Here is a 125,185-nt window from a genome sequence, read left to right as displayed (position 1 = left end):
GAGTTTTTGCTACTGCTGTTGGGGAGGTTTTAAACTAATGTGGCAGGGGGCTGGGAACCAGAAGAGAAAACAAATAGGCAGCAAGGTGGAAACTGGAGACTGTAAGAATCACGAAGATAGCATTGATAAGGGGAAGAGTAGGCAGAGAGCAGATGAACATAGAAGTGGCCCGGGGGGGGGGGGGTGGAGGTTGCATTGCTGTCAGGGATGATATCACGGCCGTGCTAAAGGAGGCCACTATGGAGGTGTTGGGTAGTGAGGCATCATGGGTGGAGCTGAGAAATAAGAAGGGTGCAGTTACATTGTTGGGGGTGTATTGCAGGCCTCCCAACAGTGGGCGTGAGGTAGAAGAACAAATAGGTAAATAGATTATGGAAAGATGTATAAGTAATAGGATAGTGGTGATGGGAGATTTTGATTTTCCCAACATTGACTGGGATACACTTAGTGTTCGAGGTCTAGATGGGGTAGAATTTGTAAGAAGCGTCCAGGAGAGTTTTCTAGAGCAGTATGTCAATCGTCCGACAAAGAAAGGGGCCATATCGGACCTGGTATTGGGAATGAGCCAGGACAGTTGCGGTGGGGTTTTTTTTGGGAACAGTGACCACAATTCTGTAAGTTTTAGAATACTCCTAGACAAAAATGAGAGTGGTCCTAAGGGAAGAGTACTAAACTGGACCAAGGCCAATTATATCAAAATTAGGCAGGAGCTCAGAAATGTGGATTGGACACAGCTATTTGAGGGGAAGTCCACATTTGATACATGGGAGGCTTTCAAAGATTGGTTAAAGATAGTGCAGGATAGGTATGTCCTGTTGAAAGCAAAGAATAGGAAAGGAAAGATTTGTGAAACGTGGATGACAGGAGAAATTGTACGACTACCCAAGAGGAAAAGGGAAGCGTACATAAGGTCTAGTCAGCTAAGAACAGAATAGGCCCTGGAGGAATATTGGTAGAGTAGGACAAGTCTAAAACTAGGAATCAAGTGGGCTAAAAGGAGTCATGAAATAGCTTTAGTGAGCAGAATTAAGGAGAATCCCAAGCATTTTATTTTTATAGAAGCAGCAAACAGGTAACAAGAGAAAGGATTGGCCCAAAAAAGGATAATGAAGGAAGGCTGTGTGTCAAACCTGAGAGAATGGGTGAGATTCTGAATGATTACTTTGCATCAGTGTTCACTGAGGAGAGGAACATGATGAATGTTGAGATTAGAGATAGAAGTTTGCCTAGTCTGGATCACGTTGACATAAGGAGATGTGTTGGGTAGGCTAGAGGTTATCAAGGTGGATAAATCCCTAGGTCCGGATGGGATCTATCCCAGACTGCTGAGGTAGGTGAGAGAGAAAATAGCTGGGGCCCTAACAGATAACTTTGTGGCATCCTTAAATACAGGTGAGGTGTTGGAGGATTGGAAGGTTGCTCATGTTGTCCCCCTGTACAAGAAAGGTAGTAGAGATATTCTGGGTAACTAAAAAACAATAAGTCTGACGTCAGTGGTGGGAAAGTTGCGGGAGAAGGTACTGAGGGATAGGATCTATTTATATTTAGAAAAAAATGGGCTTATCAGTGATAGGCAACATGGTTTTGTGGGGTAGATCGTGCCTTACCAACTTAATAAAAGGTCTTTGAGGAAGTGACCAAGTTGATAGGTGAAGGAACGAGTGTAGATGTCATATGCACAGACATTTGTAAGGTGTTTGATAAGGTTACCCATGGTAAACTAATAGAGAAAGTAAAGTCATATTATGTGCAGGGTGTTCTAGCTAGGTGGATAAAGAATTGGTTGAGCAACAGGAGACAGAGAATAGTAGTTGAAGGGAGTTTCTCAAAATGGAGTCACTAATGGGACCACTGTTGTTTGTGATAAACATAAATGATCTGGAAGAGGGCACTATTGGTATGATCAGCAAGTTTGTGTCATCTGCAAAGATTGATGGAGTAGCAGAAAGCATAAGGGACTGTCAAAGGATACAGGAGGATATAGATAGACTGGAGAGTTGGGCAGACAAATGTGAGGTGATGCATTTAGGCAAGACTAATTCTAGAGCAAATTATACAATGAACGGAAGAACCTTAGGAAAAATTGATGGAGAGAGAGATCTGGGAGTACAGGTCCATTGTACCCTGAAGGTTGCTGCACAGGTGGATAGAGTGGTCAAGAAGGCATATAGTATGCTAGCCTTCATTGGATGGGATATTGAATATAAGAGCTGGCAAGTCTTGTTAAAATTGTACAAGGATAGGTTCAGCTGCATTTAGAATACTGTGTACAGTTCTGGTCACCACATTACCAAAATTTTTCAATGTATAATTTCAGTTACATCACACTGCAAATTTTTGCTATAACTTCTGTGTTACGATCGAGCCCTCCACAATCACCTGATGAAGGACCGTCGCTCCGAAAGCTAGTGTGCTTCCAACTAAACTTGTTGGACTATAACCTGGTGTTGTGTGATTTTTAACATTACCAAAAGGATGTGCACTCTTTGGAGAGGGTGCAGAGAAAGTTTACGAAGAAGTTGCCTGGTATGGAGGGTGCTAGCTATGAACAGAGGTTGAGTAGATTAGGTTTGTTTTCATTCGAAAAAAGGAGATTGAGGGGGGACCTGATTGAGGTTTACAAAATCATGAAGGGTATAGACAGGGTGGATAGAGACAAGTTTTTTTCCCCAGGTTGAAGGATTCAATAACAAGAGGTCACCCTTTCAAGGTGAGAGGTGAAAAGCTTAAGGGGGATACATGCGGCAAGTACTTCACACAGAGGGTGGTGGGCATCTGGAACGCATTGCCAGCAGAGGTGGTAGAGGCAAGCACGGTAGATTCATTTAAGATGCATCTGGACAGATGCATGAATAGGTGGGGAGCAGAGGGATACAGACGGTTGGGAATTGGGCAACAGGTTGAGAGAGTAGATTTGGATTGGCTCAGGCTTGGAGGGCCGAAGGGCCTGTTCCTGGGCTGTACATTTTCTTTTGTTCTTTGTATGTTGGTTTCTAATGAATGCAGATTTTCTTCTTGAATGGATATGACTGATCTGCTGGGGTTTTTAAACAATCTTTAAACAAATAGTTCCATGGTCACCATTGAGGCAAGCTTCATATTCCAAATTTATTAATTGAATTCAAATTCCACTAGATACCACTGTGATTTTGAACCCAGACTTCAGGGCATTTGCTGGTGTCTCCAAACTACTAGTCTAGTATTATCACTACAATGCCACCAGTTCTCCATATTAGAACAGGCCAATAAGCAGGACTTTAGGGCAGCACGGTGGCACAGCGGTTAGCACTGCTGCCTCACAGCGCTAGAGACCTGGGTTCAATTCCCGCCTTGGGCAACTGTCTGTGTGGAGTTTGCACATTCTCCCCGTGTCTGCGTGGGTTTCCTCCGGGTGCATCGGTTTTCTCCCACAGTCCAAAGATGTGCAGGTCAGGTGAATTGGCCATGCTAAATTGCCCGTAGTGTTAGGTGAAGGGGTAAATGGAGGGTCGGTGTGGACTTGTTGGGCCAAAGGGCCTGTTTCCACACTGTAAGTAATCTAATCTAATCTAATTTCTGACTAGATGAAGGACAGATTTGCGCACACATGAGGTAGGAATTCAAAGTGAATACTGAACTTCTAACATTTATTTATTTTAAAAAACAGTGTGCTGCTTCCTCACACAATGGCTGGGATAGTCCAAATATCAACTTATCACAAATTAGATAAAGCCCAATAGAATATCAAAAAACTTTATTTATAAAATATGAATCTCAAGACCAGCATGTTTACAGCAAAGTTAATTAAAATATCACAAATAAAAGATGCCAAACCCAATCTTTGCCATTGTTGAATAACCACATTTTACATATCATATTAAGGAATAGAAATTTAAAGTTTTAAATTTGATGCCCCCAGCAAGAATCCCCCTCCAAAAACTGTAATTTGTTACCTCTGCTGGCAACTCCTATTTTTGTTGGGATATTGCATCAGTAAAATGTACACCACTAACAAATTTACATAGCCAAATAATTATTGGAATGTGAATGAACTATCATTATTATGGGACAATTTTATAAGGATGTAAAAATCAACATTATACATAATCCAAATGCAAAAGGAAGATTTCATTCAATACCACAACTAGTTAAACTATGCTGAAATATTTCACTGGAAATTGAATTATACTTCCGTTCTTGGTTACAAAAGTAATTGTACTTTCCTGTCAATGTGTATAATTGCAAATTTAATTTAATGTGAATCAGCTTCTCAGCCAACATGTAACATTTCTGACTATTTACATTACAGACTCCAGCACATTTTCTCTGTTTAAATTGAAAGCTCACTAATAATTACCTATCCTGGATTTTTCAACAATGATGCCTTTATGTAACACAATACAATTGGCATTATCACCAATGAACTGGGATCTTGAAAGTAGCTGCAACACCTTTCCAAAAAGAATTCTTCCATTCAGACCTCCCCTGTTGGCTCATTGAGCAGAAAGTTGCATGACAGAGCTGCGTAAGCAGATCTTGAACAGGCCAGTGGATACCAGGCAGTAACAGGTCATAGCATCAAGAATCAGGGAGTGAAAATCTTTGAGGGATCCTGGTTCAAACTGCTATCCATTAACAATGGCTAAAAGCACATATTTTTCAACATCAGTAAAAGGCAAAATGAAGGACAGTTGAGGGCAGAGATTCTGCTGCAACATCAACCTTCAGGTAACCAGCCAGTCAATATGAATTGTCACATGAACAATAGTCACTTTGTAAGATACCAATAAGAATCCGGTAGCCACATAACTGTATTGGAAAGAACAATGCCTTCAGAGGAGAAAACTTGAATTTAAAAACAAACTCTTTTTCATTTACTTTGCCTCTGATAAAACCCAAATTATAAAACTATATTGTACATAAATAGTAGACTTTAACAGAATTGTAATTTATCAGTATATTGGAATATGTAACTGGAACAGGATTTAACTTAGGCATAACAAAATATTTATCACTGACATCTTGGAAAAATACCAATTTAATTAAAACCAGCACATATTGAAACATGTAAGCTTTATACCCAATAAGCAATAATGAAACTCAAGATGCTTTCTAGTGCCTCAACCACACCCTTCAGCAACAATTTTATAACAATTATGTAGGGAATAAGTGGACATACCTCTATTACTACAATATGTGAATTAACAAATGATCTTTCACCCTAAAAATAACTACATTCTTGGTAAAGGATCAGCTCTAAAGAAAACATTGCATTGTGTTATGATCAGAACAAGAAATCTAATGTGGAAAGACCAGGAAAGGCTTAAACATAGAGCATATAAATAACTTTTACCTTCAGACCTGCATGCAAGATTGTTGTCCATTTTCTTAAAATAATTTAAAGCTGCTCCTGCCACACTGCTGGTCTCCTAAGACCTTGTTCACAGAGAGGGTTCAAGTGAGGTAAGCACAGAGATGGAACTTATAAAAACATTATTGTAAAATCCCTATAATTTCTGAATCATGAGGAATTACACTTCCACTAGATCAGCTCTCCAGGATGGACCTGGATCTTCAATGGGAAAAGGAACGGCAAGAGGATGGGAGGCCACACTTGGAGGTCAGAGAACAGGGGCAAAACTGCAAATTGCAGAGTTGTGGAGTGAGGAGGGTGAGTAATAAGGAGAATCAGAGAACAGGAGCATCTTTAAGTAGGATCATTGTTGAAAAGGCGATACTGTTATTAGCTCGTTACATTTTTTACATATTTTAAATTTATTTTAAAAGTTACTTAATTTATCAGTATTAAATATTTCAAGTTAAAGGGTATAATATTTTAATAGCTGTTTTTCTGAGAAGGTAGGTCCTACTGATCTAACTACAATGTTATGATTGGTTTAATGTTTCACTTAAAAGTCATGATTTTCAGGAACACAACCACCACTATAAACGAGGACTTACTGTAATGATGTTATAAACTAAACAAGAAATTTGAGAGTTACCTTTTACAATTCTTATGAGCCCTCTATTAAAATATAACGTTCACAAATCAAATAACAATCTTTAAACTCTGTTCAGATTATGCACAGAAAATTTAAGATAAAATAAAATGATGAATAGAAGGAAAACAATGCAGTGTGGAAAATACAGTTTAAAGGATCAGCTATTTCTGTTACATCAAACATTAACTACATTGCCTGTTCAAGGTTTCTGTCAACATATTAATCAGATAGTACCAGTCATTTCACAGCAGATAATTTAAGGTACAGATTTAGGATAGGTTGTCTTTGAAAAATTGAGATCAAACTTTTCAGAAGGAGTATTAATTGCCAGAAATAGATTAACAACATTTGAGTCACATTCAGTCAGATGAACCACTCTTCATTGACTTTTTCACTAGAAAGAATTTTGACAAATAACATTTTCCACAATGGTGAAATTGTTGCAGACTGTTTGATGCAATATTTATATCCATATTTACTGGCTTGTTGTGATAAGCAAATCAATTTTTAAAACCACATAATTCTGGATTTTTTAACCATTTTGGGAATCAGATTCCACTGTTTGGTCCAGTCTAATGCATAAAAGTGTAAACAGCAGCACAGAAATAAAATGGCCACTTTGCTCTTTCAAAAAGACAAAGGAAAAGTTGGCTTTCAGCAACACATGGTATTTTCATTTCTTTTGTTTTAAACAAAGCTGTAGTTTGCAGGTTTTGGACTAAAATATCATAACTTTATTGAAAAACAGATATAGGACATCCTTCACTTATTCACATCCTTGAAAATGAACATGCTTCAACTTGTAAACTTGTTTTCAATTTAACTTAAAATATTTTGTCAGAAAACCAAAATCTATTTGTAAACCGTATCAATTTATGAACCCTGATCATACATTGCATAGTCTATTTCTGTCACTGAAGTCAAGCATGATTGTTCCAACTACTGATCTGCCTATATTTGCTTTGTATTTGGCCGTTGGTATTCAAAGGTTAAGAGTGCCATCAGTCTATACATTCATCAAGATCCTATGAAATTACATATATCTTCCCACTTATACCCACTTAAATTATAATGCAAGTTCCATAATAATTATGTAAGTTAAAGAACATTATTTTGGACAGTTAAGTGCCTCCAGGTGAGTATTTAGACTCTTTGATGAGTTTTACACCTGCACATGAATGAACTGCTGTGCTGATTGATACTGCATCATGCTTTGCTTGGATCGGAGATGTTCTTGGGTTCATATCCATATAGAAATGTTGCAGTTATCACCAGAATGGCTCCGAAGAAAAAGACACTGAAACAAAGAAACAGATTTATAGATGAAGTCTCTCCCTATACCAAAAGCGTTGAATTACCACACAACACATCCTATATACAGCTTTAATGAAGGCGAACTACTCTGACATTTTACTTACCAACATCAGTTTAGAATTTTATATGGTGTTCTGCAAGTGACGCGCTTATATCTGGCTGACTGGTATACTAATGCATCTTTCTTGGTTAACCTTACTTTTTAGATACATATATGTAAATAAAGTAAATTCAGGAACAAGCAGCCTAACTAACTTTTTAAGCGTATTAATCAATCCATTTTCTATTCAGAAGTACATATTTCTTGAAATTAGCCTTGAATTTGAGCAATTAAAATGCCACGCTCAAGTTCTTCATCCAAAACACCCAAAACAGGAAAATGGTGAGGTTTGGTAGAACATAGGGATTGGGTAACACTAAAATTAGTTTTTCAATGTTAAATGAAATATGCAAGTTTGTAGCACGGAAAAAGGCCATATGGTCCATTATATACAAAAGGCAAACCAAACTAAGCCCAGTACCCCATTCTCAAATCATGTTTTATTTCTCCTTCAAATATTTGCTTATGCTTCAACAGTCCTCTGTTCAAAAAGGTTTGTTGTAATGTTTACTCACTCAATTTAGAATTTTGATTCTTTCTCACTAACTCCTCAAGAGGGAATAAGCCATTTCTTGTCTATTAATTTAATACTTTTTTTCATGTTAACTATTAAAACTTCATCACTTTGCTATTCATTAACTTTACTCAAGACATGGGAGTATACTTAAGGTAACTTTCTCCTAAAATTTTTTTTTTACATTTATCCATATTAAATTTCATCTGTCATGTATCTACCCACTGAATGGCCAGAACACACTATACTATCTTTATGACTTGTGCTTTATGTCACTGAAAATATAACTCAATAACTTGGGGTTGAGTTTCTGAAAATTATACAAGTATAGTTCAGGCAAAATCAGCTGAAACAGCTCAAAGGATTGGGGAATTTTTGAATTGAGTTATACTCAAAACCATCAATGTCTTCTTTTGTGTGATCTTTTGTGCTGGTACATTTCAAATTCCTGCAATTGCTTTGGTTTGGGAGTTCTTCAAATTGTACACATTTTCTTAGGTCACAGGAATATTTTAAAAGCCCTTTCACATCAAAAATGTTAACCTGAGGGAATTAGGAGGTGTTCACCAATTAATTTTTTAAATGGTTGAATGTAGTTTTTTTTATGTTCAATGATTTTTGAATCAGATTGGAAGACAGACAACTTTAATTACAAACATATTTTGCTGAAAAACCTATTTTCAATAGTATTAATAAAACTGTACAAGGTTATCATTCTTCAACACATCAGGGAATACTTTTAAAATGGAAAGGAAAAAATGAAGCCATATTCTATTAAGCTGACCAATTGTGTTGATTTATGAAATATTATTTGCAATATCACAAACATAAAAATTTTAGCATAAACTTGGAGAATAATCTAACAATCAGTCCAAACTGTGAATCTTAATATTTTCATCTGTCTTTACTGCAGTCAAGTATTAGGTTATATTTACCCACTACATCTGATTTATTTTCTATCTGAGCACTATAAGACGGCTACGTAAAGTTAATATTTCTTTTGCTTGTTCCTTGCTCCTATATTTATTGTTTTCGTGCACTGAATTACATATGCTAAGAATCCAAAAGATTTAAACACTTGAGTGTGGATGTATTGCATTATGTTATTTTAAATCTCTCAGATCTTGCTCAAGGCAACTTCTTTAGAGTGCACATTTAGATCATCCAGGCCAAAAGAAAAAGTTTAATAATATTATTAGTCTTCAGTACACCATTGATCGAAATCATCTTTCCATTTGTCCCTGAAATATAACACTGCACTTACAATATGATCAATATTAGGATCCCATAGCTTTGAGAATTCAACTGGTCAAAATCAACAGTTTAGGCAAATAGAAGATTTTAGATATTCAAATATAACAGTCCATGGAAGTACCTGATCGCTATATCTTTCTTGAAACTTGGATCTGAATCAACTATATAATACGTAGGATAAAAGTCGCCTTTCCTGATTACAACTAAATTATTTTTATAAGATGTTCTAAATACTGATGTCCAGCCAGTTTTATATCCTATTTTGATCAAGATGAATCTGGACTTTGTCTCATCCCACAATATTAGATAAGAATCCATAGAATAATAATGCCTTTAGAACAGACATAACTTTTACAACTAGATTTTAGTGACAGAGTTTAGGGAAATTTGAGTAGTAAACAATCCATTATACTTTAGAAACAATAGGTTAGGCTTATCAAAGTAATTGTTAAAGTTTACAAAAACGTTAACTTTAAAACTCGACAAGATAAAAGAATTTCAAACATCTAATGCAGAACATTATCTTCAACTTTGTGTTAATTAATATTTTATTTACAATGAAAATACAAGAAAGTCAAGGGATGAAAACAGCAAAGAAATCAGGAGAATAAATCATCCTTTGCTCCATACCTGGTGGGCACAAAGTCTTGCAGCCAGAAGTAAGAGATCAATGTTGAAAGAATGATAGATAATGATGTGGCAAAGCCTTTCAAGATATTATCTGCATACTTGATGACTGCTGCTATTACTAGACCGCCAAGAGCCTAGTGAAAGAAAAAGCAGAATAAAAGAAATAATAGTACACGTAGAGTTTAGTAATCATTTTTAACCAAAACAAGGTAACAAAAGGTTACTGATACTCAATACAGACTGACAACACTATGAACGTCAAATAAACAAAAATCCACTAAAGCACAGGGACTTCACAATTATGACAAGTTTTCTTCCAGTTTTAAAATTTATTTTGTCAGAACGCATCTATGACTTGCAATCCAGACCAGTCTCAAGACCAGAGAACACAGTAATGTTACACATTGAGCCACTGATCATTTTCCATGGTTGGATTACACCAAGCGGAGTTCAAAACACTTAAGTGGAGCAAATCGTGGCTGCCACTCCATGTAATTAATGTTATTATAGTAAGTTAGGAAACAAGCTTGTTTCTAAAGCAGTATATTTTATATTATAGCTAGCAATAACTAATTTTAATTTTTCAGGCATTTGTGGAAAATAAGTAAGTAATTTCCATTGACCTGCACTTCTTTTAATATAGGATGAAAGTAATACCAAAGAGACTAGCCTGACTGGACTCTCGACTGTGAGGAGAAATGCTTAATGTGTCATTCAGTTGTCTTGCTCCCTTTTTTTAGGGCAATGGAGGATAGATAATAACCATTGGCTTTCCAAGAAGTTGTTCTCCATTTATAATTTCAGCTAATTAAGTTACACTATGCAACTTGCCAATGTTTGTTTTCTTAAGTTCGACTATTATAGAGGGAAAGTCAGTAATGAAGTAGCTGAAGCTAGCTGAGAAAAGATCATTTTGCTGTGGAACACCTGGGTTGATGTGATTTGTCTCTACCACTCATTATCACCTTCCTTTGCACAAGGTATGATTCTAGATTCTAATCTCAATTTACTTCAGTTTTACTTGGACTCCATGGTGCCACACTTGGCCAAATGCTACCTTGAGGTGAAAAGCAGGCATTTCCACTTCAGTTGTGAGTCAATCAGATCTGGGGTTAAAGTGATCTTGGTAGAACCCAAACTCAGTCAATGAACAGGATAGTGCTCTTGAAAACACTTTTGGGCATCTGCCAGATAATGTTTTATTCATGTGTATCAATGGTAATATCCAAGAAACCTTGGATATTGGACATCAGACTTTTTAAAAAAATTCATTCTTGAAGGCGAGAATCATTTTCAAATAGAAACCTTGCCACTCACCCCTAATTGCCCTTGAGAAGGTTGTGAACTGCCTCCATGAACCGTGACAGTCCATCTATGTAAGCACAGCAGTAAACAGGGGCTGCCCGAAAGGGAATTCTTCATTATAAATGCAGATGGTGCTGCAGGAGTAGGCTGCATCAAGTAAGTGAACTGGTGCCTTTGGATTGCTGATGATATCTGGGTAGGGAGGGCCTGAAGATTGGACATTGGTGATCTCAGGACAGTGACTGGTGGAATTTGTGTTGAGTACTTCGCTTGGTTTATTTTAAATTGAAGGGATGTTCAGGGGAAGTGTTCCCTGGTATCTTGGGTACTGGATGCCTCATGTCTTTAGCTCAATCTGATAAGCAGTGCACTTCCTGCTCAAAGTGTGCTTTCATAGTGGCCATCATTTTGAGGTCTAAATAGACAACACAGCACTGAAGCCTCTACACAAAACTCACCAAGGAGTTTTTGACTTGGTAGATAAGGTAGAAACTGTATCCATTGGCCAGGAAACATGTAACTAATGGACACATGCTTAAGATCAAAACAAAGAGAATGAAAGAGGACAATAATTTTGCTTTCAAACACAAAAGGATTGTTGGAATAAACAAACAGAATCGCTAATAATTTTTAAGTGGGTTCATGTTAGGCTTCATATTTGAAGAAAAGTATAAATGAATAGCTTCTACATTGAGTCATGCAAGATTGATGGACTAAAGCCTCATTCAGTGCTGCAAAATTCTATAGAATTAAATAGGAGCATATTAGTCATTATCACCTTCAGCAAGAGATACTCTATCTTTCACTATCACAGGAGACTATGTATGAACTGGCTTATCATAGCAACATAATCAGATCACAGAATTTCGAGAGATAATATATTGGGTAAAAAGCAACAAGAGGTAACAAACAGCTTTCAAACTCAACATTATAACATTTGTTTCAATAAAACAACTGACAGAAGTAACGTAGAAAGTGGATAACTAATTGAGAGCGCGAATTGGAAAGATTAGAAATTGATAAGAACGAACTTTGTCTGGACCTAATTATGTTTTTAAACACTGCTTTCAGCTGTTTTCCCTCAACTGTATGATGATTGATCCTATTAAGTGTATGTAAACTAAAATAGTAGCATATTAGGGGATGCAGACTGCATGATTTGTACATGTTTAATACCATTTACTGTAAATTTCGAATTTTAAGTTTGTAACATGGGTTTTCTGTGCATCTGAAGTTAATGATTAACTTGTGAATATTTCTGTAGTCATGGTGATTTCATTTTACACAGTTTTATGAGGCATGTTTGCAGAATTAATATGTTTTCTAAAATTAGTGGGGTTTTACAACTAAACAAGATAAACAAGCTACACTTGAGACGGTTAGGAAAGTTTTTAAAAAATTTAATAGCTTGTATTTTAGAGAGTTTTTCTTTCCAATTTGAGTTTTGGAGCAGTCCTGCAAATTCCTTTGAAGTAGAGTCTTGTGATCACCAGTACTCCTGAGAAGTGAAGGATATAGGGAAGCTAAATTATATTTAAGTGTTTCTGATCGTTCCAGACCAGAAGTGTTGGGATAAAATCCTAAAGTTACTTAAAATTGCATATATTTCAGCTCAGGTGTATAATCGATCCAGGTAGATGATATTAGATTACATTAGATTCCTACAGTGTGGAAACAGGCCATTTGGCCCAACAAGTCCACACCGACCCTCAGAAGAGTAACCCACCCAGACCCATTTCCCTCTGACTAATGGCCCTAACATTATAGGCTATTTAGCATGACCAATTCACCTGACTTGCACATCTTTGGATTGTCGGAGGAAGCCCACGCAGGCACGGGGAGAACATGCAAACTCCACACAGACAGTTGCCAAAGACTGGAATTGAACCTGGATCCCTGGCGCTGTGATGCAGCAGTGCTAACCACTAAGCAACTGTGCCACCCCAGTTCCAGTTCCAGTCCCAGTCCATAAATTAAAGTCACAAGTGAATTAAACTTTGGATCCTATACAAAATGTGATTTTGGGTACTGTACCATGGGTGCATTTTGCTTCTATACAAAAGCTTTTTTTTGTTTCAATTTATATAGGATTTATTTTAGGATTAATGGGATAATATATTTTACTGAGTTTTTAAAATCTTTGAACATTTAAGTGAATAAATTTGATTTAATTTGATCATCTCTTTTGTTCATAAACTTCTGTTTTATTGTTAATGCAAAATCTGTGGCATTGTTGACTTATGCTTCAGACTGGAATCTGCTTTGTCCAGTAATAATATCAGTGAAGATCATAACTAATTTACATATCCATTTTCAGTTTCTGCTGACCCCAGTTAATAAGTTGTTTATATTTCCTTTCTAGTTCTTTAAAAGAGATTATTCTATTACAATCGCAGAACACCAGGTGGGTGCAAAAATATTTACATGACTTAAATTTCTCTAACTGGAACTGTTTAAAACTACTAAAAAAAAAGGATAGCTGCAATTATTTTTCCAATAAAATAAATCCAAAGCAGCATTTGGAAGAAGCCTCAATTCGATGCTAGTTCCTGCACGTTTTTCCGATTTCAGATCTATCTCAGAGATTGGGAGATTTATTTTATGAATTTTAATTAACGGATGTGCGGTTTGTGTCCAATTTTGTCATAAAACCTTGCAGTGGTGTGCTTCAAGGCAAATCTCCCCTTAGATTTTAATATTTGAACATCTTCATTACGTCGTTGTTTGGGTGTACAGAACTTGAGTATTGCTGAAAAAAGACATATTTTGTCAAAGTTTCTCATTGTCCACTCATCAGGATATTTCGCAAAAATACCAACATAAAGGGAAAACAACATTTATGTTTGTATGACAGGAGAAAATCAATTGGTTAGAAAGTGGGTTTACAATGTGGCGCACCCACATAGATTGGAAGCTGCATATTAGTACACAGGGCCCTGTCTTTTAAGATAGAAAGAACATATGTACAATGTACCTGTTTGAACTCAACAAAATAGATGACAATCACTGTTTGGTTCATTCCTTAAAGAAATGCTTTGACTAGAGTCAACTTGCTCAATTCCAATTCAAACAAAACCTGGCGGTTAGCTGTCAGTCACTATCTAACTGGTGCATTCTCATGACAACGTCTCTACCAACTAGAATTCAACTAATTGTCTGTCTTCACTTACAGCATGAATGTTGTTTTCCCTTTACTTTGGTATCCTTACAAACTGTCCTGTTGAGTGCAGGATAAAAAACATCAAAAATATGTCATTTTCAACAATACCTGCATTAAGATTGAATTCAGACCTGTAGAATGACAACAATCCAAGTGAATTTGTTGTACCCCTGGAAGATTCCATGTTCTTTTACTCGTTGTCCATCATATACATATACACCCATGATTCCAAAAATACTTCCGAACAAACCTATAGGAGATAAGAAAATATCAACCCATTATGATATTCCTTTTTGCTATTTTATGCATCTAATATTTTAATTGAATTACATAAATAGGGAAATATAGTTTCATCCATCTTGATTTTTCTCAAGTGTTTGTATTAATTCAGGGTTAATCACAATCACAATATGCCTTGTATATGAATGGAACACTTGAAACGTCAGTTACAGCTGAATGGCCACATTCAAAATCTTACTGAAAACTTGAAACCGATGTATAGAAGACCACCTGACTCTGTAAAATCTTTAAATCATCCTTGACATTGAGTACAAGGTAGGTACATTGCTTTCACGTCCTGAGGGTTTGTAAAGGTAAAATCATAAATTACTTGGTCTAAACATGACAAATGTATAAAAATGCTTACAGTCTTTGAGATTTAAATACTCTAGCAGCATCACAATCAAAATTATTTCTTACTTGTTCTATTATCTAAGCAGAGATTGCAGCACCTGACAAGATGAAATGAGAGCAGAACGGTTGCATCTAATTTTATTGAAGCAAAATTTTAAAGATCAAGCAAATTTTAATTCTGTTTCTTTCTTTTGGAAGGCTCATCCATCTTAAAAATAAATATGATGAAACTGCTGTCAAATTTTATATTCCAAGCATGTATAATTGGTTGAGAGGAAAGATAAACACCTTTTTCTGTTTTTAGTGGATCAATTTGTATCAGACGCATCCAGAAATGTCTTAAACCTATTTGATGAATCATATTTTACATTGAATGTTTTGAACTTAATTCAAACATACACGTCAGATCATAGAATCTCTCTAGTGTGGAAGCAGGCTATTCAGCCCATTGAGTCCACGCTGACACTCCAAGCAGCATCCCACCCAGCAATTATCTCTGTGCCTATAAATTCTGTGCCTGTGCACTTCTTTCCACTTCACTTGACAAAGGGGCAACACTCCGAAAGCTTGTGATTTCAAATAAACCTGTTGGACTATAACCTGGTGTTGTGTAACTTCTATGTTTATTCAAGTTGGAGTTACAGTATGAGAGTTCCCATGGTCATTTATATTGCTTTAATTCTTTTCCTTCTCAGACACATAAATTAGCATTATATTGTTCCCATAACTTCAAGTATGCCCACATAGGTCTTCTTCATTACTCTGCAAAGGGATGCAATTATATTTCATTGATTAGTTTCATGCTATTGCAATCTTCTTTCTTATTCATATTTAGTTGGCAACTGTGGCTCAGTTGTCTGCATTCTACCCAAGTCATAAGATCACATTCCATTTCAGGGTTTAAAAGTAGAAATTACAACTGACAGTCTAGTGCAGGTCTGAGAGAGGTGCTAAACAGCTGGAAGTGCTGTCTTTCAGTTGGGATAATAAATCAAGATCCCATCTATGCTGCCAGATGGACATAAAAGATCCAGGTCACTGTCTCAAAGATGAGCAGGAGACAGTTTTTCCTAATCACCTGGTTAACATTACTCCTCAATCAACATCAGAGTCCAGTGATTCGCTTTGTAAGTTCAAAGAACAACACTTTACCATTTCACTTTGCATACTACTGTACAGCCTTCTGGACACAACGTTGAGTTCATTCTGTCACACATCTCTGTCTGTGTTTTTTAAAATCTTTCTCCATTATTGATATCTTTTGGTGGGTTGAAATGGTTGTAGTCATTCATGGATTAATTCAAATAAAACTTTTGCATCTGTACTATACCCACTACCACTCCCTTTCATCGTTACATCATAAAATATTTTCTTTTTCTCTCTTCTGCCCTGCACCCTATCATAGAGCTTCCCACCTGTTGTTCTCCAATCGTTAACACGCTGCCTTCCAATGGTTGAAAACCTCCTCCACAACAGATCATCTCAACCTGACATATTAACACTTTCTTTCTCTCTAGAAATGCTGCTTGATCTACTATTTCTACCATTTATTATTTTTATTTCAGATTCCCAGCATCTTTACTATTTCATTTTGCTTTCATAAATTTGAACCCAATTGCAAAATGCAATGTTCTACAGCTAAACTGGCATATGTTTTGGGGTGTCATCTGCAGGTAAATTCCTTTAACTATTACTAAACTTCAAATGACTTAATCTTGTAGTTGGAACAATTACTTCTGGTGCGAAGACATGTACTGAAACCTCAGTCTATCCCAAATTCCGACCTAGAATTCTGTAGCCCTAGTGTTAGCTTTGATCTCTGCTGTTAGAATTAATTCTGTAACTTTTAAACCCACTGCCTGAGATATGAAGTTAATTTACCTCTGGCATATCTGTTCTGCTTTGACTAAACTAACAAGATTAACCATAATTTAGATATTATTATCGAATCATAGAATGATGCAGATAAAATGAGACTATGCTTGTCCTAATGCGATAGAGGATCTACACAATTAGCCACATGCATTTCCTCTTTCAGATTAAACTTTTAAATTTTACATCAAGTGTGTAACTTATTTCATGAGAAAACTGCTGTTGAATCTTTTCATATATTGTAATTCAGATCATAAAATTCACTGATTAACTCTTCCCTCCCACCATGTTGCTTGTAGCCACTAGATCCCTCTGCCACTAGAAATAATTTTTCCTTATTTATTACATTGGAATCCTTAAAAGATGTTGAATACATCTATCAAATCTCATATTAAATCTTCTTCCCTTAAAGATCAAGGTATTGATCTCTCCATAACTTATGTTTCTCATCCTGTGTATTATTATAGTAAATAACCTGCAAATCTCAGATCTTGACATCCTTCCTAAAATATTGTGCCTGAATTAAACAAAATTCTCCAGCTAGGGACTAACCAGTAATTTATGAAGGTTTACCTTAATTCCGTACTTTATACTCTACCTCACTTATAAAACTCTTAAATTGTCTTCTTAATTTGTCCCACCTCTTTCAAAGAAGATATGTGTGCATGTAGGTAGGTGCTTCCTAATAGTCACACTGTCCATCTGATATGGTGCCAGGTTTGTTATTTTTCTAAGCGATCTACTCCTATTGGTTTGATTCAATATCATGGTTATTATCAAAAGCACTACTTCCTCTAGTACAGCATATCTGTTTCTTCACATCTATAACACTCTTTAAATTAATTTCTTTATCAGCTCAATTGCAATCAACTCTCATTTCTACATTCTTATCTTGCTAAAACATAACTGAGTCATTAATATATTTTCCATTGCACAGCTCATTATATGCATTCCTATTTCAATGTCTTCTTCCAGATGTATTTTGTGATTTCATTATCAGTTCAAACTTCCAAGTTTGTTTGCCTTATTTACCTTTTCTTTTTATTATGGCAGGTACCAGTTATAAAGCCGGGTTAATTTATGCCATGTCCGTTGATTCAGGAATCCAGTACTATGACAATGACACTATCTTCTAAATTATGCTAACTACTACTTAGTATTTGGTTAATAAAGCCTTCACAACATTCTACTTCTCTTTTCATTTGTTTCACATGACAATGTCCTCTAACTGTTCATCTTTTTGTCTTGGCACTAACGTACCTATCTCTGTGATCATTTGTCTAAATATAAACGCAAAGCTTACACTATTCCAGTTCAGTGATGCTGGCATAAGCGGTAAAAAAATTGCTAGCATAGAGACGAATTGGCTTCACCAGATGCTGCAAAAATAGCACTTAAATCTTAGACATGGCGTTTGTGAAGGCATCATGACTTGGGTGGGTATACATGCTTATGGAAATAAATGTTGGGTTATGTGAAGAATTGTTTTTAAGCAGTAAGCTTCAAGACTTGAGATTTTATCATGTCAAACGTTAAAATGCACAGTTACTTTTGCAAAGCAAATCTCTTTCCTGATGGACTATTTTAATTTTGAACCTCTCAGTAGCAAAATGCCAATCAGCACATACTAGGTCAGAGGTATATCGAGGGTCAGATAAAAGAGTCACCTGGAGCTACAATAACACAAAAGTTTAAAAAAAAGATTGGAGTGAAGGTTTCAGAAAAATGAGACAATTTTGCCCTAGGTCTATTCAGCCATGCTGGATTCATACTACTGTCTTGACCACTGCTGGCACATCAGGGTTTTATTGTTCCACAGATGCAAGTAATTGGAAAAAAATGGTTGACATAAAAACTGGCATCAAAAAGAACCAAGTGGCTCTAGTTAAGAGTGAACAAAAGAGTGGACAACATTTGGCTCGGAACATTATGGTTGGTCCCTGGTAAACATATGCAAGTTAATCACAAATAACAATTTTTATCTGTAGATGTTTACCTTTATATTACTGGTATTGTACATTGGAGTTGCATTTTAGGACTGCAATCAAAAGGTCAAAATAGAAATATTCAGATTTGGTCATACTCACCTAATTGAATGTTTCTAATCCAAACTGACTGTTTTGTCCCCTTAAGGATTTTCTCAAAGTAAACTCCTGCAAATCCACTGGATAAACAAGCACTGAGCACAGCTATCAAACCCACAAACTGGGAACCTGCAGAGAGCTCCTGCTTTACCTCTTCTGTGGTATCTGTTGGCCACTAAAACAAATTGCATAATTTTATTTTCGCATGTGGAAACAAATATATTTTTAAAAAGTGTTATTTCCAATATATTACAATAGAATGAAGAGAGACAGCAACTTGGTTCCAAAGAAGTCATTCTCATCTCAGTCAGAAGGTTGTTGATTCAGGCCCTGCTGTTCGACCTGGACATATATTCTAGGCCAAGACTTCAATACAATGCTGCATTACTGAAGGTGCTAACTTTTGGATAACATGTCAAACAGAACTCTACTACTGGAAGGCTAGAGAAGCTTTTGACAAAGGATAGGAAGTTTACATGGTGCCCGGCTAACTTGTATCTCTCAAGCAAACACTATCTGGAACAAACTGAATAGTCATTTAACTTGTGGTGTTTCTAGGTTGTCGCTGCTTTCAACGCGGTTCGAGTCATAAAGATATACAGCATGGAAACAGACCCTTCGGTACAAATCGTCCATGCCGACCAGATATCCTAAACTAATATAGTCCCATTTGCCAACACTTGGCCCATGTCTCTCTAAACCCTTCCTATCCAGATGCATCTTGAATTTGTATTTGTACCAGCCTCCACTGGCAGCTCATTCCATACACGCATCACCCTCTGCATGAAAAGGTTGCCCCTTAGGTCCCTTTTAAATCTCACCCCAAACCTATGCCCTCTGGTTAGATTAGATTATTTTAGATTACTTAGTGTGGAAATAGGCCCTTCAGCCCAACAAGTCCACACCGACCCGCCGAAGCGCACCCACCCAGACCCATTCCCCTACACCTAACACTACAGGCAATTTAGCATGGCCAATTCACCTAACCTGCACATTTTTGGACTGTGGAAGGAAACCTGAGCACCTGGAGGAAACCCACGCAGACATGGGGAGAATGTGCAAACTCCACACAGTCAGTCGCCTGAGGCGGGAATTGAACCCGGGTCTCTGGCGCTGTGAGGCAGCAATGCTAACCACTGTATCACCATGTCGCCCGTTCTGGACTTCCTCACCACCCCTAGTAAAATAACTTGTCTACTTAACCCATCCATGCCCCTCATGATTTTATAAACCTCCATAAGGTTACCCCTCAGCCTCCAACATTCCAGGAAAACAGTCTCAGCCTATTCATCCTCTCCTTATAGCTGAAATCCTCCAACTCTGGCAACATCCTTGTAAATCTTTGATGAACTCTTTCAGGCTTTACAATATCCTTCCGATAAGATACTAGAATTGCATACAATATTCCACAAGTGGCCTAACCAATGTCTTGTACAGCCACAACATGATTTCCCAACTCCTATACATAATGGTCTGACCAGTAAAGGAAAGCATATCAAACACCTTCTTCACTATCCAATCGACCTGTGATTCCACTTTCAAGGAACCATGAACCTTGAAACCAGAAGATTGCCTAGTCTTATCAAGTTTTCTAGATAAATATCAGAAATTTTGGCTGGTAATATGCCAGATTACACAAAGTTAACTATATTTTTCACAAAAATGGGACAAATGATGAGGGCAGAGCAGAGGATGGCTAGGAGACTGGTTACCAAGGTTAGAACTCATGGAATACACGGAGAACTAGCCTTTTGGATACAGAACTGGCTCAAACATAGAAAACATGGGTCCACTACATTTCGTCATTTGTAATAAATGATTTGAATATGAACATGAACATAGGAGGTTTAGTTAGTAAGTTTGCAGGTGATATCAAAATTGGAAGTGTAGTGGTAGGTGGAGAAGGTTACCTCAGATTACAATGGGATCATTATTAGATGGTCCAATGAGCTGTGAAGTGGCAGATGGAGTTTAATTTAGATAAATGCGAGGTGCTACACATTGGGAAAGCAAATCAGAGTAGGACTTATCCACTGAGGGAGTGTTGTTGAACAAAGAGACCTTGGAGTGCAGTTCGTAACTCCTTGAAATTAGAGTCGCAGATAAGATAGTGAAGGCATAGATTTAGGGCGATGGGGGAAAAGATATAAAAGGGACCTAAGGGGCAACCTTTTCACGCAGAGGGTGGTGCGTGTATGGAATTAGCTACCAGAGGAAGTGGTGGAGGCTGCTACAATTGCAACATTTAAAAGTCATCTGGATGGGTATATGATTAGGATGGGTTTAGAGGGATATGGCCTAAGTGCTGGCAAATGGGACTATATTAGGTTGGGATATCTGGTCAGCATGGGCTAGTTGGACCAAAAGGTCTGTTTCCATGCTGTAAATCTCTATGACTAAATCGGTTGCATCATGTGCATTTTTTGCGGGGTGGCTTTTGCGTTTTAAACTTAGTCATAGTACTGGAATATCTAATTAATAAAAATCAGTTGCTCATGTAGCTGCTGAAAAATACTGTAAAAGGTTTAAGTTAATTTATGAACATCATTTATTCCTTGATCAAATTTGTTGGCAATGTTTGCCAGAAACTAACCTGGCAGATAAGTGAATCTGATTCTACTTTTAATCAAAGATAGAACTACAGTACAGTTTGCAAAAGCTGTAGGCTTGCAGGAAGCTTTCTGTTCAGAAGATTTAAATGTCCTCAGTCTTTTATAGCTTTTGCAGTTACCTATAATTTACAGAGTCATGCAAACAAATGGATTGACAAATAATGTTTCCAGAATATTTTCAATGCTTTTGAACTAGTGGTGAAAGACCAATTTTGAAAAATAAGCAAGCTTGAAAATAGTGAAGCTAGTCAGCCAAGCTCACCCTCATGAATCCAAGTTCGTGAACAGCAATATTCTTGCCAATTTCCTGCCTACTGACGTGATCTCATTACTTCAACCTATGAGGACAAGGATGGAATCCTTTATTCTCTTTACTGGCAGGACTGACATTCATTGTCCATGAACTGACTTGCTATTGTTTTTGAAGATGAGAAGATTGAGAGGAGAACTAATTGAAGCATATAAATTGCTAAAAGGGATTAACAAAGAGATGTAGAAAGGATGCTCCCCCATGTAGAATACCCGAGGATGAAAGGTCATAATTTTAAGATAAGGGGTAGCAGACTTCGAGTGAGTCAAACAGATGAGGAGATACTAGTTCTTCAAAGGATCGTGAATCTGTAGAATTCATTACCCCAGGATATAGTGGATGCCAGGACACTGAGTAAGCATAAGGAGGAAACAGATTATGGGAGACCGAGCAGGAAACGGACAGGTTGAGGTGAGATCACAATTGTATTAAACAGTGGAGCAGACTCAAGGGGCTGAATGGCTTACTTCCACACATGGCTCATATGGCTCTCTAAGCCATTTCAGAAGGCAGGTAAGAGCCAAGTACATTGCGAATATGAAATTCAAGACGTAAAGTGGCATACAAAGGTGAGTTTATAAACAAGTCCATCATCATGAAAACACTAAACAAACGTTTCAACTGATTTCTGGCATAAATATGTTTGTTTTTTAAAAATGGGGCCTCTACTTGGAATTCTGTAAAACATGCAATGTTGAGGAGGGCTTGAAGAAAATGGTTACTAAGCATTACGTTTACAGAAGGCTCTTCTGAAGATGATGCAGAAGCATTTAATGTAAGACCTAAAATGAAATTACAGAAATAGTGAATATTCCCCTTTTCTTTTATTCATTCATGAATGTGGGTGTTGGTATTATTGCCCATCCTTAGTTGCACTTAAGGTGGTACTGAGCTGCCTCCTTGAACCATTGCAGTCCATTTTGCATAGGCAGACCCACAATATCTTTCAGGAGGGAGTTCCAGGGTTTTGACCCAGTTAAGGAACAATAATATATTAATATATTTCCAAGTCAGGATAATGAGTGACTTAATGGAAAACTTCCAAATGGTGGTGTCTTCATGTGTGTGCTGCCCCTGTCCTTTCGGATAGCAGTGGTTGAGAGTTTGGAAGATGCTAGGAAAAGGTGGTACATTCCGAACAATTTCCAATGCCTTCTACATAGCGTCATAGAGATGTACAGCACAGAAACAGACCCTTTGGTTCAACCCGTCCGTGCCAACCAGATATTCCAACCCAATCTAGTCCCACCTGCCACCACCCGGACAATATCCCTCCAAACCCTTCCTCTTCATATATCCATCCAAGTACCTTTTAAATGTTGCAATTGTACCAGCCTCCAACACTTCCTCTGGCAGCTCATTCCATACACGCACCACCTTCAGCGTGAAAATGTTGCCCCTTAAGTCCCTTTTATATCTTTCCCCTCTCACCCTAAACCTATGCCCTCTAGTTCTGGACTCCCCGACCCCAGGGAAAAGACTTTGTCTATTTATCCTATCCATACCCCTCATAATTTTGTAAACCTCTATAAGGTCACTCCTCAGCCTCCAACGCTCCAGGGAAAACATTCCCAAACCTGTTCCGCCTCACCCTATAGCTCAAATCCTCCAACCCTGGCAACATCCTTGTAAATTTTTTCTGAACCCTTTCAAATTTCACAACATCCTTCTGATAGGAAGACCAGAATTGCGTGCAATATTCCAGCAGTGGTCCAACCAATATCCTGTACAGCTGCAACATGACCGACCAACTGCTGTACTCAATACTCTGACCAATAAAGGAAAGCATACAAAACGCCTTCTTCACTATCCTATCTACCTACAACTCCACTTTCAAGGAGCTATGAACATGCACTCCAAGATCGTTTTGTTGAGCAACACTCCCCATGACCTTACCATTACGTGTATAAGTCCGTCTAAGATTTGCTTTTCCAACATGTAGCACCTCACATTTATCTGAATTAAACTCCATCTGCCACTTCTCAGACCATTGGCACATCTGATCAAGATCTTGTTGTAATCTGAGGTAACCTTCTTCGCTGTCCACTACACCTCCAATTTTGGTGTCATCTGCAAACTTACTAACTATACCTCTTATGCTCACATCCAAATCATTTATGTAAAATGACAAAAAGTAGTGGACCCAGCACCGATCCTTGTGGCACTCCACTGGTCACAGGCCTCCAGTCTGAAAACCAACCCCCCCACCACCACCCTCTGTCTCCTACCTTTGAACTAGTTCAGTATCCAAATGGCTAGTTCTCCCTGTATTCTGAGAGATTTAACCTTGCTAAGTAGTCTCTCATGGAGAACCTTGTAGAACGCCTTACTGAAGTCCAAATAGATCACATCTACCACGCTCCCCTCATCAATCGTCTTTGTTACATTTTCAAAAAACTCAATCAAGTTTGAGAGACTATTTTCCAAGCACAAAGCTATGTTGACTATCCCTAATCAGTCCTTGTCTTTCCAAATACATGTACATCCTGTCCCTCAGGATACCCTCCAACAACTTGCTCACCACCAACATCAAGCTCACTGGTCTAAAGTTCCCTGGCTTTGCCTTACCACCCTTCTTAAACAGTGGCACCACGTTAGCCAACCTCCAGTCTTCCAGGACCTCACCTGTGACTATCTTCAAGAACAGGTGCAAGACTGGCTGAGGATTAGTTTCTCAAATATCTATGTACTGCATTACACGTAGTTGTTGGATAACGTGTTCTGGCAGCACATGTTTGCCACAGTGGAAATGGAGATGTTACACACTGTTACTAATGAGTGAGTGTCAGTGTAGGAGGAAGTGAATGTTTATGGATGTGGTGCGAATCAAGTGGGCTGCTTTAATCTGGATGGTGTCAAGCTTCAAGTAATTGTATAACAAACAAAAAAAAAACTGCAGATGCTGTAAATCAGAAACAAACAAGTTACTGGGAAAAACTCAGCAGGTCTGGCAACATCTGTGAAAATAAATCAAAGCTAATGTTGTGGGTCTGATGCCTTTGTTCTGATGAAGGGTCACCAGACCTGAAAAATTAACTCTGATTTCTCTTCACAGATGCTGCTAGACCTGTTGAGTTTTCCCAGCAACTTCTGTTATTGTTCAAGCAGTTGGAGATACATTCTTCCAGGCAAGTAGAGAATTACCATTATATTACTAACATGTGTTTGTAGATGGGAGAAAGATTTTAGGGACTCAAAAGGTGAGTTACTTAGTGCAGGGTTCCAAGCATCTGACCTGCTCTTGTAGCTGCAGTATTTATGTGGCTATCAATTCCTGATGAAGGACTTTGGCCCGAAATGTTGACTCTCCTGCTCCTCGGATACTGCCTGACCTGCTATGCTTTTCCAGCACCATTCTAATCTTGAATCTAATCTCTAGCATCTGCAGTACCCACTTTCGCCATTTATAGCAATTCAGTTCTTAGTTAATGGTAACGTCCAGGACTTGGTGATGGTGGTGCCATCAGGGGGGCAATGGTCAGATTGTGTGTTGTTGGAGATGCTCACTGCCGGTCATGTGTGTGGCATGAATGTTACTTGCCACATGTCAGTCTAAACTTGATACTATCCAGGTGTTAATGTAATAAAGAACAACAGATACTGGAAATGCAAAAGACCAAAGCTTTCGCAGCAATCTTCAGCCTGAAGTGCCGAGTGGATGATCCACCTTGGCCTCCTCCAGTGGTCGCCAGCATTACAGATAACAGTCTTCAGCCAATTCGATTCACTCCACATGATATCAAGCAATGTTTGGATGCACTGGGATACTGCAAAGGCTACAGGCCTTGATAACATTCTGGCAATAGTCCTGAAGACTTATGCTCCAAGACTTACCAGTTACCTAGCCAAGCTGTTCCAAAACAGTTACAACACTGACATCTACTCAACAATGTGGAAAATTGCCCAAGTATGTCCTATACATAAAAAAATGGACAAATCCAACCTGGCCAATTACTGCCCCTTCAGTCTATTTTCAGTCATCAGTAAAGTGTGGAAAGTGTCATCAACTGTGCTATCAAGCAGCACCTGCTTAGCAATGACCTGCTCAATGATGCCCAATTTGGGTTCTACCAGGGTCATTCAGCTCCAAACCTCATTACAGCCTTGGTCCAAAAATAGCCAAGAGAGTTGAAATCCAGATGGGAGGTAAGAATGACAGCCATTGACATCAAGACTGCATTTGTCAGAGTGTGGCATCAAGGAGCCCTAGCAAAACTGAAATCAATGGGCATCGGGAAGCAAACTCTCCAATGGTTGCGTCTGGTATGACTCCATCGGAAAATGGTCGTGGTTGTTGGAGGTCAGTCATCTCTCTGCAGGAGTTCCTCAGGGTACTGTCCTCAGCCCAACCATCTTCTGCTGCTTCATCAATGACTTTCTATTCATCAAAAGATCAGTTCAGAAGAGATTTAGTAGGATGTTGAAAGGTATGAAAGGTTTGAGTTATAAAGAACGGCTGGATAGACTGGACATTTTTCATTGGAGCAAAGAAGGTTGAGGGTGACCTCATAGAAGTTTATAAAATAATAAGAGGGTACAAGTAGAGTTGAGGTTGTGTCTTTTTCCCAAAATGGGGGAATTTCAAGACTAAAGTAAGAGGAGAGAGATCTAAAAAAAAAGTCAGAGGTTTTTGTTTTACACAGAGGATGGTTTGCATGTGGAATGAATTTCCTGAAGTGGTGGTGGAATTGGGTACAATTGCAAAATTTAAAAGACATTTGAATGGACACATGAATAGGAAAGAATTGGAGGGAAATGGGCCAGGATCAGGCAATGGGACCAGTATAGTATGGGATTATGTTCAGCATGGACTGGTTTGACCAAAAGATTTGTTCCCGTACTATATGACCCTATGTTCGTCAATGCTTGCAGAATATTCAGCACCATTCGTGATTCCTCAGATACTGAAGCAGTCCAAAATCTGCACAATATCGAGGCTCAGGCTGACAAGTAATGAGAGTCGCGCCACACAAATGCCAGGCTATGATCATCACAAATAAGAGACAATCTAACACCGCCTCGTTGCATTCAATGATGTTACCATCACTCAGTCCCCCATTATCAACATCCTCGGAGGTACCATTGTCCAGAAACTCAACTGGACTCACCACATAAATACAATGGCTACAACAGCAGGTCAGAAGCAGGGAACAACGTGGCGAGAATCTCACCTCCTGACTCCTTAAAGCGCCTCCTCCATCTACAAGGCACAAGTCAGGAGTGTGATGGAATACCCACTTGGCTGGATGGGTGCAGCCCGAGCACAATCAAGAAGCTGGACACCATCCAGGACAAAGCAACCTGCTTGACTGGTACTACATTGAAAGCACCCACTCCCTCCATCACCAATGCTCAGTAGCACCAATGTGTACCACCTGCAAGACGCTCTGCAGAAATTCACCAAAGATCCTCAGAGAGCACATTCCAAACCCACGATCATTTCTATCTAGAAGGAACAAGTGTTGCAGATATATGGGAAAACCACCATCTTCAAGTTCCCCTCCAAGTCACTCACCATCCTGGCTTGGAAATATATCAGAGCTGAAAATGTGTTGTTGGAAAAGCACAGAAGGTCAGGCAGCATCCAAGGAGGAGAATCGACATTTCGGGCATGAGCCCTTCTTCAGGAGCCCTTCTTCCTCATGCCCGAAACGTCGATTCTCCTGCTCCTTGGATGCTGCTTGACCTGCTGCGCTTTTCCAGCAACACATTTTCAGCTCTGACCTCCAGCATCTGCAGTCCTCACTTTCTTCTTGGAAATATATCAGCATTCCTTCCCTATCACTGGGTCAAAACATTCCCTCCCTAATGATATTGTGGGACAACCCACAGGTGGATTGCAGCAGTTCAAGCCAGCAGCTCACCACCACCTTCGAGGGCAATTGGGATGGGCAATAAATGCTGACCAGCCAGCAATGACCACATCCCACAAAATGAATAAATTAAAAATAAGAAAAAGCTGAAACAAAAACAGAAATTACTGTAAAAACTCAGCAAGTCTGGCAGTATCTGTGGAGAGAAAGCACAGGAATGTTTTGAGCCCAGGGAGCTTTCTGTGGAACTGATAGAAACTAGGAAAAGATGATACATATTCTGAACAATTTCCAATGACTTCTACATCTTCAGGAACAGGTGCAAGAGTGGCTGAGGATTAGTTCCTCAAAAATTTATGTACTGCATTACAGGTAGTTCTCAGATAACATGCATTCCAGCAGGGCAATGGGTTTATCATGTCGCTGAGGAATTAAGGAAAAATATTTTCAAGAATGGTTACTTCTATTTGCAATAACGAAATTCTAGCAGTACTCGTTTTATAGGCATGCACTGATGTCAGCGCCAATCTTTATGTCATTCTGTGCATATATCACTGTCAGCTGCTGACAGAGCAGCTTTCTGAGAGAAATACATTGAGCAGCTTCCTATGAAAGATACACTACTCCTAGGTTATCCCCATTTTTGAAAAAATGGAGGGCACTGTGATAAGAATGTTAGCAAGAAACATCCTGGTGATAAAAATTGCAGGTGGTGAACGCTACAGAAAGACTAGAACACGAGAAGAGAAACTCTATATGATTAAGCGTTTTGAGCATAAAGAATGAATACGTGATTATAGCTTGCTTAACAAGAATGAGGGAATCTACCTTATGCACAATGATGACCCTCTACCCTGCATTAATAATATTTTTTAAATGCACTGAGTTAAATTTACTCTTATTTCATTGATAAATATGATTTATACCTTCATGCTATACTTTGTGTTCGACTTTTGGGTGATTTTTAAATGACTGAATGATTTTATTTGTTGGTCTGCTCCTAACTTCACTTTTCCCAATGGCCTTATCAATTATATTAAGCAATTTTCTATTAAGTGAGGTTTTGCTGGAATGCAACGACATTGTTATAGAAGAACTACCCGTATTTTCTACTTCAGTTTATATTTTAATGTACTGGAGCTTATAAGTTTAAAAAATACTCTTCATTTCTTCCAACATATTCACATATCTTTTTATACTTTATTTTTTGAAAGTTCATGCTACAAAGTATTGCATTGTATTCCATCAGTTAATGTTTTGATTAACTGGCACCATCTTTTCCCTGAGCACACTGGATAATAAAGATTTTACTGTTATGACTAAGTTCCAAAAGTACTTCATTAACTGTGAAATCATTGACAAGATCTTAAAGATTTGAAAGGCTTTATGTTTGTACAATGTTTTTCAAAAAAAGGACTAATACCTAAAAAAATAAAGTTGGAATTGGTTTTATTTTTAAATATTTTACATAGAAGCCAGTGAGGTTTTCAGGAAATTCCAGAACTTAGAACGTTGGCAGCAAAAGTCACTGGCACCAAATGAAGAATCAGTTACATCAGGATGTGCAAGAGGCCAGAGTTAGAGAGAGACAAATTTCATCGGGTTGAAGGGCTGCTACATTTACTCTACATCTTTGCGTATTGGTACTGCAAGTTAATTGTTTCCAAAGTTTGTATTAAGATGCACACTGACTGCAGACATGTTTCCTATGAAAATGTGTTTTGTGTGTCATAATCAGATTTTCTCCAACTCGAATGTTGAGAGCAAATATACACGTTAAAAGCAGTACATTATCTCTTATAATCTGAAATTTCCTAATTTATGTCTTACACAACTGGGACAGCATGCACAACTAACAGCTTTTCTTTACCAAGCGGTGTTAAAGATGTACAATGCCGATCATATTCTTCAATTTACTTTGAAAGCTGAAAGATCAATCTGACTACTTTGATTGTCAAATTCATGAAAAGTGACAAAGCAGCAAAAATAAATTGCAAATGATTAACTCTACAGCCACTTCTAAAAACAATTGAGTTAATGCAGTAGATGTTGTAAATATTTTATCAAAATGCCTTTGTAGGTCTGGATCAAATAAAGGGCATGTTCATCAAATAGAAGCATTGCGTACTAAAGTAGTGACATAATTGTCCAAGAAAACAGGCACACAGAAGTGACGAATAGATTTTTATTTTGGACTAGACAGAAGTAGGCTATAAAGTTCCCAAGAAGAATTTGGACTGTTTTTGATGTTATGTATAATTGGTCCAAACTTGGGTTTATTTCTTTAGGTATTAATCTATTTTTAAAAATTATACCTACAAAAAGCCTTTCAAATCTTTAAGATCTTGTAAGTGACTTCACAGTTAATGAAGTACTTTTGAAATTTAGTCATAACAGTAAAATCTTAATTATCCAGGGTGCTAATGGAAAGAACGGTGCTAGTTAATCAAAACATTTACTGATGGAATACAGTACAATACATTGTAGCATGAACTTTCAAAGAATAAAATTATAAAATAATATGCAGGTTTGATTCCAAGTTTCAACTGACGCAAACCTTTGCAATATAGTAAATAGTGAGCAGCAAAATTCAGGACAACACAGGAGAATGAAATGACACAGCAGATTCAATTTAGTATAGGCAAAATGTGAAGTCTCAAACTTGAGGAGAAACAACATAGAGTAGCAGCATAATGAAAATTTTCACAGGAGCACAAGTACAAATGACACATATGCATTAACTTTTGAAAGTGGCAGGGAAAACCGATAAAGCAAATATCTTTCCGAAAGAAAATTTTCATAAGTTACTGCTCGCTTTAACTTGGCTGGGCACCAAATCAAAGAAAGTTGTTGAGGCCATGAACAGTGTTCAGAGAAACTTTACCAAGATGATACAGAGGATGATGAGCATCAACTATGTGGAGAGATTGGAGAGATAGTTCACCAGAGTGAACAAGTTAAGGAAAGACCTACAGACATTGAAAATAATCAGGAGTTTTAATAACGCATGCTGGGAGAAATCATTCTGTTAGGAAGTTGAAGGTATGCATTGCACCTTTCAAAAAAAAGAGTGAAAGCTGAAAGCTGGCAAGCACCTGCCATTTCACAGTGTGTGCTGGACAACTGAAAGATGTAACACTTGGCTGTAACCTAGATACCAGTTGTTTTCACAGCAAGAACTTAACCAGTTTAACTTATGCCCCAAGATCCTAAAAAACAATTGGATTTAAATTTTACTGTTTGACAACATCGAACCAATGAGACATCTAATGTTTGGGGTGTAAAAAAAAGCAGGCATTTTGGACAATTAGCCAGAAACAGCACCAACTGCCATTGAAAGACTGCTGTGCATCACACTCTATCAAAAGGCATCTTTTTCATATGAAACATCTTTCAGAAGACCAAAGATGACCCAGGGAGATCTACACAGGAAGATCAACACCGAAAACGACAACCACTGTCTGGTTTTGAAAATTGAGATGTAGTAAATTTAACAGGGGCTTTATTGGATCAGGAGATTGTTAGAGAGTAGAAGGTAAATAAGAAAACTTTAAGAGAAAGGAGGCTCAGAGATGTAAATAGTTTGCTGTTTAATGTTCATTTTAGAGTTAAAGAATAAAATGTTTATTTTTCTTTAAATAGTGGAATTTGGATAGCTCTCTGTAACTCATACTTTAACAGATTACAAGGTGAGGTAAGCTTTTCGGAGTGTTTGGTTTAATTAACAGAAGGATTTACAGCTGTGTTGTAACAATTTCTAATGGCCAGTAATACTGTAACCAGACATCAGATTTAAAATAACTTGCAAAACAATTGATCAGAGAAGATTCATCATCTGAAATGCAATACTCGAATAAATGGTAAAATCACCAGAAGAGAAATAATTTGCAGGAATATGGGGGAAAAGCTACAGTGTGAACTAATTTGGACAACTTTTAAATAGTTAACACAGACACAATATGTTGAATGTCTCCTTTCTATGTTGTAGATAATCCAATAGCGTTTAATTATCTTTTTAAAAAACTGTAAGATTTATGGAAACTACAAAATTATTTTAGATACCATTAGAAATTGAAAGGAAGGAGGAAAAATAGCAGTATATGTTGCACCATTTCCTTTCCCACCAATATTGCACAGTAATCAATTTGTCATACTCATAGGTACTGCTCCTCTGGGTACATTCTTCCCTAGCTTTGGATTCCAACCCTCCTCATCTTACCTCTTTCCAAGTATTCACTATATCCTCTGACCTTCCTCTTTGCTGAGCACTTTGTGCTTAAAGGACTTACGTTTATCCTTTGAGACCCCACCTCAATGAATCTTCCAGTTACATTTCAATGAAACAGCTTGCTCCCATGCCAACACTTCCATTCTGGGTCTGCTAAATGTTCCAATGAAGGTGAAGATAAGCTGGAGGAATACCATCACGGTTTCTACTTACTTTACAGACTCTAAGGCTAAACGTTGATTTTAGCAACTTCACTGCTTGATGCCTGTTCTCCACTTTGATTACATTTGGTGAGAATGGAAAAGTGAGATTCTGGACATTGAGAAAAGAAATCTGACTTTCCAGATAATATATCAATGGCAAATGAGAAACTCCATTAGTGACCAGTAAGGGGCCTATTTGCATGCATTAACATCTTATTATTGCCTAATCTGATATCATTTATATGCAAGTTGCTATTTTCCCACACAGGAGAGAAACTACACAACACCAATTCTTGATTTAAAGGTTTGAGTGGCAATATGGTAGGTCGTTAGTACATTTTTGGACTTCCATCTTGGCTTTCCCAACATCTCAAGGATGCTCCATGGACAGAGACTGCCTGCCCCCACCCACGGAGCACGGCATCAGCTAAGTACCAGCCTCACCACATTATCATGACACATTTCTAATGCAGTTAAAAGAGTCAAAAAGTATGACACAGGAAAAGCACAGCAGGTCAGGTAGCATCAGAGGAGCAAGAGAATTAACGTTTTAGCCCTTCATCAAGAATGCCCGAAATATCGATTTTCCTGCTCTTCAGATGCTGCTAGACATGCTGTGCTTTTCCAATAGCACATTTTTTGATTCTGATCTCCAGCATCTGTAATCCTCACTTTCTCCTCATTCATAATACAGTTCAGCAAATCAGTAGTGCACTGTGCAGATCATTAGACATTTCATGACAATGATGCTGCCAGGCCACTTTGCAGCAGAACAAGAAGTCACCTCGTGCACAGGACAGGATGCATCTCAAGGCTCTTCAACTTCTTTCTTAGCGTTCACTTACTTTCCATTTACCCTGACTATTCCAGCATCAGCATGTGACAGCAACTTTAACACTGAGCGTGCTGCAAGCAAATGGCAACATCTGAAAGTTTCAGAGGAAATATTCCTCAGTCGAGTCAAGGAGGATCATGGTCAGTGAGTGGGTCCTCCAGCTGATCTCAGTCCAGGGACTTGGTCACAGTCAGCTGCTTGGCACTAAGGGGATTCATTTCATTACATTGTGATGGAGGTATTCATCAACAGTCACCACTACTCTACCTTTCACTGGACGTGGGGAGGGGACAGGGGAAGAGAATGAAGAGTAAAAAGCTTATTGGAGTTGACAAGCTATGCAGAAAGGAATCTGAGTGTTTGGGGGAGGTGTAGTAATACTCCATCTACAGTCACAGACAGAGCCTGCAGCACTACCTGGAGTGTTAGCTGTGTTGTCTTCCATCTCTATTCAACTCAAATGTACAATAACCATGAAAATGGCTGCTAGCATACCAAGAGTAGGCACAGTAATGTGACTTTTGTAAGCAGGCTCTACTTGTGTACAGCATGGGGCCCTTTAAGACACAATTACATTAATTTGAAGCTATGATTGCCTAATTAAAGAACTTTCTGTGGAGTCACAGAAAATGGGGGAGATACTAAATGAATATTTTGCATCAGTATTTACTGTGGAAAAGGATATGGAAGACATAGATTGTAGGGAAATAGATGGTGATATCTTGCAAAATGTCCAGATTACAGGGGAGGAAGTGCTGGATGTCTTGAAACAGTTAAAAGGTGGATAAATCCCCAGGCCCTGATCAGGTGCACCCGAGAACTCTGTGGGAAGCTAGAGAAGTTTTGCTGGGCCTTTTGCTGAGATATTTGTATCATTGATAGTCACAGGTGAGGTGCCGGAAGACTGGAGGTTGGCAAGGTGTTGGAGGGAATCCTGAGGGACAGGATGTACATGTATTTGGAAAGGCAAGGACTGATTAGGGATAGTCAGCATGGCTTTGTGCGTGGGAAAGCATGTCTCACAAACTTGATTGAGTTTTTTGATGAAGTAACAAAGAAGATTGATGAGGGCAGAGCAGTAGATGTGATCTATATAGACATCAGTAAGGCGTTTGACAAGATTCCTCATGGGAGACTGATTAGCAAGGTTAGATCTCATGGAATACAGGGAGAACACAAAGGCCATTTGGATATAGAACTGGCTCAAAAGTAGAAGACACAGGGTGGTGGTGGTGGAGGGTTGTTTTTCAGACTGGAGGCCATTACCAGTGGACTGCCACAAGGATCGGTGCTGAGTCCTCTATTTTTTGTAATTTACATAAATGATTTGGATGCGAGCATAAGAGGTAAGTTAGTAAGTTTGCAGATGACACCAAAATTGGAGGTGTAGTGGACAGCGAAGAGGGTTACCTCAGATTACAACAGGATCTGGACCAGATGGGCCAATGGGCTGAGAAGTGGCAGATGGAGTTTAATTTAGATAAATGCGAGGTTCTGTATTTTGGGAAAGCAAATCTTAGCAGGACATATACACTTAATGGTAAGGTCCTAGGGAGTGTTGCTGAACAAAGAGACCTTGGAGTGCAGGTTCATAGCTCCTTGAAAGTGGAGTCACAGGTAGATAGGATAGTGAAGGCGGCGTTTGGTAGGTTTTCCTTTATTGGTCAGAGTATTGAGTACAGGAGTTGGGAGGTCATGTTGTGGCTGTACAGGACATTGGTAAGGCCACTGTTGGAATATTGCTTCCAATTCTGGTCTCCTTCCTATCGGAAAGATGTTATGAAACTTGAAAGGGTTCAGAAAAGATTTACAAGGATGTTGCCAGGGTTGGAGTATTTGAGCTATAGGGACAGGCTGAACAGGTTGAGGCTGTTTTCCATGGAGCATCGGAGGCTGAGCGGTGACCTGTTTAGTGGTTTACAAAATTATGAGGGGCATGGATAAGATAAATAGGCAAAGTCTTTTCCCTGGGGTCAGGGAGTCCAGAAATAGAGGGCATAGGTTTAAGGTGAGAGGGGAAAAATATAAAAGAGACCTAAGGGGCAAAGTTTTCACGCAGAGGGTGGTATGTGTATGGAATGAGTTGCCAGAGGAAGTGGTGGAGGCTGGTACAATTGCAACATTTAAGAGGCATTTGGATGAGTATATGAATAGGAAGGGTTTGAAGGGATATGGGCCAGGTGCTGGCAAGTGGGACTAGATTGGGTTGGGATATCTGTTCGGCATGGACAGGTTGGACCGAATGGTCTGTTTCCATGCTGTACATCCCTATGACATTTGCAATCTCAAAATTCTGCACGTGTGCCTCAAGTATCAACCAAAATGCAGATTATAAATCCTGAGCAGAAGTAATCATGACCACGATATTCATCATTATAAATTAATCCTAATAATCTCTGAAGTAGAAGTAATCAGAGGCAACCTTTACCATATCAATAGTAGTTTACAATTCACAAAAGCTTTCCAACCAAGTGCTTCAACCCACAAACAGCTGCAACATTCAATGGCTGCTGAACAACCTCCAAATTAAGAATTTGCAGAAGGGTGTGGAAGAGATACAGGAAGCCTAGAAGTCATTCATCGTCAATATCATTTCCACTAAATGAGTGAGATGCTAAAGATAACGTGTTGGCACACAGGAACAAAACTGTCAGTTGTGGGAACAGGTGTAGTGTGCTTAAACTGTACACACATTGCATTGAGGTGCCTTATCACTAAGAGACTGACTTCATTAATAGGAAAAGGGTCCATTTGGCCAACTACTCTAACACAAATTTTAAGTTATGTCAAGGATAGATGCAACACAGCCCATTCTTTCTCATGGGCCAGTGTGGGGCAAATAACAGGCCTTCTCATGAGAAAGATCTGATACTTTAACTAGTCTGTGGTGATTTGCACCACCAAGTCCTTGCATGGTGTGCTCTGGACAACTGGAGCAGAAAAAAAGGATGTATGGGAAACCATACAACTGGCAGAGTGGCAGCAGCCTTTCTCAGAAAAAGATGAGGATATTGACTGCAGGAACATTACATTCACCAGGTGAGAGCACAGCAACATTTGGTGCAAAACGCCAGACAACACTGAATTGAAACCAGTTTCCAACAAAACAGAGTTCGAAGTTATCATTGACTGTAAATTTGTTGATGATAGAAAGAAAAGCAGCCCCTTAGTAATCGGAAATGCAAACACAGGTTCTAATTTTTCTATGTTGTTTCAATTATGCAATAAAAGCTAACATTGACAACTATTTGAAAGTTTCACAACATCAGATGCTCCTACATTCAATGACATGTAATGCCATGATTCCTGTTTGAGAAAGAGTAGCACTCCTTCAGTCAGGGTTCTAACATAGATGACACTAAGGGAGGGTAGCACTATTCTTGTATCACCAGCTAAAATGACAGCTGTTCAGATAGACAATGATGTAAAGTGCCAATAAATCTACCAATGTGATACTACATTATAAATAGAATGTCACCCATGCTACCTAGATGCCATCCGAGGCTTTTCTTTTCCCTTTCCTCTGGGTGCTCTAGTTTCTTCCCACTGTCCAAAGATGTGCAAGTTAGCATGGCCAATCTGCCTAAATTGCCCATAGCATCTAGAAAAGGTGCAGACTAGGTCGATTAGCCATGGGAAATGCAGGAATATAGGGATAAAGTAGTGGGATATTCTTCCGAAGGGCGGTATCAACTTGATGGGCTTGCTCCCACACTATAGGGATTCTACGATTAGATCTGGTTGCAGTCTCAGGGTCTGCAATTAGGTTGGAGAGATCCTGTTGACCTTGAAGTTGAGAGGTCTGCCCTGGCAGGGTTTGTAAATAAAGAACCCAAACATACTGAATGTGTCCTGGCCAGATGCAGATTCAGCCTCCTCAGCTTGAAATTCCACAGGTTTGAGGGTTACAGGCAGGTTGGAGGTGGAGGCGCCTGGCACATCAGAAGTGCCCAGAGAGTAGACTTCTCAAAATCTATATGTGGTTCTTCCTTCAACTGGGTGCCTACCGGCACCACTTTATCTCAAGAGGAAGGGGCACCTGCAGCGAGATGAAAGTCCCTCATCTCCCTGCTACCTTACCATTGATGCTAACACTAACTTCTATAGGTTAGCAAATCTGTGCACATTCCCGGCAGCCATTGAGTGTTCTGCTGGACTTGGGTTTCCACAGCAGCTATCTACCTGTCCATGGAGATAGCCAGATGCATGCATATTAGAGCCAGCGCAGTACAGACAGCATGTTGAATTTGTCCAACCTTTGCAGAACATCTCTGACAAACCTATTTGTTTCTCCTATCTCTGTGATGCATTTTAATAAAGTTATCAATGGGCAATACTAGGGGACTTTCCCTTCTCTGGGGCTCAGCAGCTGCCTGGTCTCCAACAGAGACCAACTGATCTTAGTATCAGCATTCCTTCCTAGGCCAGCTACTGCCAATCATCAGTGCTACACAAAGACTTCAGAAAGAGAAACAAAATTAGAGGGAATGCTGGTGATGAGACGATCATTTGCCATCTGCTCAGCAACAAAATGGGTCATTAACTCCTGCAGTGAGACAAAGGGAGAGATTAAGCAAGACAAAAGTTGGCACTGCTGTTGGTATGGATGCAGATGAAGGTATGGTAGTGAGGTGTGCCAGTTGGAGTAGAAAGACAGAAAACAGGATGATGTAGAAGCTTTTTGATTTAGTAGGTGGGAAAGGGTGCATTAGAGCAATCGAGGGAAGATTCGTGCAATAGTGACAATGGTAGACTATGAGCTGTGAAAGGAGGTGTCTGCAATGGCTAGGTTACAGTCAGTACAAGACATGATATGGAGATGCTGGTGTTGGACTGGGATGAACAAAGTTAAAAATCACACACTGCCAGGTAATAGTCCAACAGGTTTAAATGGAAGCACACTAGCTTTTGGAGCGCCGCTCATTCATCAGGTGGAGCAGCGCTCCGAAAGCGAATGTGCTTCCAATTAAACCTATTCGACTATGACAACTTGGTGTTGTGTGATTTTTAACTCCGTATGAGACAGTAGAGAAAAGATAGTGGTACTTACTCTTTTACCTTCCTCCTGCACTGCCAGCTATTTCTTAGGACTATGGAAACAGAATGACCTAGGTAGCAAATTTGGTTCAGGCTGGCAGATTCTTGTCCAAGTGGTCTGCTCGGGTGGTCTGGGGGGGAAAAAAAGAAGATGGGCCTCCTCTCCACCTCCTCTGCTGACACGTCTATCAGGAACACCATGTCCTAAACTGGGATGCCAATTTGCCACTGTCACAATCTCCTTTGGAATTCAAGATACATGAACGGTGAAGAGCAGCTCCTGTATTGCAGTATTTGAAATGATGTGAAGCTGGGATTTAAAATATGGTGCACATGGCAGCAATGCCAGAAGATATGGCACCAATGAGCACTTTGCCGCTGTTGAGCGCAAGACAGCACGAGAGCAGTGCCATGGAGGCCTGATGAATCCTTCATGAAATGAGGAGCATAAAATTGCATGGGAAAGTTGCTAGGACTCACGGAGGGAAACCCTATATGAAACTCCCCAACACTAACACTTTTCCAAATTTTCACACAATTTAATACATAATTTTTTTTGTTGGACGTCTGATAAAATTCTGCTTCCATTATATTCTAAGACATAGCTTTTTAAATAAACCAACGAATAAAAAAAAAAATGTGAAAGCAAAAGCCAAATAAGCACATCTCCATTCCAAATCAGTTCTGCCCCACCTGCCCATACTTGCACTGTATTACACATAATCCCTTCTCTTTCTGGAAAGATATCTTGAATGAAATCATACTGTAATGAGCACATATCACCAGAACAAAGTCAAAAATATTATACCACACTTTTTTCATCCTAAATTTACTCAAGAGAAGGAAAAAGAGCTGGAATGTCTTAGAGAACGCAGCAAGTGGTTTAGCCAACTCTGCCAGCTAAAAACGCATGACACACAAATAGGAGAAAGCTTGAAACTCGGTGTGCTTTCCAAGAAACACAGCCATACATTTAATAATCATGCTGCAGGGACTAAAATTCAAAACTTAAACATGTAAATTACAAAACTTTAAATGCTGGTATCACTCAAAGCCATTGAAGCCTACAATGCCAAATATATAAGCTTCTGAATTCAAATTTTAGAATGAATTATAAACCTATCAGAAAAACTGAACAATATTGTAAGAATGAGAAATGCTCACACACATACCTGAACAAGTGTGACTCCTGCCATTAATATTAACAGGGAAAGCCATTGATAAACACCGAGGTTTTTACCAAGCATCGTCACAGAAAAGAAAGCTGTAGTAAGAACCTTTAGCTGGTAAGTAACCTGCATAAGACGGAAGCTTTATTAAAGCTACAAATAATTGATTTAACAATATTTAGAAATTCAACCTATGCTTATTCAAACCTGGCCAGTTGATTTCCATAGTTTTATATTTTCACAGTTCCTTGACCACACAATTACCTCAATTTACCAAAGCACAAATATCTCCAAAATTTAGGATAGCATTAAATGTTAGGGTAGAGTTGAAGCTATGTAGTTTCACATCCACCGTGATAGACATGACATGTCATTGGAACACTTGACACAAGACAACTGATGCTCTACAGAAAGCCAAGCTCGGGAGACCAGACAAAGAAGAGCAAACGGAAAGGTTTCAAAGACAACTTTAAAGCCTCCACAAAGATCTGCTCTCTTAACATTAACGTATGGAAGAAAATGCCCAATCACAACCAAAATGAATTTTCTCAAGACCTTTCAATTAACAGCAGTAGCCAGACAGACAATAGCAACAGAGACAGAAAGAGAGGATAGCTGCTCAAGCCAACACTCTGCCACAACCTCTGTCAGTTGAAAGCTGGTTGAGCCTACAGGGTTAATTTAGGGCTTACAAGCCATCAGCAAACTCACATCAACACTGACATCTCAATTTCAAACCAACCAACCACAAGAAATGGACGATTGATGAAAATGGCAACTGCATTTATTCTAAGCTGCATAAGGTAGTCATTCCAGTCAGTTAACCATCTTTAAAACACTCAATCTCATTCCCTGATAGTATCATGCTTTCACTGCAATGTTAAATGAAGCTGCACCAAACATTTGATTATTGGATAAACTATTCCAGTAATCGACTACAACCTCCATTAAACTTTGGTACAATTTGAGATTTTCTTTGTGTGCTCAGATGTTCAAGTTCTTCATTCTCGTTACCCGTGTCTATCATTTTGATAAATACCTGGATTATGTTCCTTCTCAGTCAGGGGTTTTCCGCAATTTAAAGTTGCAAATGTCAGAATCAATCTCATCATTTCTCAGAAACATTAATGCTACAAGAAAAAAAAACTTTGGGTTTCTGGCAGTGTCTTAATTTTAGAATCCACATCTTTAATTTCAAATATCACCATGGGCTCACTGCTTCAAATCTGCATACTCTCCTCCAAATCTAAATTCTCTGCACTCCACTAATTGTGAAACAGAAACAAATGCTGGAAAAGCTCCGCCACTCAGTTGTAACTTCAGCTACCCAGGACCTAATCTTTGGAACTTGCTTCAAAATTCTCTGCTTCTCCATCACACTCTCCTCTTTGACATTCCTTCAATATTAACTCTTCACTTAGGCCAATATCATCTTCTGCAGCTCAGTGTCAAGTTTTGATTAATAATGTTTCTGTGAAGAATTGTTACATTTCACAATGTTAATGGTTCTGTTTAAGCAAGGTTTTGTTGTTAAATACTTCATGTGGAAAGTTTCAGAAGTTATCTGATAAAACAAAACTAAGTCAGGTCTTAAAATACTGCTAATAGCTTAATAATGTGAAATTCTCCAAAAAACTTTATTCCCAGACAAGATATGCATGCAGAAATAAATCAGAAATGGAGAAAGAATATTTGGATTGGGGGTGTAGAAAAAAAGCTAGAGAGAGATGAATATTTTACCTGGTATGTTGCTGCATCTAAATTGGACAATGCAACATAAAGGAGATTATTCTGAAGTGTATAAATTCCAGAAGGAATGGCAAGTTTTAGTGTATCCATTGGTTTGTTAATAATTTCATCTTGTAATACTCTATTTAGTGCTTTAAAACTGTAAGCTGAAAGGAAAAGAATGTGAAAATAGCATAAATAGACTTTGGCTAACAAAGCGCTCATGTTGACATCTTTAATTACTTGAAGGATTACAACATGTTTTAAAACATACTGTCATACAGATGCATAGCATAGAAACAGACCCTTCAGTCCAACTTGTCTATGCTGGCCAGTTATCCTAAATAAATCTAGTCCCATTTGCCAGCACTTGGCCCATATCCCTTTCCTATTCATATATCCATCTAGATGACTTTTAAATGTTGTAATTGTACCAGCCTCCACCATTTCCTCTAGTTGCTCATTCCATACACACACCACCCTTTGTGTGAAAAAGTTGTCCCTTAGGCTCCTTTAAACCTTCCCCCTCTCACCTTAAACCTATGCCCTCTAGTTTTGGACATCCCCCACCCCATGGAAAATACCTAGTCTATTTTCCCTGTCCATGCCTGTTATGATTTTATGTAAGGTCATTCCTTAGCCTCAGATGCTCCAAGGAATATAGCTACAGCCTATTCAGCCTCTCCCTATAGTTCAACCCTCCAACCCTAGCAACATCCTTGTAAATCTTTTCTGAGAGCTTTCAAGTTTAACATCCTTCCTATAGCAGGGAAATCAGAATCGACTACAGTATTCCAAAAGTGGCCTAACCAATGTCCTTTTCAGCCGCAACATGACCTAACTCCTATACGCAATGCTCTGAACAATATAATAAAACATACCAAACCCTTTCTTCACTATCCTATCTACCTACGACTCCACTTTCAAGGAACTATAAACCTGCACTCCAAGGTGTGTTCAGCAACACTCCCCATGACCGTACTATTAAGTGTATTTGTCTTGTTCTGATTTGCCTTTCCAAAATGCAGCAACTCATATTTATCTAAATTGAACTTATCTGCCACTCCGCAGCCCATTTACCCATCTGATCAAGATTTCATTGTACTCTGAGGTAACCTTCTTCGCTGTCCATTACAATTTTGGTGCCAGCTGCAAACTTACTAACCGTACATCCTATATTCACATCCAAATTGTTTACATAAATGACAAAAAGCAGCACTTTACTGGTCAGTTTTAAAACAGAAATTTACTAAATTACTAAATACATACAAAACAATTCAATTCTGAAAAGTAATCTTGAAATAGTATTGATGATAAAAGAAAATAGTTATCTAAACTTTAATAGTAATTAGGGCAAGTTTCGCATTGCACTTTTTTAGTAATTCATACAAAAACAAGTTGCAATAATGGTTTGTATATGTTTTTCCAACTGACATCAGCACAGGCAGATTTAGTATTTGTAAACTGACAGAAGTAAGCCGAAACATTTAAACTCCTACAGGATTCCAAGCATTGGTCACATAATTTTCCATGATTATAGGTAATTTGACCTATTACATCTGTGGCTGCTAAGTCATAGAATTATTAATTTAACTTTTATTATCTTTATTAATACTAATGAAAAATATTCAGGGCTATGGGAAGGTGTCAATGGACTGGTCATGTCAGCAGAAAAATGGCAAACAGAATTCAACTTGGACAAATTTGACGTAACATATTTGGGGAAGACAAACAAGACAAGGAAATAAACAATAAATGGTGGAACTCTGGGAAGTGCAGAGGAACTGAGGAAACTTGGAATACATTTTCACAGATCTCTGAAAAGAACCAGGAGAGATAGATAAAATAGTCAAGGTGGCGTGTGGGAATGTCTTTCTAAATCCTGTACCGCAGCCAGTACACAAACAGGGAGTACAGGGAGCTTATGTACGTATTGTATACTTGTTAAACTGTAGCTATGGTATCATTGCATTATAGGGAGAATGGAATTGGACAAGTGAGAATACAGAAGATATTTATAAGGAATGAAGACGTTTGGCCATAAGAAAACATCAGATATGCCTAGGCTTTCTTTGGAACAGAGAGGAGATTCAAGGTGTATAAAATTATGAAAGACCTCGACAGAAGGTTATAATGACCTATTTCCTTAAGCAGAGAGACCATAGCTTTATCATAACTGGTAGAACTGGGATGGGAGGAACTGAGAGTAATCTTTCCTCCAAAGAGTGGGTGGAACTGCCTCAAAAAGGTGGGAGTGGTAGAAACTCTTCAATCCAATAAAAGAACAACACTTGGATATACACAGGTAATAATAGGAGTATTGAGCAAGAACTGGAAGATGGGACTAGGCTGGATAACTCTTTCACAGCCTGCACAGAACAATGGGCTGAATGACTGTTCTGTTTTGCCAATCTTTCCATATTTCTATGTCCTATACCACTTTGCCAGACATTTATTTTTGCCAAATATTTATCCATCTCTATTTTAAAAACTGTTACTGATTCCAGTGTTAGAACGATCATGTGTATTTGAATAAATAAGCCTAACTGATTCCTTTGTTCTTTTGTTACCTGCAAATTTATGTTACTGAATCATTAATAAAATGACAATAGTTCTTCTTCAATTTATTCAATGGTTGAATAGGTGAAATAGTTATGCAAGTCCAGGGCGTAGCCAAGGAGGACTTTGAAATGTACACAAACAGGTTCAGCTAAAGCGTTCGGCAGTTCTGCATTTATGATTCATACAGGACTTTGTTTCTATTCATTTTGATCTGACCTCCAAATATCAGTATATTGGAATAGTTGACAAGACAATTTTTTAAAAAGATACTTTCAACAGGGCAATCCATACATTGTTTTATTTTATATATTAAAAATTGCAAGAAATTGCTACACTTTTAAGTCAGAAAGAATATGTTTTAGAATTGTGAACATACCAGAATCCTTATAGACTATTAAAAGGCATGCTGCAATCTTCATCATCTCTGCAATTACAACAGCTGTTGATGCTAGGTAACGAGGTCCTTCTTCCTTGAAAGTACGTGAATAACGCATAGTCAGCACAAGGCTGGTAGTCTGAAATACTAGAACTCCCAGTGAAATGTATTTCAAATTGAGCAACATATTTCCACTGTTATTTACCTGGAAAAAAGTTAAAGATTGGCACTAATTCATATCATAAGAGCAGTTTTAGTTTCAAGTTTTATCTTGAATACATAAAAACTAACCTTTCTAAAATTCCCACAGACATCAGTGCTAGATGTCACAACATGGATGGGAGCTAAAGGAGGGAGAAGGAGAAGCATCTTGTTATAAAGAAATACAAGTCAATTGTGCCTACTATATTCCATCTTTAAACATCAACTTTAGTGTCAGAGACAACAGAATGATACGGTTTGGGATATGGCTTTACAGCTCCCATTTACTTTTAAGTCATACATTTATGCATCTTCGAAAAGAAATAAATCAGTGCTGTTGGAATTACGTTATGATTGACTTATTTTCCCATGGGTACCAAAAACCAACCACTCCATTCTAATGGTTTGTTGTACTCCTTGCAGAGTCTTATTTTCTAGTCAAACTATCAGTCTGCTGTTCCTGAAGAAGGATTACACCTGAAATGTCGACTTCTTCACCTTTTAATGCTGCTTGGCTTGCTGTGTTCTTCAGCCTCTTGCTTGGCTACTGTTTTTTGTAGCATGGCATGCTATGCTCAATTCCTCTCACACATATATTATACCTTAGTTACAATCACTTGATGACACGTCAGCCACTATGCCTAGGTCAACCCCTCTTTGGTGCTCTGAATTTTCCCTCTAGAAGAAATCTCTGTAGCTTTTCAGCTCTGATTAAATGGAAGAAATACATTTTTGTTTCTGTGCAGCATTTTTCAGGTTGTTTTTGCTCCTCTAATTTCACATCCCTCTTTATTGGGCTACCAAGCATATTATTTGGCCTAATTTTAAGACTCAAGATTTTGAGCAAGTTATACCACATTGTGTTGCCTTCAATTATTAGATGCAGAAAACAAAATCAAACAGATTTTAATATTATTTCCTAAAATTAAATAAATTTGAAGCTAATTCATATTTAATTTGACTTTCTTTGTATTATGGAAAGTATTTTCCCTTTCTTTCATACTCCTTTTGATGTAGCCAAGGAAAGCAGGAACATAGTCTAACCATTGATCAGAGCAAGGATCACTCATTTAAGATTGCCACCTTCAATTTTCCTCCCACATCCACTGATGGATATTTGGAATAGGTTTTCAATTAAAGGTTGCATTTAAGAGGCACTGAAGTAAGCCAGCGTGAAAGAAAGGAATAAAAGGATATGATTAAGAGGAATGGGAAAAGGTTTCTGAAGAAATGAAACGACAACATTGACAAATTAAGCTTGGAAGGTTGACGTGTGGTGATAGTGTTTCTTCTCTCTTGGCAGAAGTTCTACATTCAAGTTCTACGTGCCCCAGAGGTACGTCACAACACGTCACAGTGGGCGGCATGGTGGCACAGTGGTTAGCACTGCTGCCTCACAACGCCAGAGACCTGGGTTCAATTCCCGCCTCAGGCGACTGACTGTGTGGAGTTTCCACATTCTCCCCGTGTCTGCGTGGGTTTCCTCCGGGTGCTCCGGTTTCCTCCCACAGTCCAAAGATGTGCAGGTCAGGTGAATTGGCCATGCTAAATTGCCCGTAGTGTTAGGTAAAAGGGGTAAATGTAGGGGAATGCGTGGGTTGCGCTTCGGCAGGTCGGTGTGGACTTGTAGGGCCGAAGGGCCTGTTTCCACACTAAGTAATCTAAAAAACAAATATGCCAAACAGGTTAATTAAACATACTTCCTATTTGAGGAAACCGCACCTACAAATGGATCATCCACCTACATTTCCACCACCTACAAATGGAAACACAGTTCCGCCACAGAACACATCAGATGGCCTCCTTCTTTAAAGATCGAAATTCTCCCTCCCACGTGGTTGGAGATGCCCTCCAATGCATCTCATCCATGTCCTGCACCTCTGTCCTCGAATCCCACCCCTCCAACCGCAACAAGAACAGAACACCCCGTCCTCACCTTCCACCCCACCAACCTCCAAATACATTGCATCATCCACCGATATTTCTGCCACCTAGAAAAGGACCCCACCACCAAGGATATATTTCTCTCCCGACTTCTTTCTACCTTCCTCAAAGACCGTTCCCTCCGTGACTACTTGATCAGGTCCACGCTCCCCTAATGACCCAACCTCCCTTCCTGGCACCTTCCCCTGCCACCACAAGAATTACAAAACCTGCACCCACACCTCCCCCCTCACCTTCATCCAAGGTCCCAAAGGGGCCTTCCACATCCATCAAAGTTTCACCTGCACTTCCACATGTCTCTTATTGTATCTGTTGCTCCCGATGCAGTCTTCTCTACATTGGGGAGACTGGACACCTTGGGGAACATTTCTGGGATACCCGCACCAACCAACCCCACCGCTCCGTGGCTGAACATTTCAACCCACCCTCCCTCCCTCTCTGCCGAGAACGTGCAGATCCTGGGACTCCTCCATTGCCACTCCCTCACCACCTGATGCCTGGAAGAAAAATGCCTTATCTTCCACTTCGGCACGTTTCAATCCCAGGGCATCAATGTGGACTTCACCAGTTTCCTTATTTCCCCTCCCCCCCCCAATTTACACCAGGTCCAACCTACCAGCTCAGCACCACCCTCACGACCTATCCAATCTGTCAATCTTCCTCCCCACCTATCCACTCCACGCTTCTCTCCAACCTATCACCTTTACCCCCACCTCCATCTATCTATTGCACTCTCAGCTACCTTCTCCCCAGCCACACCCCCTTCCCATTTATCTCTCCACCCCGGGAGTTCCAGCTTCATTCCTGATGAAGAGCTCCTGCCCGAAACATTGATTTTCCTGCTTCTTGGATGCTGATTGACCTGTATTTTTCCAGCAACACAGTCTCAACTCTGATCTCCAGCATCTGCAGACCTCACTGATTCCATACTTTTTTTTAAACCAGTTAAGGCCAAATGATCTGTGCTCTGGATTGTCTATAAGTAAATTTTATGTGATATAGATCAACTCCCTCAAAGAGAATACAGCTAAGTATTTGTTTAAGAATAGATTTGAAGGAATTAATATGAGAATACAGGCATAAAGAAGCTTACTAATTTTGTTTCCAGAGAAAATCAGTTGTTTTTGCATCAATGTTTAAAACATAACTAATGTCTAGATTCAACACAGGAAAATGATTACATATGTTTCAACCACAGAAGTACCCAGAGTTTGGCTGTGATTATATTGCTCAATTTCAATTGCCTTCAATTGCTCATCACCACCTTCAAGAGCAATTAGGTATCAGCAAGAAATGCTGGCCAAGCCAGGGACACCCACAGCCAAAGAAAGAATGAATACAAAACACAAACATGTGCAAATAAATTATATGTACAAATATTCAAATCAGGTATGGTGCTACAGAAGTTTCAATACTTAGTATTTGCCCTCAGATAAAACTACCACACAGCTCTAAATAGCCTTTGAAACACCTTAGCCTACAGACTCTATTTTTAAACCTCATTCTTTAACATTTGTTTTCCAAGTACATTATAACCTGGCCAAGTTTGAAATGGTTGGTTTCTCTCTATGATGCAGACTTTTTGTTACCCTCCGAGCTTCTAACAGATCCTACAGTGTGACAGACATTCATTAGATGACAAATGATTTGAGATCTCTGTTCTTGGCCTGGTAATTATTAAAATCTTTAAAATATATAGTATTTTTTAACCACCACTGGACTTCTCAAACGCATTTCACAGCCAATTAACTACTTACAGAATTGCAATGTTAAGTTATAACTTATGTTCCAATATAATAGCGGTATCAGTTGTGTACACTGCAAGCTCCCACGAAAAGCGGAGTAAAAGCAGCAGGAGATAGGGGTAGATGGGAGGTAAGGGTAGGGGATCTTAGTTTAACCAAAATACAGCACCTCCGACAGTGGAGCACTCCCTCGGTGCTATACTGGAGTATCAGCCTTGACTTATTACTCAAGACCGGGAGGAGGGCTTGAACCCGGAACTTAGTGAGTCAGAGGCAAAAGTCATCCACAGAGAGGACTTGACAGTTGTTGAATTCCGGCTAATAAGTGAGAGCTTAGCTTAATTGCGACATGCAATAGAAAAAGGGGAGTACCTGATAAGCTGTGTTCTACATTTAGTTGGAGGCTGTCTGTCAAAACAGTACCGGCAGTTAGTTATTATTATTAATTCCAGCACAGATGCAAGTGCGCCTGCTCACCTCTGCCGCCATGGCCGATGGGGAGTGTAGTTTAGTCCGCCACATTCGAGTTTAGCTTGGTGTCCGCATTGTTGAGCGAGAGAGAGTGTGTGTTGTCGCGACGTTGGGAGATGATGGGAGTGTAGGCTCTGCTGTCCTCCTCTCACCTGAATGTCCTCTCAGGGAAATGGCCGCTACTCCTCCGATAGCGACGGCCTGCTCATCTCTTCTCGCGAGAACATCTCTCCCTCTCCCATCCACTGGCAATGATCCAAACCACAGACCTAGCAAGGCACACTCTACCACACTACACAATGTGACAGAGATCCTGATGTTTGAGCAACTTGAAATTATATTTAATAATATAGCAATGCTTAAAGCATTTTATTGTGTCCCATTGTGTTTCACAGGCGTGGGAGTATTTTTAGTTTTGAAGCAGGGAAAACAGCAAATTTGCTCACTGCAAGTTCCCCCATAACGATATTGTGGTTGCCACTGGACAGTCTCAGACACTGGTTCGGGAATAAATTTTGCTAAGAGTTGCAGGAAGGATTTCCCTTCTTTAATCAATGGTACCATGGAATCATCTTCAGGGTGTTAGTGGAGCTTCGCTTTACTTTCTCATTGCAGAGATCGATTGCATAGCACTTCCTCAGTATTACATTGGAACATCAGTTGAGATTTAGTGCTTATGAATCTCTACAGATTTTATAGACTCTCTATCATCCAACCCCGCCCCCCTTTCTGTCGCCCGGAATCACAGAAAACAAGCAATTAGAAAATCGCTGACTATCCCCGATGCATATAGCATGTCACGGCCATTCTTCTGACTGAACAAAAGCAAATTCTTGGAAGGCAAGGCACCAAGTAGTATTCGCCCATCCCAACTGCCATAAATGACAAGGTGCAACAAACAAAAACGTTTTGCACAAAAGGGAGACAACACAAATGTTGTACTATGTTCATCAGTTAAAATTTGTTGCTTCAAGAGAGCAAGCTATTGCAAATACTGAGATTGGAACTAAAAATGCTGAAGAAACTCAATAGGTCTAGCAGCATCTGTAGAAAGAGGAACTGAGTTTTGAGTTCAATATAACTTTTCTTCAAAACTTGCCATTTTACCCCATTTAGTCCATGGAAAATATTGCCAGTAGCATCAATCTTGAAGTTTCCCTGTTTGAGTGCTGGTCCGTTTATATTGGATGACCTTTGGCAGGATAGTGGTGGAAAATTCCACTTAATTTCACCTTTGCTGAAGGTAGAGTAAATCTTGATTTTTTTTCCCCCTATATTCTTGCTACCCAGTGGGCATTATCAGAAACCTGTGCATATGTATTGTGGTGAATGAAGAATTGGAAAACTTTGAAAAATCTAGTGTTTGATTGTCTACTGAAATTCTCAAGGCTGACAAAGCAAAAATAACAAGAGTAAGTGGGACCTTGAACACTACTTTGGATTCAGTTACTATTTGTAGATAAAAAAATGATAAAGGAAAAATGACATTTTATTACTGCTAGAATCTATCAATTTAGAGTATAGAAATATGCAGCATGGAAATAGAGCCTTCAGTCCAACTTGTTCATGCCAATCACATAGCCAAATTAATCTACTGCATTTGCCAGCATTTGGCCCATATCTCTCTAAACCCTTCCTATTCATATACCCATCTTTTAAATGTTGTAATTGTACCAACCTCCACGACTACTTCTAGAAGCTCATCGCGTACATGCCCCACACACTGAAAAAGTAGCCCCTGAGGTCCCTTTTAAATCTTGCCCCTCTCACCTCAAACTTATGCCCTCTAGTTTTGGACTCCCCTACCCTGGGGAAAAGACCTTGACTATTCTCCCTATATATGCCACTCATGATTTTAACAACCTCTATAAACGTCACCCCTCAGTCTGACACTCCACAGAAAATAAAGCAGTCTATCCAGCCTCTCCCTACAGCTCAAACCCTCCAACTAAGGCAAAATTGTTATAAATCTTTTCTGAACCCTTTTAAAGTTTAATAACAAGTTTCCGAGACCAGGAAAGGCCATAACTGCTTACATTATTTCAAAGGTGGTCTACCAATGTCCTGTATGGTTGCAACAGGACTTCCCAACTCCTATGTTTAACACACTGACCAATAAAGGCAAGCATACCAAATGCCTTCTTCACCATCCTGTCTACCGTTGACTCCACTTTCAAGGAACTATGAACCTGCACACCAAGGTCCCTTTGTTTGGCAACACTCCCCAGGACCTTATCATCAAGTGTATAAGTCCTGTCCTGATTTGCCTGACCAAAACGTAGCACCTCATATTTATCTAAATTCTATCCGCCACTCCTTGGTGTATCTGATCAAGGTTCCATTGCACTGAGGTAACCTTCTTAGTTATCCACGACATCACCAATTTTGGTGTCATCTGCAAACTTACTAACTACGCCTTCCATATTCATATCCAGATTATTTATACAAATGACAAAAAGCAGCAAACCCAGCACCAATCCCTGCAGCACACCAGTCCAAAACCCTATTATCACCACCCTGTCTCCTACCTTCTAGCGAATTTTGTATCTAAATAACTAGTTCTCTGTTCTTTTCTATTACAGCCTTATAGTCATTGAGATGTACAACATGGAAACAAACCCTTCGGTCCAGTCCGTCCATGCCGACCAGATATCCCAACCCAATCTAGTCCCACCTGCCAGCACTTGGCCCATATCCCTCCAAACCCTTCCTATTCATACGCCCATCCGAATGCCTCTTAAATGTTGCAATTGTACCAGCCCCCAACACTTCCTCTGGCAGTTCATTCCATACACGTACCACCCTCTGAAAAAGTTGCCCCGTTGGTCTCTTTTATATCTTTCCCCTCTCACCCTAAACCTATGCCCTCTAGTTCTGGACTCCCTGATCCCAGAAAAAGAACTTTGCCACTTGACTCTATCCATGCCCCTCATAATTTTATAAACCTCTATAAGGTCACCCCTCAGCCTCCGATGCTCCAGGGAAAACAGCCCCGGTCTGTTCAACCTCTCCCTATAGCTCAAATCCTCCAACCCTGGCAACATCCTTGCAAATCTTTTCTAGATCCTTTCAAGTTTCACAACATCTTTCCGATGGGAAGCAGACCAGAATCGTACGCAATATTCCAACAGTGGCCTTACCAATGTCCTATACAGCCGCAACATGATCTCCCAACCCCTATACTCAATACTCTTGACCAATAAAGGAAAGCATACCAAACGCTTTCTTCACTTTCCTAACTACCTGCGACTCCACTTTCAAGGAGCTACGAACATGCACTCCAAGGTCTCTTTGTTCAGTAACACTCCCTAGGACCTGACCATTAAATGTACAAGTCCTGCTAAGATTTACTTTATCTGAATTAAACTCCATCTGTCATTTTTCAGACCATTGGCCCATTTGGTCAAGATCCTGTTGTAATCTGAGGTAACCCTCTTTGCTGTCCACTACACCTCCAATTTTGGTGTCATCTGCAAACTTACTAACTGTACCTCTTATGCTCGCATCCAAATCATTTATGTAAATGACAAAAAGTAGAGGACCCAGCACCGATCCTTGTGGCACTCCACTGGTCACAGGCCTCCAATCTGAAAAACAACCCTCCACCACCAATCTCTGTTTTCTACCTTTGAGCCAGTTCTGTATCCAAATGGCAAGTTCTCCCTGTATTCCACGAGATCTAACCTTGCTAATCAGTCTCCCATGGGGAACCTTGTCGAACACCTTACTGAAGTCCAAATAGATCACATCTACTGCTCTGCCCTCATCAATCCTCTTTGTTACCTCTTCAAAAAAACTCAATCGAGTTTGCGAGACATGATTTCCCATGCACAAAACCATGTTGACTACCCCTAATCAGTCCTTGCCTTTCCAAATACATGTACATCCTGTCCCTCAGGATTCCCTCCAACAACTTGCCCACCACCAACATCAGGATCACTGGTCTATAGTTCCCTGGCTTGTCCTAACCACCCTTCTTAAACAGTGGCACCACGTTAGACAACCTCCAGGCTTCTGGCACCTCATGTGTGACTATCGATGATACAAATATCTCAGCAAGAGGCCCAGCAATCACTTCTCTAGCTTCCCAGTGTTTTGATTAGGTCCTGATTAGGTCCCTGGGATTTATCCACTTTTACGCGTTTTAAGACATCCAGCACTTCCTTTTTGTAATATGGACATTTTGCAAGATGTCACCATCTATTTCCCTACATTCCATATCTTCCATATCCTTTTCCACAGTAAATACTGATGCAAAATATTCATTTAGTATCTACCCCATTTTCTGCAGCTCCACACAAAGTTCGCCGTGCTGGTCTCCCTAGTTACCCTTTTGTCCTTAATGTATTTGCAAAAACCCTTTGGATTCTCCTTAATTTTATTTGCCAAAGCTATCTCATGTCCCCATTTTGCCCTCCTGATTTCCCTCTTAAGTATACTCGTACTACTTTTATACTCTAAGGATTCACTTGATCTATCCTGTCTATACCTTACATATGCTTCCTTCGTTTTCTTAACCAAACCCTCAATTTCTTTAGTCATCCAACAGTCCCTATATCTACCAGCCTTCCCTAACAGGAATATACTTTCTCTGGATTCTTGTTATCTCATTTCTGAAGGCTTCCTATTTTCCAGCCGTCCCTTTACCGGCGAATACCTGCCCCCAATCAGCTTTCAAAAGTTCTTGCCTCATACCATCAAAATTGGCCTTTCTCCAATTTACAATTTCAACTTTTAGATCTGATCTATCCTTTTCCATCATTATTTTAAATCTAATAGAATTATGGTCGTTGGCCCCAAAGTGCTCCCCCATTGACACCTCAGTCACCTGCCCTGCCTTATTTCAAAGAGTAAGTCAAGTTTTGCACCTTCTCTCGTAGGTACATCCACATACTGAATCATAAAATTGTCTTGTATACACCCTTAACAAATCCCTCTCCATCTAAACCCTTAACAATATAGTAGTCCCAGTCTTTGTTTGGAAAGTTAAAATCCCTGACCAGAGCTACCCTGTTATTCTTACAGATAGCTGAGATCTCCTTACAAGTTTGTTTCTCAAAGTACGTTCGGACAAATGCTGCGGTAAAACAGAACAATGGTGATTGTAAAAGGTCTGAAATGTGATCCTTCACCACTGCTTTAAAAGCCAATTTGACCACATAGTAAGAAAATATACTATTATTCTTAATGCCCCAGCATCGGAAATTTTCCTTAAACCTTGTTTCTAATCAGTCCTAGTGTCAAATGCTAGACAAAGTGGGAAGAAAAGGTACGAGAAGATACTTGGTACTTTTGCAACTGTAGCAAAGCAGGAATCAATGATCTGAAGATCGAAACAATAATATAAAAGTATATTGGGAAATCTCAAAAATTATCTATAATGTATATTTTTCCAAAGCCATCAGATAGAAATTTTATTCATAATAATCCTTGCACATTGGATCAGAGATCTTTCAAAAACTGCAGACAAAACTTTCCTTCATTAAGCTATTGAATTTTGAGAAAGTTTGCAGCTCAGGTTGAGTTTCTGGATATAAGTTTGCTCGCTGAGCTGGAAGGTTCATTTTCGGACATTTCGTCACCACACTAGGTAACATCTTCAGTGAGCCTCCGACTGAAGCAATGGTGTATCAGCCTGCTTTCTATTTATATGGTTCAGTTTCGTAGGGTTTGTGATGTCATTTCCTGTTCTTTTTCTCAGGGAGTGGTAAATGGGATCCAAGTCAATGTGTTTGTTGAGTTCCGGTTGGAATGCCATGCTTCTAGGAATTTTCGTGCTTGTGTCTCTGTTTGGCTTGTTTTAGGATGGATGTGTTGTCCCAATCGAAATGGTGTCCTTCCTCATCTGTATGTATGGATGCTAGTGAGAGTGGGTCATGTTGTTTTGTGGCTACTTGATGTTCATGTATCCTGGTGGCTAGTTTTCTGCCGTTTGTGCACTGGAACGCCTAATTATGTCACTTGTGGGAGCCACTGAAAAAGGTAAGCTGCAAGTTTTTATTCAGAAATGCAATGAGGGTGTTCCAACAATACTACTTTCAGGTCAGTTTATATTTGCTAATATAAATTAATATGTTATCATAAGATAAGCTTTAAGGAATAACTCAACTGGTTGTTAACTTTGACAGTCATCTTCTAACTGTTGTAAACACTATTTGGTTTGTAATGTCAAGACAGACAAAATTAAGCATTTTTATTATTTTGTACACTATTTTCTTTCAAATGTAAAAGTTCACTTTAATTTTTTTTAAAGAATTTTACGGTATTGTCCATCTATCTCAATCTTGCTAAGATAATGTTCTTCATGCCAGCAACTGACCATATAATAAGGGATGCTTCAGATATGTTTTGTAAAGTTTAATTTAAATTTTCCTTAAATAGGTCATTTTAGGTAATGGAAACCACAAAATTCATTTGTAAACCCCACAGAAAAGCAATGGTCATTATTTTACCTTGAAAGACTACTTAATCAGGAATCACTAAACTCTTACAAAAAAAAAGGAATTAGGAGTTATCACCTAATTAATTTAATTTATAGTTCAAATTTTGAACTAGAATTGAAATGTCATCCAAAAACATATAGCTCTTGTTTCTTTTAGCATAGTTGAGAATTCGACGTTTCGAGCATAATGAAGGGCTGATGCTCGAAACGTCGAATTCTCTATTCCTGAGATGCTGCCTAACCTGCTGTGCTTTGACCAGCAACACATTTGCAGCTGTGATCTCCAGCATCTGCAGACCTCATTTTTTACTTTAGCATAGTTGAAAAAGACTTAATTTTTTTCTCAATCCATAGACACTAATTACCTTTCATCACTTCATTCAGATAGTTATCATTCATATGTAAAGCTCAAATCAAGTGTTAACCGTCAATTCAGCTGTGATACATCTCACAAGCAAGTTCTATTTATTGTCTCCTTTAATAAACATATGCACATTTCCAATGGAGATTGCTGGAAAGAACCCAGGATGAAATTTTTAAAATGGTTAAAAATACAGGTAGCATTTTTAGATATTGCTCATAGAAAGTAGACATCACTAGAGACCATTTTTGTCCATTCTTAGTTGCTGAGATTAAAGAGGCTCAAATTAAATAGAGGTAAAGTTTCTCTAAAAACAAAATGTTGAACAGTAAGATTGAGGCAATTTCACTTAATTTTCAATAAGCTTCTAAAGTGTGGATTATGGGCTAAGATATGATATCGCAGAATAAGACTGTACATAATTAAAGTTGGTTCAAATGGAAGGAAAATGTAAATTGAACATTTCAGTGGGAAAGTGGTTACAAGTGGTACCTTTTGATCAGCTGCAGAACAAGTCATCTTTTGAGATTTTTACCGTGTAAAATTAGGAAGATTTCAAGTTCATTTTTATTATGAGGTTAAATTTGGCCTATCAGAATTAATTTTCAATAACTCAACACAATCTGCAATGAATGGAGTTTGATGTCGGAGGGACAGCTAATCTTCCCTTCTGAGGTTATGGGTCAGTGCAATATGAAGTGGTGAAGCATATTGAAGACCCTCATCCAGAATATACTGTGTCCATGTTACCCTTAAGTGCAGATTTTGTGGTATTCAATATGAAAGTGTGCTAATTCACAGAGGAATAGTAGTCAGCCATCAGCTTTCCATTTGGTCTGAACATAAGATATTTTGAATCAACTCCCTTGATCATTCCTAATCATGTGCTATGTTGTAATCAACTAGGAGAAACTGAGAACTGCAGATGCAGGAGATCAGACTCAAGAGTGTGGTGCAGGAAAAGCACAGCCAGTCAGGCAGCATCCGAGGAGGAGAATTGATGTTTCGACCATAAGCTCTTCATCAGAAATTAGGGGGGGGACCCTCATGAGTAGGGTGGGGGTGTTAGCTAGGAATGTGATTGGTAGATGAAGGTGGGGGTGAAGGTGATAGGTCAAAGAGGAGGGTGGAGCAAATAGGTGGGAAGGAAGCTGGACACGTAGGGCAGTGCTGAGATGGATCTGGGATAAGCTGGGGGAGGGGAAATTAGGAAACTGGTGAAATCCACATTGATCCTATGTAGTTGGAGAGTCCCAAGGTAGAAGATGAGGCATTCTTCCTCGAGGTATCGGGTGGCTAGAGTTTAGCAGTGAAGGCTAAACTCCGTCAAGGACATGCAAGTCCTCAGCCTCCTCTACTGTCAAACACTAACCACCTGACGCTTGGAGGAAGCATACTTTATCTTTGCCTTGGGAGCCTCCAATCACACAGGATCAATGTGGATTTCACCAGTTTCCTCATTTTCCCTCCCCTTCACCTTATCTCAGATCCAACCTTCCAACTTGGCACCGCCCTCTTGATCTGTCCATCTTCCTGTTCACCTATCCATTCCACCCTATCACCTTCACTCCCACCTTCATCTAACTATCGCATTCCCAGCTAAGTTCCCCCCAGGCCCACCCCCTCCCATTGATCTCTCAGCCCCCTTGAGGCACACCCTCATTTCTGATGAAGAGCTTATGCTTGAAAAGTCGACTCTCGTGCTCCTCGGATGCTGCCTGACCGGCTGTGCTTTCCCAGCCCTCCATTCTGACATGTGCCATATTGCGATCATCTCTGGTCTCACACACACATCCCACTTGCATTTTAATATCACAACCCATCATTGACAGATGCTGTTGAATTAGTTTGATCTTCCGACCCATTCCTCATCTTCATTTCAAATGCTTGCTGACAGAGAGCGAGAACACCAATGAACTTGAGAATGGACTATTTTTAAAAATTTGCTCAATTTTCAAAGCAAAGCCTCTAATCACCATTTTAATGTCTCTTGTTGATTGCTGAATATACACATCCAAAATAAATATTTCCTCATTCTAATATGACTTATGTTTATTAAGAAAAATATTAAATATTCTTGATGATTTTCTGCACTTTGAACAAGCCACTTAGATTGAATGAGTCTAACACACTTTAAGACCAATTAAAAACAGTCAATTTGTAGAGGTCTGTTATTTAAAAAGTAGCGTTCACCACAGTCTCCAATCTTGTTGTCTATGTTACTCACTTAAAGGAAAAGAAACTTTTAAATATCCAACCTCACTCACTAGTTGAGTGAACCCACACATTTAATGCAATTTCATCATTTAAATGTTATATCTGTGATGTTTTAATACTTGGATCAGCTACATAAATGACTTAAGTATTCACCTGAAAGCCAGACATAAGTCCCTTCTCCCATCAGTCTCAGTTTTCCCTCCCCATAAACAGTTTTATTAATTTGTTCACAGGATGAGTGGCACTGGCAAGGCCAGAATTTACTCCCTTCTGGAGTAGAGTGGTGCTGAAAAAGCACAGCAGTTCAGGCAGCATCCGAGGAGCAGGAAAATCGACATTTCAGGCCTGTATTCCTGATGAAGGGCTTTTGCCTGAAATGTCGATTTTCCTGCTCCTTGGATGCTGCCTGAACTGCTGTGCTTTTCCAGCACCACTCTACTCCAGAATCTGGTTTCCAGCATCTGCAGTAATTGATTTTACCCAGAATTTACTCCCTACCTAAATGCTCTCAGAATGATACTACCAATTTGATTTTTGAACCATTGCAGTTCACGTGGTACAACTACCCAGTGCTTTTGGGAATGAAGTTACATAACAAATAGGAACAACATTTACAGCCTGTTGTATCTGCTCTGCCACTGACCTTGGGCTTCAACTCCACCTTCCTGCCCGTTCCCAACCCTTCTACTCTCAAAAGATCAAATCTGTCTGTCTCAACCTTCAATATATTCAATGATGGAACACTGAAACCCTCGTTTGGTGAATTCCAAAGATTTGCAAACTTTTGAATGAAAATATTCCGATCTCAGTCCAAAATAACTAGTCTCATGATAAGGGAACATAATACACATTCCATCAACATATCAAGCCTCTTCCGAATCTTGTATATTTTAAAGACATCACCTACATTCTTCTAAAATCCAAAGAACAATAGGCACAATTTATTCAGGTGCTTGTCAGAGGTCAGTGCTGTCAACTCAGGAATCAATGTGGTAAATCCTTGTTATACAGTATTCATTACAAGTTTCAACTTTTTCTCTAGGGGCAGAACAAATAGTAACATACTTGCAATCAGGACAGTGTGGCTTGGAAGGTAACTTGCAAGCGACGATATTACCATGCATCCTCTATTCTTGTAGTTCTATTGCAAGCTGAGACTATGGAAGATACTGTTGGGAAAGCTTTGGTGAATTGCTGCAATACATCTTTTAGAAGGTACATGATACGCTAGTGATTGAGGGAGTGATTGTTGGAAAGCTGTTGGATCAGCTGCCATTCAAGTGTGCTGTCTTGACCTGACTGGTACTGAGCTTTGACTGCTGTTGAAGCTGCAATCATCCATGGAACTGGATAGTACTCATCACACTCCAGACATTGAAACATCGGTCCAACAAGTCCACAACCGACTCTCGGAAGAGTAACCTACCCAAACCTATTCCTCTACATTTACCTCTGACTAATGCACCTATCCTACATATCCTCGAACACAATGGCCAATTCACCTAACCTGCACACTTTTGGATTGTGGAGGAAACCCACACAGACATGGGGAGAATGTGCAAACTCCACACACACACAGTTACCCAGGGCTTGAATCGAACCTGGGTCCCTGGTGCTGTGAGGCAGCAGTGCTAACTACTGAGCCACCATGTCGCCCATGAGCCTTGCAAATTTTGGACAGATACTCAGGAAATAAAAGGCAAATTCATTCATTGCAGGATCCCTAGCGCCTGATCTGCTCTTGTAGTCACTGTACTTAGATGGCTTGTCCAATTCAATTTCTAATCAATATTAAACCTATAGGATATCAACAGCAAAGAATAGTAACCAGCAATGGTTAGATTCTGTCTTGTTGGAGATGGCCATTGCTACTTGTCACATAAGCCCAAATCTGGATATCATTCAGGTGTTGCTGTCTGTGAGCATAGTTGATTCAGCCTCTGAGGAATCATGAAAGATGCTGATGTTGAGCAACCACCAGTAAACGTGCCCACTTCAGATCTTATGAAATAGGATAAAATTGATGAAGATGGGTTGGCCTAGGACAATGCTTTAATGACCTCTTGCAGTGATATTCAGGGATGAGATTATGTTCCTTTACATCTGATGTGACTCCAGCTGACAGTCCATTGCTGATTCTGACAATCTAATTCTAGGGTTACTGCAAGTTTTGTAGCTTAGGTTGAGGTTTAGGGTGTAGGTTTGCTCGCTGAGCTGTAGGTTTGATATCTGGCTAGGTAACATCATCAGTGGTGACCTCCAAGTGAAGCGAAGCTGTTGTCTCCTGCTTTCTATTTATATCTTTCTCCTGGATGGGGTTCCTGGGGTTTGTAGTGATGTCATTTCCTGTTTGTTTTCTGAGGGGTTGATAGATCTAGATCTAGATCTAGAAAGATCTAGATCTATGTGCTTGTTGATGGCGTTGTGGTTGGAGTGCCAGGCCTCTAGGAATTCTCTGGCATGTCTTTGCCAAATACTCAACTATACCAGCAACCATCGCAACACTCACAAACGAAGCTGTATCAGAACACTATTCCAATGAGCCACCACACACTGCAGCACAGATGAACTTCGAAAAACAGAGGAGCACCACCTATACGACGTATTCAAGAAGAACGGATACTCAAAAAACAGTGCGCAGATTCCTCAAGAACAAACCACAACAAGCAGACAAAACACAGCCAGAAACCCTAACCACCTTACCATATATCAAAGAAGTTTCAGAAATGACAGCCGGACTACTGAGACCCCTCGGAATCCTAGTAGCACACAAACTCACCAACACTCTCAAACAAAAACTAACAAACTTAAAAGACCCAGTACAACCCATGGACAAAACCAATGTCATCTATAAAATTCCATGGAAGGACTGCCACAAACACTACATAGGACAAACAGGATAGCCACCAGGATACATGAACACCAGCTAGCCACAAAAAGACATGACCCCCTCTACCTCATAGCCCTACACACGGATGAAAAAAACCACCATTTCGACTGGGACAGGCTAAGCAAAGATATGCCAGAGAATTCCTAGAGGGCGGGCACTCCAACCACAATGCCATAAACAAGCACATAGATCTAGATGCCATCTATCAACCCCTCAGAAAACGAACAGGAAGTGACATCACCACAAACCTCAGGCACCCCATCCAGGAGAAAGATATAAATAGAAAGCAGGAGACAACAGCTTCACTTCACTTGGGAGGTCGCCACTGATGATGTTATCTAGCCAGGTAATGAAACATCTGGATATCTAACCTACAGCTCAGCGAGCAAACCTACACTCTAGGGTTACTGTCAGGAACAGGGTGACTCAGTATAGAATTGCCAGTCTCTGTCCTGCACTTGCATTTATATAGCTGTTCCAGTTTCTGGTCAATGATAATTGCCAAGATCTTGAGAGTGGGACTACAGTGATGATAATGTTGTTGAATGTGAAGTAGAGATAATTAGATTCTCTTGCTGGAGGTGATCATTGATCAGCATTTGTGCAAAATGAATACAGTTCACCACTTATCAGGCCAAGCATGATATTGTCCAAATCTTGCTTCATCCAACTCTATCACAATTCTTTAAAATGTCAGCACCTCCAGCCCAATTTTGCTCTTGTAAGAAACTACCATTTTACCTGCACATTTCAACAACTAAACGGCACTTCATAATCCTCAGAATCTGCAAATGCCCCCCCCAAAAAATCTCAGAACACGGGGTTGCCCATTTAAAACCAAAATGGGGAGCAATTTCCTTTTTCCAGACAGTGGAGAATGTATAGAAATTTTGCCATGTCTTATTTGAGTTTGAGATATACATTCTTCTATTCATGAAGCGTTTTAAAAACAAGGCAGGAAAGTGGAGTTGAGGATTATCAGATTAGCCATGGTCTCCATGAATGACAGAGCAGTCTCCAGGAGTTGAATGGCCCACTTCTGCTCCTCTATCTTATGGTGTACACTCAGTATCATCTGCAATGTTGTAATTAAAAATATAAAAGTAACACGTTTTTGATTTTAACAGTTATTTTATTTACCAATGTACAAGTTAGGCATATAAAATAGTATATTGTAACATGTTTTATTTTCTGCCAAGGAAGGCCCTATTTCCACAATTTTCAGGATTGGAACTCTAACTTTAAGTGAATATAATTTGTGCATCCTGGCTACAAAAATCAAAATAAATCTAACCTGGCTATTTAGCACCCAATTAGTCTACTTTCACATCAATACAATTATAGGTCATTGAGAGGATTATCAAGTGGCACTTATTCAATAACCTGCTTACAAGCTCAATTTGGGGTCTGCTAGTGTCGTTCAGCTCCTAATCTAATTGTAGTTTTGGTCCAAACAGGAGCTGAAATCCAGAGGGGAAGTGCAGGCCACTACTTTTGACATTAAATAGCATTTGATGACTGTGCCAAAGAACCCTATGGCACTGGAGTAATTGGGAATCAACAGGAAAAAAACTCTCTAACGTTTGGAGTCATACCTAACACAAAGAAAAATAATTGTGGATTTGGAGATCAATCACCTCAGCCCTAGGAGATCACTACAGCGTCCTTGATTCAAATATTTTCAGCTGTTTCAATCACCTTCCATTCTTCATAAAGGTCAGAGGGGTAATGTTTACCAACGACGCCAGTATTCAGCACCATTCGTTATTCCTCAGACACCGAAGGAGTCCATATTCAACTGCTGCAAGATTTGAACTATGTGGCTTGAGCTGATAAGTGACAAGTAACATTCGCACTACCTAAGTGTGAGGGAGCAATCACACACAATAAAAGACAACCCAACCACAATGCTATTGATTATCAAGGCATGATCACAATTGAATCCTCCACAATCAATATCTGGGCTACCAACGGACAAAGAAAAAACGAACTGCACCATCAATATACTGTGGCTCTAAGATGAGGAATTCTGCAATGAGTATCTCACTCAGGACTCCTTAAAATCTGTTCACAACTTACAAGGCAGAAATGTGACAGAATTCTCTCCACTTGACCATTTGAGTGCTACGCCAACAACACTTTCAAGAAGCTCATTAGAGGACAAAGCTTGATTGGTACCCCATCTACTCCCTCTACAGTGACATGCAGCAGTAGTGTACAAGGCTACCTATTTATTTTAACACTACATAAATCAACATCCTGACTATGTCAATTAGACAATAACATCCCAATCCATATTTCCCTTTGCAATTTCTATCTCTCTCGCAATGATGAGTCAACAGGAAGTCTTTACTCTTACTGCAATATTTTCTATTTGAAACAACCTAGATATTCATGTCTTGAGTTTAATGTTTCAAATATAAAAATAATAAAGGGATACTAATCTTATTAAAATAGATGCACAAGCTGCAGTTTAAGAAAGCATGTTTCAGTTATTGCTGTCAAAATCATGGCTAAACCAAGTTCAGGGCATTGAAGGCACTTAATGAAGTAAGACCATGCAAACATATTCAAACTGAATTCTATTTCAGGCTTAGTAAACTGACTGGCTAGGTAAGGAATGCTGAAAAAGTAAAGACTAATATGAGACTGGAGCATGGAATACTAATATCAAAAAATGCAATTCCCAATAAGTCCAGAGTTAGAGAATGCACCCTTTATTTGTAGAATATAGATCTGACCCACATAATATTAACAAAATAAGATTCTATGGAGAAAGCTGAGAGCTTTGCAAAGAAAATAGATGTTGACAACTTTAGTCAGAGCAATAGCTTTTTTTCTGCTGTTTAAATCACAACATAACCTCATCTAGAAGCAGCTTTGTGGACAGCGCTCATCTGCAAGTCACTTCAAATCTGAATGACTGTCAAATGTTTTCAAGAAATTATCAAGATAATAATCCAATGGATATCTTGAATGCAGATGAAACTGCCCTCTTCTACAAATGCACACCAGATAAAATTTGCCATGACAAGGACCAAGTTGCGGTTGGTGGCAAGGCACCAAAATATTCAGTGTCACTTCTTGCTGCCACAAACTTGGCTTGAACTGAAAAACATAGCTTGTTACTCATCAGCAAGTTCAAAAAGCCAAGATACTTAAACCATGATAACAGAACCCATTATCATTCATAACGTACTAACACATACAATATACATGATCCACTACCATGTTGGTTTGGGAATGTTGACAACCTGTTATGTCAATAAAGTGTACACGGGCCCAGAGATGTCAGCATTAATGGATACCATCAACAAGATACTGCAACATTTTACCAAGCTCCTTAACGTCTTCTAAACACACAACCTCTACCATCTAAAGCAAGGACAGTAGATACTTAATGAAATGTAATCACAGGTTTCTCAATGACAAAATCAACAACTTGTTTTTTAAAAATGATTTAGCAAACACATTCTCAGCAAAATAATTTTAATCTTAATATCCTTAAAATATTTCATTAATGGGTTAATGTAATACTAACATGTAAAAATACACTCCTTGGAAAAAGTGTGATATTATTTTTATAATGGTGACAAAATAGTGCAGGGATGCAAGATGCAAAAACTTGAGCTCCTGGCCTAGGCAACATCTTTATTGGCAATTTTTTTTAAAAATCCAAATTTCTAGCAATAGAATACAAAGCAATAGCATACAGAACTTGCACTCAAATAGTACATTCATTAGTTTACAACATTTAAAGTGCTTCATTCTAACTAAAATACTTTCAAAGTAGTCCTTACTGCTATGTAGGCATACTTGCAGTCAATTTAAAAAAACGTTGAATTTAAAATAGAATTATATAGTTCAGAGGCTGCCCTTTGATCCATTAAGTCAACTCTGACACAAACCTCTGAACCTACACTCATCCCTCTTTCCAGGACTTGGCCGTAGCCTCAAATGTTATGACATTTCAAGTGTTCATTCATTTCCTTTTTAAGGGTTGTGAGGTTTCCTGCAACAACTACCCTTCCAGGAGTGCACTCCAGATTCCAACCAACCTCTGGATGAAAAAATGTTTCCACACATTGTCTTTAAACCTCTTACCTTTCACCTTAAAATTATGTCCCTTGTTATTGACTTTTCAATGAGAACACCTGGTTTCTATCCACGAGCTTCAATCAGGTCCCCTCAGCCTTCTCCTGCTCTTAAAAAAAATAACTCAAGCTTATCCAGCCTCTCTTCTTAGCTAAACTGCTCTATCCCAGGCAACATCTTGTGGAATTTCCTCTGCCCCCTCTCCAGTGCAATAACAGGAACTGCACACACTACTCTAGCTATGGCCTCCGCAAAGTTTTGTACAGCTCCAATATAACCTCCCTGGTCCTATAATCTGTCAATACTGATAAAATCAAGTTTCCCATATGCTTTCCTAACTACCTTTTAATCTGCTGCCTTCAGGGATCTCTGGACAAACACCCCAAGATCTGTCTGTTCCTCTAAGCTTCCTAGTGTCCTGCCAGTCATTGAATACTTCTTTCTCTTACTACATTCAGAGCACATTAACTCACATTCATCAGGATTTTTATTCCATCTGCCGATCTGTAATCCAAGACCTTCTTTTTCATTGTCAACCACTCTGCCACCTATATACAGGTCGCTATGACACCATAGTGGCAGGACAAATATCAAATAATAATGAGTCACAATACAGAAAGGAGAAAGAGGGCCTGGTTTTGTGATTCAGCAATAACAATCTCTCTCTCAATGTCAGCAAAACAAAATAACTGATCATTGACCTCAGAAAGAAAGGATGAGAACACACCCCATCTACATCAACAGAGCAGAGGTTGAGAGGGAGGAAAGCATCCAGTTCAGAGGACTGCCAATAACCGACAATCTGTCCTGGACATCCCACGTGGACGTGATGGTGCAGAATGCACTACACTTCCTTTTTCCTCTGGCAGCTTAGAAAATTTGACATGTCCATAAAGACCCTCACCAACTTTTACAGATGCACCACAGAAGGCATACTATCCACATGTATAATGGTCTGGTATGGCAACTGCTCTGCCCAGGATTGTACGAAACTACAGAAGATTGTATGCGCAGCCCAGGACATCATGGAAGCCAACCTTCCATCCACAGACTCCCTTTACACTTTTGTCTCTGCGGAAAGTCAGCCAACAGCAGTAATGCTCTCCCACAATCTTGTTAGGCAGAAAATACAGCAGCTTGGACACGCACCAACCTGTTCAAGAAAAGCTTCTTCTCTACTGTTATTATACTGAATGGACTCATTAATTTCAAATAATGTTGATCATTCTTCACACAGCTCATGTACGGTTCAGTCTATATGCCACACTCCATGCGCACTATGCTCTGTATATCCTTGCTTACTATGATTTGCTGGTACTGCTTGCAAACAAAGCTTTTCACTATACCTAGGTACACATGACTACAATAAATCAAATCAAATATCTACCATACTATTCACCCATTTTTTCTTCTTTTTGTTTGTATACATATATACCACTAAAAAAGAAAATACTGATTCATGATAGACAATTTGACATTTGCCTCCAACAGGGGGAGTGATGGCCTAGTGGCATTTTCACAGGACTGTTAATCCAGAGACCAAATAATGTTCTGGAAACCCATGTGCAAATTCTGCCATGGCAGATTGTGTAATCTGAATTTGATAAAAATCTGGAATTCAGAGTCTAATGATGAATATGAAACAATTGTCAATTGTTGGAAAGAAGCCATCTGGTTCACTAATGTCTATGAGAGAAGGAAACTGTCATCCTTACCTGGTCTGACCTACATTTGATTCAACTCATAGCAACTTGATTAACTCTCAACTGTCCTCTGTGGCAATTAAGGATGGGCAAAAAAATGCTGGCCCAGCAGGAGACACCCAGATCCCATGAATGAACAATTTTGTTTAAAAATGTCAAATAGCCTGCTACCACCACCCTGTCTCCTACCACTAAGCCAATTTCAGTCACGTGCGCCTTCTTTGCCAATATCTCTCATAGAATAGAAATTTATTGTCATGTGTACTTCTACAAGAAAAATAAAGTGAAAAGTCTTATAAGTTGCCCTACCATGGCACTATATATGGGTCCTAATCAATGTCTTTGCTGAAATCCATATACTATTGGGTTTTGAGAAGATTTGTAGCTCAGGTTGAGATTCTGGATGTAGGTTTGCTCACTGAGCTGGAAGGTACATTTTCAGACATTTCATCACCATACTAGATAACATCCTCAGTGAGCCTCCAGACAAAACTTCTGAAAATGAATCTTCCAGCTCAGTGAGCAAACCTACATCAAATCCATATGAACGATACCAACTGCACAATCCCCTTCAATAAACTTGGTCACTTGGTGGAAAGATTCAATTTAATTTGTTATACATGATCTCCCTACAAAAGTGACGCTGTTTATCCCTGACCAACTCTTGCCTCTCCAAGCAGAAATTAATTCATTCCTTCAGAATATTCTCCAATTTTTTGTTTCAAAATTTTATAACCAATTTTGTACTTCTGAAGTGTAATCATTCATGATCAATTTAGAGGCCCATAAACACAAGTAATCAGATAATGTGCATTACAGATGTTGGTTGGACAAATATTGGGAACAACATCCATTCTTCACTGAATAAAGAAATTTTTTATATTCTTTTATGGGCAACATGGTTGCTCAGTGGATAGCACTGCTGCCTCACAGCACCAGGGACCAGGCAACTGTCTGCGTGGAGTTTAAAGGTTCTCCCCGTGCCTGCTTTGGTTTCCTCCGGGTACTCCAGTTTCCTCCCACAGCCCAAAGATATGCAGGTCAGGTGAATTGGCTATGCTAAATTGCCCATTGTGTTAGGTGCTTTAGTCAGAGGGAATGGGTCTAGGTGGGTTACTCTTCAGAGGGTCGATGTGGACTTGTTGGGGCGAAGGGCCTGTTTCCACAGTATGGAACCTAATCTAATTAAAAAAAAATCAAATGTGCAGGTTAGGTGAACTGGCTATGCTAAATTGCCTGTAGGGTTCAGGGATATGTAGGTTAGGCGCATTGGTCAGGAAATGTAGAGTGGTGGGATGGAGGAGTGGGTTGCCTGCTCTTCAGGAGGTCAGTCTGGACTTTTTGGGCCAGGTGGTCTAATTCCACCTGGAGGGAAATCCGTAGGGATTCTATTAATATTCAATTAGAAATACCTTCTAGGAATAGAATTAAAGTATCATATAAAAGGAGTGAACCTACATTAGCAATTTGAAGTGTGAAGTTAGCCATAACTTTGCTGAAATCCCATCAAGTTAATTTTAAAAATAATCACTAACTTATTGTGAGCTGTATTACAAGGGAAGCATTTAAACTACAGATATATTTAATGACAATACTAGGATTACTATTACAAAGCAACAGAAAACAAATGCTATGCAATATAGTAGATATGTATTCGACACAATTAAATGCAAAAAAAACTAAACAGAATTGCAAAGATTACACATTACATTTTAAATAAGGAAACAAACTCAGTAAAAAAAAAGGCGCGCTAAAGTTAAACCACATAATATTTAGAATGAGCCCAAGAAGTGATGGAGCAAAATGAAACATGAAAAAGAACGTCAAGATTTCAAATGGAGAAAGTTGGGCAGGATTTAGTGTCTGACCAATCAACTTGAATTACCTAAAAAACATAATCCGGCGTTCTCCCATACACCATCTTTAAGAAAAGAAAAAAAAGCGTGTTGATAAAATCTACACACACGCCATAAAAACCAGAATTATAACCATGGAGAAACCACAGACCGTCAGCAAGACGCATTTTTGAAAAAGGCCATCCTTTCACTCAGTTCCGCGCAAACCGGCACCTCAGCAACATGACGCATTCGACCATTTCCCACACATCGAGCCGCCCCTTTCTCCTTCTTCTATTGGGCAGACCGCCAGCGACGGCACATTATCTAGAATACGTTTGGTCAATGAGACTGTCTGTCAAAGTACGTCACCATACTTCCTTTAGCCGGAAAGAGGTAGCGGACGCCATTTTGTGTTTTTTAAAAATTTGGTGAGGGTTATGTGTGCGCGTTTCGAAAGAGTTTTTTGAAATTAAATCCTGCGACTAAACCCATTTCGTGATAGGTTATGTGTGTTTAAATATTAGCGGAGGTTGTTTATGCCGGTAATCTTTTCCACGGGCGAGGGCACCTTGATGTTGAGATCTTTTCTGCTGTGAGCGGTAGTGTGCAGCAGCGAGATGGCTAACAAAACGGCCATTGGAAACCACCAGCAACAGCAGCAGCAAGCGGGGGGGAGTGTTAAACCGGCCTCCTCCATTAAACAGGGCAACGTGCTGCCACTGTGGGGCAACGAGAAGACCATGAACCTCAACCCGCTCATCCTCACCAATATTCTCTCCTCACCCTACTTTAAAGTGCAGTTGTATGAACTGAAAACCTACCATGAGGTTGTAGATGAGATCTATTTCAAGGTAAGAGACTGGTTTGAGAATTTGTTTTAAGGCCTCGGCGTCCTCCATCAGCCATTTCGTTTGCTGGTAGATTGGGCTCCAATGGTGACGCCATGTTTGATTTCTGGGTACGGTAAAGGTAGGAAGGGGCATTTGATCAAGGCCAGAGGGGGAGGAGTCAGTGTTTTATCTTTACACAGTGGTGGCTTCAATGGATAACCGTTTCCCTATATTAATGGCTTTAATACATAATTATTAAAAGGATATAGTTGAGTGTTTCTGTCATTCGAAAATTGTTTAGAATGGCTGAGGTCAGCTGGAACATTTCTAGGTTGCCCCCAAGGCGGCCAAAATTCTGCCGACGGTTTGGGAGTAGGATATGTTCTTGCCATACGTGAAAAATTTGGTCCTAATATTTGGCCCGTTCTGAATCTTGAAAATAATTGTTTCAAAGTTTGGATGGCATTGTTGGCATAGGTTGTTACTTTAAATGCATGTTTACGCCAAAATAAATGTTACTCTTATGTCTGTAGACACTTACTGTCAAGTTTTTCTACTAAAACCTCTTGTATACAATGGAGTCTGACAGTGTAAGTTAGACGCATGCATGCAATATACTGAAACCTCCTTTCTCTCCATCCCCTCCTAACTCGTGGACATATTGCATTGCTGGTGAGATATATCATTTTTCACGTAATTAGTTTACATTTTAATTTATAGGATTATAAATGGTTATAGTATAGAAAAATGTCATTTTACTAGTCACATCTTTAGTTTGTGTTCAAATAATTATCCAAGCTCAATTAAAAGGTGCACTTGAATTGCTTCCACTGCACTTGGGCAGTGCACAGTAGATCTTAAACACTTTTTTTTTAAAAAGTGTTGCTATTAGTTATTTTGTTCTACATAGAGTCATACAGCACGGAAACATAGCTTGAACTTGTTCCACACACAGCACCCTCTGCTTAAGCCACTGCTGATTCTTGACTTGCACAATAACAACAGTTTCTTCCTATCTACGCTGTCTCAACTACCTTTTGATTTTTGAATACTGTACCTCTACTATTTCTGTTGTCAATCTTCCTTTCCTTCTGAAGAATGACCCCAGCTTTTCCAAGCTGTTCTTATTTCTGGTTTTTCATCTCTTCAGCTGTCCTTTAAATCTTTTCTGAACACACTGTATTGCCTCATTCTTAAGAACCCACTAATTGATGTACTATTCCAGCTGAAGCCAAAACAATTGTTTATAAAGGTCAGTCTTCTTTTGTACTTTATTTATAAAGTCCTGGATTTGATGACTCTTAGTATCAACATTCTCAACCTGACCTACTACTTTCAAAGAAATAGGCACATATACCTCCAGATTTCTTGCCTTCTGCATCTGCTTTAGAATTTTGCATGCAACTCCTCAGTTTCCTCCCAAACTTAATCACCTCACCTATCTCTGCAATAAATTTTTACGTTCAAGTATTCAAGTAATTCCATCACTGTAACAAATTGGTGTTGCCTTTTTAAATCTAAATTTGTCCAATTGACTGCTTAATTGAAATTTTATACTAAATGATCATTTCGAAATCCTTTTTGCTTCATGTGGGTTAAATTTGATGACTTGTAGTTAATGGGTTTATCCTCATCTAAAAATGTGGCAGAGACAGGTTCAATTGAGACATTGAAGAAGCCATTGGATCAACATTTTTGAGGATATGGGCAAAGGCAGGAGATTAGAACTCGGTTATAGAACTGGTGCAAGCATGATGGACCTTATGAGCTGTAACAATCTGTTTCTGAATGTGTGTTTGAAAGGCTTGCAGATCTTCAGTCCTCTGTCATCACACTGTCCCTAAGAGAATTGGGAGATAATGACCAATGCATCCACAATTTCCATCATTCCTTCAGTAAAGGATCAGCTTTGTTGACATAATGCCAAGGTGGAATACATGGCTGACAGGACCTTTTTGGGGCTGCCATTTTATTCTAGCTTTGCCCACAGATAAAAATTAATTTATTCAGCATGTTATGAGACGTGTCTGGGGCAGGTCATTCTGGGTCTTTTGGCCCAAAGGTGAATACCCTACTGCTACATCAGAAGTTTTTTTTGGTCTCCCCACATACTGGGAAATACTTAATTCAATCAAGTGCTGATATTAGGATGCCAAAAGGTTGACTTGTGTATTCTATTGCAAATGCTTTTTCTGAATATGCTTTGCAGGATTTGTGTGTGGGGAAATTCTGTAAGCCACTGATCAGTTGCTAACACTGGAAATGAAAGCATATTATAATATATTTTTAACTTAAGTACTTGTGTAATATTAAAAGATTTAGTGGTTTGTTGATCTCTTTTATCTCAGGATATTGTTAACTCCTCTGCAGGTTCATAATAACAATATCCCATTAATTGCAGGTGGTCCATGTGTTTTAGATGTAATTCTGGAAGTAGATTAACGTGTGTATTTACTGTGCTTTGTTGAGCTTTTTATTAAGTGAGACCTGGAGACTGATGCATGATCTTCTACAACTCAATGTATCCACTCAACCTTTACCCTATTAGGCAAATACTTATTTTTCCATGTATTTTTATTTTTAGAGATGTTTAATTGATCTGAGCCAAAATGTTTTCTCTTTCCAATAGTATTTCCAAAGATTTTGTCAGTAACAGTCAGATTTTATTTAATGTTTACTTTTCATTTTAAGCTTCTGAACGAATCTAGCATTGCTCAGACAACGTGGGTCTTAAATCTCTTTTCACAGACATTGCAAATTTTAAAATTAAACTTGAGATTCTTGGAAACCTAAACATTACTTATACCTGGAGCATTTTTTAAAAGACTTCCTGGTGTGTTTTAATCAAGCTAAATGTGCTTTTTCTCAGTGTTTGTTTTTTTTTACTCTATCTGTTTGATATTATGATGTACCTCTGGAGTAGATGGGATATGAACCTGGATCTTCTAGCTCAGAGGAGCAGACACTACCACAGCATCACAAGAGCCAAGCCCAGTGTTTCTAGGTATTTTCTGATCAACCTGTTAAGAAATACTATTACACAGTTTTGATGTAGGTGAGGGCTTGAATCTCAACTGAGAATGTGAAAAGGGTATGAGCCAGAGGGAAAGAGTTCAGTTCAGAGTTCTGTGAAAGAGGTTCAGCTGAGCTTGACTCAGATCAGATAAGAACTTAAAGTTAACAATGGGGTGCTGGAGGCAAGAATAATGGGTTAACAAGGTGGAAAAGCATTCATTATGGAGAGCCATTTAACAAGATAAGGAAACATTCTGTATGTAAAGTCAGTTAGCAAGGTGAAAAGTATTCATTATGTGAAGTCAGTTAAGGTTAAGAACATACATTGCATAACAGCAGATGGCTTAATCTTTACTCTTGATGCTCGTTGATTGTTATGGTCACCCAATCAATATGTATGTTGATTTGTTTGGATGATCCTCCCTGTTTAATGATTATGTAATTCATTGAGAAACTGCTATTCCAGGGAAGATCGAGAGCTCATGTCCCTGTGTGCTTGGGCAATCATTCTTTCTCCTTCCAGGGCCTGGAATAAAGATGAAGGAGGTAAAACTGTGCGAGGTCTCTTGGTGTTTTGCTTTGACAGAGGGAGGAAACGGGATGACGATACAACCTTCTTATTCAGAATGCTCAATGTTTCTACGTTTTTCTTCATATCCGCAAGTGCTTTCATGTACAACCAGTGTTTTTACCACTACCTCACCATATAACCTTTCCCCTGTTATGCATCGTACTCAATGTCTCTGTATATTTTTAATCAACAGACACATTACAACCCTGCTGAAGCAGGTAGGATTTGAACCTGAGCCTCCTGGCTCCAAGGGTGGCACAGTGGTTAGCACTGCTGCCTCACCGCGCCAGAGACCCGGGTTCAATTCCTGCCTCAGGTAACTGCCTTTGTGGAGTTTGCACATTCTTCCTGTGTCTGTGTGGGTTTCCTCCGGGTGCTCCGGTTTCCTCCCACAGTCCAAAAATGTGCAGGTTAGGTGAATTGGCCATGCTAAATTGCCTGTAATGTTAGGAGAAGGGGTAAATGTAGGGGAATGGGTCTGGGTGGGTTGCTGTTCGGAGGGTCGGTGTGGACTTGTTGGACCAAAGGGCCTCTTTCCACATCGTAAGTAATCTAATCTAAATAACTGCAACATGAGCCCTAAATGATAACTTTACTAGAAATTTAGGTATTTTTTAATCAACTTGCTCAAATGTTATTACATACCTCCAGAACATGTGAGCATTGAACCTGGGCCTCCTGGCTCAAGGGTAGGGGTACTTTCAATGTGCTGCAAGAACACTCCTCAATGTTTCTAATTCATTTTTGTTAAAAACCGTTTTATTTAACCTATTCTTCTAATTAACCTGTTCAATGATGTTATTACACACCTCTGGAGCCGGTGGGACTTGAACCTAGGTCTGCTGGCACAAATATAGAGATACAATCATGGCACCACAACCTTCCTTAATGTTTCTAAGAACTTCTACGCTGTTCAATCGTGGGACTACATTGGGTTCAATACTGGAGGGAAGCTTGGGATGTGAGGTTCTTTTCCCAAGGCTTCTCACAAGAGATGTAATTCGTGCATACCAACTTCTGCAAACAGTTAAAAATTTATTAAAGATGACCCCTTTGACTCTCCTTGCAGACCTTCTTTGAGCCAAAAGAGGCCCCAAATAAAGAAAACACAACTCCTTTATACAGGTCAGTTGGTAATGCTTACAGGTACTCTAGCCAAACCACCACATTATCCCAGATACAATTGTGGGATGAGGTCATCCTCTGCGATAATGTAAATGCCCTTATCCTGGGGAATCATTATGAAGACTATTTCCTGACTCAGATTCCCCAAGACAGTGTAGGTGTTATATGTTTATGTCCTAGCTTTGGAGCAGCCCTGCAGACGTGTTCTGGCTCCACTACTTCCCCAGACAATGTATAAGACCATAAGACATAGGAGTGGAATTATCAAGTCCACTCTGCCATTCAATCATGGTTGATGGGCATTTCAACTCCACTTACCAGCATTCTCCCCGTAACCCTTAATTCCTCATGATATCAAGAATCTGTCAAACTCTGCCTTGAAGACATTTAACGTCCGGGCTTCCGCTGCATTTTGTGGCAATGAATTCCACAGGCCCACCAATCTCTGGATGAAGAAATGTCTCCGCATTTCTGTTCTGAATTGACCCCCTCTAATTCTAAGGCTGTGTCCACGGTTCCTAGTCTCCTCGCCTAACGGAAACAATTTCCTAGCGTCCACCCTTTCCAAGCCATGTATTATCTTGTAAGTTTCTATTAAATCTCCCCTCAATCTTCTAAACTCCAATGAATACAATCCCAGGATCCTCAGCTGTTCCTCGTATGTTAGACCTACCATTCCAGGGATCATCCGTGTGAATCTCTGCTGGACACGTTCCAGTGCCAGTCTGTCCTTCCTGAGGTGTGGGACCAAAACTGGACACAGTACTCCAAATGGGGCCTAACCAAAGCTTTATAAATTCTCAGTAGCACAACGGTGCTTTTATATTCCAACCCTCTTGAGATAAATGACAACATTGCAGTCGCTTTCTTAATCACGGACTCAACCTGCATGTTTACCTTTAGAGAATCCTCAACTAGCACTCCCAGATCCCTTTGTACTTTGGCTTTACGAATTTTCTCACTGTTTAGAAAGTAGTCCATGCTTTTATTCTTTTTTCCAAAGTGCAAGACCTCGCATTTGCTCACGTTAAATTCCATCAGCCATTTCCTGGACCACTCTCCCAAATTGTTTAGATCCTTCTGCAGCCTCCCCGCTCAGTACTACCTGCCTGTCCACCTAACTTTGTATCATCGGCAAACTTCGCTGGAATGCCCCCAGTCCCTTCATCCAGATCATTAATATATCATGTGAACAGCTGCGGCCCCAACACTGAACCCTGTGGGACACCGCTTGTCACCGGCTCCATTCCTAAAAAGAACCTTTTATCCCAACTCTCTACCTTCTGTGAGACAGCCAATCCTTAATCCATGCCAGTAGCTCACCTCGAACACCATGGACCCTCACCTTGCTCAGCAGCCTCCCTTGTGGCACCTTATCAAAGGCCTTTTGGAAGTCTAGATGGACCACATCCACTGGGTCTCCCTGGTCTAATCTACTTGTCACCTCTTCAAAGAATTCCAACAGGTTTGTCAGACACGACCTCCCCTTACTAAATCCATGTTGACTTGTTCTAATCAGACTCTGCTCTTCCAAGAATATATATGATAGGCTTCAGCCTCTGGGATGATCATGCAGGCGAACCTGATTGGCTGGGGTTGACTGTGAAAGTATTTCTAAAAAGAAGGGGCTGAATGAGAGTTTAATTTGATAATAGTAAGGGAGTGGTAGCAAATGACTGTCAAAATGAAGTATTCTGCATTCCTGAATGAATGTCCTCCCAAAGACAGTGCATTTTAATTATATTAACGTCCAGCGAGAGTACAATTTAATATTTTAACATTACAGGAATATAATAATATGCCTTCAGTTTAGAATCCCTGAAATGTGATCTCTATGCATATAAAGGTAAAATTTTCAGTTATACAGAATAAATGTTTGAGTAACTGGAAGCAGTAGGATTTGATTGTAGGAAGTGGATAAATAGTGCTTGGATCAGATTTTTGTCATATTTTCATAGTTGGTGTTTAATAGCAAATCATGTCTGTGCTGTGTCTTTGGAAGTACTGCCTATTATCTCTATTACTCCTGCCCTTTCCCAGAATCACTGCAATTTTGTTATTTCAAGTATTTATCCAACTCCTCTCTGAAAATTATATTTGTAGGCAGTGCATTCCGTATCACTGAAATTTGTTGCATTTTGACAATAAAGTTAGTTCAAATCTTACCTACGAATCTGTGTTCCCTGCTTACTTGCCCTCTGCCATTGGAAACTATTTTGTTAGTTATTTTTGATCAAAATCCTGAATGATGTTTAATTTCCCCTGTAGCATTCTGATTTTACATATAAAATTGTTATTTGTTGTTTGCTTTATGTGGAATACACCTCTTCACAATTCAAGTTGCAATTGTTGTGTAGTGATTTAATTTGTGCCTTGTGTTTATCATTCTGAAATTAGTACTTGATTATATGTAGTATTAAACTTAGAGCAAACTTAACACTACAGATCGTAACCCAGATTTCCAATTCACATTTTTGACATCTTCATACTGCTTATTTTCACTTTCAATGTATAAATTGTCTCTGTGTCAACCTCATCTGATCAGTGAAACCCTCCGAAGCGATTTGTTGTCTCTAACTGTTCTGATGTTGTCTTGGCCGACTTCCCATCTGTGTAGAAATTTCATTTTAAAAAAAAAACTTGTTTCATTTTCATCAGTTAATCCACATTAGCTTTCTGCCCCTCCAAATTTTAAAAAAATTATTGTTCTAAATCTCCTGTCTGCCTCACTGTTCCATCCCCCATACATTAATAATACTCTCAAAATCTCTGAATTCTTCTGCATCTTGCTCCATCTGTTTCACCTGTGTCTATGATGCCCTTAATCTCACACAATTAAACCCCAGATCTCACTCACTCTGTCTTTGAGATATTTAATCTCTTTTGTTATTCCCATTGACTGAGTGCTTTCCTTTCTATGTTTTTTTTAAGCGTTTTGGGATTTTTTTTGCATTCAAAGGTCCTGTATGAACAGAAGTTGCTATTGATGTAATTAAATCCATCTTTTAGACTTTAATTTCCATTTGAAAGAATTGTTTCATTCATCAGTTTGATTTGATCTTAAACCTGATCCAAGAAGTGTTTTTAAATTTCTGATTTGCCTACCGTGTCAGCAGTAGCGCAATGGGCCGTAGGTTCAAGCCCCACCCCACAGAACTGAGTCTGACACAATGTAGTAATAAAGGATTAATGGGCCATATAAGTCCTGCATTTCAGCTAAGATATTAAACTGATCCCCTGATCAGCTGGATATTAAAACTGTATGCAGTTTGCAGATAAATAGAGAATTTTCCCAACTTCTTGGACAACATGTAAAAATCGAAAAATCTGTTTAGCTCATTTATAGTTGTGGAAACTTGCCATCCATAAATTGGCTGTCAGGTTTGTTAAATCGTGACAGTTCTTCAGATTTTGTTTGTGAAATACTTTAGGAAGAGGCCTTTTAGTCATCAAAGGGATTATGTAAATATCTATACATAGTACAGTTAGCTTTACAGTTGAGAATGGCTTGAATACATTTGAGGTCACTTTGGTAAATCCTGTGGTTGACAGTGATAGTGTGGTAAGTTTGTACGTTAAGAAATTCTTCATTCTGCTTGAAAATATTCCAACTATTTTTTTTGACTACACAAATAGGAATAGAGATTTCAATCCCTTGAGCTTGCTTGGCCATTCAAGATAATCGTGGCTGATCTCTACCTCAACTCCACTCTCATGTCCACTCCTCATTTGTGTTAAGCCTCAATCTTGAATATACCCCATGTAGCATCCACTTATTCTGAGGTGGAGAATTCCAAAAATCAAAAAACAGAAGGATGTCATGTTGAGGTTACACAGGGTGTTGGTGAGGCCTCTTCTGGTTTACAATGCACAATTCTGATCACCCTGCTATGGGAAGGATATTATTAAATTGGAGAGGGTTCAGAAAAGATGTGCCACGATGTTGCCAGAAATGGAAGGCTTGAGTTATAAAGATAGGCTGAGATGTTTTTCACTATAGTGTAGAGGTTGAGGGATGACATTTATAAAATCATGAGGCATGCATACAGTGAATATCAAGGGTCTTTACCTAGAGTGGGGAAGTTCAAAACTAGGGGGCATATTTTTAAGGTGAGAGGAGAAAGATTTAAAAATGACATTGGGGAATTTTTTTTTATATACAGAGTAGTTCATTATGCAGAGTGAACTGCCAGAGGAAGAGAGAAGTGGGTACAATTAGCACATTTAAAAGACATTTGAATAAATACCCAAATAGGAGAGGTTTGAAGGGATATGGGCCCAACGCATACAAGTGGGACTAGTTTAGTTTGGGAACATGGTCTGCGTGGACTAGTTAGACTTGAGGGTTGCTTCCATGCTTTATGATTCTCTGTCTACTTGAGCCCTATCTATCTCCCATAAAACTGTGTTGACTTCAGGCATATGCTTTTCTAAATGTGTTATTAAGTAATCCAAAAGAGATTTTGAGATTTTTCTGGATTATTTCCTGTTCACTACTGCTGACAAATAGTCTCTGTTAACTATCTTATAGTTTATTTTGATGTTTTGAAGTCCTAAAGTAAATTACAAATGTTAATCTAGATTGTTGCTTGAACGAAATTTGAGTTAAATTTGATTTGCAAAGAGTCTTTTAACTTGAGTTGGAAGTTGGTAGATGGCCAACAAAGAAAATCAATGGTTATCTTTTCTGATTAGCAGGGTGTGATGTGTGTATCAGTTTCTGGGCCTTGATGTCTTGCATTATTCATGATATTACATGAAGAACAGTTATGTCCACGTTTGCAAGTAACACTAAATTTGGAGGGACAGAGTGGTACAAATGGGAGCAGAAAATTAGAAAAGACAGTTTGAGCGAAACAAGGACAGATGGACTTCAATGTGACCTCCTGATGAGTATTTTCTAAATGGTAAAGATCAAAATTGTTCACTCATCTTGAGTGATGGAAACTTGATACAGTATTCTCTCCAAAACACGGTGGATGTAGGGGCAATCAGAATATTCAAGATTTATCAGATTTTTGTTGGGTAACTGTATCAAGCAGGATGGAGCAAACAAATAAAAATTAATTGGAGTAGAGGCCAACCATGATTGAATTAATTGGCTGAACAATTGCAAGATGTTAAATAGACAACTCTTGTGTACATTTATACCACTATAGAAGGAAGCTGTGCTGTGAATGGCAGCCACTTCTGTTTTAGCCAAAAATCCTGCTGAGAAAATGAAGACCTCCTAAAAGTTGATTGCAAATTTGCAGTGTAATTGAGTTGTTTGGGTGATGGTATTAAACCATCACCCTTACTGGTTGCTGGCTTATAGCTTATAACCTTTAAGTTATTCTCCAATATTGAATGTGCTCAAAATACTGCTACCAGTTTTATTGAAAGTTTGACCCATACGGAAATGCAATTCATCTTGTGATACGTGATTTTCTTTTCTCATTGAGACTAAGCAGGTGGCATTTCAGAATCTGATCTCGCACACATTTTTCTCTTTAAATGTCATTTATATGCAGATTTTTTATTGATTAATACTATTTCAAATAATTTAATAATAAAATAATGTAAATTACTTTAGCAGTCACCTAACTTTGGTTTTGTTTCTTTTCCCTCTGTAGCAGTTATGAAACCTTATTTACACAAGAACATGTCATTTAGAATAGTAAAGTTGCTTTTTTCATTGCTTTAGATTGGTAAGGAGGAGGAAGAATTAGGAATTTTCTTGGAGTCGTCTTTAATTAAAATGGCATATAAATGGCTTAATGAAAAATGGGCTCCAAATCAAAAAATGTATTAGTTTCTGTTGCTGAAAGTTCACCCTGTTTCCAAATGTCTTTCAAATTTAGCTGTTCAAAATGCAAAGATGTGCAAATGTAGTATTCTAAAACCAAGAAGCAATGGATCATTACTAGTTTGGCTTGCAACAATAAAATTTGGTCAAGTTCATAATGACTTGTGACATGAGTAATAAAAATTTAATATGTTTAAATTTAAACAGTTTAATTTATAAGGCTTTATCTTAATTCTGCAATAGGTTAAATTGTACAAACTTAGAAAAACACAGCTTTTGTTGCTGGAGTCAGACAAGTCTCTGGATTTTTTTTGGAATATAGGTTTTAAGAAATTCATTTAAGAATACTGGGAAGGGTAAGGCAAAGAGGAAGAAGAATATAATATGTGATTGTTACACCTGTGACTTTGAGGTGTGGTGAAAAGCTTAATATCCAATCTGAATGTTTTAATGGAGTTTGGCAAATTGAAGTGAGCATGTGGAAAATTTTCACAGTATTTAGTCAGTGCAACTTCTGATACAGATTCCATTTTGTCTCCTTCTGCTAGGTAATGAAGTCAAATCAATGTCGGTTGCAGACAGCTAAAGTACATCCTAATTTTAGAAACAGTCTAAATTTAGATTAGCTTGCTTTTTTATTGATGCTATTTACTCAACCTTTTTCTAACATTTTTGCTTTTAAATTACAGGTCACTCATATTGAACCATGGGAGAAGGGGAGCAGGAAGACTGCAGGCCAGACAGGCATGTGCGGAGGGGTAAGTAGAAGTACGTGCTTTACTTTTCAAAAAATCTTATTAATCTGTGGACATTTGCTTGTTTGGTAATTCAGCCAGTGAGGCATTATCTTGGAGACAGCAGTGTTGACATTTCAGATCAGTCGACATAGGAGCAGAGCTAAGCCATTTGGTCCATCAAGTCCTCTCTGATGTTCAGTGAGATCTTGGCTGATCTGAGAATTCTGAACTTCATTTTTCTGCTTCATCCCATAAACCTTGATTGTCATAATGACTAAAAATCTCTCTGCCTCAGTCTTAAATATACTTAACACTCAGTATCAATAGCCCTCTGCAATAAAGCATTTCACAGATTCTAAAAGAAGAAAATTCTCCTCCAGACTGCCTTAAATCGGCGACCCCTTCATCTGAGGTTATGTCCTCTGGTCCTAGACATTCCCACAAGGGGGAGCAACCTCTCTGTATCTTCGCTGTTGAGTCCCTAAGATTCTTGTATGTTTCAATAAAGATGTTTGTCATTCTTCTAATCTCCAATGAGTAAATGCCCAACCTACTCAACCTCTTGTAATAAGAAAATCCTTCCATTCCCAGGGTCAATCTAGTGAACCTTCTCCGATACTGGTATTGGATAAGGGGAGCAAATTGTTTACACTATTCCATATTCTGTCTGATTAGTGCCTTGCATAGTTTTAGTTATGATTTCCCTATTTCTCATGCTCCATTCCATTTGAGATAAAGGCCAACATTCTATCTCAATTTCCTACTACTTGCTGAACTTGCATGCTGGCTTTTTGTGATTCATACACAAGGATCCCAAAATATTTGTGCTGTAGCTTTCTGTAGTGTTTTCCCATTTAAATTATTAGTTCATCTTTTCTTCTTGCCAATGAGCATAACCTTATATTTTCCTACATTGTTTTCCATCTGCCAGGTTTTCGCTCACTCACTTAACATACCTATCCCTCTGTAGATTCCTTGTGTCATCCTCCCTGCTTGCCTCCCCATCTATTTTTGCACCCTCCAAAAACTCAGCAAATTGCATTCACAACTATCACTCAATAGCGCATATTGTAAATTGTCAAAGACCTTCAAGAAAATTGAAAGGCGAAAGATAATTGATATGGAATGTTCACTATACTCAGCAATTCAGGCAGAATCTGCGGAGGATGACAAATATTTCCAGCATTCCTTGCTTTCATTTCAGATTTCTAGTATCCCTTTGTTGTCCCTGTGCTTATCTGTCTACTGACTTGGTTGTGTATTGATTTCCCTAAACCCCCTATTAATCATATGGTGTTGATGCTTTTGAGTGACTGCACTTGAGGCACAATTTATTTGTTACCAACTCTGTCTTAAAATTATGCCTAATGCCTTCAATACTTCCCAGTTACATTTTGTAAAATTCCACCATTCTTAGCTAATTCATATTCAGCATAATGTGAATCAGATGAAAATATATGCATGCTGCAATAGTGCTGTCATTTAAGTTTTGATTCTAGGAGCAGAATTATGTGAATGAACCTCAAACTTCCTCTTCTACCACCCATATATCGTCTTACAATTCATTTGCAGTTTTGTCTAACACATATTCTGTTGGTTGTGACACTTATCTGGAACAGATTTGTTCTGATTCATTGGTTTGATCATTGCTTCTGTGTTTTCAGAGTAATTGTTCCCAACGCAAGCTCGGACTGTGATCCATCTGTATACTTTGTTACATTGGTGTCATGCACGTGTACAGTTGCACCTGTAATCATCCTTACACCATAACATTGCATTTTAAACTAGCTTCATATATCCTTGGATAGAGAGGAAGAAAAGGAAACAAAAGTGAGGGGAATCTTAAATCCTTCCAACATTATTGAGGACTGTAACAGCTTTACAACATCTTAAACATAATCACTGATACTATAGATATTTAAGTGAATTGGAATTTTATATTTTTTAATTCTTGCAGTTAATACTTCCCCAAAAGATTTCTTTGTAATTCCGAAAGCAATCTGGCTATAACTGTGTAATTACTTTTTATGTTATTTGCTTCACAATCTGCCTTTTAGAGCTTCAAGTCCCCTCCTCAGGAACGTTCTCCTTTTCGAAAGACAGTATTACATAAATACAAATTCTTTTATGAACTTGGGATATTCCAAATTGCTTTCCATCCAGTACTTGAACTGTTGTCACTATTGCTATCTCAAAGATGGCAGCTAATTTGTGACTGCATTTGGATAAATATGGGTATAATCTGTTTTTGTTTAATTCTGAGGGTTATCAGAGAGTACTTGCCACCACCTCTGCATAGTGACATGGATGCTTTTACATTTACCTAAGAAGGCAGACTGGTTTCATATTTTATTCTAAAGAAAGTGTAGGACCACCAGTGGTATGAGCATAGGTAATGTGATCAAAGTCTTTTTTTTAGGATCTAAAACCACAAACCTCTGATTTAGAAGTGCCACTGAGCAGAGGCTGATTGCCCAAGGCCGAAGGATTATAAACTTGTAATAAAGGTTTAGCGATTGATGTAAAGAAAAGCTTCCCAAATTTAGCCAAGTTCTATTTTTTCATGTTTTACAGTTCTCTTTTCTGGTTCTCCCATTCTGTCAGTTTCTAACTTACACAAGCTGGGCATGCTTTAATTCATTTCATTGTTAAAACTCTTATGTTCTTCAGACCTAAATTTATTTGTCTAATGAAAGAGAAGTGTCCCTGATTTACAAACATCCAACCTAAGAATGCAGTCCCATGCAGAGGTGTAATTTTAAATGTGACATCCGATCATTTGTTCTTTAGGGATGGCTACTTAATATTGTGCTGATTTCTGTATGAATGGACTTGGAAACCTGTTCACAACCCAGGGACTGCCTGTAGTTCCTTCCAGAGACACCATTAACAATCATAATTGTTAACAAAACCTCACGCTATGTTACAAATATGGCAGGACATTGTGTTATTATTAAAAAACTGATCTCAGTAAGCTATTTTACAAACATTACCGAGTAAATGAAATGCTTACATTTATATATTGTTTTTTGCAATTGTAGGTGTTCTCGAGTATTTGTCTTGCTCTCTCCAGCATTGATTATCTTCCTTATTAGTCTGCTTAAATGTTTAGTGCTTGTGTTAAGTTCTTTTTCCTGAGATCTTTACACAGTTGATGCAACTGCAACACACCAACTTAGGTGAACAACCAAAATTTTATTGAGCAAGTACAGTATAAGCTGTGGAGAAACTCTTAATACTCTTCGCCATGCTTGCAAAGCACTTCGAGAGGACTTTGACCAAAGTAACATCACAGTCAACAATGCCCACAAGACAATCCCCAAGGCACTCCCTCATAGTCACATGTCACTCAAGATACACTGCAATGACCTAATTATCTCCAGAAACAATGTAATATAAATCTCTCTTAATAGTCAAATCTGTTGCAAATCGTTTTTTTTAACTACAGGGGATAGTCAAAATTCCAACAGTAATGTTCTTATTGATTTCTGAATAGGATGATGCAAATGTAATTTATCTCTGAATAATAGGAGATGGCCATGTAAGTGGCTCTGAATGGCAAGGGATAGGAATGTAAATTCACTTGCAATCTACCTGAAAGTCAGAGGCACCCAACCCTAATCTTAGGACATCCAATTTCCTGCAGATCAGCAGAGCAAATTAACTCTTTAAGGCCACACTTGAAATCACTTATACAGAAGAAATAGTACAACGGAGGAGCCAACTATCTCTTGAATATTCTCTGGCTCTTTGGCAGCATAATCCAGTGAATCTCATGCCCTCTTGCTCTTGCCCCATATCTTTGCAATGTTTTCTCCTTCAGGGTTTTATCCAGTTTTATTTAGAAGGCTGCAGTTGAAATGAATCAATAATTATATCATATAATATTTTCCAAATGCTAATCACTCACTCCATAAAGGGCATTTTCCTTTTTTTTGGGTCTGTCTCTTTACTAAGCAAAAATCTGTACCCTGCTGTTATTGACCCTTCCGTTGTTGAAAACTGTTTGTTTGTTTATGGTTATTTCAACCTTTCATAATTTTAAAAATCTCTATCAAATTTCTCCAGAGCATTCTCTGTTCTAAGGAGAATCGTCCTAGATTCTCCAGTACATGTAATGCTAATCCCTCCTCCTAGGAACCACTGCAGTAAATCAATGGTACTCTATAAATCATTCATGTCAGAGATGTACAGCATGGAAATAAACCCTTCGGTCCAACCTGTCCACACCGACCAGATATCCCAACCCAATCTAGTCCCACTTGCCAGCACCCGGCCCATTTCCCTCCAAACCCTTCCTATTCATATACTCATCCAAATGCCTCTTAAATGTTGCAATTGTACCAGCCTCTGGCAGCTCATTCCATACACGTACCACCCTCTGCGTGAAAAAGTTGCCCCTTAGGTCTCTTTTATATATAGAACATAGAAGGATACAGCGCAGTACAGGCCCTTCGGCCCTCGATGTTGCGCCGACCGAATCCTACCTAACCTATACTAGCCCAATAACTTCCAAATGCCTATCCAATGCCCGCTTAAATGACCATAAAGAAGGAGAGTTCACCACTGATACGGGCAGGGCATTCCATGAACTCACAACCCGCTGTGTGAAGAATCTACCCCTAACATCTGTCCTATACCTACCACCCCTTAATTTAAAGCTATGTCCCCTAGTAACACCTGACTCCATTAGCGGTAAAAGGTTCTTAGTATCTACCCTATCTAAACCCCTAATCATCTTATACACTTCTATCAGATCTCCCCTAAACCTTCTCTTCTCCAATGAGAACAGCCCCAAGTGCCTCAGCCTTTCCTCATAAGATTTTCCTACCATTCCAGGCAACATCCTGGTAAACCTCCTCTGCACTCGTTCTAAAGCTTCCACATCCTTCCTATAGTATGGCGACCAAAACTGCACACAATACTCCAGATGAGGCCGCACCAGAGTCTTATACAACTGCAACATGACCTCAGGACTCCGGAACTCAATTCCTCTGCCAATAAAGCCCAGTACACCATATGCCTTCCTCACAGCACTATTTACCTGGGTGGCAACTTTCAGAGATCTGTGTACATGGACACCAAGATCCCTCTGCTCATCCACACTACCAAGTAGCCTACCATTAGCCCAGTAATCCATCATCTTGTTATTCCTACCAAAGTGAACGACTTCGCACTTAGCTACATTGAATTCCATTTGCCACATTTCCGCCCAGCTCTGCAACTTATCTATATCCCGCTGTAACCTACCACTTCCTTCCTCACTATCCACAACTCCACCGACTTTTGTGTCATCCGCAAACTTGCTTACCCAGCTTTCAAGTCCTTCCTCTAGATCATTTATAAAGATAACAAAAAGCAATGGTCCCAAAACAGATCCTTGTGGTACACCGCTAGTAACTGCGCTCCAAGATGAACATAATCCATCAACTACTACCCTCTGTCTCCTTCCAGCCAGCCAATTCCTAATCCAAACCTCTAATGTATCCTCAATGCCATACCTCCGAAGTTTTAGCATTAGCCTACCATGGGGAACCTTATCGAACGCCTTACTAAAATCCATATACACAACATCTACTGCTTTACCCTCATCCACTTCCTTGGTCACCTTCTCAAAGAACTCAATAAGGTTTGTGAGGCACGACCTGCCCTTCACAAAACCATGCTGGCTATCCCTGATCACGTTATTCCTACCCAGATGTTCATAAATCTTATCCCTTACCATTCTCTCTAAGACTTTGCCCACCACTGAAGTCAGACTCACTGGCCTATAGTTGCTAGGGCTATCCCTACTCCCTTTCTTGAACAATGGGACCACATTCGCTATCCTCCAGTCCTCTGGTACTATTCCTGTTGACAACGACGACATAAAAATCCAGGCCAATGGCTCTGCTATCTCCTCCCTAGCTTCCCATAGGATCCTGGGGTAAATGCCATCAGGCCCAGGAGACTTATCTATATTCATCCTTTCCAATATTCCCAAAACCTCTTCCCTGCATATTTCCAGGGCATCCATTCTAATTATTTGTGATTCCATATTCACATCAGCAACAGTGTCCTGTTCCTGAGTGAATACTGAGGAAAAGTACTGATTTAATGTCTCTCCAATCTCCTCCGCCTCCACACACAACTTCCCACTACTATCCTTGACTGGACCGATACCTACCCTAGTCATCCTTTTATTCTTGACATACCTATAGAAAGCCTTTGGGTTTTCCCTAATCCTACCAGCTAAAGACTTTTCATGTCCCCTTCTCGCTTCTCTTAGCTCCCTCTTTAGCTCCTTCCTGGCTACCTTATAACACTCAATCGCCCCTACTGAACCTTCACGCCTCATCTTTACATATGCCGCCTTCTTCCCTTTCACAAGGGACTCCAATTCCTTACTAAACCACGGCTGCCTCACAAGGCCCTTTACACCATGCCTGACTGGTACATACCTATCGAGGACACGCAGTAGCTGCTCCTTGAACACTCCCCACATCTCATTAGTGTTCTTCCCTTGAAGCCTGTTTTTCCAATCCACACATCCTAAGTCATGCCTCACTGCATCATAATTTCCCTGCCCCCAGCTATAGCTCTTGCCCTGCGGCACACGATTATCCCTCTCCATCACTAAAGTAAAAGTCACCGAGTTGTGGTCACTGTCCCCGAAGTGCTCACCTACCTCCAAGTCTAACACCTGGCCTGGTTCATTACCTAGAACCAAATCCAATATAGCCTCCCCTCTTGTTGGCCTGTCGACATATTGTGTCAGGAAACCCTCCTGCACACATTGGACAAACACCGACCCATCTAATGAACTCGAGCTATAGCTCTCCCAGTCAATATCTGGGAAGTTAAAGTCCCCCATAACAACCACCCTGCTACCTTCACTCTTTTCCTGAATCATCCTCGCAATATTATCCTCTACTTCTCTAGGACTATTAGGAGGCCTGTAGAAAACACCTAACAGGGTGACCTCACCTTTCCTATTTCTAACCTCAGCCCAAACTACCTCAGATGGCAAGTCCTCTTCCATCGTCCATTCCACTGCTGTGATACTGTCTTTGACAAGTAATGCCACGCCTCCCCCTTTTTTACCCCCATGTCTGATCCTACTAAAACATTTGAACCCTGGAACGTGCAACAGCCATTCTTGTCCCTGTTCTACCCACGTCTCTGTAATGGCCACAACATCGAAGTCCCAGGTACCAACCCACGCTGCAAGTTCACCTACCTTATTCCTTATACTTCTGGCATTGAAGTATACACACTTCAATCCACCTTTCTGGTTACAGGCACCCTCCTTAGAGATCGCTGCATTATTCCTAACCTCCCTACACTCAAGGTCCTGTACCCTAAAGCTACAGTCCTGGTTCCCATGCCCCCGCGGAGTTAGTTTAAACCCTTGCCCCTCTCACCCTAAACCTATGCCCTCTAGTTCTGGACTCCCTGATCCCAGGGAAAAGACTTTGTCTATTTATCCTATCCATGCCCGTCATGATTTTGTAAACCTCTATCAGGTCACCCCTCAACCTCTGACGTTCCAGGGAAAACAGCCTCTCCTGATAGCTCAAATCCTCCAACCCTGGCAACATCCTTGTAAATCTTTCCTGAACCCTTTCAAGTTTCACAACATCTTTCCGATAGGAAGGAGACCAGAATTGCACGCAATATTCCAACAGTGGCCTAACCAATGTCCTGTACAGCCGCAACATGACCTCCCAATAAATAAAAACATGCCTTCTGCACTATCCTGTCTATCTGCGACTCCACTTTCAAGGAGCTATGAATCTGCACGCCAAGATCTTTTTGTTCAGCAACACTCCCTAGGACCTTACCATTAAGTGTATAAGACCTGCTAAGATTTGCTTTCACAAAATGCAGCACCTCGCATTTATCTGAATTAAACTCCATCTGCCACTTCTCAGTCCATTAGCCCATCTGGTCCAGATCCTGTTGTAATCTGAGGTAACCCTCTTTGCTGTCCACTACACCTCCAATTTTGGTGTCATCTGCAAACTTATTAACTGTACCTCTTATGCTCGCATCCAAATCATTTATGTAAATGACAAAAAGTAGAGGACCCAGCACCGATCCTTGTGGCAGTCCACTGGTCACAGGCCTCCAGTCTGAAAAACAGCCCTCCACCACCAAAGATCTTCTACCTCTGTGCCAGTTCTGTACCCAAATGGCTAGTTCTCCCTGTATTCAGTGAAATCTAACCTTGCTAATCGGTCACCCATGGAGAACCTTGTCGAACACCTTACTGAAGTCCATATAGATCACATCAACTGCTCTGCCGTCATCAGTCTTCTTTGTTACTTCAAAAAACTCAATCAAATTTGTGAGACATGATTTCCCACGCACGAAGCCATGTTGACTATCCCTAATCAGTCCTTGCCTTTCCAAATACATGTATATTCTGTCCCTCAGGATTCCCTCCAACAACTTGCCCACCACTGAGGTCAGGCTCACCAGTCTATAGTTCCCTGGCTCTTCTTTATCGCCCTTCTTAAACAATGGCACCACATTTGCCAACCTCCAGTCTTCCGGGACCTCAACTGTGACTATCGATGATACAAATATCTCAGCAAGAGGCTCAGCAATCACTTCTCTAGCTTCCCACAGAATTCTCGGGTATGCCTGATCGCGTCCTAGGGCTTTATCCACCTTTAACCGTTTCAAGACATCCAGCAATTCCTCCCCTGTAATCTGGACATTTTGCAAGATGTCACCATCTATTTCCCTACAGTCTATATCTTCCATATCCTTTTCCACAGTAAATACTAATGCAAAATATTTATTTAGTATCTCCCCCATTTTCTGTGGCTCCACAAAAAGGCTGCTTTGCTGATCTTTGAGGGGCCCTATTCTTTCCCTAATATTTTGTCCTTAATATATTTGTAAAAAGCTTTGGATTCTCCTTAATTCGATTTGCCAATGCTATCTCACGTCCCCGTTTTTGCCCTCTTGATTTCCCTCTTAAGTACACTCCTACTTCTCTTATACTCTTCTAAGGATTCACTTGACCTATCCTGACTATACCTTACATATGCTTCCTTCTTTTTCTTAACCAAACCCTCAATTTCTTTAGTCATCCAGCATTCCCGATACCTACCAGCCTTCCCTTTCACCCTGACAGGAATATACTTTCTCTGGATTCTCATTATCTCATTTCTGAAGGCTTCCCATTTTCCAGCCGTCCCTTTACCTGCCAACATCTGCCTCCAATTAACTTTTGAAAGTTCTTGCCTAATACCGTCAAAATTGGCCTTTCTCCACTTTAGAACTTCAACTTTTAGATCTGTCATATCCTTTTCCATCATGATTTTAAAACGAATAGAATTATGGTCACTGGCCCCAAAGTGCTCCCCCACTGATTCCTCAGTCACTTGCCCTGCCTTACTTCCCAAGAGTATGTCAAGTCTTGCACCTTCTCTAGTAGGTACATCCACATACTGAATCAGAAAATTGTCTTGTACACACTTAAGAAATTCCTCTCCATCTAAACCTTTAACACTACGGCAGTCCCAGTCAATGTTTGGAAAGTTAAAATCCCTGACCATAACTACCCTATTATTCTTACAGCTAGCTGAGATCTCCTTACAAGCTTGTTGCTCAGTTTCCCACTGACTAGTAGGGGGGGTCTATAATACAATCCCAATAAGGTGATCATCCTTTCTTCTTCTCAGTTCCACCCAAATAACTTCCCTGGATGTATTTCCAGAAATATCCTCCCTCAGCATAGCTGTAATGCTATCCCTTATCAAAAATGCCACTCCCCCTCCTCTCTTGCCTCCCTTTCTATCCTTCCTGTAGCATTTGTATCCTGGAACATTAAGCTGCCATCCCTGAGCCATTTTTCTGTAATTGCTATGATATCCCAGTCCCATGTTCCTAACCATGCCCCGAGCTCATCTGCCTTCCCTTTTAGGCCCCTTGCATTGAAATAAATGCAGTTTAATTTATCAGTCCTACCTTGTCCCTGCCTGCCCTGATTGTTTGATTCACTTCTGTTCTCAACTGTACCAGTCTCAGATTGATCTCTTTCCTCACTATCTCCCTGGGTCCCACCCCGCCCCCACCTTACTAGTTTAAATCCTCCCAAGCAGTTCTAGCAACTTTCCCTGCCGGTATCCCCTTCCAATGTAGGTGCAATCCGTCCTCCAAAAGAGATTCCAATGGTGAATCCTTCTCCCATACACCAGCTCCTCAGCCATGCATTCATCTGCTCTATCCTCCTATTCCTGCCCTCACTAGCTCGTAACACTGGGAGTAATACAGATATTATTACTCTCGAGGACCTCCTTTTTAAATTTCTGCCTAACTCTCTGTAATCTCCCTTCAGAATCTCAACCTTTTCCATTCCTATGTCATTGGTTCCAATGTGGACATTGACCTCTTGCTGGCTCCACTCCCTCATGAGAATATTCTGCACCCTTTGAGACATCCTTGATCCTAGCACCAGGGAAACAACACACCATTCTGCTTTTTCTCTGCTGGCCACAGAAATGTCTATCTTTACCTCTTACTAGGGAATCCCCAGCACAATTGATCTCTTGGAAGCCAACGTACCCCTCGTTTCACTAGAGCCAGTTTCAATACCAGAAACTTGGCTGTTCATGCTATGTTCCCCTGAGAATCCATCACCTCCTACATTTTCCAAAACAGCATACCTGTTTGAAATGGGTATATCCACAAAAGACTCCTGTCCTAGGTGCCAACCTCTCTTACCCTTCCTGGAGTTAATCCATCTATGTGACTGTATGTGAGACATCGCCTCTTCTCTTTCTCTCTCTCTCTCTCTCTCTCTCCCCCCCCCCCCCAAAATAACTGCCATCTGTCACATGCTGTAGCAAATTCTTCATCACTTCTATCTGTCTCTCCAACCGATCCACTTGATCTGATAAGATTCGCATCCATTTATGGCAGATATAATCCGCAGTAACCATTAAACTCTCTTTAAACTTCCACATCTGACAAGAAGTACATATCATGCAAAGGCCATTTTTGCTCCTTCACAATCTACAGACCCAGAAAATAACACCGTCTTATTCCTCTACAAAACACTGCACCAGGTTAAATTAAGTTTAATCAAAAGACTTATCTCCAAAAACATATTATCAAGAAAAAACCTACTGTACTCACTAATACAGCCTTTCTCTTGGACAGACTTAAAACAACAATTTATTTATCTGATTCTGTGTTGTGAACTTTGCCCAAACCGGATCCTACAAGATTAGTTGTGAAATGCACTGTTTGTTAATTTTCCCAGATACAGTCCAATGTCCAGCGACACATGAATTCAAAAACAGCAAAAGCAGTAACTGTGCAGGTTCTCTGTCTCTCCTGCACTGTCCTCACCATGTGCTTCCTTTGTGCCCCTTCTCCCTTTTAAAACTGCTGTTGTTTTGACTATATTTTTTTTCAAAGTTCCAAAACAATGCAACAACATATAAAACAGTAATTACTGCTCCTGGAATTCGAGGAAATCACCTCCAGCATCTAAAATACCTGCTTCTAAGAAGCAGCTCTTACAGCCAGAAATTTTTCCTGTCCTCCATCTTGGATTATGTGCTTCTTAAAGTCAGGTAATGCAGAATTAGACACCATACTCCAGCTGAAATGGACTGGTTTTTGTACTTGTTTCATGTAGCCATGTGGCTGTTATACTGGCTCAACTTATAATGACATTTGCTTTAAAACCTGCCTTGCTGACCTGTTCTGCCACTCTCCAGGAATAGTGCACAAGTACCTTTTTGAGTATTTCTGTTTATGCATCCTCTGTAGCCATTCCTAATTTGGTCCAAGTACATCTTGATGAATCAATTGTCAGGAAAATCAATGTAGATCATTAAGAGTCAACATGGAGTCAAATGGCCAATGTTTGTACTCCTTTTTGATATCTTTGTAAAGATTAATTTGTATTTCCAATGTTTGCAGTACTATTGATGATGCATAAAATGCCATTATCCTTTCTTGTAGGCGCATTTTGGTTTGACTGTTGTTTATTGTATATGAATGTATTGTTACAAGGATGTTTCCCTGTGCAGATGCTTAGACCTAGAGGAAACAGTTCAAAAATAAGGAATCTTCCATTTACGAATGAGTCAAGAGTTTATTTGAGGATTGAGAGTTTGTGGGATTTTTTTCCTGGAGAGTATTTTTGATTGTAGAATTGGTGAATATGTTTAATGCATATGTAGATTCTTAATTAACAATTTGAGTCAAAGGATACAGGAGCTAGCGAGGAAAGTGAGCAGAAGCTGCAATTGGATTGAATGGCAGAGCATGTATGATACTTTTGTAAGTTCTGCTGACGCTGGGTTCACATTGGAAAAACATCTATTCATCAAGAATTCAAAGATAACCGGCAACATTTGCTCGTGCTGAGGATGTAAGATGTCGATTAAATAACCTTTATCTCCTGTTTCATTGAACGCCTCAAGGGTACAGGATTTTTAAACTGCATATTATTTTATCTTTTTGTACTAGATATTATCACCTTTTATAGCAGTTTTATTTTGACGCTTATTTTCTCAGGATTTGTAAATTGCTCCTTCACTTGAGAAATCTTGCAATTGGCTCTTTAGTCTTGATATTGGTGAACGAGTGAACTGTGTTTTAATTGAAGTGAAATTTGCTGTACGTTAGAGCAAACAAAATCTTTAGATTAGATTAGATTACTTACAGTGTGGAAACAGGCCCTTCGGCCCAACAAGTCCACACCGACCCGCCGAAGCGCAACCCACCCATACCCCTGCATTTACCCCAACCTAACACTGCGGGCAATTTAGCATGGCCAATTCACTTGACCCGCACATCTTTGGATTGTGGGAGGAAACCGGAGCACCCTGAGGAAACCCACGCAGACACGGGGAGAACGTGCAAACTCCACACAGTCAGTCACCTGAGTCGGGAATTGAACCCGGTTCTCAGGCGCTGTGAGGCAGCAGTGCTAACCACTGTGTCACCGTGCCTCTTGTTGGCCAACTAAAAGGATTAAATAATTAGGAATGAATTCATCCAGCTTCACCTGGTTGAAACTCTGAATTGTTTTGTTTGCTTTAGTTTGACCTTAATTAAATCTTAATCTAGCCAACAGTTATTCTTTGACTTCTTGTTCAACAGGAATTGCACAATTAACAAAGTTGTTCCCATTAGCTTTGGATGCTTCCCATTAGCTTTGGTGTTTCTTGTGTCTGATCTGTTTCAAAATGATGCTTTGTGTATTCTGAAATGCCTTTCTTCCTCCAGCACCTCCTAATTGACTACAAATGTTTAATTTTCCTCTTTTAAATTAAACTTCAAAAACATTTTCTAACACCTTTGCTGTTTATGAAATTGTACATGTTTAAACTTAAATTATTTATACTCCATTGTGGATTGGCAACTTGTAGTAGAATTCCTACCCACAGGTAAAGTTATCAAAGTACCTGTCATTTGTTGAAGTCATTAAGATTGTTTATGATATTATCATACCTACAGAATTCATGCAATTGGCCTCCAGAACGACTTGTACTGTCAGTATATCCGATTATGGAGTAACAAGACGCAATCACTTAAGCTTTTATTTAATGTGTCAACTTCTGCATAAGTTAATAACAACTTCAATCATATTCTCTCTGTTTTTTTGTGTAGGTTGTTGTCATAGTAAACTGCTGCTGGTTTTTCAGAGTTCCTGCGTAATTAGAGGAACCTCGATTATCTGAACGAGATGGGTGGGCACGATTTCATTCGGATAATTGATGAAATGCCTTTCCTCTGGTTTTTGAAGTTTTTTTTAAGTCTGCTCCTCATTCAGGAGACAAGGCAGCAGCCATCCGTCCACCTCACCTCCTCTCTGGGGCAGGCAGACTGGATACCAACAAGATTGCTGCCTTTTTGGGGATGAGTCTCCAAATAGAGAACACGCACAACCCACACATAACTCTTTACTGCAATCTTTTGAGCAGTTCTGCCTTTGCACTGTACAGGATGATGTTGAAGAGATTGTCTGGGGAAACTGGTTTAGGGTACACCCCTCTGTAGAGCTCCAGGGAAAGTGTTTGGGGGTTGGGGAGGCGGTGGGGGTGGGGTGCGGTAGAGAGGGCAGTCATTTGGAGGCAGTGTCTGTTTAATCTCTGTAAACAAAAGACACGATCAATGTTGGAAACAAGTCTTTGATGTAATATTTCTATCGGGAAATATTCCTTCGGATAATGTTTTATAAGAAAAATAGCCTTGGAAATCATCGAAGGACAGTAGATATTTTGAATAAATCACATCCAATTCAAGGAAAATATTTTCAATCCATTATAACCAGTTAAAAAAATTAATTACTTACAACCACTTCCTTTCCCGTAGTTACTTTGAAGTGCCATGATATCTTGTACCTTTTAAGCAAGTATCAAAATAGTGGGTGGAAAGGATTTTTTTGAAAAGGGGAGAAACCTAGCTACATAGTACGAGCAGTGGGAAACGCTCGTACTAGTTTCCATGGTCGCAACTCCTTGGGAGGGACAAAGTTAAAAATCACACAACACCAGGTGAGAGTCCAACAGGTTTAATTGGAAGCACACTAGCTTTCGGAACGACGCTCCTTCAGGTGATTGTGGGAGTGTCGCTCTGAAAGCTAGTGTGCTTCCAATTAAACCTGTTGGACTATAACTTGGTGTTGTGCGATTTTTAACTTTGTACACCCCAGTCTAACACTGGCATCTCCAAACCTTGGGAGGGAGTGAATGAATTGATTTGTAGCAAAATAACGTGAGCTCAAGTGAAATTGCATTAAGCAAATCAGGCAAATCTATATAGAGAAAAACGGTTCATGTTTAGGTTATTGATATTTTGTCAATGGTTTACAAGATAGAATTTTATTTCAGACATTATTATTTTATGCCAATAGGCACATATAATATTATTTCGGCAAGGGCAGCATTTATTGCAAATCTATATTTCACTTTGAAAGAGTGATGGTGAACTGCATTTTGAACCACTTCAGTTATTCTTTCTGGTGCAAGGACTCTCTCAAGTCTAAGAGGGTGTTCCTGAGCTTTGTTCAAACTATGATAAGGGGATAATGATTGCTTTATTTTTTATGTTTGGCTGATATTGTCCTTGATGCTTCCATTTGCTGGTTGACAATTTCTATCCAGGCAATGGGCTTGGGAAATGAACCTGTTGAAGCTTTTCACCTTGCAATTATCAGAACTAATACTTTTATTGGGCGAAGAAAATCTTGAAAAAGGAACACCAGTTTTTACAGAATGAGAAAATAGTGATTGGGACCATGGGAGTGTAGCTGGAGCAGGTAGTTAAGCAAATGGACTCTGATCAGTCAGTGTTCTCAGAATGTAGCAGAGATTGGTAGAATCCATGACCCCATTTTATTTTCCCCAATGAGAAAATGCAGTGCTTGTATAAGTTCCTTTTGACTACATAGATGGAGTTCTCTGTGTTAATATGTGGCTTCTAGCACATGTAAATACGTCACTCCATGAGCTTGACTGAAAATCTGAAATTGGTTTGCAATTTAATTGTGTAGCGCTGTTAAACCTTAATAAAATGCTGCATTGCATCTTGTAGATGCATACGTTGCCATCGTGTGTCAATCTTAGACCAAATTAGTATTTAAAGTGCACTGGGTGCCATTCAAGTGGCTTGATTTGTGCTGAATGTATTCAGCTTCATAAATGTTGTGGATCTGCATTCATCTGGCAAGTGCAGCGTATTCTATAATTTTCAGATTTGTTTGTAGGTGGCGCAAAGGCTTTAGGGAATCTGGAGTCAGGTCACACTAATTGTAGAATATCCTGCAGGCACAGTTTTTGTGATTGGTCCAATTAGGTTTCTGGTCAGTGATAAACTTTATGGATTCTTTGAGATTTTTAAGAGCAAATAGCTGTCCTCCATTATTGAAGATGATCAGTTAATCCTTCTCACCTTACCTTCGACCCAAGTATTGTCTCCAAGGGGAGAAAATAAAGTGTTTACTGAAATAACAATCCATGTAAGCTCATACAAAATTGTGTTCTGATTCCTATTTCAGGTACGGGGTGTTGGAACAGGAGGCATTGTTTCTACTGCCTTTTGTCTGCTCTACAAGCTATTTACCCTAAAGTTAACTCGTAAACAAGTGATGGGTCTAATAACACACACTGACTCTCCGTACATCCGAGGTTTGGGATTCATGTATATTCGGTATGTCTGTTTTTTGTTATGAGCAATTGCTAAAATATAGATAATGTAAAATAACGTGTATCTAAGTAGGGTTTATGTCGATTATGCAAAATTAACTTCAACCAATCTAAAGCGTCAGAGGCATATGAGGCAGACAGGTGATGGTAGAAGGGACCGTTGAACAGCGAATCAAGCCTCAATGCTAATGCTCCCTGCAAGCAACTCACGAAGCATTGATGCAATGCATCCTGTACTTAAGAATTTTGAAGAAATTTGTCTTGAGCCATCAGTCAGTGTACTTCTAAATGTATTACAGTGATAGTTGGCTGCTGTACTTTTAAACAACATATTAGTGTTCTAGGCAATTTTCTGTTTAAAATGCTTGAAACGGAGGAATGATTTACTGTTGTGAGGGAGTGCACCAGAAAATGGGATCCACATGTTAAGATGTTAGAGTCTGAAAGATAAGTTTGTTAGTTGGGACCTTCATTTTATATGTATATGCTTTAGTTCGGTATGCAAAACGATTATAATGTCAAAAGAAATGTGAAGCTCTTAAGGGTGCTTTATTTTGGAAATGTGTAACTAAAGCATGAGCCCCTGTAAATACACTTGCTGCCTTACTTGGGTAAAAGTAGATATTCTGAATTTGCCATCTCCTGCATATGTGATTTGCCAATTCTCCTTAAGTCTGACATTTGACATAACATGGCTCCAGAGTCTATAAGTTGGGGAGCTGTGTCAAGTGGCCAATCTAGCTCTGATCTGCAGAATTCAAATTATAATGTATCAGATTTAACATGCCCATCAGTGATAATTTGTTTTGTCTGTGTATTTGTAATGTTTTGAATATCTTTTATTTTGAAGGTACACACAGCCCCCAGCTGATTTGTGGGATTGGTATGAACCTTTTTTAGATGATGAAGAGGTATGTTGGCAAGGATTGTGTTTTTCATTGTCTGGGTTTACAGACAAAAAGTTGGACTTTAAATTTAATCTTTTTTCAAATGAATCTGTCTCCTGTATATTGAATCATTCTAATTTGTAGGTGTAAATGTTTGTATTCATCTGTGAGGAGTAATATTTTCAGTAAGTTTTGTGTTCATAATTCTGTTTTTATTTGTTTTGCCCTGGATGCTGTGACTTAATAAATTGACGGATCCTATTAAGAATCAAATGTCATATAATTAGGGGACCCTCCAAGCCACTGAACCACTGTTCTGGAATCCTGTAGACTTGAATTCATGGGAATGTAGAGCTGACTCCAGTTAATGCTTGTAAGAGACTCCTCTGCTAAGTCCAGTTTGATTTATTGCAGAACGGGAACTTGAGGTTATAGAGTCATAGAAATGTACAGCATGGAAACAGACCCTTCAGTCCAACCCATCCATGCTGACCAGATATCCCAACCCGACCTAGTTCCACCTGCCAGCACTTGGCCCATATCCCTCCAAACCCTTCCTATTCATATACCCATCCCAATGTTTCTTAAATGTTGCAATTGTACCAGCCTCCACCACTTCCTTTGGCAGCCATACACATTCCACCCTCTGCGTGAAAAAATTGCCCCGTTGGTCTCTTTTATATCTTTCCCCTCCCACCCTAAACCTATGCCCTCTAGTTCTGGACTTCCCGACCCCAGGGAAAAGACTCTACCTATTTGCCCTATCCATGCCCCTCATAATTTTGTAAATCTCTATAAGGTCACCCCTCAGGCTCTGACGCTCCAGAAAAAACAGCCCCAGCCTGTTCAGCTTCTCCCTATAGCTCAAATCCTCCAACCCTGGTAACATCCTTGTAAATCTTTTCTGAACTCTTTCAAGTTTCACAACATCTTTCCGATAGGGAGGAGACCAGAATTGCACGAGGTCTCCTTAGTCCCAGAGGACCACAGAGCTGCTCTCTCGTTAGAGATGACTGGTATTGATTTAACCTGAAGGTCGTCATACCTCGGGTGAGGTGAGAGGTTTAGAAGGAGGGTCCTTTGTGGTAACCTCAGCATGACTTGAACCCATGCTGTTGGCATCACTCTGCATTCAAACCAGGCAAAAACAGTTGTGCAGCCATTTGAGACAACAAACCCCTTAGGTTCTTGGTAGAACATCTCAGTTCTCTGTTTAGAAAATGAAGGGAGATCTTGGGTGCTGTTGTTATAACAACATTCTGCACTATAAAATGAATATCATGCTATGGCTACCTGAGTATAGTTGCCTCCAAAATGTGTTGCTTTTTAGATATAGAGATACTGAACATACAAAAAGGGACAGACAGTTGTCCTGGCACAGTGTAATGTGCACACTATACTGGGTGGAAAGAGTTAGCAGTGACAATTTTTCATAACTGTTGACCAATTCAGGGAGAAATTGGAAAATTCTTCATCTCAAGCTAGTTGCAAGCCATCACGATAATAGTAAAACAACCACAATTTTTATGTTGAGATATTAAGTGTTCTTAGGATCTCAACTGCTTTGAATATGAATAGAAAATCAACATTCACTGCAGATGCTAGCAACTTAGTCACAGTTTGACAGTGAAAACTACTTCCTTACAACTAACCTGGACTCCGCAGTAGCATTTTCACCATCGATTCGAAAATGTATTAGTTCAGACTGGTACAGCGACTTGAGCACTTAGTCAAAGCTGACAGTGAAATGTAATACTAAAGGGCTGCTACCTTTGGAGGTCCTGCCTTTAGAATTAAGCATCAAATCAGAACTGTCAATCTCTTGCAGGTGTTCCTGTAAAATGATGATCAGGGATGTTCTTCCCAGTACTCTGGCCAAAGTCATTAAAACTGATTTTCAGCTCTTGTATCTCATTGCTGTCGCCGAGGCTCTGCGTTGTGCAACTTAGCTCCCCCACAATTTCCCTACTTTACAATAGTGACTATACTTCCTAAAGTGTCTCATTAGCTGGAAAGCACATTGGGATGTCCTGAGATTGTGAAAGACGCTTTCTTTAATCTGCTGAAGTTTTATTTTTGATAAGCTGATTGTATGCTCTTATATCTTAAATTTAATATCCGCTAATCCTTTCTGACTTACCCACTTTAGGGAGTTCATCCTTCTTTGAACATCATTGATCGTGTCTCAAACTGTGCTTTTCCACTTTAAACATCACCAGCTCCACGTGTCTGTCGTAGCTAATTTAATGGCTGTGGGTTTGACAGTTCGAAAGCCTTCCCTCTAAATCGTTCCAAGGTTTCAATACCGTTATTGTGTCAGGACAAAAACCTGACAGTATGCTGGATATAATCTGGCTCAGACCTTCTGCATGTAGAGCACAGGAAAGCATGAACATGTTGCAGTCTTCAAAGTTAGCAGACATCAGGAATAGGCACATTACCCACAGTATCAAGATTCTCCTGTGATCTAAGACATGTAACACTTTACACACCATTGTATCACTTGCAGTTTTTTTCATGGTTTCTCAATGCAATCAGAATTGCAGAGCTGTGAATGTTCTTCTGTGTGTCAAAACTTCATTAAACACTGTATGGTGTGCAGTCTGGCCACCATATAAAAGGATTTAGGGGCACTACAGGGAAGACTTACTAGGATGTCAGAAATATTTGGGTGCACCCATCAGGAAAAAATTGGGGTATCTGTTGTCTCTTTTGAAGAATAAATAGTGACCCATTAGAAGCCATTAAATCTCTGAAAGGTTTTGATAGAATGCATCTAAGGAGAAGGGGTTTAGCTGGTTGCATTGATAGATTTAGATAAGTAAAAATGAAATAAAAAAGTTGGCCTAGACTGCGTAGGCCAAAATGTTTGCTTCTGTGCTACTTATCCAGTATAATCCAATTATGGATTTATTCAGTTTGTTACTAAATTACGAAAGATGGTGAAAAGAAATGTGTGTCATTCAGATCTTTGCACACTCTGCCTTGCAACGACTGCTACTATTAAATTCTTAACTTTCTGCTTAAATTCTGAAAATAAACCAGGTTCACAGTTGGATCTGGCGACTGCACATATTGTTTAAAGTTTTACTAGGTAATCCTTTGACAGAATAAGTCTCAAGCTTGGTGAATTTAAATTGTGTGTCATTCATGGACAATTGTTTTTTATGTTAAAGTATAAACCCTGATTTTTACTATCTTCATATTTTATGTAAGCACATATATTAATTGGATGAAAACAGTGCTGAATAAAAAAAAGTAAACCTGGCAGCATCTGCACAGAGCGCGAAACATAATATTTCAAGTTGAAAATAATTATTTTTAGAACTGCAGTCATATTTATCTCATTAAGGTAGCTTCTCTTCCACAAATGCTGAGTTTTCCATCACTATAGCTTTATTTTCACATTTCTAGCATCCACAACATTTTGCTGTTAATTTGTTAGCTTTATAGGTTACAGAAAATTGAGTCCAGATTACCATTAAATCAACAAGTAGTGGTAATTCTTATTTCATGAAGTATGTCCGCATATGATATTACTCAACTGCATTTTTTAAAGGAAGATTTTACCATTTTGTTTTAACTCCTGGAAAAAGAACAGTACAGTATTACACTATAGAATTTTGGGCAGTGATTACCAGAGGTCATTGGTACCTATATGCAACAAATCATTCCCCATCCCTATTAATTGCATAACTTGTGACATATAACATGAGGCAAAAAACTATCCTAGATGTTATTATGAACATTAACGAGAACATCCTATTCTGGTGTAGTCTCTGTCTTTTTCCATGAAATGTCAGCAAAAAAGTTGATCTTTCTTTGAATTGCTTTAATTCCAGTTTATATTTTGTGTGTAGCAAATAGTTTACTCTGAATATCTTAAATATTTCCTATGTTTAAACTACTTGCTGGTGTTAGCTATTCTTTGCTTCTACTTAAAGCTATGCATTTAAAGTCTTGATTGGTTCCTTTTGTAATAATTTTAGTTATAGATGTATTAGGAAACTTATAAAATACATGCACAAAAGCATCCAGACTTAAATCCAGTTAAATTGTGGTTGTATTAAACCTATTTTGGGAAAAGGAAAGAAAGGTGATACAGCAGAGACTTTAATAGTTATGTAATTATTCCATCCATGTCACAGACTTCTTAAAGTCAGAAGTCACGCAACACCAGGCCAACAGTCACCTGACGAAGGAGCAGTACTCCAAAAGCTTGTGATTTCAATTAAACCTATTAGACTATAACATGGTGCCATGTGACTTATGACCTTGTCCGCCCTAGTCCAATACCAGCATCTCCACAACATAGACATTTTAAACTGTTTTTATTCATACCAACAAAAAAAACTATTACATTAAAAAGAACATTAGTTTCTGTAGAATGCGTTTAATTCTCCCTCCATTTTACCTATCTGTAGTGCCTTGGTAGTACTGGACGCGCTTTAAGTAGTGTACTGAAATGCACTGTTAAGACATGAAGCTACCATTCTGCCTGTGATTACATCTGCCACCATCGGAAATTAAAATTTGAGCCTGAGTTGAATGAAGCTCTGAGACTGCTAGCAAATAAGCTAATTGCCCTGTTTTCTTCTTTAGATCTTCATTGGGCAGCAGGTGAATTTGGAAATGTAGCTGAGCAACACTATTGATTAATGTGTGTGAGTGCAAGCGCTTATTTTATGTTTAGACTGTCTTTTTTGTTTTGCTAGCCTAATAAAATCTGATTTTCCTGTGTGCTTGCACTGTAGGTGGAAACTGACAATAGCTGACTAACATGTCCTGAGCTGTGAGAGGGCATGGCAAGGAGGCAATCATGCGGTAATGACCCTTTTCCAAAGATGATGGTCATTGTGGACGATATAGTTTCAAAATATATTATATTAAATGTTAATTGATAATACCTCACTGCTTCATGGCAGTTGGTTTGCTATTGCTTCAAAAAGTTGTTTTAATGTTAAGTTCAGTGAGGATCACAACATACAAGATGAAAATTGAACAGCGTGCCCATAGTTTTCAAATTTAGCTGTTATCCTTGTATCTACGTAAATGCTAATTAAATTTGCATTGCTGGTACACTAAGTAATTTCTGTAAAATCCTACCAAGATTGGTTGTGGGAGGTTTTTCCAAGCAGGATGATTAAAATTCAGCTTTAGATCGAATATTATGGGGTTGCTTTGTCAGTCCTAGAAAGGATTGTACCTAACATTTTACATGTACATGCAAAACAGTTTGCATAAAATGTTAGTGGATTACAAAGTTTCAATAGGAACAGTCTAATTTTTTAACCATTTTATTACAGGCCTCAACATTAATTTTGGGATAGGCTTGAAAGTTTTGCAGGTAGAACTGCATGTGAAAATGAGTAGTTTACATCAAAGGTAGTACATTCTTTTTAATCAAAAAGCTGGGGTTCTGCAATTGTTTCACATGCTAACTCAAATGTTAAAGGTGAAAAATCTGTTTTACCAACAGTATGATAATTGTTATGTTTTTCAGGAGCTAGATGTAAAGGCTGGTGGAGGATGCGTCATGACAATAGGAGAGATGATTCGTTCTTTCCTCACTAAACTAGAATGGTTCTCTACCTTATTTCCAAGAATTCCAGTTCCTGTTCAAAAGAATTTGGACCAGTATCTTAAAACTCGACCAAGGAAGATTGCCAAAAAGGATGGGAAGGATAGCATGGAAGAGCCAGAGCGCCTTTCAGAGCGTAGACATTCAAGGTAATGCATTTGAAGTTATTTAACATATGCTGTGGCATTTAAATATGCTCCTTCTTAAAACATAGAATTTTATGGCAATTTTATTTTTCTCTTTCAGGTCACCAAGAAGATCTCTTACTCCTCGTAAATCTCCTAGACGATCTAGAAGCAGAAGCCGTCATAGAGAAGGCCATGGCTCTTTTGGTTTTGATAAGGAATTAGAGAGAGAGAGAGAACGACAGAAAAGGGAACGAGAACAGATAAAAGACAGAGAGCGAAGTGAGAAGGATAGACATAAATCTAGAAGCACAGACCGAGGTTTAGACCGTAGGCGGAGCAGAAGTAGAGACCACCACAGAAGTCGAAGTAGAGATAAAAGAAGTACTAAAAAAGATAGAGAGAGAGAGAAGGAAAATGAAAGAAGTAGAAGGCGAGACAAAGATTATGAAAAGGACAAAGAAAGAGTGAGTGATCGAGACAGGGACAGAAATGTTGAGAAAGATTCTGAGAGATCAAGAGACCGGGATAAAAGAAGTCAATCAAAGACTGAAGACAGAAAACGTAAGGAAGAAAAAAGAGAAAAAGATGAAAAAAGACATAAGGATGATAAAAAGGATTCAAAAAAAGATAAAAGGCATAGTAGAAGCAGGAGCAGAGAGAAAAGACATAGAAGCAATAGTCCTGGTAGGGGTCATGTCAGCAAACGTAGTAGAAGCAAAAGCAAAGAGAAATCTAAACATCGAAATGAACATAAAGAAAAATCAAATAAAAGAAGCATTAGCAGAGAAAGGACTGATGAGAATAATGGTGAACGGATAAAGAAACAGCGTAGTCATAGCAAAGAGAAAGCTCACAAACGCAGTCAAAGTAAAGAACGATCTCACAAGCAAAGTCACAGTGATGGTAAGGACCATTCAAGCAAACTAAGCCGCCGAAGTCTCAGTACAGAAAGAGAGAACAAAAGCAATGCAGAAGGACTATTGCAAGGCAATACCACTGACAATGACTGAAATATTACTTAAATCTCTAATTGTACAGTGAATAAATTGTTTTGCTTTTGAACATTTTTTAAAAATTGAATTATGCTATGGCTAGGATAAACACGTCTTCAAATTCCAGTAGCCTGCAGATGATATTTCCTGTTTGTAGGAAGTGCCTTTGGTATTCAACTGTTCAACTTACCACTGTAATTCAAGACCAACTTTATTCTGTACAATGTAGTTGATACAGATTTGTTTTTGTTTGAAATAATGTTTTTGCAAGTATACTATGTACATATGTTCTGAGAGTTTTAATCATTGGCACAATTGCCATGTTGGTTCATTTTGTATGATGGGCAATAAACTGCCAGTACTTAAAACAGTTGCGTTAATACACTTATAGCATTTATGCCTGACATACTTGCCCTTGAGTAGATATCTTTAAGTTCAACAGGATTGTATTGGTTTTTTTTTTAATTTATTTGATGAGACCGTGCAAACCTTTGAGTTTTAGCAAAGACGTGGATGGTGGCATTTTATTTGGGAGATATTACATTGACACAAAATTGGTATTTGTCTCCATGGCATTCGTGCAAATATTCTACATAGAAATAGCTAACTTTAAAAAAAAACAACTGTATTAAAATGTATCACATTGTGTGAATAAGGAAGTTAGACTTGGCTCCTTAATATTATGCAGTAAATATCTTGCAAGGCTTTCTTTTGGCCTTGCATTTTCATTTTGTAGCTTGACTAATTTAGTGATATGTTCATTCTTTTAAAATATCAGAACATTGAGTGCTATAACATGACATTCAGCATGGATCTATTTAGTTTAAGTTTTAATGGATTAAATATAATTTCAAGCTTAAATACGCTTTTATAAAACCATTGTAGTTTGGTTATAGGAGAAATGCAAGTTGATGCATTTTGTTTTTTTTTGAGATGGTAGCGAGAGTGTTTTAATGGGTCGAACAGATTTGTTCATGGTCTGGGGATGTTTTAGGGTCTCAGAAGGCCTATCTATTTATTGTGATTTGCTGAAAACTTTTAATATAACATTGGAGAAAGGCTATCTTGATCCAGTAAAGAAATTCTGATTTTGGAGCTTACTTTTTGAAAGCTGATATTTACGTTGACCCTCTGTACCTAATATCAATCAGTGGCAGTAGAATGAAATAAAGTGTAAGATTTCAAATTATTCCTCCTCATAAGAGGTATTTCACAAATGGTTAAAAAGCTGGTTTTTATCTGCTCTGAAGTGTTTTAGTGGCAATGCATCTATAGCTAACTACTTTGGGGACTCTATATGAATGAATAATTCTCAAGTACAAAAATAATAAATGATCTACATAATACTAATTCCCTAACTTTGTACAGAGATGTTTTCCCCAGTTACTGAAGGGAAATATTGGTCAGATGACAACAAGGTGCCATGAGTGCATGACAGACAAATGTTCATGTTTTTGGTGTATAATGTACAGTTTATTAAGGACATTTCAGAAAATGTGGAGGTCTTAATTCTTTAAAAGTGAAATCTATTATCAAAACATTAGGATTTGTGACTGTGGTAAGGGGTTATAGATTTGGACATTTGGGGAAACATTTTGAGGTATTTAAGATTCGCAAAATTGCTAAGCACTGTTGATGACCAATTCTGCTTGAGCACTTGGTTTCACGCTCCAGTGCTGAAGAAACTAAGTGTTGGGTGAACTGTATGTGATCTATAAAGATAGCTGTATTTTTTTTCCTGAGTGAGAGGACAACCACATGGGAAAGCTACAGTTTGTTGAAATCTTGGGGCTACATTTTTGCTTCAGATGCTTCAAATGATATTTGGGTAGGCATTACACAACTGATTGGCATGTCAGCCATTGCTTTTATTTAACAAGTTCATTCAAAACCATGCCATTCATTTACCTGCTTCACAGGTAATTTTTTCAGCCTCAATTTTATATTTTTCAGATCCAACACACACTATTGGAGGAATGGTTCTGCTAAATGTATTTATTTTACTTGCTGTGTTCACTGTAGTATGCCTTTATTTGAAAAAAACATGCAAAGGTTACGCATGCAATTCAATGTTTCTTCCACTATTCTCAACAACCAAGTGTTCGTGGCATGAAAATTACACTGCATTTTAAGAACATTAACATTAAGGAACAAATGCTGAGTACCTTTTGTGAGATTTAGTAGAGCAGCAAAAATGTATGGGCTCATTGATGTATTTAGAGGGTTCTAATAGGGTGACTCCTACATAGAGGAAGTGGCTTTTGTCAAAATTAACTGGAGGTAAAATTGAAACGATGATTTAATATAATCCAAAACTGACCCTTTGTAGCAATGTGGTTTATAGTAACCTTTTTTTACTTGACCAAATATATTGTTTGAACACCCCAGAGAAATGCCATCGAGCTTGTATATAGGTGCTTCTGCAAATGTAGAATTGGAAAACAGCCATTCATGTCCCAGCTCTCTCAATTTTCTAAATCCTTTAAGCTTTATAACTAATTCCATTTGACTGAGAGAAAACCTGAATATCAATGCAGTGCAAGGGTTTTTTTTAATATAGACTACTTTTGAAACTTGTAATTATTTAAGCAACCCCTGGATTTTTAATAAGGTTTTTATCACTTAAATGAACAAATTCAGCTTTGCTAATTGCAGGACCACCTTTCTAGAGGATAAGTTGCACCGCTCCTTCAAATTCACAAGTGTTTCAGGTCACGTATACCATACTCAGAATTATTGCGCCAAGATAATAAAGGGCAAGTATTTATTTTTGCGGATGGAAAAAATACTCCAGTCCAATTGTTGTATGCCTGCTTCTGTGGTAAGAGTGTCAACTCCTACTAAGTGCTTGATCTGAAACTTGGTGTAGATCATGGTCATCATTAATTTGGACGCAGTTAAATTGAAATTTATCTATATATTGCCAGTTTCTTGGGCACAATGAATACCATTTTCTATGTATGAATGTTTGCATCTGCTCTGTACTGGTGTAATATTTTCTGCTGTTCTGGTCCTCCTTGTGGACGAGTAGCTGATTGAAATTGGTTATTCCATCAGGAGTTTTCTTATTGTGTAAACCATTGTTCTGGTTTTGATTAGATATTTTGATTATACTGGGGTATAACTGGTACAGTAGAAGTGCCCTTTCCTCATTACTTAGCTCCATACCAATGCTGTGGGTGCAATGGCCTCTGGAATTCTGAAGCAGGCCCAAAAATAATCCCAGTGTTGGCAGTGGCCCCTCTTATGACCCCTCTTATAGTTGAGATCAAATGTTCTGTTGTGTAAATTGATTTCTGTAGAATTCTGCCTTGCACTTCTTCAGGACTCCCTTGATATAATTTTGATGTTACAGCCTTTTCTGGGTTAAGTGCGAAGCATGTCTCAACAATAGCACCAGTTATATACCAAGCTTAACAAATACCTTTTTAAGCTTATACGGTTGAGTGTTAAAATTCCCCTCGTGTTTATGCCAGGCTGACATTCCAGTTTTTTCTGAAGTTTTGTTTCCCCTCATACGTGTCTACAATACAGGAAAAAAGCTCTTTCACCCATTGTGTCAAAAACAGCCACTTTTTAATTCCATTTTCCAGCATTCAGCCCATAGCCTTGTAATTCTTGGCATTGGAAGAGTACATCTCAGTACTAAAATATTATGAGCATTTTTGCCCCTACCACCTTTTTCAGACAGAGTTCCAGATTCCCACTACTAAATGGCTGAAACTGTTAGAGGATTAATTTCTTCTCACTTATTCAGCGTGCCTCTCGCCATCCTTCTTCAGTTTCCTCTGCTCCAATTTTGCTTCATAACTAAAACTCTCCACCCTAGGCAAATTCCTGCTAAATATCCTTTTGCACCCGCTCCAGTGCTATCACATCTCTCCTACACTGGATTCCAGAACTGTGTACTAATAAATCTTAATAGTTTCAGCATCACCTCCCTACTCTTAAACTCTGTCCTTGGTTAATAAAGGCAAGTATCCTATATGCTGCTTTAACCCAACCTCTTTATGGACTAGTGGATGTGCATACCAAGATCCTTCTGATTCTTGGTGATTCTAAGGGTTTACTGTCCTTAGATTCCTACGCCATGTTTTTCCTGCCAAAGTCTTCCTCTCGCTTATCTGCACTGAATTCTATTTAGCATGGATCAGGCCATCAATATCAGATGTTTTCGAATGTTATCCTTGTTATTTACCACCCCACCATTTTTGGTATCAGTCTGAATTTATTGGTCAACACACCTATATTCAAATCTAAATCGTTTTTAAGTTCAGTTGATTCTGCTATAACACTTTTTTTCTTCATGAATTGGTTTTAACGCGATTGAAAAAGTTACAAAGTTATTTGTAGATTAGATTAGACTTACAGTGTGGAAACAGGCCCTTCGGCCCAACAGGTCCACACCGACCCGCCGAAGCGCAACCCACCCATACCCCTACATTTACCCCTTACCTAACACTACGGGCAATTTAGCTTGGCCAATTCACCTGACCCGCACATCTTTGGACTGTGGGAGGAAACCGGAGCACCCGGAGGAAACCCACGCAGACACGGGGAGAACGTGCAAACTCCACACAGTCAGTCGCCTGAGTCGGGAATTGAACCCGGGTCTACAGGCGCTGTGAGGCAGCAGTGCTAACCACTGTGCCACCGTGCTTTCCTTACCTGTATTGGCTTTGACGCGATTCCGGCCACAGTCGTTTAAATAGCATAGCTATTGCTGCATTTTCTTATAATGCAAGATCGTGCAAGAATGGAACTACTCTGTTATATTGAAACTGTGTGCCACAAACAACAAGAACCCTAATGCATCACTTCAGATCCCCACAACCCAGGCTTCCCGTGTTGACCAACCGCTTCCTAGCCACTCATTTGTGTTTCATGGCTTCAGTTTAATTACATAACTGTTTTATATATGTTATGCAATTAAATGTATGAGCGAATTTACAAATTATCCACAATTAAGCTATGACTGCCCTTCAGAAAGTACATAATTGAATATAATGCCTTGTGACATACCAAGTTGCAAAATTGTTTCAGAGCTAATTCTTGCTTTCCTTCTGTTTATTTGCTGTTGATCAAAGCTGAAGAACACACAAAGTACCCCATCCCTTCTCCTGTTGGACCCTACCCTGTCATGCCTGATTTCTCCCACCTACCAATGCATCACTTACCTTCCCACTTTGCAGCCTGGCACCAATGTTGGCTCTGAGCTGTGCATGTACATAGCCACTCCAAGGTTCTGTGCCCAGAATTAGCATTGGCACACTAATCACTATCTGGCACCCCATTTCCTCACCTGTCTGGCACATAGGATACCGGATGAGTAGATTTCTATTCCTGATACCTCATAGCCTCCCCAGCTGTCACTCTAATCATCTTGCATCCTGTTCACTTGGCACTTGTCTGTCACCCTGACCCTAACCCACTAGTATCATGCTCCTGGTACCCTACTAAGTGAACTGTCTATCCTCTACTCATCTGGCATCCCATCTCAGATACCCTACCCCACCCCAGCTTGCTCCATTTTTAGTTGGTACCCTACTCCTGGTACTGTACTCTCCAAGCACCCTAACATCACACTTATGTAGATACAGTTTGACAGCAGCTGTCAAAGTGATTTGGGATCTTTAAATGTCAGAATACAGCAACTGACTGTTGTGATAGAGGGGACATTTTTTGCCTTCCTCTGTCAGTTCTGTGCCAGGAAAGAACTTTCAGGATGCAAGTATGGCTGCATTCTGAGGGAGCCCTGAATGGAATCTCCTCTTGGAACTGCAAGCTCCCTTCTTTCCTAAGATAATAGTGGCCATCTGAGACTGGCACCCTTTGGTAAATTCAACTCAATGTTTTTAAGTGGATATGTAACCATTTAGAAAGAGTAGAAGCTTAAAGTGATTTTAACTTAATTGCAAGCATGGGATAAGGAGACATTAACTCATATTCATAGTCTCATGCAACAGTTACAGCAGAGACAGAGGTTATTCAGCCTGTAATGTCCATGCCAGTCCTCTGTAGGAGCCATCTAGTTAGTTTCAGTTACTTACCCTTTCCCTGTGGACTCATTGCATTTTTCTAAATCTTCAAGTACTTTGTTAGGTCCCTTCTGACTGAACCTGCCTCTATTACCTGTCAACGCAGTGCAGTCCAGATCATAACTACTTGCTGTTTAAGGAAATCCTAACCTCATGTTGCTTTATGCCAATGTTATGAATCTGTGTTTTGCAATTTTAAACACAGCAAATTGAATAATTTCTTTCCCTTTACTGTTCGGACCCCTCAAATCTCCCCTTAACATTCTCTAAGTAGAAAATGCCCAATTTAACAAAGTAGCTCATTCCACTCAAGTTTTTCCCTAAGATCTTCACATCCTACCTCAGGTATTGAGTCCAAAACTGGACACTTTTCTTTTGTGTCTGAAGCACTGTTTCATAAAGGTTAACCATAACTTTGCTTTTACTTTTGCTTTCCATGCATACATCTTTAAAAGTCAGGATTCCAACTGTTTATTGGCCATTTTGTTCTAGAATTGTATCGGGAGTATTTCTTCCCACAATGTAAACGACACTTTAGAAGTAGTAGAATTGTGGCAACTGAGTGCTGTCTTTGTTCTGAGACTTCATCCCGGTTGTATTGTGATGTTTTAGACCCTCTAGCCTTCAACAAAAAGAGCTACAATACACATCCCAAGAAAGTCTTCTAAAAATAAATTAATAGAAGTCATTGTTTTTAATAATTGCCAGCCAAAAGCAGTAGTCCAACATAATTCCTTCCAACATTTTATTTCCCAATTGTGAGATAACGTTTCCAAAGGGTCAGCCATCCACATACCTTCCTTACCAACAGATTGACCCTAATGCCAACTCATTGTTTGTCAACCCAGACAGAGCTCAAGAGCTACATTGAGATAAAATAATATTTTTAAAACCTAATGCAGCTAGGTTAAAAAGGCATCTATTCAAGAAAGTTTAATCTTTTATTAAAAAAAATCTTTTATTCATACACCACATCAAAAACAGTTAATCTTTAATAAACATTTTAATCTGTCAGAATGCACTTTGAATAACCCTGCTGAGATAAATTTATCTTCTGAAATGCGTACAAGCATTTATAAAGAGGCCATAGTGAAGTCTCAAACTGAACTGTTCAAATTGCTAGAATAGTTTTAGTTTAGCTGTCACTAACACCTGCAGCCTGTTTTGCTTTTAGTTTTAAGAAGTTAGGGATTCGCATAACTTCAGATAGTGTCAAACAGACTTTATCTGCTCTTCAGGAGCATTTTCACTGACTCCATAAATTTGTACCTCCAACACTGTAGGTTAAGTCAAAATGGGGTTTGTTTGAACATGGCAATGAGTTCAAATGATCATTCTGAGTTTGGGTTTCCCTCCCATTTGAGTCAAACTTTGCTATTAACAAAAATTAGATCAGTCAGAAATGAGTGGGCCCTTAGCACAATCTGGTAGCTCCACAGAGTTTCATTTCCATCGCTCACAATTCCTATAACTTTCTGACTGACTTCTCATTTTCTCTCCTCTGTGATTTTGTGTCTTTCAAAACCTACTGTCTGTTTCCAAACTCAAGTCCTGCCTATCCATCATCCTGTTAGGCAGCATCCAAGGAATAGGAAATTCGACGTTTCGGGCATAAGCCCTTCCCGAAACGTCGAATTTCCTATTCCTTGGATGCTGCCTAACCCGCTGTGCTTTAACCAGCAACACATTTTCAACTGTGATCTCCAGCATCTGCAGACCTCATTTTTTATCCATCATCCTGTGCTGACTGTACTAGCCCAGTTCCTATTTGTGCAGCATAGCAAATTAAAATTCTAAATAAAATCTCGCCCATCCCTCATCTTGCCCCACTACCACCAAATGGCCTTACTCTTCCTTTTCTTTAATTTCGTGACCCACAGCTGTCTGTGATCTCTGTCCCCATCTAATTCCTGTCTCTTGAGCATTCCTGATTTTAATTGGTACACCACATGTCTTTGGAACTCTCTCTCCCAGAGAGTGATGGAAGTAGAGTCTCTGAATGCTTTTCACGTAGAGGAAGATGGATTGACCAAGGGAGTAGATTGATACCATAATCCAATCAGCCATGATAATATTGAATAGCAGAACACAAACTGTTTTAGAAACTGAATTTTCTACTCCAGCGACCTTGTTCACATAAGTTTTGGTGGTTTTGCTTTGCCTAAAGTATGGAAATCTCCCCAGAACTTCTCGCTTTCTCTTCTAAGGTACTCCTTGCCCTACGCACTGACAGGAATGTATTGGTCTGGATTCTTGCTATCCCATTTTTGAAGGGCCTCCATTTTTCAATTGTCCCTTTACCTGTGAAGAGCATCTCCTAATCAACGTTTGAAAGTTCTTGCATAATACAGAGGAACCTCGATTATCCAAAGGACTCGGGCGGGGAGTATTTCGTTCAGATAATCGGAAAACACAGTATAGCTGAGCATCAGAACCTTGCAATCTTGCGGATAATTCGATATTCAGATAATCAAATGCTGGCTAATTGAGGTTCCTCTGTACTGTCTAAACTATCCATATTCCAATTTAGAACCTTAGCTTTTGGATCAGTTCTTTCTTTTCCCATAACTAAAAATTAATAGAATTATGATCACGGGCCCCAAAGCACACCTCTATTGACACCTCAGTCACTTGCCCTGCATTGTTTCCCAAGAGAAGGTCAAGTTTTGTTCCTTCTCTAGTAAGTACATCCACATATTGAATAAGAAAATTTTCTTATGCACACTTAACAAATTCTTCTCCATCCAAGCCCTTAACTGTACGGCAGTCCCAGTCTATGTTTGAAATCCCCTATCATTACAACCTTCTTATTCTTACAGATATTTGAGATCTTCTTATGTATTTTCTTCTCGATTTTCTGATGACTATTGGGTCTTACGGCCATAGCAATTTCTTCCTCTTTACTGTACGGCAAATGTAGTTTACATTGTCAGAAGAACACAACACAATTTAAGTTGTGCATGAAGCAAAATGATCAAGAATGTGCAGCTAATACATTTTTAGATTACTTACAGTGTGGAAACAGGCCCTTCGGCCCAACAAGTCCACACCGACCCGCCGAAGCGCAACCCACCCATACCCCTACGTATATCCCTTACCTAACACTACGGGCAATTTAGCATAGCCAATTCACCTGAATCGCACATCTTTGGAATGTGGGAGGAAACCGGAGCACCCGAAGGAAACCCACACAGACGCGGGGAGAACGTGCAAACTCCACACAGTCAGTCGCCTGAGTCTGGAATTGAACCCGGGTCTCTGCTGCTGTGAGGCAGCAGTGCTTGCCACTGTGCCACAGTGCCGCCCACAAAAGCTTCTTATAATGACCCTTAAAAGTCCGAATAACTCAACATCCGTTAGTTGAAGCCTAGAAATGAATTTGTTGCAAGGTGAACAATTTCTACAGTTGTCAGGTCTAAAATATAATAGTGCATGAAAAATTATTCATAATGAACATTTTCTGTTCAGGGATTGATAGTAATTTTTTAAATACTAGAAATTATCCTAAATTGTAATTTGGAAAAGTAAATTAAACCTCCAGAAAGATGTTGAACATTTTTGAAACATGCCACTTCTATCAATGGACATAAAAGGCAGCTTCGTCATTCAAATCAGTCAAGCATTTCTTGGTTTCCATCTTATTTTCTGAAAGAAGATTCCCCACCAGCCTCACTCCAATGGAGATGAGTAGGTCACTAGGTTGGCAGTTTGAAATAATGTAAGCAGAGTTGATTAAAGCTATTTGTAATTTCAGAGTTTGCTTCACTGACCTCTCTGACCATTGTCTTCAGGGTTTGAAAAGCCCTGTTTTACCACGATGCATGTGTATTGGTGATACTTGGATTCCACTGCTTGACAATGATCTAGCCATCAGAAATATTTATGAGGACAATGGAAAGAAATGCTTTGGTCACATGCCAGAAGTCAAGTTTCTGATAAGGATATTTAACAAGGCACAGATTTGGAGCAGAGAAAATAAACATCTTGATCATTACTGGAACCTGCTTAAAAAAAATGCTACCAGGCCGATCTGAGTTGCCTGTAGCCTCCTGACTTGAGAAACTGAATTAGAGATGATGGGATGGCAAATAAAGAGAAATTAAAATAAAGAATGTTAGGGTGCCTCATTTGTCAAAAGGAAAGGTGTAGAGGTGTTTTTTTTTCCAGTAATATAATAGGCCATTTGAAAGTTGGCTGCTTGAAGTTCAAGGGAAACCAAGGGGCTTTGTGAGGAAACCAGTCCAGAAAAGGGTGATTCAACCTTGCGTGGAACCTTCTTTCAGCGCTGTTCACAAATGCATGGTCTACCTACGGGGATTGACCCCCCAGGAACAATTCTCTGGCTGCTGTAGAAGCAGTCAAAATCCCTGAATGATATCAAGGTTTTGTCTTCAAGAGAATATTCTGTGCCCTTCCAGAGAAATGAGTTGCCCTACTAGGAAAAAAAGTGGGCTACCCAATCATTACCAAGTGTGAACAGCATGATCTTCTTGGCAAGGAGCTTGATGAATGCAAAGGTTCTGGTTAAAAAAGGTGTTGAAGCTGCCATCACTATTATGAGAGTTCTGCTTATAGAAGTGAGGCCAGGATGCAAAACAATTACAGGAGGAAGTTCTTGGATTAGTACTTGACCATGTAGAGATCAGTTCCATGCCTAAATGAATAAGTAATAGCAATGAGTCTGTCTTTCTAAAATCTCTAGACTCCAGTAGACAAAAAAGCAAGGATAATAGGTTTGCAGCATTTCAGTGCTTCATCCCAGAGGTTAGCATGTATAACACAGATCTCTTGAATTATTAAGATGTAAATGCATGCTTCTTTTTATATTCATTGTCTGTTCTGGAGCAGATGTGTTTCTGTATGAATTTTCAAGAGAGCATGATTGCAAATGTATTTGGGAATTAAAGAATAAGCATTTACCTTTCCTTTAAAATGTACAGGAAAGGCTTATAATTTGTCTGTTAGTGTGTGCAAGAGCACCAAGAGGCTAAAACATCATCTTTAAAAATATATCATCTTTGGTCAGCTGAAAGGTGGAAGAATGGGTATCATCCCTATCAGCAGTCCATAATAGCTTGAAAATGTTTCATTCTCATGGTCCATCTCAAGTTTATTTTAGAGATCATTGAACTCAATTTCTTTTGCAATTTTGGTAGTCTATCCTAGGCAAATTTGTTCTAAACCTCAAGAGATTTTTAAATCACTTGCTACCTTGAACCTGTTAGGATTTTTTTTTTTTTAGATTAGACTTAGATTAGACTTACAGTGTGGAAACAGGCCCTTCGGCCCAACAAGTCCACACCGACCCGCCGAAGCGAAACCCACCCATACCCCTACATTACCCCTTACCTAACACTACGGGCAATTTAGCATGGCCAATTCACCTGACCCGCACATCTTTGGACTGTGGGAGGAAACCGGAGCACCCGGAGGAAACCCACGCAGACACGGGGAGAACGTGCAAACTCCACACAGTCAGTCGCCTGAGTCGGGAATTGAACCCGGGTCTTCAGGCGCTGTGAGGCAGCAGTGCTAACCACTGTGCCACCGTGCCGCCCATAAGTTATCAGCTTTTGAACTATGCAAATGTTTCTTGCCACAACTGAAATCTCAGTTTCTGACCAAATTCAAGACCGAATTCTGTTTTTTGTGGATTTTCCTGAAACCATACTGTTTAGTTAATGCAGTCTCTGACTTTATATCCAAAGCAGCAATAATTTAATACTTAGAAATGAAGTTCAGGTATGTGTGCTTTTTTTTTGCTAATTCTATTCCCACAAAAATGATAACACTTATGACACAAATTATACCAACTTCTCCCAACTGTTCCTTACTGGAAGCTAAAGCAGTAGTGAATAAACAGTCTAACAATGTCAATCCTTGGTTGTTAAGCAGGTTGAAATATCACATTGTTTTAGTGGTTATGTTATTAATTGGGACTGCATATTTAAGTAAATTGAATGATCTATAATACTAAATGGCTATACTATGCAAATTCAAGATATATACAAACATACTAATTACGGACAGAACAGATACAGGTACAATATTATGAAAACAACCTGCATATCAGTGGGAAACTTAGCATTATGTAAATTCAAATGTGAATATGTGGGTATAACCATACATGATTTACAAGAGTTACATGTTCACCTTCTTGTGACTTGGATTGTGTAACACAATTACATGTCAGAGTAGTGCTAAAAATCAGAAACTCAAAACAAATCTTCATATTTCCAAAAATGGATGATAAAATACCTACGTGTAGGAGTGGCTGAGATATCTGGATATAGAGAGCAGTTAATGGCAGTTGATGCACAATTTCTTCTCGATTGTTCTTCCAGGTTAGGTATCTTCTGTTATATTTTAGTAAACTCAGGATGGTGTTTTATAACATTCATGTGATGTGTTTTGGGGTGCTTTACTATTTCAATGTGCTAGACAAATTCAGATTGTTCTTCTTATTGAATGCCTTTACTATTACAAAATAGAAAATTGCTGATTCCACATTGTTAATGCTACCGGCATTGATGTAGGCCACTCATTCCCCAGAGTCTGTTCTGTCATTTAATGAGATTATATTGAACACAAGAGTTCTGCCTGTCCACATGTTGTATGGTTTTTCAGATTTGAAACATGCAAGCTTTTATGTCACACTTTTACATAAAAGGAAAACTCATTACATTACTTGCTGATTTGTGCTAATCTCAAATTAATTTCTGGATTTGCTTAACTGCAACTAACTTTCTATGTAACTCAGCAAGAAATAGGTAATTACACCTAATAGCCTTAAAGGATTAAATGCTGTTAAATGTTGCATTGCAAATAAATATAACACCATTCTCCTTACAGAACTGCACCATATGGTTTTTATAGTCCTTTGGTTTATAACATAATTAGGATGAAAATACATCCCACTTGCATTTAAGTTAGATATTACATTTTTTTCTAGTTTAAATCGTTTTGAACATCACTTAGAAAAGTACTAGAAAACATATTATGAGCTAAACCAAAATAGCTAGTAAAGTGCTAAGAATTATTTTATTTATGTGCAGTAAAACAGAAACAGTACTTCACAATGAAACTGATAAAAATATATTTTTATACAAGCTGCATTGATTTTATATTTGAAATAATTGTACGTCTATAATTAAATTGCACTTCCTTTGCATACCATAAGTTCAAAGAAAATCATTCTATTAATCTTACATCATAAAGGTATAAAACAGTAATCATGATAGAAACATCACAAAATAAAATTATATTAGAAATATGTATAGAAAATGTAACAGGATGTCTACTGAGCATTTGCAATTTTCATTAGCATGTCTTTCCAAGGTAATCATACCTCCAAGAGGCAAACAATCAAGCATGTTAAAATATTTTCCATAGTATTCTATATTACTAGCTTTTCTAGACTTGTTTGGTAAACCATCATTGTGGCAGATAGATAATTTACTGTAGTTAAGCTAAATGGTAAGTGATTTTTCTCATAAATGTGAGATCAGAATTCAACATTTCCACTTGCCATGTAAAAAAGTATTTCTTACATTTAATGGAATTGTTTTTATTTGCTGACACTATAACAACACTTTCATCAACTGGAAGACCAGATAAACTGATGTAATCATTATACACATTCTTAGTTGTGTCATATAATGTTTTCCATCTTTTCAGGGAGCTGGTTTGCTTGTACGTTGTATCAGTTCTAATAAAATGCTTCTGGAGCGGGAGAAGAATCTAGAAAAAATAGCAAAAGGAAGGCATAGATGATGAGACCCTAAGCTTAAAATATTAAATGTTTCTTATAGACTGTGTATTTCTACCTGTATCAACTTTTTCCTATAGAAACCGCAGAAATTTACCATTAGATTCAAGAAACCTGCACTGGCTTTCTGATAGAACAATCCAAAACTAACCTCTCTGGCCGGCACCCATATCATTGCTTTGAAATATTCTCTGTTTCAAAAATAACACTTTATCCTTCAAAGATAGAATGATCTTTGCATTAAGCATTCCCGGTCACAAAAATTTCCACTTTGTCAATCATAACCTGTTGAACTTACTATCTGTCAACCACTGTCCTCATTTATTTAATTAGAATTTTAAATTTTACTGCTTAGCATAGACTCAAGTTGAGGAAAAGTACTTCTTTATTCACTATCAAAACAATTCATCATTTTGAAAACCTGTAAAACTTTTCTTTTGGCTTGTTTTCTCCAATATAAATAGTTCTGGGAACTCAAGCCCCTTATCATTACTTTCAGCAGAGATAATTAAAATCAGATACAGACAACAACAAAAATGATTAGTTCTGTGCAAGTTTCATAAATAGAGGACTACAATATAATGGACGGAAGATACATTGGAGGTATACAATAACCTTTAGACCACAATTGGAGTATTGAGAGCAATTCAAGGCACTACACTTTAGATAAGACGCATTACCTTGGAAGGACTGTAGAAGAATTCCAAGATTCAAATCATAAAGAATAATTAGAAACTTATTTTTCTAATAATTTCAGAAACTTAGAAGCTTAGGGATGACTTGAACGAAGATTTCAAAATATTAAGGAGATTTAAAAAAAATCTTAGAGTGGTTGTGGAGTCTAGTACAAAGAAGCACAATGTAAAAATTAATCAGATCTTCCAAAAGTGAAGTTAGGAAACATTTCTACATAAAAGTGGCATAGAAGTTCAGACTACTCTTTTGCAAGTTGCTCGGTCAATGGTTAATTTTGAATGTGATTGATAAATTGTATTAAGGAATGTGAAGAGATCTTGTGGTCCAGTGGTAATGTCCTTAAACGTAACCTAGGGGGGCTGGATTCAAGTCCCACGTGCTCCAGCCTGTATAATCACATCATTGAACAGGTTAATTAGAAGTATATATTAAGGAGTGTGGGGTAAAGGCAGGTGTATGGTCACAGATTAGTCATGATCTCAGTAAATGGCCGAGTAGGCTGAGGAGCTAAATGGCCTATTCCTGTTTCCAAAGCTCAAATACTCTCCACTGAATGGTCTTGATTACTTTAATGACATTTTTATAATAAGGTACCTCCAAACTGATCACAATGTATTTTAACAATGTTTTCAACCAATGTTTTGTATGAATTTTTCATTGCTCCTTCTATCTTATATTCTGTAACTATAGTTGTAAAGTTCAAAATGTAAATGGTCAGTTATTCACTTTACCTGTCTTTTCAGGGAATTATACATTTGAAGCCAACTGTATCAATGAATATTCATTTCATGGGTACACTCATTTCTCATTTTAAAAAATTCTTTATGACATGATTTCTGTATGTTAATTTCATCCAACAATTGTACATATCATTCTTGATTTAATCTACAGGTTAATTTCAACTATTGCTTGCAATGGAAATTATGTATTTAATATTTCTACAACATCCTCATTCTCGACAATTAAGCTTTCTGTTTGAGTAGCCCTAACCTTAAGTAGTTAGTTTCCTATATATTTAAAAATGCTCTATTTCTTTCTATATTATCTGTTCATGTGTTTCTGTACATCCTTTTAACCTGTTAAATTCCCTTTTTAATCTTCTCACTTCATTCTTCATTTTATATGCAATTTTAAATATTGTTAATCTTAATTTTATGACATTTTAAACTTTTTCTGGTCAGTTTCAATACCAATTTATCAATAGTAAAGTCACTTATTTAATTTTCATAGCATAATGGATAATTGTGATATCAAACGTTAAAACAAAGACTAAAATGCCCAGGATACAATATAGTAATTATTGTAACTGAGTAACTTTGATGCCAAATGGGAATATATTCATTTTGTATTCAACTTAATGCAAATCAGTCAACCTGTCTGGTTCAGATATCTTTTTGTCTCAGTTGACATTTGACCTTTTCTAGGTAAAAACAATGACTGCAAATGCTGGAAACCAGATTCTGGGGTAGAGGGGTGCTGCACAAGCACAGCAGTTCAGGCAGCATCCGAGGAGCAGGACAATCCGTTGTTTCAGGCAAAAGCCCTTCATCAGGAATACAGGCAGAGTGCCTGAAGTGTGGAAAGATACATGAGAGGAGGGTGGAGGTGGGGAGAAAGTAGCATAGAGTACAATAGATAAGTGGGGGTGGGGATGAAGGTGATAGGTCAGGGAGGAGGGTGGGGGAAGGTAGCAAAGAGTACAATGGGTGGATGGGGGTGGAATGAAGGTGATAGGTCAGAGAGGAGGGTGGAGTGGATAGGTGGAAAAGAAGATAGGCCGGTAGGACAGATCATGGGGACGGTGCTGAGCTGGAAGTTTGGAACTGGGGTGAGGTGGGGGAAGGGGAAATGAGGAAACTGTTGAAGTCCACATTAATGCCCTGGGGTTGAAGTGTTCTGAGCCGGATGATGAGGCATTCTTCCTCCAGGTGTCAGGTGGTGAGGGAGCGGCGGTGAAGGAGGCCCAGGACCTCCATGTCCTTGGCTGAGTGGGAGGGGGAGTTGAAATATTGGGCCACAGGGCGGTGTGGTTGATTGGTGCGGGTGTCCCAGAGATGTTCCCTAAAGTTAGGAGGCATCCAGTCTCCCCAATGTAGAGGAGACCGCATCGGGAGCAACGGATACAATAAGTGATATTGGTTGATGTGGAAGACTCCTTTAGGGCCTCAGATGGAGGTGAGGGAGGAGGTGTGGGCGCAGGTTTTGCAATTCCTGTGGTGGCAGGGGAAGGTGTCAGGATGGAGAGTGGGTTGTAGGGAGGCGTGGACCTGACCAGGTAGTCACAGAGGGAACAGTCTTTTGGAAGGCGGAAAGGAGTGGGGAGTGAAATATATCCCTGGTGGTGGGGTCCGTTTGGAGGTGGCAGAAATATCAGCGGATGATTTGGTTTATGCGAAGGTTGGTAGGGTGGAAGGTGAACACCTGGGGTGGGGGGTTCTGTCTTTGTTACAGTTGGAGGGGTGGGGTCTGACGGTGGAGGTGCGGGATGTGGATGAGATGTGTTGGAGGGCATATTTAACCACGTGGGAAGGAAAATTGCGGTCTCTAAAGAAGGAGGCCACCTGGTCTATTCTGTGGTGGAACTTGTCCTCCTGGGAGCAGATATGCCAGAGGTGAAGGAATTGGGAATATGGGATAGCATTTTTGCAAGAGATCGGGTGGGAAGAGGTGTAATCCAGGTAGCTGTGGGAGTCGGCAGGTTTGTAAAAAATGTCAGTGTCAAGTCGGTCGTCATTAACAGATGGAGAGGTCCAGGAAGGGGAGGGAGGTGTCAGAGATGGTCCAGGTAAATTTAAGGTCAGGGTGGAATGTGTTGGTGAAGTTGATGAATTGCTCAACCTCCTCGCGGGAGCACGAGGTGGCGCCAATGCAGTCATCAATGTAGCGGAGGAAGAGGTGGGGAGTAGTGCCGGTGTAATTATGGAAGGTCAACTGTTCTACGTAGCCAACAAAGAGACAGGCATAGCTGGGGCCCATACGTGTGCCCATGGCTACCTCTTTGGTCTGGAGGAAGTGGGAGGATTCAAAGGAGAAATTGTTAAGGGTGAGGACCAGTTCGGCCAAACGAATGAGAGTGTCGGTGGAAGGGTACTGTTGGAGACGTCTGGAGAGGAAAAAATGGACGGCTTGGAAGCCCTGGTCATGGCGGACGGAGGTGTAGAGGGATTGGATATCCATGGTGAAGATGAGGCTTTGGGGGCCGGGGAAACGGAAGTCTTGGAGGAGGTGGAGGGCGTGGGTGGTGTCTCGAACGTATGTGGGGAGTTCCTGGACTAGGGGGGATAGGACAGTGTCGAGGTAGGTAGAGATGAGTTCAGTGGGGCAGGAGCATGCTGAGACAATGGGTCAGCCGGGGTGGTCAGGCTTGTGGATCTTGGGAAGGAGGTAGAACTGGGCAATGCGGATTTCCCAGACTGAGGTTGGAAGCTGTGGGTGGGAGATCTCCTGAGGTGATGAGGTTCTGTATGGTCTGGGAGATGATGGTTTGGTGATGGGGGATGGGGTCATGGTCGAGGAGGCAGTAGGAAGAGGTGTCCTCGAATTGGCGTTTAGCTTCAGCGGTGTAGAGGTCAGTGTACCAGACTACCACTGCACCCTCTTTATCCGCTGGCTTAATGGTGAGGTTGGGATTGGAGCAGAGGGATTGGAGGGCTGTGCGTTGTGAGGATGAGAGGTTAGAGTGGGGGAGGGGGGTAGACAGGTTGAGGCGGTTAATGTCCCGGCGGCAGTTGGAAATGAAGAGGTCAAGGGCAGGTAATAGGCCAGCGCGGGGTATCCATGGACTGTTCTACGTAGCCAACAAAAAGACAGGCATAGCTTGTTTGACCTTTTCCAGTCCAATGCTTATTAACCTTTTCTAATTTTACAATTAATACAATCAATGTACGATCACTATTTACTCATTGTTCTATTCACATTAATTATTTGCGTCACCTTATTTCCCAGAATTAAAACCGGCATTTTTTTTTATTGCTGGATTGTAAATATCCGAATTTAGGAATCCGACGTGGATTCCGTAGATTTGGACCCCACATCTACTTTTACCTTTGTCACTGATGATGGACAGAGGTAAAGTTTTCATCCATGTTAGCCTAGTAACAAAATAGATACCTGAGAATCTAATTGACAAATTTCAATGTAACAAGATCCAAAGGACTTCCATTTTTGGTGAGGATGGATATCCGGTTTAATGCAAGTTTTTAAAAAGGATCAGTTTACTTTGAGAATGTGAACTGATTTTGTTTTTGTAAAGTGGTGGATTATTTTATTTTGAATATTAATGATGGTTTTAGAATACTGTAGATTGTCTCACTTGCTGTGATGTGTCAAAATGTAAGCAAAATTTTCAGAACAGGTTATTGGAGGTGATTAGCATGAAGCATTCCCAATGAGCTAGAAGTTCTTGACAAAATATTTTTTCACCTTTGCAGAGCATCAAATGGTGAAGAAACAACCTAAAGGAAAAGCTGCACAATTGTATTAAGGTTGTAAATTTTACTGCCACTTTTTATGCAACAGTAAAATCAGCCAGATTTGTGATAGAGGTACGTGCTACACGATGTATCCTCCTTACTTTTTTAATGTTCATTTATGGAATGTGCAAGTCGTTGGCAAGACCAGCATTTTTTCCCATCCCTTACTGTGTTGAGCGACCTTCTTGAATCATTGCAATCTGTGTGGTGCAGTGCATTCTGAGTGCTGTTAAGTAGGATTGATCCAAGATTTCGGCCCCAAAACAAGGAGCAAATGGCAACATACAGAGGAACCTTGATTATCCGAATGACACGGGTGGGGAGTATTTTGTTCAGATAATCAAATGCTCGCATAATCAAATGCCAGATAACACAGTTTATCCAGCAAAGGGACCTTGCTTCTTGTTTGGATAACCCAAAACTTGGACATTTGAATGTTGGATAATCGAGGTTCTTCTGTAGTTTAAAATCAAGATGGTTTGTGACTTGGTGAAAATTTGCAGGTGATGACATGCCCATGTATTTGTTTCTCTTGTCCTTTGAGGTGGTAGAAGCCCAGGGTTGGAAAGTGCTGGTGAATATGTTATCAAGGTCAGGAGTGCTTATTCCTGACATTTAGTGGTAAACATGTAACCATTGAAATGGCCACTGAAAATAGTTAAAACATTGCACTCGTAATTGTTACAATCAAACCAATTTTACTTGTACAAATGTTGTGTGGAAGGGATAATTGGGGGAATCTCTTTTCATTTTTGCTGTGACATTGAAAAAAATCAGAGTTAATATAATAAATTTACGAAAATCACAGAACAGATTAAATTATTTTCATAGCAGAGAGCAAACATACAAGTTGTGACAAACAAGTAATTGACAATGTACATTCTTCACATATGGTGTATGTCTACCATGTAAATTTAGCAAATGCATTAAACACAAAATACACTACAGTTTAGGAAGTTGGATTGGCAACTGACTGCTTCTAAATCGATAGATATGAAGAAGATATTGAGCTGAAAATAATCTGGGATTGACAATACAAATCAGTACAATGGCTCAGGTTGTCTATTTCCTTCTCTAATTCTCCACTTCTTTAACTTTTCTAGCCATTCAAGCTTAGGAAATCTATTGGTTCTGGAAAGTATCTCAGCCCAATAACAATGTACAACTTTCCAACTCAAACAATTACTTGCGAACTGGTATATGGACTTCAATAAAATCCAGCTTGTAAAATTTGGAAATAGTGAATCACAACTGAATTAATTGATGGTAATCCTGTAAATGTTGTGGATTTGATTTATATAATTCTGACAAACATTATAAATGACAATTAAAACCAGAAATACAAAATTGATGGTTTACTGCTGCCCTCGCAAATAAAAAATATCATTTTTGCTCTACATAATTTACTCTAAATTTTATTATGCAGTCAAATGGCACTTTGGGCTTGAATGTGGCATGAATACTTAGATCCAAATTTTGATCTTTTAAAATTTTGCCATGGAATGTGGGTATTAGAAAGGGAGGAAATCAAGTTAGTAGATGCTGCCAATCAAGAGGGCTTATTTGTTCTAAGTGGTGTCAAGTTTCTTCAGCATCAATGGAGCTGGACCCATCAAGGCAAGTGAGCAGAACTGTACCACCCTCTTAACTTGTGCCTTATACGAATATATGAATCATGAGCAAGAGTAGGCCACTCAGTCCTTCAAGCCTGTCCTGCCATTCAATAAGATACTGGCCAACCTGATTTTAACCTCAGTTCTGCATTCCTCATCCCCCTGGTAATCAAGAATCTATCCACCTTAAAAATACTTAAAAGATTCTGCATCAACTGCCTTTTGGAAAAGTGAATTTGAAAAACCCACAACTCTTTCGTCAGCTCTGTTTTAGATGGACACCCCCTTATTTTTAAACCATGACCTCTAGTTCTAGATTCTCCTGTAAGAGGAAACATCCTTTTAATATCCACCTAGTTAATTCCCCTTAGAACCTCATGTTTCAATTACTCACCTCCAATTCTTCTAAACTCCGATGGACACAAGCCTACCATGTCTAGTCTTTCCTTAACGGACAATATGCTCATTCCAGGTATTTATTTAGTAAACATTGTCTAAAAAAACTTACAGCATATTAACATCCTACTGTAACTACAGTGAGCAGTACTGCAAATGTGGTCTCACCAATGCCCTGTATAACTGAAGCATAACAACTTGACTCTTAAATTCAATTCCCTTCACAATAAACCATCATTCTGTATTAGCTTTCCTGATTACTTGCTCTACCTGCAGACGAACATTTTGTGATTTATGCACTTGTAGATGATGGACAGGTATTGGGAAGACAGAAGGTGAGTTAATTGCCACAGAATTCTTAGCCTATGACCTCCTCTTGTAGCCAGAGTATTTAAATGGCTGAACCAATTCAAATTCTGATTAATGGTAACCCCCAGGATGTTGATAGTTGGAAATTCAGCAATAGTAAGGCCATTGAATGTTAAGTAAAGAAGACTAGATTCTCCCTTGTTGGAAATGGTCTTTGGTATCTGTTTGGCATGAATGTTACTCTTCACTTACAGCCTGAGCCTGGATATTGTCCAGGTCTTCTGTATTTGTACGTGGTGTGCCTCAATATCTGAGGAGTAGTGAATGGTGCTGAACATTGTGCAATGATCAGTGAACATTCCCACTTCTGACCTTATGATGAAGGGAGGATCACTGATGGAGCAGCTGAAGATGTTACCCTGAGGAACTCCTGAAGTAATGTAGTAGAA

At 39.2% G+C, this 125,185-nt stretch overlaps 2 protein-coding genes across 10 annotated transcripts; one reads left to right on the top strand and one right to left on the bottom strand.

The window, feature by feature from the left end:
• Positions 1 to 3,716: 3,716 nt before the first annotated feature.
• Positions 3,717 to 68,577, bottom strand: LOC132818998 (UDP-N-acetylglucosamine transporter-like). 9 transcript variants are annotated; one of them, XM_060830225.1, is made up of 10 exons: positions 67,797 to 67,875; positions 67,675 to 67,710; positions 44,012 to 44,064; positions 43,721 to 43,925; positions 40,795 to 40,949; positions 39,058 to 39,180; positions 18,851 to 19,022; positions 14,390 to 14,508; positions 9,794 to 9,927; positions 3,717 to 7,278 (listed from the first exon to the last, which is right to left on the bottom strand). In XM_060830225.1, the coding sequence occupies exons 1-10, from the start codon at positions 67,810 to 67,812 to the stop codon at positions 7,188 to 7,190; spliced, it is 1,104 nt and encodes a 367-aa protein (XP_060686208.1). In that variant the 5' UTR covers positions 67,813 to 67,875; the 3' UTR covers positions 3,717 to 7,187. The 9 variants fall into 9 exon arrangements, with proteins under 9 accessions (XP_060686208.1, XP_060686213.1, XP_060686210.1 ...); XM_060830230.1 differs by lacking the exons at positions 67,675 to 67,710; positions 67,797 to 67,875 and adding an exon at positions 68,449 to 68,470; XM_060830227.1 differs by lacking the exon at positions 67,675 to 67,710 and having other exon boundaries at positions 67,797 to 67,881.
• Positions 68,032 to 103,812, top strand: prpf38b (pre-mRNA processing factor 38B). The gene is made up of 6 exons (XM_060830223.1): positions 68,032 to 68,478; positions 79,646 to 79,714; positions 95,709 to 95,860; positions 96,707 to 96,767; positions 102,247 to 102,473; positions 102,571 to 103,812. The coding sequence occupies exons 1-6, from the start codon at positions 68,245 to 68,247 to the stop codon at positions 103,460 to 103,462; spliced, it is 1,635 nt and encodes a 544-aa protein (XP_060686206.1). The 5' UTR covers positions 68,032 to 68,244; the 3' UTR covers positions 103,463 to 103,812.
• Positions 103,813 to 125,185: the final 21,373 nt, after the last annotated feature.

Source organism: Hemiscyllium ocellatum, chromosome 9 (assembly GCF_020745735.1).
Source record: "Hemiscyllium ocellatum isolate sHemOce1 chromosome 9, sHemOce1.pat.X.cur, whole genome shotgun sequence".
Lineage (NCBI taxonomy): Eukaryota > Metazoa > Chordata > Chondrichthyes > Orectolobiformes > Hemiscylliidae > Hemiscyllium > Hemiscyllium ocellatum.
This window is presented reverse-complemented; position numbering and strand designations above follow the sequence as displayed.

Bases quoted from the DNA above. Each gene is read 5' to 3' on its own strand.
- LOC132818998 (XM_060830225.1), bottom strand. The intron at 43,926-44,011 runs GTTAGTTTTTAT...ACTTTTTTCCAG, and splicing joins TCTGTGGGAATTTTAGAAAG to GTAAATAACAGTGGAAATAT. The intron at 40,950-43,720 runs GTATGTTCACAA...TTTTCCTTTCAG, and splicing joins AATAGTCTATAAGGATTCTG to CTTACAGTTTTAAAGCACTA.
- prpf38b (XM_060830223.1), top strand. From the start codon at position 68,245: ATGGCTAACAAAACGGCCATTGGAAACCACCAGCAACAGCAGCAGCAA. The intron at 68,479-79,645 runs GTAAGAGACTGG...TTTAAATTACAG, and splicing joins TAGATGAGATCTATTTCAAG to GTCACTCATATTGAACCATG. The intron at 95,861-96,706 runs GTATGTCTGTTT...TTTATTTTGAAG, and splicing joins TTGGGATTCATGTATATTCG to GTACACACAGCCCCCAGCTG.